Source organism: Mesoplodon bidens, assembly GCF_964165515.1.
Source record: "Mesoplodon bidens genome assembly, chromosome: 13".
In the NCBI taxonomy this organism is placed as follows: domain Eukaryota; kingdom Metazoa; phylum Chordata; class Mammalia; order Artiodactyla; family Ziphiidae; genus Mesoplodon; species Mesoplodon bidens.
In genome coordinates, this window is record NC_138169.1 from 84,134,894 (window position 1) to 84,279,072 (window position 144,179).

Sequence of the window (144,179 nt, forward strand, 5' to 3'; positions counted from 1 at the left end):
GCTAACTCCAGGTTTCCCGCAGCATCACCAGGAGGTGAACCCTTGTTTCTACTCAGCCTTGGCGGGTGGGGGGGGGCAGAGGTGGGAGCACAGAGGTGGGCTGCAAACAAGTGTCCTTCTTCATCTGAGGAGCTTAAGTGAGGTTGGATCCCTGGAAATAACAGAACTTTCCCTTTCTTTTTAAGTATGTTTGAACATCATCGAATGTCTCCTCTGTCATTCACCATCATTAACCTCATTATATTAGTATTTTTTGACACTTACTTTAATGCAGAGTGCATTACTACTCTAGAGATCAGATAAATTAATGTATTGAAACTTGTGAAAAGGTGATCATGAAATAAGATGCTTTTTAGATGACAGAACTGTATATTGCAGTCCTCTGAAAGACAGAGGTGATCATACTTTATGTTATATTTGGTGTCTTGCATGCACACATACAAAAGTGAATAGTCATTAAAAGCAGAACGAAAACAATCTAGTAATCATCCAAACAAAAGTAAACAGCTTATAACATTTTCCGTAGAAAGACCAAAACATTATGTGTAAATCATAGAGGGATAAATGAGATGAAATTAACTACAGTAAAATAGGATATTCCCTATTCATTGAGGCTCCGTTTTTCCTAAATGTATATGTGAACTGACAAATTATGATAATTCCTATTAAAAAGAATATGCTGAGAAAAAGCTAAATTTCATAAGCAAAAGACTGATTTTATAGACTTAGCTGCAGGTAAAATGTAAGGGATCAACAGATGCATAAGCCAAAAGATAGAAACCATATGTTTCTAGGATATATTTGAATATATAATTGTGTTGCCAGGTGTGTCTCACCGGGGGAGTGTGGCATTTTGTAGACTATTTCTCTTTTTTTTCCCTATTGCTAAAAATTATTTTTCTACCAAGCAACAGAGTTACTGTACTCTTAACTACGATCTTTTATAAATCATACAAATTAGATCTTAATCTTTCCCAATATTAAAACACCCCAGAATAGAATATTCACTGAAACAAATTATGACTGCTTTATTGTAGTAAAAACAAGATACTGTGTAGAATATACAGTCTTTTCTAAGATATCTTTTTTTTTTTTTGCGGTACACTGGCCTCTCACTGTTGTGGCCTCTCCCGTTGTGGAGCACAGGCTCCGGACGTGCACGCTCAGCGGCCATGGCTCACAAGCCCAGCCGCTCCGTGGCATGTGGGATCTTCCCGGACCGGGGCACGAACCCGTGTCCCCTGCATCGGCAGGCATACTCTCAACCACTGCGCCACCAGGGAAGCCCGAGATTAAGTGCATTCAACTTTTGAACCAACTTGATACAAATGTTTTCGTCCCTTTGTCGACTCTAATTTTGGACAAACCTGAAGAATAATTTAAGAAAGGAGAGAAAACTGAGAAAGACTGTTTGGTGCCCTCATCGTTTTCTTTTCCTGATGAATTGACCCATATCCAGGCTTGACAGTATTCAGCTAAAAATTCTGTGCCCAGAAGTGATGCGTATCCATGACACAGATAGAACTGAAACTGCTCAAGAGAGTGATTCACTAAACTGGAGAATCAGTGTATTTTAAATTGCAGGTAGAAATAAAACTGGGTGGACTGTTGAATTCATTCCTGATTTGCAAGCTACCAAAAAAAAAAAAAACAGTCCAGTTGTACGACATTACCTCAGAAAGGCTAGATTAAGATCAATGAAAATTAGTTGTAAATAGTAAAGGTTTCATGTCATCAGGATTTAAAGAGATATGTGTTCCTTCATGCTTCTTACATAAAAGACATTTCTTTTACCCTGGACCTTGGTGCTTGGACTTTGACAGTGTTGCCACTTTGATTTGCATTCTAGATATTTCCGTAGATCACTGAGCACCAACAGTGACAGGTACATTCATAGTTTAGATATGTTCATTGTCATCTATGAGGTAATTCTCACATCATCCTGGAAAGGTAAAAAAGGCCTGACTGTTATCTTTGTTGTCGCCTGTTGCTTTTTCCTTTAAGGTGATGCTACGTATCTCTTTGATATTGCCTTTCGTCTAGGTTTACACTTGATTTCTCAAAGGGCAATTCCACAGCCCTCTTTTTTAGGATGTAGTGGATCTGTCTACAGATCTTTAAGTGCTGACATTCTGTTCCTCCATATCAGGAGGCTTGCTGTTTAAAAGAAAACTATGTCCGTCCTTGGCAGAGACTTAGGAAAAAATGTCAAATATCCATCCTTTTTAAGAAATGTGTGTTCAGGAAATGACAAGTTACTGAACACACCATTTTCAAACCTTGACACCATTGAAAGTTAGGCAATATTTTGCTCACACAAACTTACATTTCTGTAGCATTATTAACTGCTAAGATTACTTTCTCACCACAATGTAGATTTTTAAAACTGTCCTACCATCGTTTCAAACAAGAGGTACAGGAAGCGTATATTTTAAATATCCAACTTTCTTCAAGTTAGTAGAAGTAAAGCAATGAGGAAAAAAGTTGAATAGAAGCTTTAAGTTGTCATACTCACTCCAGAGATGCATAGTTACCATGGAGATAGGAGGTAGGTAAATACATAAAAAGACTGACAAATGAAATAAAATCTTATTTCTAAAGGCACATCTAATTTGCTGTTTTTTTTAATGAGCATTTTCTGCTATTCTCCATGAAGAGAAATACAGCATTAGAGCCATGTAAAATCTCTTTAAGATCTCAAAATTATTAGTTAATTTATTTCAAATGAAAAAGTACATGATTTGGTCCAATATGATCACTTTCAAGTGGCATTTTGGCGAGCAATCTCAGACTGACAACCATAAAGAACCTTGATAATGACCTGTGAAGAGAAGAAATGTGTCCCTGGAATGTTGAGAAGGCGTGACGTCCCACAGGCCTTTCTTGCCACTGCTTAGAGCTGGGATCTGACTTAGGAAAAGCGGACCACTCACTCAGACCTCTACACATGGGAACCTCTGGTCTTTTGATTACCTCTGCTTAAGAATTGAATTCTGGATTTCACCTCCTTAAAGCAAAACTGTGATTTGAAAGGTTCTGCCACATTTTGTATTGCTGAAAGTGGATCTCAAAGTTGACTTTTAGATGAGACATTTCCTTGTTTGGAGAAACACATCTCCCCAAACAAGTCTATGTACTTTATGTGGTTATAAAAAAAAAGTCAGCAGGAATTTCAATGTCCAGAGCAGTGGTTCTCAGCAACCTGATGGGCAGGGAGGGGGCCAAGGGGGCCAGACTCCGAGGAGCCCCTGCACAGGGCACAGCCCATATGCTACCTGTTTTCACTACCATTTTGCCTGCTATAACTCTCTTGTGTTGTCTTCAAGACAGAGCAAAGTCTGCTAAATTAAGACACTCTTTAGTAATGTATATTTTAGGTTAAGAGAAGAAGGTTGACTTCCTTCAGTAGAATAAAGCAGGAAAGGAGCAGTGATAGCAGCATAAAGAACTGGGGACAAAAGAGCCACAAGAGGGACAGAGGAGTAGAGAGAGAGGGAGGGAGTCAGCGGGGTGTCCAGTGAACACGGTAGGTGTGTGGGGGGGAGGATGGGACTCCTTTCAGTTACCCAGAGTATGAGCTACATGTGGATAGTTTAACGTGGAAGGAAATTGTGGCCCTTCCCCAAACAGAAAGCTTGTGTTATATATTTGTTTCACATGTGGAGGGCAAATCTGCTACACATGGGAAATAAATATATTTTTGCTTAATCAAAAAAAAAAAAAGCTGGAAAATTTCCAACTGAGAGGACTTGATCTTAAAGCAAAAGGATATTTGAACAAATAATACCTATGTATAGAGTTAAAATCTCTAAATATGAAATTCTAATTATTTCCAAATAAGAGATAGCTCAGAAGGAGATAACAAGAATAGTAAGAATGACTAGAGATACACACACACACACACACACACACACACATATTCCCAGTAAGAGGTTTGTAGTAATAGCAGGTTTGTAGTAATAGCAGGTGAAAATTTTGGAAGAAAATAGCTTTAAATATCTCTGTAAAATAGTCTTCCAACATCTCTATTGGAATCTGATTTTATAAAGGAATTGTTTCAGTCAACTGTTACCAAGTCAAGAATCTAATGAAATGATTCAATATTATATCCATTTTTTAAGGATGCCTTGAAAACTGTATACACTGAGAGCAAATATGAGTTTCTTTTATTTTTCTTCCTTTTTGTTTTTTAACTTAATATGAAGATTTGATTGATTTCAAATCACAGATAATTGAAGAGGAAATAACGTAGGTAAGAGCACATTTTTCAAGAGTCAAAATTGTTTATTCTTGAATTTTCTTTTTTTTGTTTTTGTTTTTTAAGCCAAAGGATAAGGACTTTTCTTTTTTTTTTTTGGAGTATAGTTGATTTACAATGTTGTGTTACTTTCTACTGTACAGCAAAGTGAATCAGCTATATGTATACATATATCCCCTCTTTTTTGGATTTCCTTCCCATTTAGGTCACCACAGAGCACTGAGTAGAGTTCCCTGTGCTATACAGTAGGTTCTCATTAGTTATCTATTTTATACATAGTATCAATAGTGTATATATGTCAGTCCCAATCCTTTTTAAGAGAAATCATGGAAAATCAACCAAAAGTAAAAAAGTTTAGGAATTATTTCACACATTTAAAATTCTTTGTTTTTATACTTTGAATTAGAGTAATTTGTCATTGAATATCTGAAAAACTACATACCTCACAGAGTCATAGCAGCTGTGATCTCTGGAGAAGGTAGGACAAGACACCTCACTGACCCCATAGCCTACTTCCTGCCACACAGGACAGTTCAGGCCCAGGACAGCACATTAACAAGAACAACACCAGATCAATATTCCTCCAACCACCTTTAAAATCTGTGTTGTCTGAGTCTCCTGTGATCTGCTTATACTATCATCATCCTTTCTCATTTATCTATTATGTCCACCTAACTTATATCACTCAAATGTCTTTCCTGTAAAAAAAAAAGTGATATCAAAGACACAATAAAAGAAATAAACAGAAATGTTTGTTTTTGTAATGACTTGACTTTACCAGAGTTTACTCATGTAAAGTGGACAAGCCAATGTTTTCAGTGTATTCACATACACTTGCACTACTATCACCACAGTTAATTTTGCAATATTTTTACCACCTCAAAAGGAAACCATGTACCCTTTATGTATCTCCTCACCCTGCCCCAATTCGCCATTGCACCCAGCACTAAACAACAACTAATCTGCTTTCTGCCTCTTTAGATTTTCCTGTACTGGGCATTTCATATAAATGGAAGCATACAGTTATTGATTTTATCTCCATTTTATAGATTAAAATACACACACACGAGAGAAAGAGGCTGAATAATTTTCTGAAAGTCACAAATCTCCTAGCAGTGTCAGGACTTGAATGCAGGCCATCTGATTCCAGATCAATGATTTTAACCTTTATGTCAAGTGCTAAAATATTATCATGTGCATTATTCTACATTAAGGAAAGACAGGCAGAAATTGAGATCCACTGAATATATATATATTAAGGGTAAGTTAGATGATAAGTTATTTGTATATTTAAACACTTTTAGCTTCCAAAAGTTGTACAACTGATGTCAAATTTCATAATAAATAGTCTTTTTTCCTTCAGGAGTTACACTCATCCAGAAAATTCATAACACAGTACAGCGAGTGAAATCCAAGTATTGGCTGCAAGTGTAGTGACATTACTTAAGCCTTACAACAAAAGCAGCTTGTCACTGATTGTTGTGGCATTTCTCATATCCACCTAACAGACACCTCTCACCAGTACCACTGATAGAATATATGCTGCTTCAGTCAGCAACTTAAATACCTACTGTTGAGACCCACGTGAGGAGTATACTTAGAGGCTAAGGACAGAACATATTTCTAGATTTTTCAGTGATATGTATTCATTATTACAGGAACTGTAATGCTGACACGAATGCAGTCCTTTTCCTTCATGTGAACACAAACAACTAACACGTAATCCCTAACGTTATAAACATGATAAATCAGAATGAATCAGGTGCCATAGGAATTCAGTGGAGAGATAAGCCCTGAATGATTGGGACAATCAGAAAAGGCCTGATGAAGATGCTAGTTTTATGGTCGATAGGTGAATACAGAGAAGACATTTCGGGAAGAGGCCTCATTACCATGCAGAAGGTGGAAACGTGCATAGAGCGAGGACTGGACATGACCTGGCTTCTGATTTGGTGCTTAGAGCACAGCAGTGGACGATGAGGATGGAAGAGCTTAAACGTTAGATAACGGGAGATTCTGTTTGAAACAACGTTGCAAATCACTTTAAGGTTATTACAGAGCAGATACAAAAAGAAGTGTTTGATTCCCCCTCTACAACTTCCTTATGCATAGTCTACAAATGTCACAATTTTTAATTGGTTGCGGGTGATACCAGATAATGTACAGAATCATTCTTGGTATAAACTGGGGTCCATTGACTAGGCTCACAGTAAAAAGAGCTGTGCTAGGGTTCAGTCTACTTGTCAGGTACCTATAACGTTGTCTTACTGGAAAACTATATATTTAAACAACGTGTAAAGTAGCTGAAACTCCTCTAAGCAAGAACATTAACCAAAGTTATCTTTGATCTATCTGAGCACCCAACGCACTTCATCAACCACTGTATATTATCAATAGGTATATATGTAAGAAGTGCTAAAATGAATTTTTTTTTTTTTTTTTTTTTGCGGTACATGGGCCTCTCACTGTTGTGGCCTCTCCCGTTGAGGAGCACAGGCTCCGGACACGCAGGCTCAGCAGCCATGGCTCACGGGCCCAGCCGCTCCACGGCACGTGGGATCTTCCCGGACCGGGGCACGAACCCGTGTCCCCTGCATCGGCAGGCGGACTCTCAACCACTGCACCACCAGGGAAGCCCCCTAAAATGAATTATTGAGATAGAGTTATATAATAAAACATTATTTGTTTTTTGCTTTTTATTTGTTCTTTATACTTTTAAAATGACCTAGTTAAGAGAAATGTGCTTCTTATTTTATTTATCTTATATTTTTAAAATTCTTGTAAGGAGAAAAAAACCAGGAAAGTAAATTTGCTTTTAATTTTTGTTTTTTTTTTCCTTTTCTTTTTTAGCTATCGACTCTACTTTTAGGCATGATTCTTTGCTGCTTAATAAAAAATCACATAGGTGTATATTTTACAGCATAATTTTGAAAGCTATCCACACGTGTGATTTACAATTTCAAAGAAAATAATTACAAAAGATAAATTATCAAAATAAGTTTTCTGGGGCTTCCCTGGTGGCGCAGCGGTTGAGAGTCCACCTGCCGATGCAGGGGACATGGGTTCATGCCCCAGTCCCAGAGGATCCCACATGCCACGGAGCGGCTAAGTCTGTGAGCCATGGCTGCTGAGCCTGTGTGTCTGGAGCCTTTGCTCCGCAACGGGAGAGGCCACAACAGTGAGAGGCCCGCGTACCACACAAAAAAAAAATGTTTTATTTTTAGTATTTGAGAGGTCACCAGATCACCAGAGTCTACTGCTTGTATTATAGAGGCATTTGCTATGATATAAGTTCTTTTTTTCTATCTTAATAACAAGAATATTTGATGTTGGAAAAGAGAATAAGAAGAAAAATATTTCTTAATGTCCATTTAAAAATAATTTTTCAGTGGTAAGGAGTACTTACTTTTCTTTATGACTGGATCACCAGGGCATCTAGAGAGCAGATGGCAGCAGGAAGTACCATCATTAATTTCTGTACTAGAACTATGCGGGGGGTAAATTATTCTTGGATAATTTGAAGGGTTTTCTTTCCAAAAAAATATTCTATGTCTACACCACATATTTGTTTATAGGGATTTTCTGATTAAATAAAATGCAATGAAGCATAAATATATTCATATGTATATGTATATATGAAACCACTGGACTGGTCCTGGTTGTGAAAAAGAAAAGATTACATACTGAAGAGATTTGCTTTGTAATGTGAAACTAAGGCTAATAATTTTGATCTGCCAAACTTGCCACCATCTTTCATAAGGTGATCCAAGGATTTAAGAAGGAAATTTGTCCCTTTCTTTGTTATTCATACCAACCGTCAACTTTTTTTTTTTTTAAGATGTTGGGGGTAGGAGTTTATTAATTAATTTATTTATTTTTGCTGTGTTGCGTCTTTGTTTCTGTGCGAGGGCTTTCTCCAGTTGTGGCAAGCGGGGGCCACTCTTCATCGTGGTGCGTGGGCCTCTCAGTATAGTGGCCTGTCTTGTTGCGGAGCACAGGCTCCAGACGTGTAGTCTCAGTAGTTGTGGCTCACAGGCCTAGTTGCTCCGCGCCATGTGGGATCCTCCCAGACCAGGGCTCGAGCCCGTGTCCCCTGCATTAGCAGGCAGATTCTCAACCACTGCACCACCAGGGAAGCCCTAACTGTCAACTTAAAAAAAAAAAAGGTGTTGAAAAAGGTGCCAAATGACTGAAAATAGACAAAGTTGTAATGGATTTCAGAAATGCACCAGGAATCATCCTGGAATATATTGAGCATTAAACCATAAAACCTGAAATCATCATTGTCACAGGACTATGTGTCTTATTTACACCCTAATTATACTAAAATAGTCTTGAAATATCTAACTTCAAAGCATTAAAAATACGAGTAAAGTATCACTCAAATTTAATCTTAGTTTATTATCTATTATAGCAAATAATGTCAGATAATATTAACTTTTTTGTTTTGAAGACATTAAATTCATATATTTTAGATTAGGAAATTAATGCTTCCAAAATGTTTTCTAAAAGCATTATTTTGCAAGGCATTCTTGGAGGAAAAGTGTTACATGATCAAATAGTTTCGGGATAAACTGTATAACGTATAACTGAACAGCAGCACAGATTAGCAAATGGAAAGTTATGAAAAGACCAACTCAGAATTTCTTCAAATTATTTTAACAATAAACCAGTTTTCACATTTAAAAAGAGGCAATTAATGTAAGCCAGAATTAATCTTGAGTTTGGGGAAAACAAAACCTGAAATCTTAAATCAAATGATGAAACGGTTTCTTAGTAAAAAATGTTCATGGATTGGATTGTAGTGTAGTTAGGTAACAATGGATTTTGTACTTTATTCAAAATATGTTCTTCTTGATAAACAAGAATATGAGTAAAGCATGATTACCAACCAATATCCACCCCTCCTTCAAAAACATAGCTGAAGAGATGAGGCAATAAAGGATTATGGGAATTGGCAGCTGCAGTTTAGATTTTAAAACTTTGTTACTCACTTCATAAAAGCAGTGCAATTAAATAGAGAACTAAAAACCTATCTTCTGTCTTTAGAGAAAACTAATCGTCAAGGTATCTTACGTACCACAATATGCAACAAGGCGGTCTACACCAATTCTACATGGACGTGCTTAGCAGATCCCTACCATATAAAGCAGAGGGCAGCAGTGGGGTGTCTGATAAGCATGGAGTGGACATGAAATTGAGCAGGTACTGTGCCTTCTGGGGAGGGCTCCACAACAAGGAGATCTACTGGGAGTGAAATCAAAATTGAGCAGGAGGGGGCCAATCAGAGGAAGGAAAAAAAAAATGAAAAGGCCCAATAAAAGTAGCAGAGAGAAACAGTCATGAAAGTTTAGAAAGGAAGTCACTTACTTTTCAACACTAAATAAAAAAACAGCAAAATAGAGAGCTTTCTGATGGTGGGAAAGCTATCCTGAACCTAATAAAAGTTGAGGAAAACAAATCATGTCAAAATGAGCAATTTAAAAAAAGCATCAAGGTCGTGGGTAATCTAAGAAGGAGGGACCAGGACGGGAACACAGAGGACGGGCAGTGGCACCGCACTGACATGGGGCCAAGAATAATTGTGCAGAACAAGAGATATCGACATCGATAGGACCTGAAGAGTGAGAGAAGGAGATTCTGAAAATGACTTAGTAAGGAAAACCCAAAGCCGTTTTAGAAATGACATGCATAGTACCCTCAACAAGTTAGAAGAACTTTCCCTTCTTCAAACAGAAGCAGCATCGTAAGGGAGGCGCAAGCTAGTATAAAGGGAAAAAGAAAAGAAAGAAAAAGGAAAAGGAAGAAGGAAGGGTGGCTTCCTGAGCTAAGAAAAAAGGTGTTTCCCAGTTGTTTTCAGACAAACTGTGCTTAATTGAATTGTATTCTGTAATTCACTATTAAAAAAGCCCTGCGAGTATACCAAAAAAAAAAAAAAAGACAGTTGGCAATCATTGTAAATGAAATATCAGAATTCAGCATGTATTGGGGAAATTCCTGATTATTATGTGTTGCAGGGGAAGGTGGCTTCCTCTAATCTCATGGATGGTTGCTTTCTTAGACTATAGATGCTCCAACCTCTGAATGCGAACAGCAAGACCTGTCCCCTAAAAGGAAGAAAAACACTTTGACTCTCGCCCATTGTATGTTTCAATGTTTATAATCCAGAGAAGGCACTACGTAGCCATTCTGCATTTGCAGGGGAACACATGACATACTTTAGAACATTTTTTCCACGTCTATTTAGACATTAAAAAATTCTAATCTTCAACAACACTACAAAAACAAATCAAGTGACATCATAGTTATGTCTCGAGATGAATAAAAAGCCTCAGGAATAAAACCTTGAATACAAAAATGGAGATATTAAGAGACTTAGAAGCTAATGGTGAATGTGTTCCATATGTTACACTTAGAACTATAGATCCAATCTCTCTCCTGAACAGTCAGGGAACCAAAAAATCAAGAAAGATGTGTCCGTGAGGTTAGCAGCAGAGCTATTGCCTGCAGCAAGCATCTACTTCCATCTATATCGACTTCTAAGAAAAAGAAGCTATCATAGTAACTGAACGGTTTAATATGATAATAATAACTACTCATTAAAAAGTAATTAAAATGTTTTAAAAGTTATGTCTCCAAATCCCATCCCCAGTGGGTAAATTTCATGATTGTACACCCTACCAGCAGTGCTAATTCACCCCTGCTGAAGGTCCCTAGGCATGGACTTTCACCATGATAATGTCCTTAGGTTATTGCTATAACTCCATGTGGCACGCAGCTGTTTTGGGTCAATCTAGTATACTTATATAACATGCATTTAGAGTCTGGGAACAGCATATTTCTATCGCCAAATACAATCATTAGTGCTATAGTTCTTTTATTTTTTAATTGTTATTTTAAATTCTGTTTGCTTTTCAGTTTGGACTACTTAATCCTAATTCCACAATGACCGTTACCAGTCTGCAAGTGCTTGAGGTTATCCAGCTGGAGAATAACAATTTTTATCAATAATTTTTATGTCATGTGGTGCTGTGTTGCAAAGGATTGTGGACTTCTACATCGATTTTTAACTAGCATATGTGTATGTTTTTAATTAGCAAGTGCAGATTTTTTTACACATTCAGCAATTTGTAAGTAATCATATTCTGTGGTAGAATTTTTATTGGTTTTGATTATAAGGAGATCATTATTGAAATTTACTTAGCTCTACAGAATAATTTCTCCTGACAAAGTTGGTTTTATTTTTTTAAAAATTTCTAAATAATACTGATTTAGATGTCTTCTCTCTAGGAAGATTTGTATTTCACAGAGGTACTTAGTAGTAAAGATACAAACTGTTGCTAAAATACAGACATGAAAAATAATAATTAAAAAACCAGAAATGACATCTTATTTTTTCATTTCCACTTAAGAGAAAGCAAAATCTTTGTACCTTTACCCATTTGAAACATAGCTGCAAATATCACAGTAAATTTTTTTAAAGCTGAAATTGTCACAAACTACAAGTATTAAAGTCCTGGGCCTTTTTTATGGATAAGAGAATTTTAGATCCTCAACGAGAGCCTGTTTGTTGATGTGTGCTTATTTTACATTTGTTTATATAAAGAATGGGGGCAATGTAAAAGCAAGTAATAGCATATGGAAAGTTCTCTGGCCCATTGTGCTAACCTGATTGGTCTCAAAAGCCAAAATTCTGGCAAAAGATCTAACTCAGATGTCTTCATTAACACAGTTGCAAATATTTAGTCCTAGGTAACCAAAGCCAAAGTCCATCAGAAGAGAAAGTATTTTGGTAAAGGACTTTCGCTGGAACAGAAGGATGGGGATTGTTACTTACATTGTGTAATTGATATAAATCACCTGCTCTATTTTCTCCAATTGTATGCCTATCCAAATCCCAGAAGCATTAGACACCACATCAAGGTGTGCAGCATTCATTTTGGGAAGCTGGTTAGGAGGAAGCAGAGTGAACACTCATCCTACTGTCCCCATTTACAAGTCTCGTGTTCTGACACAAATCATTTAATATCTACAAGGCACATTTTGCACTGTTAGTGAGAATAGCCTCACAGCACTATTATGAAAATAAAGCAACCCTCGGTAATGTATGCAAAACACTGCAATTTATAAATCCTTATGAAATGTAAGGTATATACTACATTTAATTATTTCCATAAAGTATATGATCTCAATAAAAAAATAAGACACACCCTAAATTGCTTTCCTTAAAAGACACACCCTAAATTGTAGAGTAAAATGTGTAGCATGAATGACTCAGAATTACAAGGATCCAGTCTCCAGATTTTATGTAACAATAATGGCTGTCAGAGCTGTCCTATTGTTGACTTCTGTCCCAGAATTTCATTAACTTCTCTTTGGTCTTATTACCTGTATTCAGAAGGCAAAACCTTCCTTCATTTCCTTACAAGTGGTATGACACTTGGAAAAGGTAGATCGTGACAACCTCTATTCTAGGGTTACCTTGATTTTTTTCAGACATGCAAAACGGACTTGGCTCCATCAGAAAGTAGCACCATCATTAGCTCTTGCTATTTTCATTTGACACATTTTGAAAACGACAGTTATACCCTCAGAAAGCCATGAGGGGGACTGAAATCAGGGAAAAGATGTGATTATTTGTATCTGGTCACTAAGTGCATTGATGATTTTGATAACTGGTCTTTCACAAAAGAAATTTCTATTTAATTAAACCTGCCAACATTATATGATGGAGGTGTATTGCCTCTGTATACATTATTGAAAAGTCCAATTACAGTGTGTTTTCATCAAAGATCATGTTTTAAGAAAGAGGAATGATTTATTTCTCCCCAGAAATGTTCTAAGCTGATTCACTTTGTTATAAAGCAGAAACTAACACACCATTGTAAAGCAATTATACTCTAATAATGTTAAATAAATAAATAAGTAAGTAAATAAAATTTGTTTTAAATTTAAAAAAAGAAATGTTCTAAAAACGAGTCATCAGCTGGCTCACTTTCTGCCGGTGACATACAGTTAAGTACTTGGGTCATGTTTGGCTAAAGTGGAACATGACAACATCTTTTTGGATATTTGTAGGTATTTATATTTCAAAACTTTCCTTTTTATCAGGATGTGAGCAACTTTTCTGCAGTTTCTTTGGCTAAAGAGGTTTGTCTCTACTCTTCCCACATGGCAGGGTGTGTTTATCTGAAGTGAAGCTGTTGCTTTTTACTGGGTAAAACATGCGGTGAGGCTGAGAGGTGCCTGACCCTCCTTCAGGGGCAGAAGGTTCTTCCACTTGATCCCCAGAAGCTGGTTATACTTTCCTGGGCTCTGACGGAAGATGTGTCCTGCCCATCACCCACCCAGGTTTAAAGCTCTGCTCAGTGTGAGAGATAGACCTGTTGAGGGTAGAATTTCCAGGCTAGGCGCCACCAACGTGAATCATGTCAAGTCTCCTGCCCTAACCAGACGTCTCATGAGCACCCAGCAGAGGTCCTCGGAAAAGAGCTTGCTGTGTATTCACTGTAAACTTCCTGTGTGTCTGGAGGTTCCGGGGATTCTTAAGTGTCAGGAGAGCTTACACATGACCTGTAAGAATTCGCTAAAATTTTAACGGTCTTCTTACCGGCTTGTGTTGCGGTCACCTCTATTTCTTGTGCTCTGTCAAAGCTGCAACAGTCCTAGTGTTCTTCTGGAGGGGCTTGTCCCTTTTTTAATTTCGTTCACCTCTTTGCCTTGTGACCTCAGGACCCTGATGGGCTCAAGAAAAATTATTATTCTGTAGAGTATCAGATGTTTTTTCTCACAGTTAAGGTGGGAGCAATGCTTTCTTGCAGCTTTTCTACCTCTTAAGCAGAAGCAGAATGGCACCAATGCTTTTGGTATTTTTGTAAATTATATAATTTTAATATTTTCATTATGTTTATGTTTGATCAAGTTATATCAAACTATTTAATTTTAAATTAATTATGAGTGCATTAACATTGAAAATACCCTTATTATTTTTAATATTATGTCATAGACCCACAACATCATGTTGGGTGGCAGCTCAACTTAATGTAACATAGTAAGAGATAGTTAGAAGGACACTCCACTGCCTGTGAAAAACCCTTGACAACAAACTGACTGTGAACTTGAAAAACTAAATATATATATGCCAGATTTGTAATAAATATTTTCATTGCACATATTCAAAGTTTATTTCTCAGCTTTGATTGAAATATTTTGAACTGTTTTTAGTTTTATAATACACATAATCACATTTATTAAAATAAAAAATTAATAATTCAACTAAAGGCATGTAAATACTGCCATGTTTGACATGAGAATGTTGAATTCTAATTTTAACTATTAGATTCATTAATTTTATCTTGATATAAACTCGTGCTCTTAAATGTAAAATTCAAATAATTTGATTGTATAAAGTTTGTTTAAGTTGGAGTCAATCATGATATGAAATATTTGTAGAGCTCATACTGAAGATACATTACTGTAAACCATAATTTTATATTTATGCATACCTGTTTCTCAGTGATTTTCCCAGTAACATTCTGGAGTTAGGTGGGCTCAGAATTGTTATGTGATTTTTACTGATACGAAAGCTGAGGATAAAATATTTTTATTATTTTGACCAGGGTCACAGAGTTGGAGTTGGAACTCAAATCCTTGGCACTTCTCTCCACAGAATGTTGCTTGTTTCCTCATTTCCACCTTTGCATTCAACGGTATCTGCAGGCTTGTTCTGCAGCTACAGCTTTAATATCAGAAGCCCCAGGACTTCTTTGGCTGCACAGAAGTGTGGCCCCTTTCTTAGCATTATTATTAATTTTGCTAGAATTTGCAGGTATACACTGTAAGGTTTGTCTTGAAGTCATTACATATTCGTGTGATCTTGAAAAATATATTGCATGCTACTTAGATCTAGTTTTCTCGTACGTAAAATGGAGAGAGATTTAGAAATTAAATTAGATAATCTGTGACTATTCTCTGTAAACTTTAACAAACGCATGTTATACCTTTTTTTTTTTTTAAAGTGGGGATCATTTTAGAGAATTAAATGTCTCTCATAGGGATGATGCTATTACATTTTCCTCTGCTCCTATACAAACACAGACATGCAAGCACAGGCAAAGAATTAGTGAGAAAAATTAAGATTGGAAATACTAATGAAAACCAAACAGAAATATTATTACTTCCAACTACAGAGTTCTTCTAAATCAAAGCAATATAATGATGAATAGTTTAATCTGAAGACACCTTAGAATAAAAGTTAGAGACCACGAGTTATTAAAGTAATAAATAATACAAATAAATCAGAAATAAAATTCTGTTCTTGGTTTTTTTCCTGACTCTTACCATTCCATTTGGTTCTTCAATCCACATTATGTTGATGAAAAAATAAAAACAACTGTTTTTTCTTTAGACCTCTTGTGGAATTTCTGGACTAAAATTCTCTCTCATAAGCTCTAATATATTATTCATTATGGAGGCATTAAAGGAAAAATCTTAAAAACTAGAAATATTGTAAGAACTGAGTCTGCTTTCTTAAGTAGGCTTTGGAAATGCAAGGGTGTAACAACACGCGTATATACAATCATACTTTAAAAAACTTCTGATCAAAATTTTACTTGGAGGTAATGGAACACAAAATTCTTGTTGACTGATTTCTAGCGATAATCACTAAATTCAAGCTTACATCCATTTGCAGCGTGAATTTAATACTTTTTGGTCATCTACTACATTATAAACACAATTAAAACTAAATGGTTGTTTTTATCACAATAAATTGCAGCAATCTAATGATTCATAAAGTTAAATTGAAATTACTTACTACCATTATATTTGCATTTTTTCTGTAAGCCTAAAACTATTCTAAAATAAAAAAGTTTATTTACTAAGTTACTAAATAATAAACCTTCTTTGCTAAGTTACTAAAAATATGTATGGACTTTCTGCCCTTCCAAACAAGACTTACTTCAAGCTAATCATTGACTTTCAACTTTCAAATGTTGACTCCATGTGGATAATGCATATTTTTAGATACAAATTTTATAGCCATGTTTCATTTGCTGGAATGTTAGAAGCAAGTAGTTTCATTACCAGAGTTGGTGGTTTTTTTGAACTTTTTTTTCTCCCAGAGCTATTATCCTAAATGTGGGTATTGATGGTGCTACCCATGGAGTGGAAGCATTATAGCTTCAGAACTTTCGGATATTTTATATAAATCTTTGCTATAATGTCACTCCTGGCAACCAGCTGTGCTGTGATATGTCACAATGATGAATCATCAGACATGGTAACAATCTAAAGGATGGTTATATAAGAACCTGTATTAATAAACATAATTTTCACCAGTGCAAAATGAACATTTGCTTTTATTTTGAAACCTTCTATAGCATTTACTCCAAAGTTTCCAGTACATGACCATTTTTAGAATCATAATGATTTGCATGTGATATTTCACAGGGAACCAAATTCTTTCTGCGAACATATTTAAGACTGAAACTTAATTGTACAACACATGATTGTTCTAGCAGGACCTAATGTAGGTACCTTATAAAATTACACTGGATTTCCAGTCTGGATGGAATAGTGTAAACTCCTTTCCCCCTGCTACTCCCTGCTAAGTGCAAATAAAAACCCAGAAAGTAATTCAAGAGACAACCAAGATACAACTCTGAAATGTGGAAAGAGGAAAGTAAACTGGTTAGAGATATTAGGAGTGGATAGACAGCAAGGATACAAGACATCTTGCAAACACTTCCAACCAAGGAAAGCGGCCAAGGCCCAGTATTTCCTGATGCCCCAAACAAGGAACAGAAGATGGACCAGGTTAGCTCATTCCCACTGCAGATCAAACGTGAAGGTTGCCAGCAACACCAAGTGAGCCTGGCTGTAGTGGCAAGAAGAACTGATCAGAAACACCCTGACAACAGGACTCCAGCATGGAAAGCACCTTCCATGATGGACCACTGGGCCTGAGATGCCCTCCTCGCCCAGAGATGACAGTCCATTGGCCAGGGGGATCCCACCACAAGCAGCGCCCTCCTGAGAAGCACCGTTAGTCTCTTGGGCAAGAGATTCTCTTTCCCCAGCTGGAGACAAGCAGCAGCCTGACCAGAGTAAGCTCCTTCTGGCCCTCATGCAGGGTCCAGAGGGAGGCCCAGCAACACAGCGGGATATTAAACCAAGTGAACCAAAATTGCCAATCCAAGTTTCTGAGTCTGAAGAAAACTCTTTCTCATGCATCACTATTCATCCAATTAAACTCAGATGCTGCTGTTATCCTGAGAAGTTGAGTCAGTTTCCCTCATCAGTCCTTCCTTGGTGCAACAGATGTAATGACAGGCAGCTATCTCCCCAACTGCACTTTTATTTTCTATAAGGAAATGAGAGTTCCCCACGAAACCCATTAACAGAGTCCTTGATATGCTCACAAAAATTGTACTGTAACTTTAAGATATTTTAACATAATTTTACGACTTAAATACACCTCAGTTTTCTCACCAAAAAACAACCTCTGTGAAAGTATTTAAACATTGATTTCTTAAATTTTTAAATATGATAAGACACAATATGATCTGCGGGTAAATAATATATCATGTAGCAATTTCATCACTATGTAAAATTAGCATGCTGTTTTGGAGAAAAATGTTGTCTTAAAATAAATATTATGTTATTTAGTTGGAAAATCATCTGACTTAAAATGTCAGTGTTGAATCATGGTGAGTCTTAATGAGAGAGAACTTGAGGGGTTAATGATGAAGAACTATATATGGGGAAGCCAGATGTCTCAACCACAAAATACAGAGAAGAGCCAGAGGACATGGACACCCATCCAAAAAGAATCAAGTGGCGTCACTGCCAGTGGCTGGCGGTTCTTAGAAACAAGAGAAAATCAACCCATGGATAAAGGGAATGAACACGAAAGCAAAGTGGTGAAAATGGTTAAATAAACTTATGTTGAGCAATATAGAATCAAATGGAATTAAAAAACAGAACAATTACTTTTAACACATGAAACTCATGGGATTTCCCTTGCTTCCTTCAGTCTCCCTTCCCTTGTTTCTTGCACACTGGAATTATTTAATTATCTATTAACTGCTAACTCTTGAATACAGGATTCTTGCTATGAACTGAATTCTGTCACTGCCAAAATTCACATGTTGAATCCCTAATCCCCAATGTGACTGTATTTGGAGATGGAAGCTTTTGGAAGGTAATTAAATGAGGGCATACATTTGGGCCACTGATCTGATAGGATTAATATCCTTATAAGAAGACACAAGAGAGAGAGCTCAATCTCTCCACTGAGGAAAGGCCACGTAAGCACACAGCAAGCCGGTAAGCTCTGCAATCCAGGAAGAGGCCCATCACCGGAATGCAGCCATCCAGCCTCCAAAACTGTGAGGAAATACATTCTTGTTTTATCAGCCACCAAATCTGTTGTGTTTTGTTATTTCAGCCTGAGCTTACTAAGACAATACTTATCTGGTCACAAGTCCAAGCTGTGAAAGATGAGAGAAATAATTTTGAGTAAAAGATGTCATAGTTGAGAACATCAGATTTGAAATGCTTTTATGCAATGTACAGTATGTGTATACATATTTACAGTGTGATATATACACAATTTACAAAAATGTGGCTAGCCAGCACTTTATCAAAAATACATCTGGAGTTTAGGAGAATATTAGGGGTTGGAGAGAGTTATGGCTGAGGTTGAAAGTTCCCAGTGTCAGGGTAAGTAAGCATGAAGGTGAGTCCTGACCAGAGTGTAGGTGTGTAAGAGGGTTTCTCACACTTTGTCTCTTTACAGGAATGTTTCAACATCTATCCCTGACCCAGAGCCTAGATAAAGAATATAAAGGGCTAGCCAGTTGTTTATAATGTGCTGTTTGAAGTTCAAAGTGCCTTTGGGGCACCAAGGGTTAGCCTATGTACATCGTTCAGGGATATACAGAGTGAGAAATTCTACCTGGTTTAACCCGTTTCACCACCTGGCTTGGCTAAGTAACCAGTCAAATATTTTTTTTAAATAAATAAATTCACTTGATACTTTTGTCCAAGATCCTCTGAAACCACAATCCTTCACATGTCTTGATGTTTCATAGTGTAAGTGAAAGCATGTCCAGCGTGGCTGAGGAAGGACCCAGCAGCTGCACCTGGACGTCTACGAATCTTGCTCACTCCTTCTGTCTCCTGCTCACTGCATTTTTACATTAAAGCCTTACACGTTCACCTTGTGGGATCTTGTAACACCTTTCAATTAATTATCTACCTTCATATAACCAATGCTTCAGGTCATTGAGTTGGTGATAGAAGAAGAGTCTTGACTAATTTCTCTACCTTTCTCAAGTCCATGTATCCACACATCTCATAATTTATTTTCTTGAGACAATGTAATATAATTTGTGAATGTTACTACACTGAACACAATTACCCCACCTTCCCACTTTATCATGTAGATATTCTTATTTTGCATCCATAACAAAATATCCTCTCCTCAAATGATTATCCATTTTAGGAAGGGATTATTTATACTAGCAATTAGTTTCCACTTTTTCTCTAAGAATGCTTTATTGCCTTTGTTATTCTTTAAGAACTGAAATTTTCCCAGTCAGTGACATTTATCCAAAGTTTTTCATTTTGCTATTGGGTGTACTTGAAGAGAGAAGACTTTTATGAAGACCTGAGTTCTAGCTGTATCTTCATAGCTAAAAGAAGAGTACATGCTATTGTATCTAGTACTGAATATTTGTGAAATAGTCAAAGTGCTCTGAAGAATCCATTATACTTCATAATTTTGAGTGGAGATGACTAGTTCTTGGCAATCCACTCAACAGTTCTGTAAAAACGAGATTGTCCTCTTTCACTGGCACTCATATTAGGCACCAATTATTCCTGGGACCAAGGTTTTACTGTTTGCTGAGCAGGCTGTGATCATCAGCAACTATTTTGCCTTTCTCACACTAAACTCCCCATCTCCACACATCTTGGGGAGAATCACTGCTATTCTCTTACTTTTCTGTAGTAGTGAACAAAATGGTGAACAAGCTCAGGGAAACTTACAATACTTCTATATAATATTATTGAGGCATCACTTCTCTATGTTATGCAAATTCATGCCAAAATCAGAGATAGGCAACTGTTATGGAAGTTCTATCATTTATTGCCAAGACAGATTACCCCTTTGAATATTTTATAATGTTTTATTTCAAAGGGCTCTTAGATACAATCATATTCACCAAAATGAAGGCAAAATCAGAAGGCAAATGATTTATTTTTACACTTGAATTAAACAATGTTACATAAAAGGTGGCAATAATAAGAGGAAATGCCAGTCGCACTAGAATATATTTAATACATTTTTATAGAGACTGTATAGTTTGTTTAGTGAATGCTATGAAGAATGAACTATACATATTTCTGTATTCTTCATCTGTTGCTATGTAAGAGATTTAGTGGGTTAAGACAAGTTCTTTTTTTTAAGTTTTTCTTTTTAATTTTTATTTTATATTGGAATATAGTTGTTCACAATATTGTGTTAGTTTCAGGTGTACAGCAAAGTGATTCAGTTATACATATAAAATATCTATTCTTTTTCAGATTCTTTTCCCATATAGGTTATTACAGAGTATTACAGAGTACTGAGTAGAGTTCCCTGTGCTATGCAGTAGGTCCTTGTTGATTATTTTATATACAGTAGTAAGTATTTGTTAATCCCAAACTCCTTTATCCCACAGTTTCCTTGGGTGAGGAATCCAGGACATTTCAGGTGGCCGACCTGTCATCTCATAAGGCTGACTGTGTAAGCAAACCTCAGCTCTGTCTCTCTGGAGGTCACGTCTCTCCACATTTCAGGACGGCAGTAGACCCTGAGAATCCGTTCTCTGATGGATACAAACACGTCCTTGGTTTTCAGTTTCTCCTGGTTTTTCCTGTTGTAAGAATAGTAGTAACACTTCCAAGCTCTTTACATGCAGGAGCTAAAACTGAAAGTCCCAACGGCTATATGGAATTTTTATTTTAAAATGTTCTACTTCCTAAGCTATTTTTCTCATAATATCATCTGACCTTAGATAATGCCCAAAAATTATGTTAATTTTTTTCAGTCTGTTTTTCAAGAGGCTTCTATATTCCTGATTATTTCCAGTGCAGTGAGGCATTCTCTTCCTACTGTTAAGAACATAATGATATTATATTAATTATTGTTTAATAAAATGCCATTGAAAAATGCAGGCCATTAAGTGGATCAAAGTTTTAAAAAGTTTTCTAAATTTAATGAAAAGTGAGAAATAAAAAATGTTAAATAGAAACGATGGGGAAACAATAGTAGCTTTGATTATATTGTATGTTCTGGCAAAAAAAACCTAATATCTGAAAAAAATAATATCTGGAATATTTACCACAGTGAGTGAGTATGGATGTTAGAAGCAAGTGATCTAGAACAATTGTGGAAAATAAAATGCTGGAGGACTTTGAATAGTTTTAGTTTCAAACTAAACAGGAAAAAGGAAGAGAGTTGTGATTGGTTAATATTTCTTTAGACAATCACTGTCAGCTTCTTTACTTGTGGTTAAGGAGACTAAAACTATGAAAAATAAACAAATTGTCATCACTGTTGAGAGAGAGAAAAATAAATATAGAGCAAATTAATGAAAGGAAATGACAATACTGAAAAATAAGAACACCTGTAATTGAGTTTTATCAAAATTATAAGAATTGTAGCTATAAGTTCTTTTATAGCCATAAATCTTTGAAAAAAAGACTTTTAGAAATATTAGACAGTATGTTGCTAGGAATAGTTTTACGTAGAAACATTAGTATGTGTGTATAACTTTTTTTAAAAAAAAATATTTTTTCTTAAAGAAGTTTGTTGTCATTTTCCCTAGTTCATTTCTCTTTTCCTTTAAGGTAATTATGCTATGTCATTCAGTATTGAATGAAACAATTCCATTTATTTCAGAAAATTATACTCTGAGTTACAAACCAATGTAGAACAAAATAATTCTTCTTTGTATAAATCTTGAATAAATCTTAAGCAAATTTTACATCAATTGTTATTGAAATGTAGAAATCATATTTTAAGGCCATAGTGCCAGTGTTGTATCAGAGGGTTGGGGAAGAGTCTATACTGGCAGGAAGACTAATTTTTATCACTGATTTCATTAAAAATTGATGCCCAATGTCCTTGGTTCGTGGCATCCTTTGCTCCAACTTCAAGGCTAGAAATGGAGAATCAATTCTTTCTCACATCACCTGTCTCTGATCTCCTTTTCTGCCACCTTCTTCTATTTTTACTAACTCACGTAATTAGGTTGGCCCACCCAAACATGCCAGTGTAATCTCACTATTTTAAGGTTAGCTCATTAACAAACTTTAACTGCCTCTGTAGCAGTATCTGCAATTAATTCCCTTTGTCACACAATAGAAATGTATTGTCTTCGGATTGCCATAACAAAATACCACAAACTGGGTGGCTTAATCAACAGAAATTTGTTTGTCTCCTAATTATGGAGGCCTGAAGTCCAAGATGAGGTAGTCAGCTGGTGAATTCCTTCTAGGGCTGTGAGGGAGAATCTGTTTCATGTCTCTCCCCAGCTTCTGGTGGTCTCAGGTGTTCCAGGACTTGTAGATGGTGTTCTCCCAATGTCTCCACATTGTTTTCCCTCTCTTATGTATTTGCCTATGTGCCTTTTCTATTAGGACGCCAGTCATATTGCATTAGGGCTTAATCTAATATCCTTATCTTAATCTGATAAACTGCAAAGAACCTGTTTCCAAATAAGGCCACAGTCACAGGTACTGGGAGTTAGGACTTCAACAACTTTGAGGGAACACAATTCTATTCATAACACACATTCAAAGATGTGATACCAAAGATCAGGATGCAGATCTTTAGGGTGATTATTCTCCCTACCCAAAGACATCTGAGATACAGGAAAAGAGACAGTCCAGTAAAATTTATAAACATGAGCTACTTATACTTTGCATTCTTTATTTATATTTAATGAGTAAATATGTGTTTATATGTTCCAGCTTGGTCTCTCTGATACTAAAGAAAAGTAAAAGAAGTTGAGTGTGTCAAGAGTTTTCTGGAACGTTTCAGTAGCAGTGCTTTTCCTGAGTGCATGGTAGAAATGGTGTGGCTAACAAGTGGGAGATGCCAGGAAAATAAATACCAGAAAATACTATCAGAAGCTCTGTTTCTGTTTCCTGTCCTCCATTCCTTTCAGGGTCAGTCTTTCAAAGACTCTGCTTTTATTATGTTAAGGCCATCAATAGGCTAGTTCTTTTCAAATTGCAGTAGTATGTTGACTACTATAAATGCAGTATTTTAGCTCTGTTTCATGTTTTAAGAATAATGTAATTATATTTTCTATATAAACGGCCTAATAGAATACAATATCTAAGAGGAATTATAAAGTACTAGAGTTGCTACATCTACTTTTCAGTCTTAGAAATCATTCAATTGAAATATAGAAAAATCTATTTGATCTAGGTAAGTCCTTTTTCAGCAGATATAATTTTCTATGTTTCTGGAATGGTGAAATAGATATGTAAGTAATCTATCAGGACCAATAAAAATTGGGCAATAAAATATAATCTGATTGTGCCATTAGCAAAAGTGAATTTTTTATCATCTGTTAGCAACTACATAATAAATTATTTTTCAACAACTTTTTAATGAGATGAAAGATAGTCAAGGGTTGCCATGTAGTGTTGTAGTAGCCAATTTTAATGACGGTTACGTTTCCTGTGAAAAATGAAGTCCTCATATCTTCCTCTGGAATTATGAAATCATTTAATATTTGTGAAAAATCACAACAATATCACTTGATAAGAAATAAGTACAACAATATCTATTTTTCACTATTATCCTAAAAAAGACTGGTAGTTTAAATATTTAAGTGAATGTTGCTAATTTTTATTGAGGCACAGACAAATTTAATACTGCTGATGAATGCATTTGGTCTATTAAAAATATCTTACTATTTGATTTTTATGATCTTATCATGCTCTTTCTCTCTTTATATTTTTATACATATATACACATACAAGTATATATGTACACAGTACACAAACACAGGAATCAAATGAGGGAAAAGAGGATTTTATAAATGAATATTTTTTATGTGTGTTTATAAATGATCGATTGTCAAATATTTCCACCATAAAAGAAATTTTCCTACAGATGTCTTCATTATCACTATGTGAAAACATTCTCCTACAATTGTCCTTTAATTAAATTCTACTTTCAAGAAATCTATCCATGCTTTTCTACCTATGCATCCCTGAATGGTAGCATGCTAAAGTGCAATGGTTTTTAATCTATTTTAATTTTATTATTTAGTTAATTAACATCAGAGCTCTCCTCTCCCCTATATTATGTAAATGGAATTTGCCATAGTAAATTAAAGAAGTCAGAAAAGAGCAGAGCTGCTTTTTATTGGGAAGCAGGGGTATTGGCCTAGAAGTGCCAGTACTGAACATTAAGGCAAGGTAGAGCATGGTTTTAAAACCACTCTTATAGTGGAAAATTGTTGGGTTTTTGGCACTAACATCTACTAATCTTAGATGTGGAGTAGCCGTTCTCACACATCTTAGTAACCCAGCCTAGAGCAGGTTAACTCCTTTACTACATCTATGAATGAAAATAAAAACTACCATGTTTTTCCAAGTATTTCCATTCGGTTATGACCTTCTCATTGAGCTTCAGAAATATTTTCTTCTACGTGTCCACAGGATAAGAGACAGACAGCCCAAATTCAGTGTGACCAACACTAAACTTATCACTACTGTTCTTCAAACCTGACTTACCTTCCACCTGACTTCTCTTCCTATAGGCACTATCTTGTTAAATGTCTCTGTTAGTTCTATCCAAACAAGCAGAAAAACTTAAAACTATCCACTCAAAAATATATTCAGTGAAACCAAGTATTTAAATTAGATATACTATATGGGTGATATCCTACTATAAATTAGAGCATTGTCTCTTGAGAGATTCTATTCATATTTCACTCTCTAGTGACCATAAAGGTCACTAGTAAAAAATAAATGTGTAATTCAGTGGTAGACTCTCTTTCCATTGCTTAAAACGTACTTCTTAGAGGATCTACTCTTAAGAAAGTGGAATCAGGGCTTCCCTGGTGGCGCAGTGGTTGAGAGTCCGCCTGCCGATGCGGGGGATGTGGGTTCATGCCCCGGTCTGGGAAGATCCCACATGCTGCGGATCGGCTGGGCCCATGAGCCATGGCAGCTGAGCCTGCACGTCCGGAACCTGTGCTCCACAACGGGAGAGGCCACAACAGTGAGAGGCCTGCATACCGCAAAAAAAAAAAAAAAAAAAAAATCCAAAAAAAAAAGAAAGTGGAATTATTCATCAACCATGATACCTATGATTTTATTTTTAAACTTTCCACTTGCTCATGTTTTATTTCTCAATCTTTTTCTCCTGTTCTTAATTTTGTCATTATAAATTCCAAATGCCTTCTAACTGCAATTCAAATATGTGAATTATATTACCTTAACATAAAAATTATTCTGGTAAAGAATAGTATTATTCATTCATCTATCATTAATCCCAGGACTATGTGCCAGACACTGTACTAGTTCCTAGGGCCGAAAATGTAGAAAAATCATGATCTTTGTCTTAAAGCTATCAGAGTCTAATAAGAAAAAAAATGTCAACAAAAATTAACATTGTTGTAATAAAATGGCACAGGAGATGCAAAAGAGGGAATGGTGTCATCCTTTGAAAGGGCTTCACAGTCTACTGTTTCTTGAAGGATGAATTAGCCAGACAGACAAGCAGAATAATTCCATTCCAGAAAATGAGAAGAGTGTGCAAGCCAAGAGAACATGAAAAAAAAGTACAGGGCAAAGCAGGTAATTTGGAATGTTTAAATTATAAAGGGCAGAGAAATAGAGCAGATGATAATGTAGAGAACAAAACAAAGGCTAGAGAAATGCCAAGATATGGTCAACACTGGTAATTAATATGAATATTCTAAAGTTATATGAGATCATTATCACTTTAGAAATGTATGTCTCAATTGTGCATATCTAATTTCTGCTTAAGCACTTGATATGACAAAGTGTTAACATTTATATTCTGCAACAGCAGATAGGCCAATAGTGAAAATAAGCATGATGCGCATCCATTTTTCAGACTCAGTGAATGGCAAAATCATGATCAAAAGTCTGAATTTCTGAATTAAACACTAGTTTTCATGTATTAAAGAAAATTGAATTTCTAAAATTTTTCTTTCAAATAAAATTGTTAATGGGATTCTTTTCAAAATTACATGTAAAATCTACATTCAACAAAACTGCAAACCTCATATACAGTGTTAGTGATGTTACTAGAATAGGTATGACCTCATAATTGTGGTCATTATTCAGAGAACAGAAATGAAGATGACTCTTTTAGAGCATAATTATTATTTTGCCACCAAACCCTCTTGGCCCTAATTGTGTTTAATGTTTGCTTTGCCAGCACTACTTTTACAATCATTTAAACGTCCATATAGATTATCAATTGATTATCTGGCTCTCTAATTCTTTTACCTATGTACATTCAATAATCTTTTCTGCTCAACACCTCTTATTCAGGCAAGGCTTTAGATATTACCAATAACCATATACCTCCAACATTTTAATTTCAAATATCCCATTTTTTTTATGATCTTATCTTTTCAGTTCACATCACATTCATTCTGACAATTGATTACCTCTTGCACTATTTCAGGCTTTACAGTTGTATTTAGTGGAAAGGAGCAGGGAGAAAGCAGTCTCTATCATCCTAAGTAACTTCTTTCTCATCTATCATCAGTACTTCCTTTTTAAAAATTATATTCTTTAAAACACAATATTCTAATATTTCACATTTTGAATTAAACAAACAAAAAGTTTCTACATTCCAAGACTGTCGGTCAAAATCACATTTCTCTTCTACCTTTCATTGATAAATACCTCAAGAATTGTCTCTATTCACTGAATCCCCACCACCACTTCTAACTTTCTTCTCATTTTACTCACACTAGGCTTTTATTCATGCCTTCCACTGACTCTGTTCTTATCAAAGTCACAAATGGTGTCCATTTCTAACAAATCCATTTCTCTATCTTCAATCTTCATTTTTCATTCTCAGCAGCATTAGCCATGATTAATTGTTGCTTCCTCTTGGCTTCCAGGATAACACACTTGGCTGGTTTTCCATGGAAACTGCTGGTGTCTCATTTTAAATCCCTTGGCTACCCCGTTTCTTCCAGAAATTCCAAAATTTTGAGTGTCCCAATATTTACTTCTTGATTTCCTCTCCTCTTTTAAAAATTATTTCTCACTCCCTAGATGATAGCATCCTCATGCACAGATGTCATTTCAATGCTAGTGACTGACACATTCCTTTCTCTAACTTCCTCTTCTCCTCTGGGTTTCAGACTTCTGTGGGTGATTGACTGCTGGGATTCTCATCTTAGAATTCTAGTAAGTAGCCTAAAATTAACAAATACAAAATGTTTAATTTGCTGTCATCAACATGCCCTTGAAGCCCCCATTTTCCCCATCTCAATAGATGGTACAGCGAGATGATCAAGCCCCAATTCTTGATTTTTTCCCTCCTAATCTGCACTCAATCCTCAGACCAATACACTGAAAACTACAGAACATTGCTGAAAGAGACTAAAGAAGACATAAATTGATAGAAAGACATCCTGTGTTTGTGGATTAGAAGACTTAATATTAACATGTCTATACTGCCCTAAGCAATCTACAGATTCAATGCAATCCTTATCAAAATCCCAATGTCATTTTTTACAAAAATAGAAAAAGAAAGCCTGAAATTCATATAGAACCATAAAAGACCCCAAATAACCAAAACAATCTTGAGAAAGAAGACCAAAAAATGGAGGCATCACACTTCCTAACTTCAAAATATAGTAAAAAGCTGTACTAATCAAAACAAACAGACCAGTGGAACAGAATACGAGCACAGAAATAAATCCATGCATTTGTGATCACATGATTCTCAACAAGAATGCTAAGAATATACAGTGAAGGAAGTGCAGTCTCTTCAATAAGTGGTGCTGGAAAAACTGGACATCCATAAGCAGAAGAAGGATATTGGACTCTTATCTCATATCTTATACAAAAATCAACTCGAATTGGATTAAAGATTTAAACCTAATACTGGAAATTTTAAAATTACAAGAAAAGAAAGCATAGGGAAAAATCTTTATGTTATTGGTCTAGACAATGATTTTTTGGATATGATCCCCAACGTACAAGCAACAAAAACACATAGACTCATTGCATAGAGGGTCATAGTCTAATGATGAAAGCAAAATGTATTCCCCAAATTAGATTACCTTGTGATGAATATTAAGAGAAATGTCCAAAATTTAGTGTAACACACTGTGCTTGTGTTAAAAGGGTAAGATGTAGGAGTCAGGGAAGATTTCACAGCAGTAATACAGGAGCAGATACTTTAAAAAAGTTGCTAGGCAGACAAGGAATAAGAGATGAATAAATAGCAAATCAAAATCATAATGACAGAAAAAGCATGATAAACTCAGAGGAGCTCAGGTACCTTAACATGGCCAGAATCTAGTGTAAAATTTTAAATGCATCAATATGTGAGACCATAAAGTGGGCATATTTTCAACAAGTGTTTTGGTTTTGTTTAGTAATTATGGGAGTTATTGAAGGTTTTCGCTAAGACTGGTTAAAATTTCTCTTCTTAAAATGACAACTTTAGTTGCAGTGAGGAAGGTGGGTGTGAACTGGAGATTTATCAGGAATTTAAAAAATAATTGTCTCGGGCTTCCCTGGTGGCGCAGTGGTTGGGAGTCCATCTGCCAGTGCGGGGCACACTGGTTCGTGCCCTGGTCTGGGAAGATCCCACATGCCGCGGAGCGGCTGGGCCCGTGAGCCATGACCGCTGAGCCTGTGCGTCCGGAGCCTGTGCTCTGCAACGGGAGAGGCCACAACAGTGAGAGGCCCGCGTAGGGCAAAAAAGAAAAAAAAAATCAGGCTAGGAAATGGAATTATTTCTTTGAAGGCTCCCTGTTCTGTAAAAAGTATAAATGTCTTATTACCCATTAGTGTAGTACTCCCAAGTTCGTAGGAGGAGTACCATGATCGCATTTAGACATTTTAAGGATGGAATAAAAATTACCTTTTTAAAAAGGTATTTATTGTTATATTGTAAAATATACATACAATATAATTTACCTTTTAACCATTCTTAAGTGTACAGTTCAGTGGCAATAAGTACATTCACATGGTTCTGCAACCATCACCACCATCCATATCGGGAACTTTTTCGTCTTCCCCGTCTGAAACCCCATACCCATTAAACAATAGCTCCCCATTCCCCTCTCCTATCCCCTGGCAACCACCATCTTACTTTCTGTGTCTATGAATTTCACTACTTTTAGAACCTCATGTAAGTGGAATCACACACCATTTGTCTTATTGTGACTGGTCTATTGCACTTAGCCTCATGTCCTCAAGATGCTTCCATGTTACAGCCTGTGTCAGAATTTTCTTCCTTTTTAAGGCTGAATAATATTCCATTGTATGTATATACCACATTTTTTAATCAATTCATCCATAAGTGGGCAATTGGGTTGATTTCACCTTTACTATTTTGAATAAAGCTTTTATAAACATGAACATATAAATATGTTTGACTTCCTTTTCAATTCTTTTGGGTATATACTTAGAAGTAGAACTGCTGGATTACATGGTAATTCTATGTTTAATTCTTCTGAGGAGTTGCCATACTGTTTTCCATAGTGGCTGCACCATTTTACATTCCCACTAACAATGCACAGGGATTCCAATTTCTCTATATCCTCTCCAAAGTTTTTTATTATTTTTTTTGAAATAATCATCTTAATGTGTGTGCAAATACTCTTAAAATTTTGTCTAAACAGTCCTAACAACAAGGTAAATGCAATTCTACTAAAGAAAAAATTTATCTTGTAACTTAACCTGCCAATTCCCAGCTTAAGTGTTCCCATATAGACAACAATATGGTACTATAATTGTGCAATATGATAAAGGTGCTGTGTGAAGCTACAATGGCAATCATAGTACAATATATAAGTTTATCAAATAAAACCCTGGACACATTAAATGTATATAGTTTTACATATTTAATAATTAACAAAATAGAATTCTCATCAGCCATAGTGAATTTTTGTAAAAGGGCATTGTGTGTATTTCAGGGGTCCCATGACCACCCAATAGTTTGGTGGTCGCCTGGACGGAGTCATAGGACTTAACAAGTTAAACTCATGGATGAGATTTATTCGAGCAAAGGATACAGGGCAGGAACAGTAGGAAAAAAAAAATATATATATATATGAGAGAGAGAGAGAGAAGATGATAGAATGGTCATTCCCAGGCTTCTAAGGCTTCCTTCTCTCTGTAAGGACCACAGGACTTGCTTTTCTTTCCAACCACAAACAACAAAGACCCACACGAGATACCTGCACCCAAGGAAGCCCACTCAAGTCTTGGGATCCGTAATTCTTAAATGGGGCTAGTCACATAGCTCTAGCTATATGACCAGTCTTTGTGCAGACCCCAAACTAGAGACCAGGTGTGTATCACGAATTTTCATGTTTAAACAATGTGGATAGTGGTACATCTCAATCACTGCCTCAAGTATATAGAATAACATCCCTAACCAGTGAGTATGTGAACTTTTCTGTAGTTTAATTCTCAGGATTTGACCAATGGTCATTGCTGTGGCTACAGATACAAGCAAAAATTAAGTAAAACCGATCTGCTGTGTTAACTCTTTCCTAGCAAGATATGAATAAATAAAGGAATAAATGAGTATATAAGTAGATAAATAAATGCATAGAAAGATATTAGGTGGAAAAATAAACAATTTTTTAAAAATATTGTCTCAGTAAGAAAGTTCTCATCTATCACTAATTTAAATTGCATATGTAACCCTTTCACAAAAAAATTTCTCCTATGAACAACCTAAAAAAGAAATGCATGTGTATACCACCTTGTTTGAACTGTGTAAATATCAGTGCTATTTACTTCGCTAAATCAGAATTTGCTCTTTGCCAGTGCAAAATATTTAAAAACATATTATTGACAAAATTTTTAAAACAGAAGATTATCTCCAGGAAGGAGTATATAATATGCAATGTTCATTTGATAGAATGGATATTAGTTGTCTATTGTCATATAAAAAATTACTTCAAAACTTAGCAGTTTAAAACAACAAATACTTATCCTCTCATAGCTAGTAAGAGTCAGGAATCTGGGCAGCTTAGCCGGTGCCTCTGGAGGAAGGCCCCTTATGAGACTGCAGACAAGCTGTTGGCTGGGCTGCAGTTATGAGAAATCTCAACCTGTGGGAAGAGGATCCATTTTTAAGCTCATTCTCCTGGCTGTTAGCAGTCTCTTATAACACAGGCCTGTCCACAGGGCTGCCTCTCACCAGGGCAGATAACCTCCCTGGGATGAGAGATATGAAAGGGGGAGAGAAAGAGGAGAGTGCACATACAGTATGGAAGCCACAGTTTTCTTGTAACCATCCTCTTTGTACAACCCACCCTCAGAAGTCACATCCCATCCCTTCTTCCTTATGCTATTAACAAGAAGCAAGTAACTAAGCCCATCCTGTATTCACCAGGAAGGGACTACACAAGGGTTATCAGCTCCAGTATCGGGGTTTCATTAGGGCCACCTTCGAGGTTGCTCCCACACAATGTAGAACATCCACACCAAATTCTTGGCTTTTTATTTTCCTATGTTGCTTGTATGCTGGGGTGAGTGGGGGCTTTTGTATTCCCAAAGGCCAGTATCTAAATCTAATGAAAACTCTGATCAGATAAATATTAGATGCTAAAAAAACATCATTCTGATTGATCACTGCCAGATAACTGAATGGTGTTTCAGCCAGGAAGAACAGTACCTAGAACTTCATCCACTCTGTATTTGAGCTTCTTAGCCCAACACTGAAACCTTAAGTGACCTCAGATATTAGACTTTGACTTTATCTCTTTAGGGAAAGATCTGAAGACACAACTAATAAAAATGCCTGACAGCTCATTTCCAGCTAATTATAATGAGATTATGTAAAGGAGAGCGTCAGCATCCAATATCCTACACAGGTAATGATGCAAGTTAAATGGGAATGTGAGATAATTATATCCAGTGATATAATTGAAAAGAACATCATTTAAGTTAATAACTCCCAACATAGATATGAACATGATAATCACTGGGAATGCAAAATTTTAAAACCCCAAATACTTAATCCCGCACAAATGCACTAAGTCAGAATTTCTGGGGTGTCCTCTCTATGAATGACAAATGTCACAGGTGATTCAAATGTGCAATGCCTGTTGAAAAGCCCCTGAGCTAAATAATGACCTTACGTAGTTTCTGTTGAAAACCATTTTTTTTCTTTTTTTTTGTCCCTTTGGTTTTTATTTTTAATTTTTTAATATATATTTATTTTTTAAATCAAAATGTAGTTGATGTACAATGTGTGTTAGTTTCAGGCATACAGCAAAGAGATTCAGATATATATATATATATATATATATATACACACGTATATATATATACACACATATATATATATTCGTTTTCAGATTATTTTCCCATGTAGGTTACTACAAAATATTGAGTATAGTTCCCTGTGCTATACAGTAGGTCCTTGTTGTTTATCTTATACATAGTAGTGTGTATATGTTACTTACCCCATGAAGGTTGAAGGAGGGAAGAGCAGTCAGGCTTCCTGCCCATTCTGAGCTTCTCTCAGGTGTCTCTTAGTAAGATTGCACATTCAGGATCGCACAGCTCACTGCTGAAGACGTGACCCTTTTCTCTCCCTCCTGACACGCACTCTCAGGCACTGTGGGGTTGAGCCTTGTACCACATTTGGGAATTTCTCCACCAACATGGGTATGTAGCTGCGAAGTTTTGCCCTATTCAAGTGATTGCCAAAACCTCTTGCGTGAAATCCACGTGAGCAAGAGAATGACGTCGTAAAGTTTAATCATGGAGGCTGCTGTGGGGAGGAAGGCTGAGAGTCAGGGGACGATGAAGGCAGGGACTCCGGGTAAAAGTCTGTTACAGAAAGTCACAAAGCCAGAGAGACTTGGACTGGATGGTGTTAGGGAGACAATGACAGCTTTACTAACAAGAATCAGAGTGGCATGGACCAGGGCATTATTAGAGGAAAGAGCGAAACTTGATAAATTCGAAGCATATTTTCATCATAGACTCGACATGACTTGCTAATGGATTAAATGCAAGTGTTTGAGAGAAAGAAATCATGAATAATGCCTCAAATTAAATATAAGTATTTTAGTGAAGTATTTTGAACAAGAGACTCTTGGGCAGGGGGAAAAAATAAAATATGTTTGTTCTTTAAAAATTTGAGGTGTCTATTGGAAATTCATTTGCTATTGTCAATTAAGCAGTTAGACACTCAATATCTGGAATTTTACCACGAGTTCAAGGATATAGATAGATACAGATATAGACATGATATAGACTAAACATCGACAGGGACGTATATATGGTAGGATACAGAATAGAGATGTAGAAGGAAGAAAGCATCTTGTTAGAGATAAGGAGGCTCTGTATTCATTGGCTGACTCATACATTATAATATTTTCATTTTTTTGGCAATTTGTCAACACCCAGGAAACGGTATATACGTACATACACATACTTATATATCTTTGTGCGCGTCACCCTCCTCTTCCACCACCCCCATCCCCTCCTCACGCGGCCCTTCCTGACTCATGGAGATCCAGCCATTTGCTTAGCCTCCCATTTCTTCATCAGAGCAAACTCATTTCTGCCTGAAGATCTTTGCATTAGCTCGTCCTTCTGACCTGGAATATTCTTCTTCCTCATCTTCTCATACTGCTATGTTCCTCCAACAATCTATACTGAATTTTATTTCATTACTGTTGAATTTTATACTATAAACGTCACAGTATTTTCAATTCCAATTTTATACTATAGCGTGATGGTGGTCATCTCTCCTTTTATTCTTCTTCTAGCCTCTGTCATTCCCAGACAATGAAGTGGCTTTCTCATCCATCTTTCAGTGTTATTTAAATCTCATAGCTGTCAATATGTAGGGATTTTCCTATAGATCTTATTTTAAGTTTAGTTATACAATCTGGGTAAGAGTGATTCAAGATTATGAATGAAAACTGTGTCTTCACTCACATTTCATTAAACCACCAGAAGCCCTATTGGCAGATAGAGGTTCTGAGAATATTACTGCAACATCCAGAGATGCCATAATTGTTGAAACCTCAAGCTGATGTCATTATAGAGATTCACACTCACAGTACAAAGGGTGGTAAACCTGAATAATTGATAACTTTACACATTGCACTGTTATTCACTGCTATAAACAGAAACTTCAATTTTAAGATATGGTTTTTATCCATTTCTTTTGAAAAAAACAAAACAAAACACTGAGTGCTTTCAGAAGGTGCTAATGAATTCTTAGGATTTCACATTAATTGTCATTAAAATGTTAATGACATTACAGCAATACGTAGTATGAGTTCAGAAAGCATGATCTAAGTGCCTTCTGATAACCATTGTTGGAAAAATTCAAATGAATCATACTTTAGATCATTGTTTCCAGTAAAATTTTCCATGTGATGCAATATTCACTAACTGAACTGTATATTATGTAACCATTAGCCACTTATAACTATTGAGCACTTGAAATGTAGCCAGTGAGGCAGAGAAATTGAATTGATTTCATTTTTTTAATTACTTAGAATTTAACTGGCCACATGGAGTTCCTAGCTACTGTATTAGTACAACTTAAAAAAATTATTCCATATTATTTATTAATTTTATTTATTTTTTGGCCATGCCCCACAGCATGCAGGATCTTAGTTCCCAGACCAGGGATCGAACCCGTGCCCCCTGCATTGGAAGCGTGGATCTTAACACTGGACCACCAGGGAAGTCCCAAGCACAACTGTAGAAGTTTTGAATATCAAGACAAAATTCTTCAGAAAACTATACTTCTGCTTAATTGTTATATTTGATCTTTAACATCAAAGCAATTGAAACTCTGATTCTTTTCAGTTTCTACCTCCATCATGCAAAATATTGGGGGAGAGTTTTATTAGATTTTCAAGAAATTTATTTTCAAGAACTCTTTTGAAATCTTAAATGTAAGACTTAGACTTTCCTTGGAATGACAAAGTTATATTTTACAAATTAAATATAAATAAGCTTTAAATTGGAAAGGGTGTGCTAAGATGTCAGGGTTTTTCCAACAGAAGGTGCTGAGGAAAGGACAACCTTAGAAAAACAGGGAGATATATGCATTTTCTTTTATAATAAAGTTATGATTAAAAAAAAGCTAATATACAAAATTCACACTGTTCAAGTAAACCCAAAACAAAACAAAATATGTTCCTTTATAGGACTTTGAAAATTTTAAAAATTGGTCCTGAGGGGAGAAATAAGTAAAATTAAGATAAATAATCAAAGGTATCTCCCCATTTTCAAGAGAAAGTTTTAATTATTAAACAGCTTTTGTCAGGATAGTCAGAAATCCCATTTCTTAAAATAAAAGTCTACAGACTAAAAATTATAGCTATACCAACTATATTTTTAAAAATATCTCTAAGTTAAATGATGCATAAAATTTAAGAGCGGGACACGAAGGAATCAGTTATTAGCTTTAAAATAGTAGAATTTTTTAAATCCCTTGGTTAAATTGAAAACTTGGATGCATTTCGCTAAAAATATCTCATTGATTTCCAGATGGTTAGTTTGGCAAAAATTCTTGAATCATAAGTGATAATAAAAGTAGCTGCTCTTTGCAGAACACATTGATATATCATTAGCTTGTTCTGAGCCATCAAAAAAAAAAAAAAACAGATTTTTGGAGGGTCACCCTTTTGTATTTAAATGTCCTGGATATTTTAATCTTTGATGAATGTAGATACTTTTTAATAAACTATTATTTTGAAATTGGCTTTCTGACACATTTCAATATAAAACAGAAAAGTTCTTTACCTTTTATATGTAAAAGGTATGTAGATTTATATGTATAAATGTATATTTATATGTATATATGTAGATTTATATGTATAAATCTACATTCATAAACTTAATGTTGCATTTTATTACAAAGAAAACATAATGAATAGATACCTGTATTAATGAAATAAATGAGGACAGAAATCATCTTTGAAATGACCATGGATGACCTGCTATGAGAAATGAGTCTAGCTTGGATGAAGTTAGCTTTCCAAGATTGGCTCACAATTTCTGAGAGCTCCCAGGATGCTGTTGGTGCTTCTCAGATTCCATATGGTGATGGGAGAGCTGTAGCAGCATCAACTCACATCCGTCCAGGTTCAGATCTGTGTGAAAGCATCACAGCCTCTGCAAAAGTCTCGCGGCTGTCTATCGGCTCGGGAGGTCTTAGCCTGAGTTAATCACTATGACCGGGGGCGGGGGGGGGAATATACAGCCGTTCAGAAACATGCCAAAGCTACTGCCAGGCATGAAGTCAGCCGCTGGAGTCACTAAACAAGGAACAAAATCTCACATAGAATCAGAAGCTTCCAGAAGCAATGGTGATAGACACATTAAAGTTCTGACATTCAGAGCATCTCTTAACTCCATCTTCCTGAAGGCACATGTCTGAGTCCCAGAGAGAGAGAAGTTGGTAACTGAAAATGGTTTAATTAAATGTGTAAAACATTAATAATGACACATTTATTACTCTCCTAGGGCTCTCCAAGAGAGCATAAAAGAAAAGGGAAGTGAAGTTTTAACAAAAACTCTCAGGCAGCTTTGGAATCAAGAGAGCTACACTGTTGGGAGAGACCCATGGTGTCACCCTGGTGTCAGATGCAGCATTTGGCAAGGGGGTGATGGCATCCAGTAAGACCACAACAGTACTCAAGTGAGAACCTGTGCCACCCTAGGAAGTAACTGTAATACTCAAGGAGATTTTATTTGTTCTTAGACTTTATTTTTTAAAGCAGTTATGGGTTCACAGCAAGGCTGAACAGAAAGTACAGAGTTCCTGCACACCCCCTGCCCCCAGGCATGCATAGCCTCCCCTACCATCAACTCCCCCGCCGTGTTACATTTATGACAATTGTTGAATCACATGGTACAACATTATCACATTAGGGTTCACACTTACATTCTATGGGTTTTGACCTATGTCTAATAATATCAATAAGTATCCACCATTATAGTATCATAAAGAACTTATCTGATTATTGAGAAGAATAACTTGAGCATGTTAGGTTCACCCCATCCTCTGACCCCCGACTTCTTTTAGTGGTTGATCTGCCAGCAGGAAGCATAAAGTATATGTTCCCCTCTGCTCCTCTATATCATAAAGTTACACAGGAAGACTCTCCTTCTATTGAGATATGTGTACAGTGGAACACTGTCTTGGCAAGAAGTCTCTCCAATTCCAAATTCAGCATTAGAAAGCCTATTACTCACAGATAAAATCCACACCTCTATCACTAGTAAAAGTGGTATTTTATTTGCCCATCCCCTATGCTCCTATCTATCCTCCAATTGCTTCCAGTTTTCAGCAAATACTGGGTGCTATTCATTGGGCCCCCAGTTGATATTCCCATCTATGTTCTCACCAGATCCAGCCTTAGGGCTACTAAGCTCATGCAAGGAGCTCAGGGCTTCTGAATCATAATTGTGAAATAATCAGGAGACATGATTCTCTGTTTTGGTGCATCTAATCTATTTTTTAGACCTAGAGTTCGGGGTAATTATATAAGCATAATAGAACTCTAGTGAGTCACCCAATAATTATTATTCCAGGGAAACAATCATCAACTAATAGTTATCAAATCACTCTTATCATCAGTCAAGCAGTATGGTTTAATACAAAAATGTATGTGCCTTACCTCTGGTGGTCCCACCCTGGACCCACACACACCCAGTGATCGAATGCAGAGTGTACTACCAGCATTGCCAGCCTACAGCAATCAGCCATAGTACTGTTTTCTAAGAACTCACAATTCTGCAACTGTGTTTGTAAAAGATGTGGGAAAAGGACGGTCTTAGTTAGGATGTGAAGTTTTCACTGCACGTAAGAAATTCATTCTAGTGTTCCAGTGCTCCAAAGTCTTTGGGTTCTTTTCATTATGACAAGAATTTTGAGTGTTATGGAAATAATTAGAACTCTCCCAATGACTTAATTCAGACAGAATCTAGAATCTCTAGTAAGTGTACTTGCACTACTAAATCCAGACCCTCTATGCTTATATTATCCTCTCATTGATATAAGTACTTTAAAATGCCTCTATTGGACTGGCATGGGAAGTCTAGTACTGTACTGAGTTTCATTTCTCTGAATCCTTTCATCTTCCTATATTTCACCATTTTCAGTCTTCAAGCTCTGACTTGTCCATCTTCAATGCACTAAGTTTTTATGAGACCTTGTAAGACTGTGAATTGAACTGATATTGTATCTCAGCTACCTGCAAAATCAAAATCTGAGTTGGTTTTATAAGAATCTTTGCCATAGATGAAAGAGATAAGAGATTATTTCAATGGTCACAGAAAGGTCCCTGGTTTTGTTCTATTACACAAGCTAGGGATTTAAGATTTTGAGGGTTTCATTCTCTTTGTTTTCTAAGCTGTTTAGTTATGGTTAAATATGGCATCTCCATCCTTAAGAACAGAATCTCCACCCTAAGTTCTTGAATTCACCAAGCCCTTAATACTGGGTCTTTGGATCAGTCAGGGTCCCAACAGATAAAAGAACATTCAAAAGGGGCCAAGAAGGGAAGTTTAATTAAGGGTATTTTAAAACTTGGGAGCAGAATTAATTGTTCCATCCCAGGGCTAGTAAGAGAAGAAAAGCTGTTAGAACCTTGACCTAGTTAGACAGCACCCAACCTCACCCCTCCACCAAATCCATACCCTGCCCAGAGTCTCGAGATGTGACCTTATTTGTAAATCGGGCCATTGCGGATGTAATTAATGAAGTTAAGATGAAGTCACGCTGGAGTAGGTCGCTTCTTAATCTGTATGACTGGTGTCCTTATAAGAAGAGAAGGGACAGAGACAGAAACCCACAGAGAGAACATGTGATGACAGAGGCAGACATTGCAGTGGTGAATCCACAAACCAAGGAACACCAAGGATTGCTGGCCGCACTAGGAACTGAGAGATGCATGTAACAGACTCTTTCTCAGAGACACCTAGGAGCAAATCTTTGCTGACACCTGGATTTCTGACTTTCCATGGAAGTGTGGGAGGCTACGTTTCTGTTGTTTTCAGCCACTCTTTGTGCCACTTTGTTACAGCAGCTGCAGGAAACCAGTCACCACACACAGGATCAGAGAAAGAAGCAGCGATAGATCTGGGAGTGGTCCCCCTGATGGGAACTGTGGCCTTGGTAGGGACATAGTCATACATCCTGTAGCCTGGCAGGGAGGGAGCCAGGAACAAATACCCCACTTTTCTGTGGTCCAACCTTCTGCTGGTGCCCACCTGTGTGCAATGCAACCAGAAGCTTGAGGGCAAAGGAGTGCACTGATGCAGTCCTTGGAGGCCAGCCCTCCAGGTACCAAGCAGGTGAGGAAGGATGGAGGATGGACCTGGAGGAGCAAAGGCAGCATCCAGTGTGTTCTCCCAAACCCTGGTCTTTTAATGAGTAGTTTGTGCCAAATGATACTTAATTAGCTACTTTTCTATTTTGTGCTATTCCAGGATACTGAGTAACTCTGAATTAAGGGCAAGGAGGGAGAATCTGGCTCAGAAAATGAGCAGGCATGAATGACTATCACCTCTACCCAAATGCAGGTTAAAAATACTCTCTTTCTCCCCCTACTCTCTTCCTCCTTTGCTCTCTTCCTGCTTCCCTCCCCACTCCCATCTTTATTTGCATTATTATCTTCTCCACATTTCTTTTCCAGAGTAAGATATTTGCCAGATCAAATATAGATCACACCGCTTTGCTCCAGCCACAAGTAATAGGGAAGGCAATTTGGGGGCTTTTTCAATATCCATAGTAGGGGATAGTTTCCTGCCCTACCCAAACTTTAAAAAGAGATTTGGTGACTGGGCATACAAAAGATTACACTCCTACCAATTCTTGTAAGGAATGCCTCCACATGTATTATTCATATCCTTCTTTTACAATAGATTGTTAATTCTCAATTAATGTAGAAAATTTCATCCCGAATGAGTTAATTATTACATAATGAATTTTAAAGCAAGAAATATTAAATAAATTATTTCTATTTTCAGAAGTATGCTACTTGCGTAAATGCCTCGTATCCTTGGAATTATGTTAAGAGTTCAAGATTCTGTGAAATTAATCAATTGTTTGTTTTAACAACTTACAAAATAAATTGGCTAAAAAGTGAGAAAATTTGAAAATAACAGTTAAAATGTGAATAAAATGTTTCATTAAAACATTATTATGCCTGACCTAACAAAATTATAATTTAAAACTTAGAGATAAAATTTCAGTTACACAAAAACTTAGATGATTTTTATATTTTACTATTTTTGTTCCCTAAAATTTGCGATTGTGAGTCTCTTGTGGAATCGCTTCACACTTGTGTGACTTCAGATAGCTCTGAAACACTTATCCCCAACATCTAAGATGAGAGGGGGCTCAAACACGTGGTGGAACCCAACTTCCCAAATTTTCGCAAGCATCCATTTGAAGAGCATTTACTCACAAGGAGAATGTCCTTTCCTCAAAAGAGTGAGCACAGCACCAAGGCTAAGACCATGCCTCTGCCTTCTGGTAACCATCCACCTCCACCATCAAGAAAGCCCAGGCACTCACCAACCCCTGCCTCTGAAACTGGCATCCTTATCACTCACCATGGACTGTCTAGAATTCATTAAGACCTTAGGCCAGTTCAGGGCAGTCATCATGGAAACTCAGACTTCCAGGTCTCCACCAATCACCCATGAATAATCACCTTAACGCTTTATATACCTCTATTTTGGACCTTTCTTTCTCCATCTGTCTACAATCTCTGAAAATCTCTACAATCTTCTGGAATTCAAGGGCATTGTCAGCAAAAGCCCTGTATCCTAATCGTATTCCCTGAATGCCCCCTTCTCCTTTCACTCTAGTGATAACCTGGCTTTGCACTTCAGATGCTGTTTCCCCTGAGGTCTCCTAACCCTGGCTGCTCTTCTTCCCAAGATCTTGTGTCTCCCTGGACCAGGAGGTGAGGTAGAGGTTTCCTAGCTTCTCATGAAGGCTCTCATAAAACTCACTCTCCTAAGTCCTCTGAAGTATCACCATCATCATTATCATCATCAACATCATTATTTCACCAACTACTTTTATTGTTGCTATCACCTCTTTAAATCTTGGGTCATGGCCTTTCATTTCTGGATAATTCTAGCACCAGACTTACTGTCCATTTCTCGAAAATTACTTCTGCTTTACTTCTTGGTTATTTCCATCTCTATGTAGATGGTCTTTCCTGCACTCTGACCTCTCACATCTTTGCACTCTTCTCCTCTATCAACCTTGCCCTCCCTCTCACTTCCAAGTCCATGTCTCAGAATTAGCTGTTGCCTGTAACCTGCAAAGCATTGCCTAATTGCCTCCCAACCACCTACTTTCCAGCTAACTTCCACTTGATTCTCGCTCCTAACAAGGCTTCTACCCCAACAAGACGTCTCACTCGTTAATCCTGCCATCTTCCCATCATTCTTCATCCCCATGAAGGTGAAGATTCTAGTTTCAATTTCAAGTAAAGCTCTTGGCAAAAATCTTCAGACCCCACGTGTATCATTGAAACTGAAGGTGGGGAGACAACCATGGAATCAGTCTGCCTGATCTCACTTTAAAACTAATGGCCATGGACCTATATGGTCTTTTAAGGCTACTTAGAAATTACATTATATGTTTTGATTTTATTTGTTCTCCTTCTTCTTCACAGTTGTTCAAATCTACTCGACTTTTTTCAAACCTCAATACCTTCTCACCCGTGTTCATTCTCAGCTGGTGACCTGGCTTCTTTCTTCACTGAGAAAATCAAAGCCATAAAAAAGAAACCCCATAGCTTCTCACCACCACGTCTAACTATCTACCAACATCTGTCTGCACACATTCCCTACGTGCCTCCAAAGGTAGATGGGATATTCCTGTTTCTTTCTAAAGATTATTTCTCCACTGCATATGAAACCTGAATCCTTTCTTAGATTCATTGTTCCAGCAATTTCATCTCTTTTTCCCACATCTTCAAATTTTGTTTCTATTGAATCATTCTTATCAGTATAAAAATGTGCTACTTATTTAGTTTTCTTCTTTATAAACAAAATATACTAAATTTTTTTCTTAATCCCATTCCTTGTCAGCTATCACTCTTTCACTGCTCCCCTAGCAGCAAATATTTTTAAAAAGTGTTCTATATTCTTTTTCCAATTTCCTTTCTCCTAGACTCTTTAAACCCACCACTCAATAAAACTATTCTTACCAAGATCGTCAGTAATATTAAAGCAGCTAAAATTAATGGCCAGTTCTTAGTTCCAATTTTTTTGGCCTAAAGACAGAAACAGGCACAGCTGATCACTTCTTCCTCTTGGATGTACTGTCTTCTCTGGGCTGCCAGAATACGACACTTTCTTGGGGTTTTCTTCCCCCTGATTTCTCTTCCTCAATTTATGTAATGGTTTCTTCTTTTCTACTTAATATTGTAGTGCCCCAGAGCTTAGTTTTAATATCTCTTTTCTCTCTGTGTATACTCCTTCCGTATTTCATCCAGTTCATGAGTTATAAATACTCTATGCTAGTGTCTCAAAATTACACCTCTGCCTGGTGTATATGAGTTTGCAGAGAACGTAGCATCCTCTGCAAACTCATATATCCAACCCAGTCCTTGACATATACACAGAGATATCTCAAACTCAGTGTGACCCCAACTAAATTCCTGATCTTTTAATTTTTCACCCCAGGCTTTCACAGTTCAGTTGTTGGCAACTCAGTTCTTATCATTGTTTGCCTAACTTGTTAAAGCCATCTTTGATCCCCTTTTCTCCTATGCAACCTTCAACCCATCAAAGGAGAACTTTTGAAAGACGTACAGAACAATTTTCAGAATTGACACAGAATCTGAGCAATCTCAACTGTATGGTTTGCGACCTGTTGACATGAGCCACTCTCACCTGTCGTCCAGATCCACTGTAATCACCTCTTCACTGCTGCTCTTCTTAGGCCCACTGTCTATTCCTCACTGAGAACCAAGAGAGCCTTTCAAAGCAGGACTCTGGTCACATCACTTCTCTGCTCGAAACTCTCCTAGGCCTCCCCCTTTAATTCAGGGGCAAACTGAAACCCTTGGCAAGACCTATTCAATCCTCCACAGTCTAGCCCCAAACTTCTCTGATCTCTTTCCTTCTCAGGACCCCCTCATTCTCTTTGGCCACACCCACACCAGCTTTCTGGTCATTCCCCAAACACAGGGCTATTCTGCCCTTTAGGTGGGTTGCACTGGCTTGTTCCTCTGCCTGAAACCACCTTTGCCTAGACATCCTCACCTTCCATAGTTCGGTCAAATGTCACTTTCTGAATGAGCTCCCCCTAAGCATTCTAGACAATACAATAACCTTCGCCTCCTCTCCCTTGGTTTTCCTGGTCCTCCTTACCCAACTCTACCTGATCATTATTTCACGCAGGTATCATGAAACAACACACTATATAACCTATATAGTTATAGTTTATTAGGCATATTGTTAATTGATCGATGTCTCTCTGCTAGCATATTACTTCAAAGGGTAGGAATTGTTGCCCATTTTATTCACTGATATAACCCAAGATCTGAAAAGTGCCTTTTGCCTTAGAGTGCTCGGTAAATATTTTGAATTCATATATCACACATCATGGGTTGAGACAAAATTTAACATATTGAGTTGCAGTGAAGAGAAAATGCCAATCTTAGTGTGCTTCCTTTTAGCGATGTAAGCATCCATGAGGGACCAGAAGAGGGTTCTATTTCTCATCACAGAAAAAGATATAATAATTCACTCTGATAGGACAGTTGTGGCTAAAAAACACCATATAATTTACATGTCCAGAAGGCACTCTCTTTTCAATTAAATTAATGAGTTAATTTTATACTAGTAAAAAAGAATGAGTACTCAACTATTATGACACTGAATTGTCACAGAAACTCATCCTCACTGTCATGAATTTTTCAAAATTCTCCTCAGCTTAAGCAAACTGTTGCATAATAATTGCCTGCGTATTGCTTTACCTAAGATCTTCAATCCAGTCCCATTTCATGACATGTTAACTTATGTCATAGACAGTGTCTCAGAATTTTGCATTTTTGTTATCTACATTTAAAAAAAAACAAGCTAACAAACGTATAATCAGATCAGAAAGCCCTTTCCAAAGCCATTGCTTTATTTTGCAAGGAAAAAATCTTCAGAAGGCTTATTAAATTTGGAGGCCTCATTCATATGGAAATGCTATTTATTACTTCAAGGAAGTGATTTGCATCTCCCTAGATTGTAAACCCTTGGAAGTTGGAGCCACACTTAAGAGATCCTGCCTCCCTGCCAAGGGTTCTTACTGCAGTGGTGTGTGCCCAGTGGGCACAGGGAAAACTGTTGATGATGGTAACGTCATAAAGTAAAATTACATTGTCTTCAAGACATTATCTACAGTAAGTGCACATTCTATTCTTATTAGTGCATTATATCTTGAAAAAGGATTTGTCGCAATAAGCCTGTAGCACTAATTTACTTGAATTGATTATATATATCATAGTTTAAATGGCTTTCATCTGACCCATTTTATCTATTTATTTTTTTAACATCTTTATTGGAGTATAATTGCTTTACAATGTTGTGTTAGTTTCTGACCCATTTTAAGTTCATTGCTTTATAATTTCTTTATGAGACAGGATAAATAGGAGTAGGCAAGAGGATTCTCTTCTGTTACATTGTAACTTTTATCTGCTGAAGCATATTTTCCATGTGCCAAAGTCAGTTAGGTCTATTTTTCACATCTAAGGAATTATAAAGAAAAAATTAATTTAAACGTGGTAAATTAATCTACTGATCTTATTGGCGTACACACACACACTCACAAAGTTGATGATGCTATTAATAGCATTGCCTTTTTTCTTTTTTAATTTTTGAATTTTATTTTACTTTTTTATATAGCAGGTTCTAATTAGTCATCCATTTTATACACATCAGTGTATACATGTCAATCCCAATCTCCCAATTCATCAACGACCATCCCCACCTCCCCACGGCCTTCCCCTCCTGGTGTCCATATGTTTGTTCTCTACATCTGTGTCTCAACTTCTGCCCTGCAAAACGGATCATCTGTACCACTTTTCTAGGTTCCACATACATGCGTTAATATACGATATTTGTTTTTCTCTTTCTGACTTACTTCACTCTGTATGCCACTCTCTAGATCCATCCACGTCTCAACAAATGACTCAATTCCGTTCCTTTTTATGGCTGAGTAATATTCCATTGTATATATGTACCACATCTTCTTTATCCATTCGTCTGTCAATGGGCATTTAGGTTACTTCCATGACCAGGCTACTGTAAATAGTGCTGCAATGAACATTGGGGTGCATGTGTCTTTTGGAATTATGGTTTTCTCTCAGTATATGCCCAGTAGTGGGATTGCTGCATCATATGGTAATTCTATTTTTATTTATTTAAGGAACCTACATACTGTTCTCCATAGTGGCTGTATCAATTTACATACCCACCAACAGTGCAAGAGGGTTCCCGTTTCTCCACACCCTCTCCAGCATTGGTTGTTTGTAGAATTTCTGATGATGCCCATTCTAACTAGTGTGAGGTGATACCTCACTGTAGTTTTGATTTGCATTTCTCTAATAATTAGTGGTGTTGCGCAGCTTTTCCTGAGCTTCTTGGCCATCTGTAGGCTTTCTTTGGAGAAATGTCTATTTAGGTCTTCTGCCCATTTTTGGATTCGGTTGGTTTCTTTAATAAACATGAGCTGTTTATATATTTTGAAGATTAATCCTTTGTCCGTTGTTTCGTTTGCAAATATTTTCTCCCATTCTGAGGGTTGTCTTTTCGTCCTGTTTATGGTTTCCTTTGCTGTGCAAAAGCTTTGAAGTTTTATTAGGTCCCATTTGTTTATTTTTGTTTTTATTTCCATTACTCTAGGAGGTGGATCAAAAAAGATCTTGCTGTGATTTATGTCAAAGAGTGTTCTTCCTATATTTTCCTCTAAGAGTTTTATAGTGTCCGGTCTTACATTTAGGTCTTGAATCCATTTTGATTTTATTTTTGGGTATGGTGTTAGGGAATGTTCTAATTTAATTCTTTTACATGTAGCTGTCCAGTTTTCCCAGCACCACTTATTGAAGAGACTGTCTTTTCTCCATTGTATATCCTTGCCTCCATTGTCATAGATTAGTTGACCATAGGTGCGTGGGTTTACCTCTGGGCTTTCTATCTTGTTCCATTGATCTATGTTTCTGTTTTTGTGCCAGTACCATATTGTCTTGATTACTGTAGCTTTGTAGTATAGTGTGAAGTCAGGGAGTCTGATTCCTCCAGCTCCGTTTTTTTTCCCTCAAGACTGCTTTGGCTATTTGGGGTCTTTTGTGTCTCCATACAAATTCTAAGATTTTTTGTTCTAGTTCTGTAAAAAATGCCATTGGTAATTTGATAGGGATTGCATTGAATCTGTAGATTGCTTTCAGTAGTATAGTCATTTTCACAATATTGATTCTTCCAATCCAAGAACATGGTATATCTCTCCATCCGTTGGTATCATCTTTAATTTCTTTCATCAGTGTCTTATAGTTTTCTGCATACAGGTCTTTTTGTATAGACCTACCTCCCTAGGTAGGTTTATTCCTAGGTATTTTATTCTTTTTGTTGCAGTGGTAAATATGAGTGTTTCCTTAATTTCTCTTTCAGATTTTTCATCATTAGTGTATAGGAATGCAAGAGATTTCTGTGCATTAATTTTGTATCCTGCAACTTTACCAGATTCATTGATTAGCTCTAGTAGTTTTCTGGTGGCACTTTTAGGATTCTCTATGTATAGTATTATGTCATCTGCAAGCAGTGACAGTTCTTCTTCTTCTTTTCCAATTTGTATTCCTTTTATTTCTTTTTCTTCTCTGATTGCTGTGGCGAGGACTTCCAAAACTATGTTGAATAAGAGTGGTGAGAGTGGACATTCTTGTCTTGCTCCTGATCTTAGAGGAAATGCTTTCAGTTTTTCACCATTGAGAGTGATGTTGGCTGTGGGTTTATCATATGTGGCCTTTATTATGTTGAGGTATGTTCCCTCTATACCCACCTTCTGGAGAATTTTTATCATAAATGGGTGTTGAGTTTTGTCAAAAGCTTTTTCTGCATCTATTGAGATGATCATGAGGTTTTTCTTCTTCAATTTGTTAATATGGTGTATCACATTGATTGATTTGCATATATTGAAAAATCCTTGCATCCCTGGGATAAATCCCACTTGATCATGTTGTATGAGCCTTTTAATGTGTTGTTGGATTCTGTTTGCTAGTATTTTGTTGAGGATTTTTGCATTTATATTCATCAGTGATATTGGGCTTGTAATTTTCCTTTTTTGTTGTATCTTTGTCTGCTTTTGGTATCAGGGTGATGGTGGCGTCATGGAATGAGTTTGGGAGTGTTCCTTCCTCTGAAATTTTTTGGAAGAGTTTGAGAAGGATGGATGTTAGCTCTTCTCTAAGAGCTAACATTTAGAGCTATCTAAATGTTTGATAGAATTCACCTGTCAAGCCATCTGGTCCTGGACTTTTGTTTGTTGGAAGATTTTTAATCACAGTTTCAATATCATTACTTGTGATTGGTCTGTTCATATTTTCTATTTCTTCCTGATTCAGTCTTGGAAGGTTATACCTTTCTAAGAATTTGTCCATTTCTTCCTGGTTGTCCATTTTATTGGCATAGAGTTGCTTGTAGTAGTCTCTTAGGATGCTTTGTATTTCTGTGGTGTCTGTCATAACTTCTCCTTTTTCATTTCTAATTTTATTGATTTGAGTCCTCTCCGTCTTTTTCTTGATGAGTCTGGCTAATGGTTTATCAATTTTGTTTATCTTCTCAAAGAACTGGCTTTTAGTTTTATTGATTTTTACTATAGTTTCCTTCATTTCTTTTTTATTTATTTCTGCTCTGATTTTTATGACTTCTTTTCTTCTGCTAACTTTGGGTTTTGTTTGTTCTTCTTTCTCTAGTTCCTTTAGGTGTAAGATTAGGTTGTTTATTTGAGATTTTTCTTGTTTCTTGAGGTAGGCTTGTATAGCTATAAACTTCCCTCTTAGAACTGCTTTTGCTGCATCCCATAGGTTTTGGATTATCGTATTTTCATTGTCACTTGTCTCTAGGTATTTTTTTTTATTTCCTCTTTGATTTCTTCAGTGACGTCTTGGTTATTTAATTCCGTATTGTTTATTCTCTGTGTGTTTGTGTTTTTTACATTTTTTTCCCTGTAATTCATTTCTAATCTCATAGCGTTGTGGTCAGAAAACAAGCTTGATATGATTTCAGTTTTCTTAAATGTAATGAGGCTTGATTTTTCACCGAAGATGTGATCTATCCTGGAGAATGTTCCATGCGCACTTGAGAAGAAAGTGTAATCTGCTGTTTTTCGATGGAATGTCCTGTAAATATCAATTAAATCTATCTGACTATTGTGTCATTTAAAGCTTGTGTTTCCGTATTAATTTTCTGTTTGTATGATCTGTCCATTTGTGTACATGAGGTGTTATATCCCCCCACTATCATTGTGTTACTGTTGATTTCCTCTTTTATAGCTGTTAGCAGTTGCCTTATATATTGAGGTGCTCCTATGTTGGGTGTGTATATATTTATAATTGTTATGTGTCCTTCCTTGTCTCTTGTAACATTCTTTATTTTAAAGTCTACTTTATCTGACATGAGTATTGCTAATCCAGCTTTCCTTTGATTTTCCTTGACATGGAATATCTTTTTCCATCCCCTCACTTTCAGTCTGTATGTGTCCCTAGGTCTGAAGTGGGTCTCTTGTAGACAGCATATATATGGGTCTTGTTTTTATGTCTGTTCAGCAAGCCTGTGTCTTTTGGTTGGAGCATTTAATCTATTCACGTTTAAGATAATTATCAAAATGTGTGTTCCTGTGACCATTTTCTTAATTGTTTTGGGTTTGCTTTTGTAGGTCCTTTTCTTCTCTTGTGTTTCCCACTTAGAGAAGTTCCTTTGGCATTTGTTGTATAGCTGGTTTGGTGGTGGTGAATTCTCTTAGCTTTTACTTGTCTGTAAAGCTTTTGGTTTCTTCATTGAATCTGAATCAGATCCTTGCTGGGTAGAGTAATCTTGGTTGTAGGTTCTTCCCTTTCATCACTTTAAGTATATCATGCCACCCCTTCTGTCTTGTAGAGTTTCTGCTGAGAAATCAGCTGTTAACCTTATGGGAGTTCCCTTGTATGTTATTTGTCATTTTTCCCTTGCTGCTTTCAATAATTTTTCTTTGTCTTTAATTTTTGCCAGTTTGATTACTATGTGTCTCAGCATGTTTCTCCTTGGGTTTATCCTGTATGGGACTCACTGTGCTTCCTGGTCTTGGGTGGCTATTTCCTTTCCCATGTTAGGGAAGTTTTCAACTATAATCTCTTCAAATATTTTCTCTGGTCCTTTCTCTCTCTCTTCTCCTTCTGGGACCCCTATAATGCGAATGTTGTTGCATTTAATGTTGTCCCAGAGGTCTCTTAGGCTGTCTTCATTTCTTTTCATTCTTTTTTCTTTAGTCTGTTCTGCAGCAGTGAATTCCACTATTCTGTCTTCCAGGTCACTTATCTGTTCTTCTGCCTCAGTTGTTCTGCTATTGATTCCTTCTAGTGTATTTTTCATTTCAGTCATTTTATTGTTCATCTCTTTTTGTTTGTTCTTTAATTCTTCTAGATCTTTGTTAAACATTTCTTGCATCTTCTGGATCTTTGCCTTCATTCTTTTTCCAAGTTCCTGGATCATCTTCACTATCATTATTCTGAATTCTTTTTCTGGAAGGTTGCCTATCTCCACTTCATTTAGTTAGTTTTGTGGGGTTTTATCTTGTTCCTTCATCTTTCACATAGCCCTCTGCCTTTTTATCTTGTCTATTTTTCTATGAATGTGGTTTTTGTTCCACAGGCTGCAAGATTGTAGTTCTTCTTGCTTCTGCTGTCTGCCCTCTAGTGGATGAGGCTATCTAAGAGGCTTGTGTAAGTTTCCTGATGGGAGGGACTGGTGGTGGGTAGAGCTGGGTGTTGCTCTTGTGGGCAGAGCTCAGTAAAACTTTAATCCACTTGACTGTTGATGGGTGGGGCTGGGTTCCCTCCCTGTTGGTTGTTTGGCCTGAGGCAACCCAACATTGGAGCCTACCTGTGCTCTCTGGTGAGGCTAGTGACAGACTCTGGGAGGGCTCATGCCAAGGTGTACTTCCCAGAACTTCTGCTGCCAGTGTCCTTGTCCCCAGGGTGAGCCACAGCCACACCCCGCCTCTGCAGGAGACCCTCCAACACTAGCAGGTAGGTCTGGTTCAGTCTCCCCTAGGGTCACTGCTCCTTCCCCTAGGTCCTGATGCACTCACTACTTTGTGTATGCCCTCCAAGAGTGGAGTCTCTGTTTCCCCCAGTCCTGTTGAAGTCTTGCAGTCAATTCCCATTAGGCTTCAAAGTCTGATTCTCTAGGAATTCCTCCTCCCATTGCTGGAACCCCAGGTTCAGAAGCCTGACGTGGGGCTCAGAACCTTCACTCCAGTGGATGGACTTCTGTGGTATAAGTGTTCTCCAGTCTGTGAGTCACCCACCCAGCAGTTATGGGATTTGATTTTACTGTGATTGCACCCCTCTTCCGGTCTCATTGTGGCTTCTCCTTTGTCTTTGGGTGTGGGGTATCTTTTTCGGTGAGTTCCAGTTTCTTCCTGTTGATGATTGTCCAGCAGCTAGTTGTGATTCTCGTGTTCTCACAAGAGGGAGCAAGAGCACGTCCTTCTACTCTGCTATCTTGGTTCCTCTACCACAAAAGTACTCTTAGCTCATTTTTATTACCTTTAAAATGGTATTATTTTAAAGTCATCTGATCACCATCTCATTCTTTGACTATTTTAGCTTCCTCTCCATCCCTACTCCCACCACTATCCTTGGTGACGTCAAAATCCAGATGGATGTGTCTACCAGCTCTCAGACCTCCGGTTTCTTGAACTTCTCCTGTCCAACAAGCTTTTCCTCCCATCCACCTCTGTAATTCCTCGTATCTTTTATAATTGCCTTTATACAATAGTACTTTAAGAATATCTGCTTCATTGTATCTGCTGGATGTCTTCTTTTTATCTAATATAAATAGCATAAATCTTTCTAATTTCATTTATAAATCTACCCCATCTCTCTTAATTCTATGTTCATCTGTCCTTAGGTTGTCTTTTAAGACATATGTGGGTTAATCTTAACCATTATACACACAGCACACACTTCCCCTAATGGGCCCCCCGCAAGAGGTCACCCTAACTCCCTTCTCTCTTTTCTGTAGGGGCTAGATATAGTGTTTAAAAATGACAAAACTTCCTGACCCAGCTTTATTTTTTTTAATGTGTATTTAGTTCTTAGAATAACTTAGCTTTTCAGTATATTTATCATAGAGTTTTATTTAAGATCATGCAATGGAGGGTTAATGGTTGAAACAGAAACAATCATCATGTTTTAAGCACAGAGTAAATTGTGTTTTTATTTCTAATTAAATAGGCCTAAAGTGTATTTCTAACAAATGTCCCTTGCTTTGTTGTCTGTTCTCAGTTCCTTATTTTGTTGATTTCTTGACATAAATAATTGTTTAATATATATAGATTTTTTTTTTCTAAATTCAACTTATTTCCCTGAATCTGAGTGTTAGATTATGAAAATGTCTGTTAGGAGTATATCTCTGCCCTCTGGCTCTCTTACAACTAATGACTATGGGAGTCCTGTCATAAGCCTTGACAAATTCAAACTCTAGCAACTCACTTGTTTATTAATTAATTAATTTATTTATTTATTTTAATTTTTAATTTGTAGGTTAAAGGATGTCAAAGTCTATCACTTAATTTTTTTAAAAAAATAAAATTTCTCTACTCAATTTTTCCTGAGCATTTTTTCTTTGATATTTTTTTCTTTTGATTGTTGTTTTGTACACAATTATTTGGACATCTTTCCAGTAAAAAAAAGATCTGGAACTTTAAATAGTAATGTATTTGTAAGAATGAAAGAAATGGTGGGAAAAATATGTAAACCATTGTAGTTTATTTTCCTTTGTCAATTACAAATTCAGCTTGAATATTTTTTAGGAATTGATCATTTTGTGATTATAGTCATATAGTGTGCTTTCTCTATGATAAATTTAAAACAAGAGAGGACTCATGTTTTTAACATATTGATGTAATTGCTGTATTTGATTTTGTTGCACAAATATTTCTGTTTTTTAACTCAAACACATTAATCAGCTTAAAACAAAACCATTGATTGATATGATTGTCCTTGATTTACATATCACTATTATTTTTGTGAAATTTGCTTTTATTGTATATTGATTCTGACATTACAGTCACATTTCAAATTGATTTTTTCTTTAAATGTGCATTAATTATTGGTCTTTTTCTTTATTAAATAGCAAGACTTCAATTGTGACATTGAGGCACACAACCAAAAAAAAAGTCTTCTCCACTTGTTTGCAGAAGAACCCTCTTTGGCATATATTACATCAGATGCTTTTCCTTCTGTTCTTCAAATCCCATTCCTCTAACTGTCTTGCACATATATGTGTCTTTCTCTTCTGGCTTCCACTAAAGTTTCACTGCCAAAGGAAGCACTTTAAATAACACAGCTGATTTGTGCATTGAGAGAGTGAGAATGTCTAATCATCCCCCCAAATTTATGTATTAGGGCCCACCTCTAATTCAACATATATTTTCTTTGTTATTTCATTATACATGATCTCCACATGAAGATTAGAATGACTTAACTATCTGAGATAATTCTGTGTGGTTTAAACAGGACTCCTTCCATAATGAGCAGAGTTTCAGGCAAGCTTCTTAGACAGCAATGTAGACAAAGTTATGTTGGAGAGTTGAGACTTACCCATGCGCTAAGCAGAACTTTTGTTAATAATTTTTCCACAGGTTTTGTAAACCCAGGCAGTCACTGTTTCCATCATTTCTGACCTCACAGAAGTCTATGAGTGCTATGATTTTTCACCACAAATCCATTCCCGAAGAGGCTCCTAGTGAGATAGGGAAATATCACATGGGACAATTATATATTATTAGTTAAGTGGATATTTACAAATGAAGAGCTGCCTGTGCTTTACCTTTAAGACTGTTGAAAGGGCAGAATGCAATGCCATTTAATTTCTCATTACTGTAGTGATTTACATTCAATACTGTAGTAAAAATCCAAAACAAAAAAAATTGTAATAAATAAAAGAAAACAAACATAAAGATCAGAAAAGAAGAAATAATATTGAAAATGTTCAAAAATGATATGATTATCTAGAAAGAAGCCAAAAATAATCTTCAGACAAAATGAAATTTTATTCAGTTTGAGTATAGTCATGTCCATATACAAATCGTCTTTCTATCCAACAGGTTTGAGCAAGTAGAAAATGTGACTTAAATTCATCAAGGAGCATAAGTAAAATAAAGACTAAATCTAAGACAAGATAGACATGGTTTTATGGAAATTATTTAAGCCTTTAATAAAAGATATCAAATGTTACCATCACAGAAAAAGATAGTGTAAAAACATCAATTTACTCAAATAAACTATAGAGCTATTGAAATCTCAATCATATTCCAGTAGGCTTCAGTAGGCTTTTCTTTTCCAGAGAATTTATGAGATTGTTCTAAAATTTATTTGGAAAAACAAAAGACTAAGTCTTTAGGGTAATTAAGATAGTGCATATATGTGTAGGGACAGTCAAATAGATCAGTACAACAGGACAGAGAGCCCAGAAATATGTGGAAATTAGGCATATGATGCAAGATCAGTTACAGAGCCATGGGTAAAGCATGGGCCACTTAATAAATGGTGCTGGCACAACTGCTTGACCACAAGTTAAAAATGAGTTAATAAATTGGATTCTTGCTTTATATTACACACAGAAATCAATTTCTGAAAGATTGAGTATATAAATATAAAAGGCAAACTTTCAATAACTTTAGAAATATATTTTTAAGACTTCAGAGTGTGTAAGACTTCTTTAAAATCATAAGCAAAAACATAAACTATAAGGAAAATATTTATAAGTTAGATTTCTGAAAAACTTAGAACTTTTGTTCATCACCAGACATGATAAATAAAATGAAAAATACTTCACAAAGTGAGAGGAAACATTTGTAATATAACTGGTGAAATATCAGTATCCAGACCACACTGGTGATAGATAGATGATAGATAATATAGATAGATAGATAGATAGATAGATAGTAGATAGACAGAAGATAGGTAGGTAGATAGATAGAAGATAGGTAGATAGAAAAGAGAATATAAGAGCATGACAAATGACTCTTGAATAAATTAAAAAACATGAACAGGTATTTCACAAAAAATACATGAATGGCAAATAACACTATGAAATGTTGAATAATATCATTGGTAGTCATGAAAATGTTATTAAACACATAATAGCATATGATTTTAAAAGCACTAGATTTCCAAATATTAATGTCCAACAATACCATTTGTTCTTGAGAATGAAAAACAAAATCATAAACTCGATAAACCTAGTAATTTAAATCATTTAAAAAAACATTTTTTATTATCTAACCAAGTTAAAGATCTCCATACTCTAAGATCCAACAATTTCACACACAGGAATATTCCCTTCAGAAACATGACTATGTTCCCCCAGGAGATAAGTATGTTTAAAACATTTATTCTAAAAATGAAAGAAAGAGAGAAAGAAAAAGGAAGGAAGGTAAATTTAAGAGAATCAAAATTCTATTGACAAAAGAAAGATTAATGAATTATAATTTATAGCAAAGCACTACATAACAATGCAAATAAACAGCAACAAAATATAAAATCTTAAAAATGAAATTTTTAGCAGAAAAAGCAAGCTGCAGGCAAATACATACAACAGAACAATTTCATTTATATAGATAATATAGCTATGTATACATAAATAATGTAATTACAGGACATTTGCACTTGTGATCAAGACATTAAATAAAACAAGAACATGTTTAGCATGACGTTTCAGAGTAGTGATTCCTCTGGGAGTTCAGAGGCGTCACGTTGGAAGCTCAGTGTTTACTCTCCTGAGTTAGGTGGTGAGTCCCTGGTAAACATTTTTTTTTTTTTACATCTTCATTGGAGTATAATTGCTTTACAATGGTGTGTTAGTTTCTGCTTTATAACAAAGTGAGTCGGTTATACATATACATATGTTCCTATAACTCCTCCCTCTTGTGTCTCCCTCCCTCCCACCCTCCCTATCCCACCCCTCTAGGTGGTCACAAAGCACCGAGCTGATCTCCTTGCGCTGTGCAGCTGCTTCCCACTAGCTATCTATTTTACACTTGGTAGTGTATATATGTCCATGCCTCTCTCTCACTTCATCCCAGCTTAGCTTACCCTTCCCCCTTCCTATATCCTGGTAAACATTTTTAATTATTCCTCAAATTGTGCAAATACATCATATATGCTTTTGTTTGTTATATGTCCTATATCCAGAAAGAAAAGGTTGGGTGTGGGGAGAAACAGTGCATTTTCATTGGGAAGAAAGACTTATTTAGAGCTCCTTTAGCAGTGACATCATCATGCCTGAGAGGAAATGAATGAACCTCGGGCTAGAGTCTAAGGCTTGAGGAGGAAATGAGACAAGATGAGAGTTGAAATGCAGGCAGGAGACACAAAACAAGGGGTCTGATGGCCATGTTGCCCATTTTCCTAACGTGGGGTTTTCCTCTTGAAGATGCAATCCTGGATCTGTGTGAGGAAGGACTGGGAGAACACAGTGAGAGCCAGTGTGATGCGCAGAGCGGAGGAGAGATATTCAAGGCAATGCAAGCAGGGATGGGTAGCATCAGTAATGTGAGAGATAATAAAAACCATCTAAAAGACTAGACGCAATAACATCTTATTTGCGATGAGAACACCAATGCTTGGCTTCTATATACCGTTCCTCGTGAAAAGGAAACAGGAATTCCAAGAGAAATGACTGATTGCAAGTCACGGAAGGAAGAGCAAAGACCAGCCAGGGACACCTCGTCATGCCAGAAATCAGTGAAGTGCTCAAAAATTAAAGGGGTGTACCAAAAGTAAGAAGACTGTGGATCTGGGTTAGACAGAGAAGCATGCAGCAAACCAAAGTCCCAACAAGAATAAGAAGAAAACCAAATAAAACAAGAAATCACCAGTTTAAAGGATTCAGATGGTCACTGAAGCATAGAGAACAAGAGCAACTAATTTGCAGACATGTGATACTCACTTAAAGAATCCTTGGAGAGATCTGTACGTTACCACTTTAGCCGATTGATGAAACTGAGCATCATTAATAATGGGAAATCTGATATGATAGCTCCTGATGGGATGCAGTAGGTCACACACAAAATCATCCATAAAATCCTCAATATTGTAATGGAAATATAATCAAGCCTCCGTATTTCTTTCCAGTTTCTAGGAAATGCAGGGATGGAGAGTGGAATTAAACACCAGCAGGAATCAAACAAATTGGGAGTCAGAAAGAGCCTACAAGAAAACTAACTGTCCATGAGTCTTTAAAAAGTCATTGTCATAGACTTTTCTAGACTAAGGGATTAAAGTCATAATCAACTGCAAAGGTTGAAACTAGATTGTACCTTGAAATGGATTTTAAAAAGCATAAAAAGGACTTCCCTGGTGGCTCAGTGACCCCCAATGTAGGGGGCCCAGTTTCGATCCCTGGTCAGGGAACTAGATCCCACATACATGCTGCAACTAATGAGCCCGCCTGCTGCAACTAAGCAACCCACGTGCTGCAACTAAGGAACCCACGTGCCACAGCTAAGGAGCCTGCCTGCTGCAACTAAGACCTGATACAACCAAATAAATTAATTAATTAAAATAAATTCTCACAAGATGTTTAAAAAAAATAAAATTGTTAAAATGGTAGATTTTAATAAATAAATAAATAAATTTTAAAAAATTATAAAATAAAAATATTCTTAGAATAATTGGGTAAATTTGAATGTGGACTCCATACTAGATGACATTAAAATTATTTTTATTTTTTAAGTTTGATAAATGCAGTGCTATTGATGGCCATTTAAAATAATTAAAAATCTGAGAATCTGTAGTATTATAGCAAAATAAGAGATAAAATGGGAGGAAAAAGATGAAGATCTTCTTTCAAGAAAACTGCTAATTAAGGTAGAAGGAATGGTGAAAACCCTGAGTTTTGCAACTGTGTGTTGCAAATAATTCCTGCAGGAAATATTAATTCCGTCAGGTAACCTTCATTAAAAGGTGGTAATTGGCCTTTTTCTTCCCAAGATGAATGCCAATGTATTTAGATGTGAAGCTGCATGACTTCTGCATTGTGTTTTCAAGTGTGCATCACCTGTGTGCTCTGCGTGTGTATGTGCGTGACAGAGAGTACAAATATGGCCAGGTGTTGGCAATTTTCTTTTATATATTTGGTAGTATTCTTTCAATATTTCTTTGAAAATTTTGTCTGTGTTGGAGAAATTGAGACTGAGGGAGCTTATGTCACTTGTCAAAATTCAAAAAACCCTCATCCATGTTGAAAAGGCACTGTAAAACCAGGCTGATTAGAACATAGAGATAACATAGAGATAGTGCAATGTATTAACATCCAGCAGAGGGTCTCTGGTCCAGGAAGAAAATGAGCAGATTAGATGAATAGGGGAAAGATACAAGGATAGATAGAGAGATAAATTTTCATAATGTAAACCCACAACACATTGAAGGAATTAAGAGGAATTTTCCTATTTATTTAAGCACTTTCTATTTAACACTATGTAGTTCAATAACCATCCCCAAACTGTATTATCCTGTGACCCTAGGGTATTCATAACATATTGTGGATTAACTTAACATTTTTAGTGAAATCAAAATATCACACAGTGGTTTAACCTATCAGAAAAGCATTTCACAAAGAATAGCTTTCAACAATAAATACTCACTTCTACACTAAACTAAGAATTTATAGGCTGTGAATGGCAAGGTAATGATTTTTTCTAGACTTGTGGAGCTAATAAATGACTTGATATTTTTTTCTCTGAGAAGTGTAGCTTATTTTTACAATTTCAAGGGAGTGTAGACATCACTGAATATCTTGGGGAACATTAATAAAATATGGTGACAACAGCTTTTAATACTGGAATCGCTATCACAGCAGGTCTGACTTCTGAGTAATCGGGAGATGCCAAGAAAATGATGTTAAACAGAGCTGAAAGCAGTGCAGATTTCCTACCATTCTTCACTCTTAGAAGACTAGAAACTGAGTCCTCAGCAGCACAAGCAAGCATGCTGACGCAGAAACAGTTATGCATTTTCCCAAATTCCTGGTCTAGATGTCCTCTTTCCTCGTTCACATTCCACGTAAAATTATTTTTTTAATGATTTAACTTTCTTGGGTACTTAATATTTATCTTGTTTTGATAATTACTGCAATCAAACTATTTGACTGGGGCATATACATCTTCTTAAAAATATTAACAGACTCTATCTTGAATGAATCAGAAGTGAATTTAGCCATTTCTGTTACTTTTTATCAAATAATTCAAGAAGCTATTCAGGAATATATTTAAATGCATAGCACATTTTTTAAAGGAAGTTATTATTTCAGTTCATTAACACAACTCATTTTAAATGATATTTAATAGCAAGTTCATCTAATGCCTGAAGAGTGACATAACAAATAGTTTTGCACTATTTTTCAGGAACGTGATCTTCCGGCTATAGCCCAGGCATTAGATTTTTGAGTGACTTGGCCACAATTTTAAATCACTTTGTCGCTGTTAGTTTATCTATCTGTGATACAGATATTTGCTAAGCATCTCTGACACCACAGAGATGTGGGTAAACTTGAATTGTTTCTAATCGCATGAATTGCTGTAGGAGGTGTCTTACACGTTTCATGGAGTTCTTGCATTTCTCTGGCTCCACATTTTGAAATCCTATGGAGTTATTTCTTCTGGACAAAATCTTGAATTTATATCTGTGTCTTCACTACGTTTTCCAGGAAATCCAAACACACTCAGCATTTCATGCAATGACAACTTTTCTGAAGGCCAGAGGGCTTCTTGGGTAGGAATCCATCATGCCTTTCCTCTCCACCTGGCCGACCCTCATGTTGTTGCCTCTGTGTCCTCCGCCAGCATGTGCTGTGATGGTGTGTGATTCTCCAGCCATTCAGAGGCCCCTGAAAAAGGTGATCCAGCCTCAGTCTTTGACAAACTCTCTGAAGAGAAGCAGGACTGACAGGTTTGCTCACCTTTCTTAACCCCACTGAAATTCTCTTCATGTATTTCTCCCATAATCTTACTTAAAAATAAAAATGGTTTTAATCCCTTCAAATGGATTTGCCTAAAAAACAAACACTAAAAAAGCTAAGGTAAAATCCATAGCGTTACTTTTTTTTCTACTTTTCTGATTCCCCGTAGGTTTTTGGGAAGGTATTTGTGAATTCAAAGCCATTATTTTGTAGGGTCTGTAATACAGATTCTAATACAGGCCTAGATGCTTATGCTGGGTTTACATCCCAGCCCTGACACTTACCAACTGTGTGTTTGGGGAAGGTCCTGTCTGTGGCTTGGGTTTTTCTTTTGTAAAATGTGAGTAATAGAATAACATCTCACAGAGCTGCTGTAAGGATTAAGTTAGTTACATCATCAAAAGCACTTAGGGAGGGATCTGGAACACATCAAACTTAACAGAAGTGCTAATTCAAGTTAGATGGGGTTATAAACTAGCCCTCATCATAAAAAAATAAAAATAAATAAATAAATAAACTAGCCCTCGGATACATTAAACTTTGTGGTTGATGGCAAAGTTATTGAATATAGCGTGTCCCTTAAAGTGTTGTTACATTGCTTAGTCTCTCAGGGTTGCAAAGTGCTGGTTTTGTTTTTTTCTTTTTTCTTTCCAGTAAAAATTAAGGAGTGAATACCTTCCACTGATTTTTATTCCCCAGAATCTGATGATCGTTTTATACATCGAAATCACTGAAGGTGTTGAGTGAATGACACTCTATCTGGATCTGCCGTTTCCATAATTTTATTTCTTCCTCATTTATATCTGAAGCCCAGATCTCCTCTGTAAAATCCAGGTGTTTCTCTCCAGCTGTCTCTTGACAATTCTCACTAGCTTTCTCAAAGACAACTTGCTTTCAACATTTACCACGCAGAACTAATGGTCTTTCCTCCACATAACTTCACCTCCAGACTTGCCTGTTTCGGTGGACTTACTATCAATTTACTTCCTCAAAGGAAAAAAGGAAGGTGTCATCTGAAACATTGTTTCTTTCCTCTCCCCCAAATCTACAAGTTTCATTGTTACTGTTTTGCTAATGATTTTATTATGAAAACGTGCATGAAACTTTGTGGCAAGTGGGGTCACAAAATAGTAATGAATTACTAGAATTCGAATAGTTAATAAAACCTTTCTATCTGTATTAGGTAGGTGTGTGACCTAACATTGGGAATGCACACGGCAATCCATCATCAACACCAGCCAGGAGAATTAGCCCAAGCTGGCCCTGAAATCACAAGTCAGTTCTATGAGCCAGTGGTCCTGACTTTCACAACACTGCTCCTTATTTACTGTCAGATAGTTCTCAACCCATTTATAGGAGCTCCCCCCCTAAACAGTTGCCTAAAGGAAAAAGTGAGCCTGATTTACAGATGGTTCTTCAAGACAAGTCTGAATCACAGGATATTTTGCTGCAGCGTGATAGCCCTACTAAGGGTGGCCCCGGAGGACAGTGGGGAAGAAAACTTCTCTCTAATCTAGCAAAGGTTCAACTACTATGTCTCTTTTCAAATTTCGTATGGAAATAAGAGACCACCACCCATCTTTGGGGGGCCTGAATTGGAGTATTAAAGAAAAAAATTTAGAGAAGCATTGTTTATTGTGTTCTCCAAATATTAATTTCCTTTATGTGTCAATTATCCAAATGCCATGACAAGGTCTTTCCTAAGATTAAACAATGTTAGAGCCCTTTTGAAGCGGTGTGCATTTCATTTCCTCCTTCAGTTAACAGCAGCCCGTGGAACTGAAATGTTATCATTCTAGCATAAAATTATAGAATTTCAGTGTTTGAATTGAACTTTTAAGTCACTAAATCCAAATATCATCTGATGCTTGGCTTTCCCTTATTATTTCTAAGTTTTTTTTTCTTGAGTACTAAATATCAGTTTTCCATTGAATGATAAATGAATAAATTACGAATAAAGCATTTCCTCAGCATTAATCATACTAAAAATAATGGCAAGCATAATAGATACTGTTGGGTTGGAGCCTGATCAGAAACACTGGCACCTAAGATTTAGCTTCTTAAATATTTCCTTATATTGTCAAACAAAACTTGTAGAAATCAAATTTATACCCATCTAATCTTCAGATACTTCAGTGACGGAAATGTTGCTGAAAAAAAAGGGAACACGCTTATTTTAAGACCTGACATTTTAGCAGTGAATCAGTAAACTATTACAGTGAATCTAAGTTATAAAAAAATCACATAAATATACCAATAGACAACATATCGAGATATATGTCTCCAAGAAGGAAAACATAAGGAAGTGAGAAAATGGCAATGCAATCTGATTACAGAAAAGAGCACAGCAGGGAATCTGTTTCCAAATCAAAACTATTTTGTATTGTTTTAGGCTGCCTGATTTTAAATCTCAGTATAGATTCCTAACTTGTTGGACCAAAGCAAACTATTCTTTTTCCTTATGCGTATTAGGGAAACGTGGTATCTTAAAGAAACGGAAATTTTTCTGCAAGTCAAGTCTATGATGGATTCTTTTTTTTTTTAACATCTTTATTGGAGTATAATTGCTTTACAATGGTGTGTTAGTTTCTGCTTTATAACAAAGTGAATCTGTTATACATATACATACATCCCCATATCCCCTCCCTCTTGCGTCTCCCTCCCACCCTCCCCATTCCACCCCTCTAGGTGGTCACAAAGCACCGAGCTGATCTCCCTGTGCTGTGTGGCTGCTTCCCACTAGCTATCTATTTTACGTTTGGTAGTGTATATATGTCCAGGCCCCTCTCTCACTTCGTCCCACTTTACCCTTCCCCCCTCCCCGTGTCCTCAAGTCCATTCTCTAGTAGGTCTGCATCTTTATTGAATGTCTTTTCATAATTTTAACATCTGAGATCATTTCCATGCTCAAGTTTAGAGAAGTCAGGCTCCTCGTTCCTGAACCCCTCTTAGATCTCGTCAGCTATTGGTAAGTGATAATGTTTGAGGCAAACTGAAGGAAGTTATTAGTCACTACAGTTACACACGTGAAAGAGGTTAAAATAGGACAATAATATTATTACTTGAGTTCAGAAGAATAGGAAATTTGTCCAGCCATCTTTCTTTTGCTCACAAGGAGGAAGGAAGAATCTCAATAGGGAAAAATACTAGACGAACCAAGAAAGGCAAGTATGGCAAGATCCGCTCTTTGACTGCCCAGCAATCAACACAACCTCCTCTTGTTAACAGTGTCCGTCATCAAATAACTAGTGACCTGACATAATAGCTATTTTATCCCATTCCAGAGATGAGATTACTGGAGGATGCACATTTCTCTTAGTTCCAAAACTGGCTTCTTGTGATCTGAAAATCTGTGGCTAAAGAATGAATATAACTACTTCAAAAATACCTAGTATCATACAATGGATAGAAAATAAAATAACTGCAATGACAACTGCCAGTTAGGAAAGGTAAACAGAAGAAATTACACATTATGTAGCCGAAATCTGCCAGAAAGTGATAACAGGGACTGGAAGCCATAGTAGGCACTCAAGGGGTCTCTTTTGTAGCCAATTTGTCTGTCCCGGGTTCTGCTGCTTGAAAGATTATCTCCCTGGCTAATTATCTCCCACATCCAAAACTGAGAGGTAAATTGGGCTGCTCTTCTCCTCCGTGGAATACACTATGTAAGAAATTCAACACCTGTCCAGGTGAGGTTGGAGGATTCGAGGATTTCTCTTGGAGGATGAGAAATCACAGACTTCTGTGTTACATTGCTGGGGTCTCTGGGATCCTAAGTCTCCTCAAAGTGATTGTCTAGAGCAGAGGTTGGCAAACTGCAGCCCTCGGGCCAAATTGGTGCCACTGCCTGTTTCTTATATGGCCTGCTATCAACGAATGCTTTTTTATGTTTAAATTGTTTCTGAAAATCAAAAGAAAAATAATAATTCATTACATGTGAAAATCATAGGAAGGTCAAATCCCAGTGTCCATAAATAAAGTTTTATTGGAACACAGTTGCGTTCATTCATGTACCTGCTGCCTATGGCTGCTTCCCCACCGTGGTGGTAGAGCTGTGTTCATTGTGATAGAAACCTACCACCTGCAAAGTCTAAACTATTTACTATCTGGCCCATCACAGAAGAAAGTCTGCCTCCTGATCTAGGTGCCAGAATGGGGCCTTCTGCCCTTGAGCAACTGATTTTAGACTTCTGTTTATCTCCATAGCCCTCATTTACACTTTTCATGTGGAGAAACAAGCAACAACAACAAAAACTGTATTTTAAAGAACAGGGCATTTCATTCACCTCAAGAAACATCTCAGTGGCTTTTTTTTTTTTTTCTTCCCTAGTCCTCACATGCAATTTATTTATTTATTTTTATTGGGATATAGTTGCTGTACAAGGAAGTGAATCAGCGATAGGTATACATATATCCCCTCCCTCTTGGAACTCCCTCCCACCCCACCCGTCCCATCCCTCCCATCTAGGTCACCATGGAGCATCGAGCTGAGCTCCCTGTGCTATACAGCAGGTCTCACTAGCTATCTGTTTTACACGTGGTAGTGTATATATGTCAATCCCAATCTCACAACTCATCCCACCCTCCCTTCTCCCCACCCCCTGCACAAGTCCGTTCTCTATGTCTGCGTATCTATTCCTGCTCAGTGGCTTTCTTTTTTTTTTTTAACATCTTTATTGGAGTATAATTGCTTGACAAGGGTGTGTCACTTTCTGCTTTATAACAAACTGAATCAGTTATACATATACATATGTTCCCATACCTCTTCCCTCTTGCATCTCCCTCCCTCCCACCCTCCCTATCCCCGCCCCAAGTGGTCACAAAGCACCGAGCTGACCTCCCTGTGCTATGCGGCTGCTTCCCACTAGCTATTTTACGTTTGGTAGTGTATATATCTCCATGCCACTCTCTCACTTTGTCACAGCTTACCCTTCCCCCTCCCCATATCCTCAAGTCCATTCTCTAGTAGGTCTGTGTCTTTATTCCCATCTTACCCCTAAGTTCTTCATGACCTTTTTTTTTTCCTTAAATTCCATATATATGTGTTAGCATACGGTATTTGTCTTTCTCTTTCTGACTTACTTCACTCTGTATGACAGACTCTAGATCCAACCACCTCACTACAAATAACTCAATTTCGTTTCTTTTTATGGCTGAGTAATATTCCATTGTATATATGTGCCACATCTTCTTTATCCATTCATCCAATGATGGACACTTAGGTTGTTTCCATCTCCTGGCTATTGTAAATAGAGCTGCAATGAAGATTTCCATACATGACTCTTTTTGAATTATGGTTTTCTCAGGGTATATGCCCAGTAGTGAGATTGCTGGGTCATATGGTAGTTCTATTTTTAGTTTTTTAAGGAACCTCCATACTGTTCTCCATAGTGGCTGTACCAATTCACATTCCCACCAGCAGTGCAAGAGTGTTCCCTTTTCTCCACAGCCTCTCCAGCATTTATTGTTTCTAGATTTTTTGATGATGGCCATTCTGACCAGTGTGAGATGATATCTCATTGTAGTTTTGATTTGCATTTCTCTAATGATTACTGATGTTGAGCATTCTTTCATGTGTTTGTTGGCAGTCTGTATATCTTCTTTGGAGAAATGTCTATTTAGGTCTTCTGCCCATTTTTGGATTGGGTTGTTTGTTTTTCTGTTATTGAGCTGCATAAGCTGCTTATAAATTTTGGAGATTAATCCTTTGTCAGTTGCTTCATTTGCAAATATTTTCTCCCATTCTGAGGGTTGTCTTTTGGTCTTGTTTATGGTTTCCTTTGCTGTGCAAAAGCTTTGAAGTTTCATTAGGTCCCATTTGTTTATCTTTGTTTTTATTTCCATTTCTCTAGGAGGTGGGTCCAAAAGGATCTTGCTGTGATTTATGTCATAGAGTGTTCTGCCTATGTTTTCCTCTGAGAGTTTGATAGTTTCTGGCCTTACATTTAGGTCTTTAATCCATTTTGAGCTTATTTTTGTGTATGGTGTTAGGGAGTGTTCTAATCTCATACTTTTACATGTACCTGTCCAGTTTTCCCAGCACCACTTATTGAAGAGGCTGTCCTTTTTCCACTGTACATTCCTGCCTCCTTTATCAAAGATAAGGTGACCATATGTGCGTGGGTTTATCTCTGGGCTTTCTATCCTGTTCCATTGATCTATATGTCTGTTTTTGTGCCAGTACCATACTGTCTTGATTACTGTAGCTTTGTAGTATAGTCTGAAGTCAGGGAGCCTGATTCCTCCAGCTCCATTTTTCGTTCTCAAGATTGCTTTGGCTATTCGGGGTCTTTTGTGTTTCCATACAAATTGTGAAATTTTTTGTTCTAGTTCTGTGAAAAATGCCAGTGGTAGTTTGACAGAAATTGCATTGAATCTGTAGATTGCTTTGGGTAGTAGAGTCATTTTCACAATGTTGATTCTTCCAATCCAAGAACATGGTATATCTCTCCACCTATTTGTATCATCTTTAATTTCTTTCACCAGTGTCTTATAATTTTCTGCATACAGGTCTTTTGTCTCCTTAGGTAGGTTTATTCCTAGATATTTTATTCTTTTTGTTGCAGTGGTAAATGGGAGTTTGTTCTTAATTTCACTTTCAGATTTTTCATCATTAGTGTATAGGACTGCCAGAGATTTCTGTGTATTAATTTTGTATCCTGCTACTTTACCAAATTCATTGATTGCTCTAGTAGTTTTCTGGAAGCATCTTTAGGATTCTCTATGTATAGTATCATGTCATCTGCAAACAGTGACAGCTTTACTTCTTCTTTTCCTATTTGTGTCTATCATAGGATGAATGGATAAAGATGTGGCACATATATACAATGGAGTATTACTCAGCCATAAAATGAAATGAAATTGAATTATTTGTAGTGAGGTGGATGGACCTAGAGTCTGTCATACAGAGTTAAGTAAGTCAGAAAGAGAAAAACAAATACCGTATGCTAACACATATATGGAATCTAAGAAAAACAAAAAAGGTTATGAAGAACCTAGGCGTAAGATGGGAATAAAGACACAGACCTACTAGAGAATGGACTTGAGGATATGGGGAGGGGGAAGGGTAAGCTGTGACAAAGTGAGAGAGTGGCATAGACATATATACACTACCAAACGTAAAATAGATAGCTAGTGGGAAGCAGCCGCACAGCACAGGGAGATAAGCTCAGTGCTTTGTGACCACCTAGAGGGGCAGTATAGGGAGGGTGGGAGGGAGATGCAAGAGGGAGGAGATATGGGGATATATGTATATGTATAACTGATTCAGTTTGTTATAAAGCAGAAAGTAACACACCATTGTAAAGCAATTATACTCCAATAAAGATGTAAAAAGAGAAAAAGCAATAATTGGAAGATTGCTTAAAATACTTTTTCTTATTTATTCTTTGAAATGTGCAATGGAAGTAATTCAAGGACCTTGACCAGAAAAGCAAAGAAAATGACTAGGAAGTCCTGCTACATCCACTTTAACCCATGCAGTATATTTTTTATTTGATTAATATATTGAAATAAATTTTATTAGAAAAAATGTTCTTTTAGTAAAAATGCAAAAGTTTAAAAAACACCATTTTTTAAATTTCTCTCTTGATTAAATCAGAGAGGCAAAAGGATGGCTGCAGAAACATTTGTATCCCTTGAACTTATTTCATAAACCTATATGGAGACAGGCTCTAAAAACAGATGTTTAATTTCACTAAACATTGTATAATTTATGAGGATCCTTAAAAGAAATGCTATCTTGTCTTATGATGGAAATAGGCTTCTATTAAGGAATGCTGTAGAATCAGATGTTTCCAAATCAGGAGTAACTACAGAACTCCTGAGTTATGGACACCGTGACCTGTGTAATGGACACCACTTCCTTCTCCGTATTGGCTTCTAGAAAGCTGGAGGCCAGCTTTGTGGCCCACTCACAGGAAATGTGAAAGGTTCTTAAGAATTGATTTTTGTATTAGTCTCATTTTGGGATCCATTTCATGAGTCCCTGACATTGTAGCCCTCTTCTCTTTCCCACCTACTTCTATTCTAGGACACCCTAATGCATTTTATGTATCTGTTATTTCAACAAATATGTATTGATCTTCTACTAATGGTCCAAGCACTGGGATGGACAGAAGTAGAGTGGATTACAAAGTACATGACCTTGCCAGTAGGAAAGTTATATTCAACGCAGGCTTCCTTTAAAAGGCAATCTACTAATTAATTATCTAATGAAAAACAATGGACAGGCTAGGTAAACCCATATCCAGAAGACGTGTCCGCTCCAGTGAGGAAGAACCGCAGTGTCCCCATGCTGGAAAAGGTCTAACATAATCAACCGGCCAACCAGTAGCCAGGTTCAGGGAGTGGAGCCTATCAGGCTCTCAGCCTAGTGTCTTTGCTGGCAGACAGACACTCAGTGCTGGCAGTGGTCACACATTAACTTTGTGGATGGCAAACCCATATGATGAAGTGAACACTTCACATTCAATTCAAGCACCCTGCCAATTTTGTCTGTAAACCCACTGTAAAAGCTTGCCTGACTCACAGCCATCAGACAGACCTGCCCACCAGACCCTTATGTACCTGAGCCCACTCTCTCCCAGCTGCAAGGTTTCTGCTGCGACATCCATTTACAGCCTTATGGGGGTTCCATTTTATGTGACCAATTATTTTCTCTTGCTGTTTTAAGAATTTTCTCTTTGATTTTAGGCGGTTTTATTATAATGTGTTTGGCAAAAGATCTTTTTAAGTTGAACTTGTTTGGAGACCAGTTGAGCTTCATGAACTTGGATGTCCAGATCTCTCCCCAGATTTAGGAAGTTTTCAGTCATCATTCCTTTAAATAGTTTTTGCCACTTTCTCCCTCTCTTCTCCTTCTGGGACTCCAATAATACCCAGATTGTCTCTTTAAAGGGTATCCCATGGTCCACAGAGGCTTTCCTCAGTATTTTTCTTTCTTTTTTCTTTGCTCTCCTCTGACTTGGTAACTTGAAATGACCTGTCTCATACCTCACAGGCTATTTTTTCTAAGTTAATGTTCTCTAGTGCATTTTCATTTCATTCATGGTATTCTTCAGCCTTAGAATTTCTACGTTTTCATGATTTCTATGTCTCTGTTAAACTTCTTGTTTTGTTCGTGTGTTGTTGTCCCTATTTCATTGAATTGTCTTTCTGGCTTTTTTTTTGTAGCTCCCTGAGTTTCCCTAAAGCAACTACAGTTGGCCCTTAAACAACACAGGTTTGAGCTGAGCAGGTCCCCTCACATACATAAATACATATTTCAGTCCTACATGATCCACGGTTGGACAGCTCTGTGGACACAGAACTTCTGACTGTAAAGTTATACATGGATTTTCTCCTGCATGGAAGGTCTGTGCCCCTCACCCCTGCATTGTTCAAGGGTCGAGTGTATTTTGAATTCTTCATCAAGAAAATTGCAGATCTCCATTTTTAAAGAGTTGGTTACTGGAAGATTATTATGTTCCTTTGGCGATGTCACGTTTCCTTGATGTTTCATATTCCTTGAAGTCTTGCGTTGCTATCTTTGCATTTGAAGAAGCCGTCACCTCCACCATTCTTGACTGACTCTGGGATAGAAATACCTTCTATCACCCCTTCTAGGAAGTTGGAGGCTTTCTCATCCCACCGACGGGTACACGTGCTCCACACTTCTTGTTCCCGCTTGGGTGGAAATTCTTACAATTGTGTGCCTTCCCTCGATCCTGCAAAGCTAGGTCAGGTATTGGCAACCTCCCACATCCTTGCCCTAAGGCGGTGCTGAATGCTCAAGTTCATGTACTTTTTCCCAGTCTTGCAGAGAATTGGGCCAGTTTTCTGCACATGCTCATTAGCCATCTACAAAGTCTCACTCTTGCCACTGTCACCAGAGTATGCAGGGCCATGGTCACAAGGTGGGAGTGAGGTGCATAGAGCATCGGGGGTGCCCATGGGCCAGTTGGGAGACCCACAGGCAACGTGTCCCAGCAGTTCGTTGACAGGCTTCCTGATGGGGCTGTGGCGTGTTTAGCAGGATCTTCTTTCCTTTGATGACCTACAAGAGCCCTGTGCTGCCTTGAGGGAGGCGTGATGCAGGTAAATTGAAGCTGTACTCACCCTCTTCAGTACCCAATCTTGGACCGTTTCTGCTCTAGCTGCGTGCCAGCACTTCTCCACAGGACTCCCAGACTTCCACAAAAGCTCTCTAGCCTGTGGCTGATTGTCTAAATCAATATTCTTTGTGGGAGAAGATGATAGAAAACTATTGGGTTGGCCAAACAGTTCGTTTGGCGTTTTCCATAAGATGTTGTGGAAAAACCTGAACGAGATTTTTGGCCAATCCACTGTTATTCCACCATGTTGATGTCACTTCTATCTGTATTTTCTAATAAAGCAAGCAGAAAGTTATTATCTCTGATACAAATCACACAATGCTTATATTCTTTTCATAATCTGCTCTTTGATTTGGTTCTCACTAATCACATATGGCACAGACTGTTAACATCTGTTAAAAGCAAGATTTTAAAATATAATTTCATTTTATGTAGTCTTGAAAAAGAAGCTTTAAAATTTCACGTATATGTCACACAAAAATAACAATAACCTTGACCTTTTCTTTTTAATGCACCACAAAGCTTTTCACATATTCTATATGGCAGGATCCTATTTAGCAATGAATTAACCAGAATCATCTACCAGTGTCACCATCACATAACTCTCATTCTAAACTCTATTGGCCTTAGTTTGCAAACTAATAAAGATTATAAATGGGCTCAGAAACTTACTGGGAAGACTATATGAAATATATAAACCTGTGCTTTTATCAGCCAATGTTTAGCCTACTTGCCAATTTTGTCAAAAATGATCACTGTAAAGTCAAAGATTTGTACCTCACTCTTTTTTTTTTTTTTTTTTTTTTTTTTTTTTGCGGTACGCGGGCCTCTCACTGTTGTGGCGTCGCCCGTTGCGGAACACAGGCTCCGGACGCGCAGGCTCAGCGGCCATGGCTCACGGACCCAGCCGCTCCGTGGCATGTGGGATCCTCCCGGACCGGGTCACGAACCCGCGTCCCCTGCATCGGCAAGCGGACTCTCAACCACTGCGCCACCAGGGAAGCCCCCTGTACCTCACTCTTAATGCATTTTGTAAACTGTTGAGAAAAATTCCATCTGTTTTTCAGCCTCATTTTAAAAATGTCTCTGAATATTGAAAATCAAATAACCCTGTGTTTAACAAGCATGTGAGTTGCAATTTTAAAGAATCTTGCTTTCACATAAGCCACTGCATGAAGATTACTCAAGAAGGTACCCAGCATGGATCTGTTTCTCAAGAAACAATCAGAAAATGAACAATTTCTTCAAAAATCTAAATACATTACTTCTGGAACAGAACACATTGGGATAAGTTCCTCATATCAATTTTCACACTGCTTGAATATAATATAACCACAGTGGGGAATAGTCATGTCAGTAAACATTTCCTAATGGGAATAGAATAATACAATTAGAACATTTCAAAGAGAAAAGATTTTCAAATACTACTTTCAGGAACACACTTGAAGCCTGATTATTACAAATATGTCTTCAAAAGTACTAATTTTTAATTTACCAGAGGATAATAGGTGATGAGGTAAAATGTTGTAAATAAGTTAAAATTAGTATTAAAATCAACAAAATTTGAATGATTAGGTAATGTTCTTCATCTTATTAAAAATTAAATGTGGCATTAATTGATCACTAGCTAAATCATTTTGCACCAACATTTTGTTTGGGAAATCTGCATTTCCAACGTCAAGAACAGACTTCCCTCTGAAACCTGAAGTGCTTGGTACCAGACTGAAAATATTTTCATTTACACAGAATTTTAATTCAAACGCCAATGCTCAATTTCTCCAATTTGCCAATAAATATGCATAGAATATGGCCTAAATTGTCCATTGAATTTCACTATTATAAACATTTCTTGTTAACGCCTCAAACTTTTAGAGCTATGATATTTGTCTGTTTATTTCACTGATGTATATATGTTCTTTGTAGAGAACTTGGCTCAAAGTAAGTACTTAATAAATACATGCTGAGTGAATGAATTGAACAACCAGAGACAGAGAATCATAACTAGCAAGGCATTTATTCTATGCCTGGAGGAGTCTTTGGTGGGCAGAAATCTGAGATGACTTTCAAGATTCCTTGGTATACATGGCTATAAAATCCCATCTCCCTGAGTGTGGGTAAAACCTGTGAATATGATGCAATATTCACTCCCATAACAATGTTACACTGTACATGTCTCTGTCTCTGCAGACTAAGGGGTGGTGTTTTTCTGAGGGCCTTGAAGAACTAAGGTGCCATGTTGTGAGGGGACCTCGTGAGGGGGACCTGAATGCAGCCTCTAGAAACTGATAAGAGTTGCCAGCTGGCAGCCAGCAAGAACACAGGACATCAATCCGACAACCGCAAGGAAGTGAATTCTGCTGACAGCCTGAGGGAGCTTGGTTGCAGATTTTTCTCTAATTTGAGCCTCCAGAAAAGTACACCTTTGGTCAATACCTTCATTTAAGACTTAAGAGCCCCTGACCCATGGAACCTATAAGAAAATATATTTGTGTTGTTTTAAGCCACTGTTTGTTACCCATCAATAGAAAAAGAGAATACAGTGTTGATATTTATAGACGGAAAGAAAAATTCCCTCTTGATGGTGCCATAATAGTGTCAATACCCTGGAAAAGTGAATATGAATCAATATATTGACCAGAAGACAAATGGGCTGAGGTCACAGGAACATGTGGATAGAACACATACAAGCAGGAAATGCTAAACAAGTGAGCACACATGCCAGGAACACAGATGAAGAGAATGTAAGTGTCCTCTGAAATCCTGGAGATCAGTCTTCTCATTTCACAGCCACAAGAGGGAATAGTTCATGCTGTACCATTAGCTGTGGTAGCCAGGGTGGTACATCGACCTGGAGCAATGTGATGGTGTCTAAATGTCACCCTAGCCCCAGCATCGGCTCTGTTTCTGCTGTCTGTAAAGGACTGAAGAGGAATTTCTGTCCCACTATATTTATTATTTACTCTCATGCCTTTTCCTTCAAGTTTGAATAATGAAAACAAACAGAACAAACAAAATAAAGAGTTCTACACTATGAACCAAGGGTCTCTCTATTTTCCATTGATTTCAATTCCCATAAAAAATGCTACTCAATCTGCTGCTTAATATCAAAAGATAGCTTTGATATACATTAGCTAATATGTAAGATCCATGCAGAAAAAGTATAATAAAAGTGAAATCGTTTATCCTCTGCAAATTCCATCTAAGGATATTGTTTTGGCTTTTTTTTTTAACATTATGGGCCTAAAACGTCAAGTGACTATTTGAAAACATCATGGAAGCAATTAATGCAGATACTTTGGGCATAGGTCTCATTTTCCATCAATCCCAATAGGTCAGATCTAAGTGAGAATTTCCTATTCATTTCAAAGAGAAACACCAACCGTGATCATTTCTATGTGGCTTTAAATAAGACATGCACGTTATCATTAAGAGTCTGAAATCAAAAGGATAAGATCTAAAGTCATGTTGGAGTTGGGTTGCGAATAATGGAACATATAAGCATGCTGAATATTTTTAAATTGATATCAGGAAGCAGGAAATCAAATCAAACGTTATCCAATTAAGAGTAGTCATTTGATTTTTTATGGTGAAGGAAAGAATCTCCAAAACACCCCTTCACAACCAGCATCTTGCCTGACTTCCTGACAGAGACACGAATTACACGTCTTACCGATAGTAGGAAATTTGAATGATTGAAGTCCTGATGTATTTTTAGAAATAAAAATGTCCCTCAAATAAAATTTCACAGCTTCATAATATTTGTATGTCCTTGGGAAAAAATGTGCTAGACAGAACTAATAAAAGTACTGAAAATAAATCAAACTATCGAAAGGACAAAAATCACAGAGAATCAGCAAAATATTTCTGCGGCGTGGGCCCCGTGTAATGTATATTTGTCCTTAACTACACTGGCAAAACCACTGCATAAAAAATAGTTAGGAACTTCAAAGGGGAAAAGTATCTACTAAGAATATTTACTAGAAAATAGGGATGGGGATTCCATGCAATTAAGAAACAGATCTTTCTCAACATGATGGGGTTACATCCCAATGAACCCATAGTAGGTTGAAAATACTGTAAGTCCAAAATGCATTTATTACACCTAACCTACCAAACATCTTAGCTTAGCCTAGCTCACCTTAAACGCTCTCAGAACACTTACATTAAGCTGCATCAGGCTGTAGTTGGGTGAAATCATCTGACACAAAGTCATTTTTATAATAAACTGCTGATGATGTCGTGTAATTTATTGAGTACTTTACTGAAAATGAAACACAGAATGGCTGTTATTTGGGTACAGGATGGCTGTAACTGTATCAGTTGTTTATCCTGATGACCAGCCTCATGGCTGACGTGGGCTGCAGCTGGATGCCCTGCCCAGCATCACGGGAGAAGCTCAGACAGCATATTGTCAACCTAGGAAAAGATCAAAACTCAAAATTAAAAGTATAGTTTCCACTAAATGTGTATCCTTTTGCCCCAATGTAAAGTTCAAAAATCCTAAATTGAATCATATATCGGGGACCATCTACAGATCACTGCTGCTATTTAGGAAATGGGATAAAACCATGTGACTGTAACTATGCTGAGGTGCAGAACCTCCAGCCCAAGGTGCCCAACTATGGATGGGAAATCTTCAGTATTTGACTGTAGTAAGTTCCCGTGGAACGTTGATCCTAAGAGGGCAATGTGCTGGGAACACACGTGGAAGAAGCAGTGATAGGCAAGTGAACTCTTTCCCTTTCACCAATAGATGAGAGTGGTCATCGCTCACTGAGTTAAAAAACTCAAGTTCTAAAAGCATGTTCACTAATATTTTACCCAAACCTGAAAGAAAGAAATAAATGCAGTGTTACTAAATTCTAATAGTTTTTAAAACGAAATAAATGCTTTCGTGGCTAATGAAAGAAAAATAGAAAAATGAGACCAACGGTGCTATATTTGTGAATTATCGCATATGGAACTTTGTGATATGTGTGTATATGCACGTGTGTGTGCTCGTGTGAGTCAAAATTAATAAAATTTGAAAATTATTTTTTCTTACCTAATCAACACTTTCTGAGATGAGAATAAGTATTGTTATACTAAGAATTAGATCAACTTCCAAACCGTGAGGTGATGGACAGAGAAATTATAGAGAATTTTAATGAGAAGAGACAGGAAAATTCATCCTATTTTGAAGGTCCTGCTTTAATGCCTTTCTCCTGCTAATATTTTACAACTGTCCTCAGTCTAAGGCATCATAGTTTTTTATGACAAAGCCCACGATTGATAATCATTAATCAAGCACTAATCATCAGTACATCATCATGTATCACATGTAGATACTTGGTGATAAAGAGAGGATAGATGTACAGTCCCTGTGCATGCATAGTTGAGGAGACATGGTATTTATGAATAAATAAGTAAGTAAATAAATAAATATATTAATTTAACACTTTCTATTGATGAATGTAAAGGGAGCCATCATGGGAAATGCCTTTCAGCTGCATGATTTAATTTATTTCCATTGCAAATGTGAGATCATTTCTTAACATTTTATAAACCCATGAGAGCTGCTCAGCTAGATCTGGTTAGCAGAAACTAAAAAGGAAGATCTTTTATTAAACCAAATCACTTAATTACGTCTCCGAACCTGGGGTCATTATAAGATAGACAGACAGCAAATTTAATGAGAAAAAGAGCAAACATGCTTAGACTACGCATTCAGGTCAGTTTGACAGGTAAATTTATTCATTTTCATAAAGACTGAGAATTAATAGCATAGGAAGAAAATATGACAACTCTCCAGCTTTCCTTGAGTAGAGTGTTAGAAATATAAAGTTATTATTAGAAATAAAAATATGACTTCATTATTATATACAGAATAACTTATTTGGAAAATGGTGCATTCACAGAATATTTGACAGGCCCTGTACATATGTATATGTTAAAGTACTTGCTAATAATTATCTCTGGTTCACTATCTAAATACATATATACATAGGGTAAAAAGAAAAATATTATTTGCAATTTAGTTTACTTTAATTTGAATGCCTATTCTGTAATCATAGGTATTATACATCTGGCATATATATTTATATGCCAAAACATGGGCTAGTATCAGGATACAGCTCCTACATTTATTTTATTTTATTTTATTTTATTTAACATTTATTGGAGTATAATTGCTTTACAATGGTGTGTTAGTTTCTGTTGTATAATGAAGTGAATCAGCTATACGTATACATATATCCCCATATCCCCTCCCTCTTGTGTCTCCCTCCCACCCTCCATATCCCACCCCTCTAGGTGGTCACAAAGCACCGAGCTTATCTCCCTGTGCTATGCATCTGCTTTCTACCAGCTATCTATTTTACGTTTGGTAGTGTATATATGTCCATGCCACTATCTCACTTCGTCCCAGCCTACACTCCCCCTCCCTGTGTCCTCAAGTCCATTCCCTACATCTGCGTCTTTATTCCTGTCCTGCCCATGGGTTCTTCAAGACCTTTTCTTTTTTTTTTATTCCATATATATGTGTTAGCATACGGTGTTTGTTTTTCCCTTTCTGACTTACTTCACTCTGTATGACAGACACTAGGTCCATCCATCTCACTACAAATAACTCAATTTCACTTCTTTTCATGGCGAGTAATATTCCATTATATATATGTGCCACATCTTCTTTATCCATTCATCTCTCGATGGACACTTAGGTGGCCTCCATGTCCTGGCTATTGTAAATAGAGCTGCAATGAACATTGTGGTACATGACCCTTTTTGAATTATGGTTTTCTCAGGGTATATGCCCAGAAGTAGGTTTGCTGGGTTATAGGGTAGTTCTATTTTAAGTTTTTTAAGGAACCTCCATACTGTTCTCCATAGTGGCTGCATCACATTCCCACCAACAGTGCAAGAGGGTTCCCTTTCCTCCACACCCTCTCCAGCATTAATTGTTTGTAGATTTTTTGATGATGGCCATTCTGACTGGCGTGAGGTGATACCTCATTGTAGTTTTTTTTTTGTTTTTCTGTTTTCTTTTTTTTTTTGCAGTATGTGGGCCTCTCACTGTTGTGGCCTCTACCGTTGTGGAGCACAGGTTCCGGACGTGCAGGCTTAGCGGCCATGGCTCACGGGCCTAGCCGCTCCGTGGCGTGTGGGATCTTCCCAGACCAGGGCATGAACCTGTGTCCCCTGCATCGGCAGGCGGACCCTCAACCACTGCGCCACCAGGGAAGCCCTCATTGTAGTTTTGATTTGCATTTCTCTAATGATTAGTGGTATTGAGCATCCTTTCATGTGTTTGTTGGCAATCTGTATATCTTCTTCGGAGAAGTATCTATTTAGGTCTTCTGCCTGTTTTTGGATTGGGTTGTTTGTTTTATTGATATTGAGCTGCATGAGCTGCTTGTAAATTTTGGAGATTAATCCTTTGTCAGTAGCTTCATTTGCAAATATTTTCTCCCATTCTGAGGGTTGTCTTTTCGTCTTGTTTAAATTTTCCTTTGGTGTGCAAAAGCTTTCAAGTTTCATTAGGTTCCATTTGTTTATTTTTGTTTTTATTTCCTTTTCTCTAGGAGGTGGGTCCAAAAGGATCTTGCTGTGATTTATGTCATAGAGTGTTCTGCCTGTGTTTTCCTCTAAGAGTTCTACAGTGTCTGGCCTTACGTTTAGGTCTTAAATCCATTTTGAGTTTATTTTTGTGCATGGTGTTAGGGAGCGTTCTAATTTCACTCTTTTACATGTAGCTGTCCAGTTTTCCCAGCATCACCTATTGAAGAGGCTGTCTTTTCTCCATTGTGTATTCTTGCCTCCTTTATCAAAGATAAAGTGACCATATGTGCATGGGTTTATCTCTGGGCTTTCTATCCTGTTTCATTGATCTATATTTCTGTTTTTGTGCCAGTACCATACTGTCTTGATTACTGTAGCTTTCTAGTATAGTCTGAAGTTCAGGAGCCTGATTCCTCCAGCTGTGATTTTCTTTCTCAAGATTGCTTTCATTATTTGGGGTCTTTTGTGTTTCCATACAAATTGTGTAACATTTTGTTCTAGTTTTGTGAAAAATGTCATTGGTAGTTTGATAGAGATTGCACAGAATCTGTAGTTTGCACTGGGTAGTATAGTCATTTTCACAATGTTGATTCTTCCAATCCAAGAACATGGTATATCTCTCCAACTGTTTGTATCATCTTTAATTTCTTTCATCACTGTCTTAAGTTTTCTGCATACAGGCCTTTTGTCTCCTTAGGTAGGTTTATTCCTAGGTATTTTATTCTTTTTGTTGCAATGGTAAATGGGAGTGTTTCCTTATTTTTCTTTCAGATATTTCATCATTAGTATATAGGAATGAAAGGGATTTCTGTGCACTAATTCTGTATCTTACTACTTTACCAAATTCATTGATTAGCTCTAGTAGTTTTCTGGTAGCATCTTTAGGATTCTCTATGTATAGTATCATGTAATTGGCAAACAGTGAGAGCTTTACTTCTTCATTTACGATTTGTGTCCATCATCAGATGAATGGATAAAGAAGATGTGGCACATATATACAATGGAATATTACTCAGCCATAAAAAGGAATGAAATTGGGTTATTTGTAGAGACGTGGATGGATCTAGAGACTGTCATAAAGAGTGAAGTAAGTCAGAAAGAGAAAAACAAATATCGTATATTAACACATGTATGTGGAACCTAGAAAAATGGTACAGATGAACAAGTTTGCAGGGCAGAAGTTGAGACACAGATGTAGAGAACAAACATATGGATACCAAGGGGGGAAAGCGGCAGGGGGTGTGGGTGGTGGTGTGCTGAATTGGGCGATTGGGATTGACAGGTATACACTGATGTGTATAAAATTGATGACTAATAAGAGCCTGCTGTATAAAAAAAAATAAAAATTTTAAAAAATTATGCTTTTGCATTAAAACTTTGCCAGTTTGAAGTTTACTAATGGAAAAACAATTGATTCTAGGTTTACATTCCCCTAAAAAAATTACATACCTAGGATCCCGTTAAGAAATGCAGAATTAAGATATTATATTTAATTAAATTTTTTATGCTTAATTTTAAATAATCAGTACTATCAGTGATTTTAAGTAAACGTACGTGTTGTCGTGTGCACACACACATTTTTGGGGTTCGTTGTATGTATAAAAAGTAACATATCTAGAGAGACAAATGGAGAAAACCAAGACACGTGTTATTGATATGTGTGTATGCATGTAGGCATGAGTAGTTTAGGTATTTGGTGTAGGTGTATGTACTATGTCCTTCTCGAAGTGCCCTGCCCCTCCCCACATGAAATAAGCCATTTTGCCATCTAGCAGCTGCTCCCTAACTTCCTGAACCTTCTGTCTGCACAAAACCCCTACTCCACTGTCTGACCCCATTCTTCCCTTCAGTTTCCTGCACTCCCTCAGGTGGAATTACTGAGTCTCTCCTCTGTGGTCAATTAGTGTTTTGTTCTGTCTTTTCTTATACCCTTAATAGTACTTTTACATTATGGACCGTTTGTACATCTGTTTACACAACTAAACCATTGACTTCTGTTAAAAAAAATTATGTCCATCATTTTATCTCTATAGCCAAGCACAGTTTGGGAGTTAATTGGTAGATGCTCAAAACCAGTTTTGTTGAAAGAATGACTAGAAAATTTGTCTTGCGCATCATTTTGAATATCCCAGTTAAATTTAAAAGTACTTGCTTGTGTATTTTCTATAACAGAATTAATGGACCAAACTAAAGACAGGACAGCTCATTACCATTTTCATGCAGCTAATTTGGACCAGAAGCCAAGCAATCAAATGTTTTGTCAGATGTGGCTGCTGACTTTAAATAAAACTGAGTAGTTGGCAAATAAAAGGTCATTTATTCACTAACCATTAAAATGATTACCCAAACGTGAGGCCCAGATTGCAAATGAGTGCTGCTTTTGCAATATATTACTTATATTGTCCGAGGTTGTGGGGAAATACTGTAAACTTAAACAGGAGATATCCAGGCTCTTCCTCCAAAATCCCAAAGTTAGCAAATAAGATTTAAAATCCAGGGAGGTAGTGTCTCCCAGAGCTTGGGTTTTGGACAAAGGGAAGCCTCAGTTTAATCTTTGACTTCACTAAGAACTGGATCACCTGTGTACATCCTTCATCCTCTCTCAGCTAGTTTCTTCAAATCAAACACAGGCACAGTGATGCCTACTTCAAAAATTTGCTGGAAAGCAGAAAAGTTATTATAAGCACCTAGCATAACACTACAGTGCTGAATAGATTTTAAAAAACTAACTCCCTATATGCTATGTAAAAAGAATTTCCCTAAATTTGAGAAATGTTTGATATCTAGATTTAAATGTGGATTCCTGTGGTAGGGAATACATTTCCGGTGGTTTCAGAGAGCTCTTGGCAGGGTGACATACCATTCCACTGTTTTATCACAATATGAAAAACACTAGATGCACCAAATTAAAATTCAGGTTAATCAAAATATTGCTTGACAAAGCAAATAATTGAATTGCACTTGCTGTGCACTGTGGTAGAGGGTAATTAACATGCAGCATCTCCAACATTTGAGCACAACTTCCAATTTCCATTTTAACATCGTAGAATGCTGTCTACACATTTTTTTAATGGTGCCCATGATAATAATATATTCTCTTTTTAATCATATTCCACGTTGCAAGAAATGAAGCTTGCAATTTTCCCAGGTGCTTACCAAATTACTACTGCAAGCTAATTCTCATCCTCTAAGTTAAGAGTTTCAATAGAGTGCATATTAACAGCCTGCTTCTGTTCTTCCTGTACAACAGAAGGTAAGTTAATATGTGCCTCAATTATATCCAGTTTGTGCATTTATAGCACCCTGAGGGCAGCAGTAAGAAAGCTGTAAATGTACTTATCCTGCTTTTTTAATGCTCTACTATATTACAGTAGACTAAGACTGAGAAAGTGAAAAGAAAGCAGAGGAAAAAAATATATAAGAAAGGTACTAGAGAAATAAATAGGAAAAAAGCATGACGTAATGGGAAATCAATAAGAAATACAAATTAAAAGTCATTATCTTAGGGCTTCCCTGGTGGCACAGTGGTTGAGAGTCCGCCTGCCGATGCAGGGGACATGGGTTCGTGCCCCGGTCCGGGAAAATCCCACATGCCGCGGAGCAGCTGGGCCTGTGAGCCATGGCCGTGGAACCTGTGCGTCTGGAGCCTGTGCTCCACAACGGGAGAGGCCACAACAGTGAGAGGCCTGTGTACCGCAAAAAAAAAGAAAAAAAAATCATTATTTTAAAACTTTTTCATTAAAGTAATATCTGTATTGATGTACATATATGTGAAGGAAATACACTTATATGTGCCCTATTATATACACATTTTATTTTATGTAACTTTGTTTAGTTTGAATAACGAAATGATCAAGAATACCTTATTTGTCAAGAATATCTACAAATCAAATCATGCAAGGAAAGATTTACAGTCTTTACAGGTAAATAGACATTGTGCTCCCTGTAATTTGTGAGGCCAATCCGTTAACCCCTGTAAACTCAAGACAAACCTGCTTTCCTTCACTTCTTTTTTTTTTTTTTTTTGCTGTACGCGGGCCTCTCACTGCTGTGGCCTCTCCCGTTGCGGAGCACAGGCTCCGGACACACAGGCTCCGCGGCCATGGCTCGCGGGCCCAGCCGCTGCGCGGCATGTGGCATCTTCCGGGATAGGGGCACGAACCCGTGTCCCCTGCATCGGCAGGCGGACTCTCAACCACTGCGCCACCAGGGAAGCCCCCTTCACTTCTTAATAACCTTAAGTAGCTTGATTTGCAATATGTAATTCGAATTTACAGTATACAGATCCAAGATATTTAAAACACTGTCCCACATATGTGTATGAGTTATGAATTTATAGCTCTATGAGATAGTGATTTAGAACTCTACTCAGAAATTACAAGTTAGGAACAACATTAACTTCATTTTTCTTCTGGCATTCAGTGGTGAGTGGCCTCATTGCCAAGGTGAAATTTCAAAACCATGTAGACAGAATGGTAATGTAAGCAATGTATATTCTGATTATTTTTCTGCTTTCATTATGTAGCATGATAGAAGATAAAAATTAAATGTGATTCACAATGCTTAATGCACTCTTGATGCAAACCTTTAGACATCCAAACATAAAATCATGGACAGTTGACAAAAGAATTTCTAAATTAAAAATATATACACATCAAAATTTGATCACATTATTTCTGTTACTATCTTTCCAAGATACTAAAAAACCTGAAAATCATTTGCCAAAGATAAGTTTGCACATTAATTTTTAATTTTTGTTATGACCATGGGAAAAACGAGAACAGAAAAAATAAGAATCCAAGTAACCAGCATTTAAATCATTCTACTGCTCACAAAACTTGCACGGGTTTCTTCTTTTATTTCATGTGCATTTGATTTAAACTGACATCATCTGAAAAACTCTCTTCTCTTTTCGGTTACCTTAAGGGCATCTTCCAATTCTGATGTTGGCCAGCAGCAAGGCAAAACTACCCCTCTTAATTTTGTTTATGCATTCAGCACTTGTTACTTATTACCTTTGAAATTCTATTGATCTGAGCAGCTCTCCAGGATAGGAATTGAAAGAGCAATATATGATTGCAATGGCCACTAAACTGAAGATATGCACAATACACTTGAGAAGAAAAATCACTTTCTGGTTCCCAGTAGATACCTGAGCCAAATTGTAAAGCATATAAGGAAGAGAACTTCTGGGTTGGCAGGAAACTTGAAGTCATCTTTGTGTCTATAGCCTTCTCCTCTTCAATCAATCTTTATACATGATAAAAGACTGTTATTTCTAAACTATAAAACATTGTTAATTACCCCCTTGTTACAGCTTTTCCGTGGCCTGCCATTACATTAAAGCGAAGACCAAATATTTTCATGACACACATGCATATACTTATGTTCTGGTTTCTGCCATCCTTTTCTGGACACATTTATTGCACCCTCCAATACAAGCCTACATCCTAGTGCTGCTCGTGTGTATGTCTTTATGGAAACACTATTTCGCTATTTTGAAAGCTCCCTGACACATCAGTCACCACAGGCTTAGTCATCTAAAGTTGCCCAGGTATGTTTTAAGTCCAACTGAGGTGTATGTGGAATGGCTGGCACTTTTAGGCAGAGCCTGGGTTCCATTTGATCTCTTCTCTTCTGAAATGACATGGAGTGTTCCAGACAGGTGCTCCATCTTCACCTTTAGAAGGACCCAGGGCAAAACCATAGCCAACCTTCAATCTATGTGAACATGCATATATCATAACTTTATTTGTGTTAGGTACTAAAATTTATCAACACAGCTTAACCACATCTGACTGACATAGATCCATACTTCAGTCATTAATATATTTTCAGTTAATGCCTACTAAGGCTTGCCTACGCCATATTTCAGAGAAGCAATTTAATGGGCAGGTAAAATATTTATTTTTCCACATTTCTATAAGAATTATTTATATATTTTTAAGTTTAAAAAATATTTTAATATATTATCTGAGCTTCCATAGAACATCAACTCAATATTTTGTCATCAAATTTAATGAAGATATTATATGTATATGTATATACATACACTATTACATGAATCATCCAAGCACTTACCTATTCACCAATTTATTCAACAGATGTTATTAAGAAACAACTGTACAAGCAATAATAAATTTCAAAATAGTTGTGTCTTTTTACCCGGCTATAATAGAAGTGATTGGCAAACGCCCAGTATCCTATATATACCAAGGCACCAACATTAAGGTTTTAGAAAAGTTTTACTGTACAGGTAAACCCGCCTTCAGTTTCAGATAATAAAAATGACTCTACATTACTCACCTTTGTGCCATTTGAAATGCCTATCATTATTCTTTTTACATACCCGGTTCAATAAATGTACTGAATTGAATTCACTGATTTTTGCATTAGCTGTCAAAACTACAGGAAAAATTCTTCATTTAATAAGCTTGCTATCTATTCTGTTTTTATCTTGAAATTTCTGATTTTACATTTTCTTTACTTGTGTGAAGGCAACGTCAATATTCTGGAAGTAGACAGAATATAAATTAAATACAGACTGTGTGTCACTCTTTGAGAATTTATTATCTCATCCTCCTAGGTTGTTACCAGCAAAGCACCTTTATCATTTAGTTGCGTTATTATATGTACTTCAGTGATGCAGAATTCTTGCCTAGCATAAAACCATGGCAATAACAAAATAAATAAAAAGTAATAATGTAAGAATTGTTTTATAAAACACTCCCCTCTTCCCTTCTAATTTACAAAGTTTACAAAATGAACTCAACGCAAACCTTGCCTGTTTGATACAGCGCCGTGTATGCTGTGCCACTTTTCTTTAGAAAAAAATTTATTTTTAAAATTTTTAAAATGAAATCAAATTTAAACTGTAGGAAGCATGAGATTTTTATTATCTCCATGTTCCCTAAGTTTTAAACTGGGTTTATTTTTACCTGCTTTTAAATAACTTTCACTGAGAGCAACCTTTTGTATTGGGGTCAAATATAACTGGGGAGTTGGTTACCAGTGAAGAAACTTAACTTTCCATTACTGCCAAGTCTTCAATTCTGACCACAAAATAGAATATATTAATAAAAAACCTTCATTGATTTAAAAATTATTTCATGGCACTGAGGTCTGAACTCCTAGAAGCGTAAACAGACAATGCCAAGAAATTTGTGAGTACACATAAATTAAGCAAATCAAGTGTATTTTTTTTCCATACCATCAGTTTTGTTTCTAACCATAACTGGGTGTAAGAACTATAATTTGGGCTTCCCTGGTGGTGCAGTGGTTGAGAGTCGCCTGCCAATGTAGGGGACATGGGTTCATGCCCTGGTCCGGGAAGACCCCACATGCCGTGGAGCAGCTGGGCCCGTGAGCCATGGTCGCTGAGCCTGCGCGTCCGGAGCCTGTGCTCCGCAACGGGAGAGGCCACAACAGTGAGAGACCCGCGTACCGCAAAAAAAAAAAAAAAAAAAGAACTATAATTTGGTTGGGTTAAAAGAGAGGAGGAGGGACTTCCCTGGTGGCACAGTGGTTGGGAATACGTCTGCCAATACAGGGGACACGGGTTTGAGCCCTGGTCCAGGAAGATCCCACATGCCGTGGAGCAACGAAGCCCGTGCACCACAACTACTGAGCCTGCACCCTAGAGCCCGCGAGCCACAACTACTGAAGCCCACGCACCTAGAGCCCGTGCTCTGCAACAAGAGAAGCCACCTCAATGAGAAGCCTGTGCACCATAATAAAGAGTACCTAGCCCCTGCTCACCGCAACTAGAGAAAAAGCCCGCACACAGCAACGAAGACCCAACGCAGCCAAAAATTAAATAAAAATTCAATAAAAATTAAAAAAAAAACAGGTACTGAAATAGTACTGTATAAAAAGAAAAAAAAGGAGGAGACAAATGAAGCATATGTAACATCAGCAAAAGAACTGTGCTTTCTGAGAAAACAAATGTTTTCTATCATATTTCAATCCTCTTTTTTCCAGTTGCTGGCTGGTTGCCTTCACACAATGAAGGGGAAGAAAAGAATGTAAAACCACTAAATCTCCTACACGGTCATCAGCCATAGTCAATCTTGGCCATACTGTTAACCTCATATTTGTCTTACTTCCTCTGTGAAGCTTGAGTCTTTCTTTTTGGTATCACAATAATTTCTAATCTTATAATAAGATATAATGACAATTTAAAGAATGAATAAAAATAGTGCATAAGGAAGTGCTAAATGGAATGATTTTTCAGTTTCCTGGGAGACACCAGCACTATTTAAAATAGCATTATAATGTCAAAAAGAGTTTTTTCCACACAAGTTTTGCTATGGAGTGGCACTAAAAAACAAAAATGTATGCCAAGCTAAAAAATACTTTTGAATAGTAACTATGTCACTTAGGTGTGGCAATGCATCAATCTACTTGTCAGCAGAAAACAAAACAAAACAAAACAAAATGTATTCTTTTAACTCCTTGTCTCTTGATTTCTGCCTCAGGAACTTATGAAATGATTGCTGACTTTTGAGAATACATGCACTATTCAGACAATGAAATTTTTAACTGGAAAAATCCTTTCTATTAAAATTATTAATGATGATTTCGACACAGCTAGGTTTTTGCTACTGGTATATTCTGTAGATTTAATGTGGACCTACATTTCTGTCTAATTGTTTGGTTTTACTATAACATTTAGATTCTGTGCATATTATCAGAATTATCAGAATAAACAACTAGAAATCTAAGTCATCATCTCCATTCCAAATGACTTAATGGGATGACATGCTTCCAGAAAGATTTCTTAAAATATTAGAAACCTAGCAAAAAAGACATCAAATTTGTCAGCAGAACCGCAGCTATGACTATCAATAAACCATGGCACTTTTGTATTCCCTGTCTGAGGCTATTATACAGCTTTGGATGACAGTCTGCTTCAACTTCATCATATGATCCACTGGGACAGAAACTCATAACTGTCTTTCAACACAGCGCTTTCGTATAAAAGGTAATAACCACTGCCAGTCAGTATAGGGAGGTATTATAAGAGTGCAGTGGTGAACACAAAAGTTTGGGGAAAAGCAGTTTGACATAAACCGACAAAAACAAGCCCAGAGGGTTGGCTCCTTAAATGTTAAAGGCAAGAAAGAAATGGTCATCTCTGAAAGACATGCCTTTGGATAGTTTTTTCTATTGTGTTCTTTTAGGAGCTATGGCTGTTGGTTTTAAACTGCTCTATACAATTTCCACACATACACAATCTCCAGGGATGAGATAAAACATTCTCCTCCGTGTGTGCCACCCGCCAGATCACTGGGTATATGTTTACAGACACACAATTTCCTGAATTAACCTCTCAGAATTATGCTTCACTGTTTTCAGAATCTCTCCAAAGAAGCTCCATGAGGTGGTTAGAACCTGTTTGCTGGGTGGCTTGTACTAGTTATGAGGGCTGATTATTAAAATTTCAGGAATCTTGTTAACCAGTTATTAAACACATATTTTGAAAATTAAATTACATAAACTTACAATTAAATAAATTTTACTAAAACAAAGTTAATATGCAAAAATCATCACTAAACACATCTTACTATTAAATAACTATACTTCTGAAGGTATTTATGTCTGTGTATCTGTGAGATAGAAGTGCTGTAGAATTCCTCGGTGCTGTGCTTTTTTTCACAACTCTGTACCTAGTGAATTCTAATTGGCATGTCAGGAGCTTCAAATTAGTCATAGTGGAAGTATTTGCACCATGGTAATCAACAAATGCTACACATCAGGGCTCCATTTCCCACTCCAAGGGGTGGTTGGTTTACCAGCTCATCACTGGGTTAAGATGTTTTATATTATCAACACCAGGCTTCACATTTGTAAAGAAAAACGTTATACCTGCCACTATATACCTTTACTGAAATATAAATGAATATTTTAACCACTCTTAAAATACCATTAGAGATTTTTAAAAAATGATTCCCATAGGACTCTCAAGATTTTTATTTAAGTTAGCAATCACCCTTATCAATTCACTACAGGAGAGCAAAACTGTAGTGTCATTCCTTTTAAACTTTTAAAACAATTTCAAAGTAAAAAATCAAAAAAAAAAGTATTTTCTTCAAAGTTGAAAATACAGTCATCCCTCAGTACCCACTGGGTCTTGACTCCAGGACCCCTGCAGATGCCAAAATTTGTGGATACTCAAGTCCCTTATGGCATAAAATTTGCATACAACTGTGAATGAAAAATCATGCCTGCCATAGCAGTAAACAAAGGATGTTGCAGCCACCAAGCCTCCCCTGAAGGTGAGCCCTGAGGGAACACAGGATGGGAAAGCACCCGATACTAGCCCTAGATGCTGAGGTGCACATCAAAGGAATGATTTCAATGAACCCAGATTCTTGCATCTTCCATACATAGAAAAGTGCTAAATTCCTTAAATTGAGATGTATGGCTTTCCTTAATTAACAGTAATCTTTTGACGTTCCAACTACCTGGTCTTTGTTGCAAAACCCCCTGTATATCCTGGCTTCTCCCTTGCCACTTTGGAGCCATCCCTCAGAGCTTACATCCTCAGTTTTATCTGCCAAATAAAACATAATTCTCAACTTTCAGATCGTGCATTTTTTTTCACTCAATATAACCTACTCACATCTTCCTGTATACTTTAAGTAATCTCTAGATTACTTGTGGTACCTAATATAATGTAAATAGTAAATAGTTGTAAGTACAAAATAAATGCTATGTAAATAGCTGTCAGGAGGGGCAAATTCAAGTTTTGCTTTTTGGAACTTTCTGAAACTTTTTCTCCCCTGAATATTTTTGATACGCAGTTGGTTGAACCCGTAGACGCAGAGCCCTCAGATATGGAGGGACCACTGTAATAGGCATGTATCCACTTCCACTTACCATCACTGATAACTATTTTATAAGTTTTGGGGGTTCCCTGAAGTAACATCCATGTAAATGATTATCAGCTTAGGGACAACAAAACAATAGCACCTGTGAGGCATTGACTGTTCTGTGACAGAGAAGTGGGTGGAGATGTGCCTGTGAGCTTAGTGCAGCTCTGTACCTAACTCCAGCTAAGGAACTACAGGTCTCACTGCCCTTTTGGGACAAGAGGAGGAGCCACACAATGCAGGCAGAAGAGAAGATGTGAATTAGCCAGGGGTGCAGGTAAGCATCAACAATATTTTCGAAGAACACCTCTAGTGATTGTTGGCAAAAGCATATGGAATCCATATGAAACAGAAATGGAGGCCTATGTCAATAGCAAGTAGACATTCAAGTTTTAAACTTGTAGAGTTTAATAAACTGGATTCAATTAAAATGTAAAGGGCAGCTTTCTCAAGAGCTGAAAAATAATTTGAGCTAGTATTAATGGATTGCTTATATTGAAAATAGCCTTAAGAAATTTTCTGATCAAGCCTCAGTTTCTTAGAAAGATAAATGTTTATCCAGCCAAGTTCTGTGGCAACAATTCTACTTTGAAATATCACAAGAAAAAGTCCACTTGGCATTCGTCACTAATCTAGTCTATGGTTTAATGACTGTTGTAAATCACTTTCTCAGGTTTAACAACTTCTCCTTTAGGACAGTTATATCCACATATCTTATGTGAATAGTCATTATTAAAATAAATGTTAGCCCTTCCCCATGTATGTATATGTAAATCAAATGACTGTTGGCCATGATTAAGAGGGAATATAAAGTAGAACATGAAACTATGGTACTTAGATTTTTTATAATTTTTTTCAGAGTCGAAAAATCACAATTGTTTACTGGGTTAGACTGCAAAAGTATTTAATACTAGGGCTAAAAACATATTTTTTTCTGTTTATATAGTTTACATACTGCTTATGTTGTTTTGTTTTGTTTTTAATTTAATTTTTTTATTTTTTTGGCTGTGTTGGGTCTCCGGTTTTTTTTGTGCAAGGGCTTTCTCTAGTTGCGGCAACCGGGGGTCCCTCTTCATCGCGGTGCGCGGGACTTTCACTGTCGTGGCCTCTCTTGTTGTGGGGCACAGGCTCCAGAAGCGCAGACTCAGTAGTTGTGGCTCACGGGCCTAGTAGCTCCACGTCATGTGGGATCTTCCCAGACCAGGGCTCAAACCCGTGTCCCCTGCATTGGCAGGCAGATTCTCAACCACTGTGCCACCAGGGAAGCCCCTTGCTTATGTTTTAAATGTACACACAGTAGTTATATTCCTATGACAGTTGAATAAAGCATTGCATCTATAGTGTTTGCTAGAAAGTTATTACATTCAAACTGAAAAATGACAGTAATTTAAAACACGTTTTCTGCTAGGCCAAATTCTTTGTAAGTAATCGCTAAAAAAAAAAATGGCTATAAAGGTAGGTAGTGACAATTATTGCTTGAATGTTCATACATTCTTATGTCTAAATAAGCCATACTCTCCCATTACTTAAAAAACAAACCAGCTACATGACTAATGATATGATATATGTATAAATATCTGAATTTTGAAAGCATTTCTTCCAAAATGCAAATTTCAAGATATGAGAATCCTTTGTGAACTTCAGACTAAAAAGAGAAAGAAACAGTTAATTCTGTCTGAGTTCTATGGGGAATGTGTATTTGTGTGTTGGTCAGCTTTTCTAGTTATAATGGGATGTTTCTCATTCACATTTCAAGTTAATATATAAATATTTGGGAACCCAATGAACGTAATTCAGTAGAACTAATTAGGTAGAACAGCTACTATGAATTCTGTACTGAAGTACTTGTTTCTGTTATACACTCTGCTGGAAATGGAAATAAATAAATTTAGGTAAATCCTTTTTTTTTTTTTTTTTTTTTTGGCCATGCCATGCAGCTTGTGGGATCTTAGTTCCCCCACTAGGGATTGAACCCAGGCCCCAGCAGTGAAAGCACAGAGTCCTAACCACTGGACCACCAGGGAATTCACATAAATTTAGGTAAATCTATCAAATTGAGTTTAATGGATATTACTTTATACCTAAAAAAATGTTCTCTAGAAATAATGTTTTTCCATAATTCAAACTTGTACCTGTTCAAACTCCTATTTTCCAGAAAAGGTGCCTGAAATTAGGGAGACTAATATGCTGAAAGCTCTTTGAAACTAAAATAATTAATAACAACAAAGCTAACAGACTTATACTAAATTGCAGATTCTACTTTATTTTTCCAATAAGATGTTAGTCTGTTTGATTACATATACAAAAGAAATGTATATACAAAAGAAATGCAAAACAAGTATCTGTAGATTTAATTGACCTTAAATTAATTTTTAAATCCAAATAACAGCAATAAACTGCCCTTGATTATTATTATTTTTTATTTATCTATTTTTGGCTGCGTTGGGTCTTCATTGCTACGTGGGCTTTCTCTAGTTGCAGTGAGCAGGGGTTACTGTTTGTTGTGGTGCGCGGGCTTCTCATTACGGTGGCTTCTCTTGTTGCAGAGCAGGGGCTCTAGGCATGTGGGCTCAGTAGTTGTGGCTCGTGGGCTCTAGATCACAGGCTCAGTAGTTGCGGCACATGGGCTTTGTTGCTCCGTGACATGTGGGATCTTCCCAGATCAGGGCTCGAATCCCTGTCCCCTGCATTGGCAGGTGGGTTCTTAACCACCATGCCACCAGGGAAGCCCCTGCCCTTGATTATTTACTCTAAATTTTCTCTTAGCCTCCCCTAAAGTCCAATAGCCAGCACTATCCCAACCTGATTTTAATTTTCAACCCTTTTCCATCCTCTTGAATTTTGTTGCCTTGGTGAATCTGATGGTTTTCCACACTCGGTTTCAATCTTCCAAGATGCTTTTGAAAACAAACAGGCTCAAATGTGACCTCGCTCACATGCTCTTCTTTCTTTCCCCTCCTTCCTTCCTTAAGAGAGCATTTGCATTTGATCTGGCCACATACTGAAATGTACAATCACTGTAGAATATACAATTATCCGTCCAGTGGTTCTCCAAGACCACTGACATCTTCCCAGTCCTGTTCCAGACCTACTGCCTCAGAAACGCTGTGAGTCAGACCCAGTAGTCTGTCCTGTTAACAAGCCCTCCATGGGAGTCTGATGCATATCAAGTTTGACACCCAGAGCTTTACACTGTATGATGTGTAAGGACAGGGATTGTACCTATTCCCTGGTAGAGAGCCTATTCTAGGCTCTCTAGGGATAAAAATAGGGATAAAAATATTTGGGGGATGAATGCATTAATCCTTTAAAAAAAATCTCAATTCTAAAATACTCTGGACACAAAAAAATATCTGTAAACTGCTATTGTGTTTCCGAGACCGCTCTCCGCAGAAAGGATCACACTTCAGCATGATTTCAATGGATTCCTTTTTAAGTCCTCATTTCCTCTGAAGCAATATTGGGAAAGCCAGTCCAAGTGCTTCAGGATCCTTGCATGAAAGTGTCCAGAGCGGAGGAAAGCACAGCAATGTTATTTTCACACTGATCCTCTTAGAAAAAAAGGATATTTAAGTTGCAATGGTTGGTCTTCTCTTTGGAGCCCTGCAGCAGATTTTTTTTGCAAGAAAGATAGAAAAACAGTACAAGGAATTGAGATTAGCATCCGGACTCTAATAGTGACAGGAAAAAAATCAAAAGGCTTATCTGAAAGAAGAAATATCTAACGGCAGCTTTAATCTTGGAAGTCTCCCAAACAGCTTGCACACGGAGGCCAGAGAGCCACAGGTGCGCTCCGCATGAGCAGGTGAGCAAAATAAAGACACTGTCAGTCTGCGATGAATTCTGGTCTGTGATGCCAAGGTGCCCTTCTGCATCTGGTATATATCTTAGTGCGGGTAATTTTTTAGCAGGTACGTTTCAAGAACATAAAAGATCTCACAGCACCAAACGGGGCTGTAAGATAGTCAACAGTCTAATGAGGCAGCCTCTGCAATGGTTACTAGCAACACATTGGCGAAGACTTCTGTGTTTATCAGAAGAAAGAGATAAATAGCTTCTGTCTTCATTATTCCTACGTGGATGTTATAGTTAGTTACCAGTATTGTTTAAACTAGAAATTTTTTAAAGTCTCAAAGCCAATGGGAAATGGAGACTTTAATGAATTCATACAAGGTATCACTCTTATTTGAAAGAATAGGGATGGTATTAACTTTATATGTAGTAACAGTGGTGTGAAGCATGGCCAGATGTAAGTATATTTCCAAGAGACAGAAGGCAAAACTTTATATTTCTTAGTTCTCTGCACTGTGAAGGCCAGCTAAAATCTTCTCTCAGATGCCTCTTTGTTACTTAAATGTTTAAGTGGTTTATGTTTTTTTTCTTTTCTTTTTTCTTTTTTTTTGCGGTACATGGGCCTCTCACTGTTGTGGCCTCTCCCGTTGCGGAGCACAGGCTCTGGACGTGCAGGCTCAGTGGCCATGGCTCACGGGCCCAGCCGCTCCATGGCATGTGGGATCTTCCTGGACCGGGGCACGAACCCATGTCCCCTGCATCAGCAGGCGGACTCTCAACCACTGCGCCACCAGGGAAGCCCTAAGTGGTTTATGTTTTTACACAGATTTTAAAACAGAGTTGTCCACAACTATAACAATGAATTGAAAATTATTTTTCAAAATAAAAAAATTTAATCTGATCTCATAACTAGGAATTGTTTATTTAGTTGTTCTTGAAAGAATCCATTTTTAATTCCAAGAAGTCATGTTACTAGAATGTTGGAAAATTGTTCCCGTCACTCCAAGAAATATCTTGGAAAATTCAACAGTTCCAGAGGGGAGTGTTTTGGATTTTAAAATATGTCCCAATAAAAATATTTACCAACTATATCAGTTTTCTATTACTGCCATAGCCAATTACGATAAATCCAGTGGATTAAACTACACACTTTTATCATCTTACAGTGTATAGTTCAGAATCAGACATGGGTCTATTGCGCTAACACCCAGGTTCTGCAGGGCTACAGTCCTTTCTTATGCAGGTTCAAGGGGAGAATTTCTTCCCTTCCCCTTTCCAGCTTTTAGGGACTGACCACATGCCTTGACCTGTGGTCCTCTTCCTCCATCTTAAGCTAGCGTCTCACCTTTTTCTGATGTCATATTTCTCTCTGAGGTTCCACTCTCCTGTCACATTTTTCCAAATTTAAAAGCTCCTGTGATTATACTGGGCCCCCCTGAATAATCCCAGCCAATCTTCCTATTTTAAAGTCAGCTAGTTAGTAACTTTTATTCCATCTGCAACCTCAATTCCCCCTCCCCAAGCAACATGGAGCATTTGCAGGTTCTGGGAATTAGGATGTGGACGTCTTCCAGGGCTATTATTCTGCCTACCACACCAAATATCCAGGGATTTTATGAGAATATTCACCTTTTAATAGATGTTTTACATCAGTCACTCTAAAATGAATAATCTGTAAAGGTAGTTTATTCTCTCCCAGGACATGCCTTGTATGGCCATTGTATTTGGTAAATATTTTAATACAATTCACAGCAGGTCTTGAAACTGTGACCTGCTTTGTGCCCATGGCCAAAGACATCACACATAAATGATAAATTTCAGTGTCGCTGTTTAATGCAGTTCACAAGTTAAAATAGACTGTTTTTGCTATTTTTCATCATTTCATGCAGAGCTTTTTCAGCGCAGTATGAAAAAAAAGAGTATCATATCATGAATTTCTCTGTAACCATTTTTGAAGAGAGTGCTTAAATTTTACTATATGTAAAAAGGTAAAACAAACTATTGCACTTTATACTATAAAGATAAACATAATTAGAAAATAAAAATGTCAAGACAGTGTTGTAACTTTTAATAGAGTGTAATGGTCTTCTAAATTATCCTCCTACCTCCTGTGACTCAAATAGCATTCATCGTGCTACAACCCTGTGTAGACAGATGCCCACAGTTTATGAAGCTCTACTATAACACAGTCAGTAGTCCCCTGTTTTCTGCAGGATGAGATTGTGTACTTGTTGGATGGATGCATGTTGTCTTTCATGGTGGGTCCCAATCTACCTGCCCAGACATATCTCCTCCACCTGAGCCCCCCTCATGTCAAAGAGATGTTCATTCTCTATTCGTACTGCTCACTTCCCTCTCAGAACCATTCTACCTGCCTTGTCCATTCTGTTCTCTGCACTAAGGTCAATCTAAGTTATGAAGAAACACTAATAATTAACCCACATTCCCCAGAAGTCATCTCTCTTCCACATAGCTTGAAGTGACATTTTCAAATCTATGAAATGTTGTCTGTAAAATAATGATGTTAGATACTCATTAATTTTGTGAAATTTTCTGTAGGTAGTATGTGTTTTTTTTAATTAAAGTATAGCTGATTTACAATGCTGTGTTAGTTTCAGGTGTATAGCAAAGTGATTCAGCTATGTATGTATACATACATATACATGTATACATTATTTTTCAGATTCTTTTCCATTATAGGTTATTATAAGATATTAAATATAGTTCCCTGTGCTATACAGTAGGTCCTTGTTTATCTATTTTATATATAGTAGTGTGTATCTGTTAATTCCAAAGTCTTAATTTATCCCTCTCCCCTTTTCCCCCTTTGATAACCATAAGTTTGTTTTCTATGTCTGTGAGTCTCTTTCTGTTTTGTAAATAAGTTCATTTACATCATTTTTTATGATTCCACATATAAGTGATAGCATATGATATTTGTATTTCTCTGTCAAGTATGCCTTATTATTTTAAATATTGATATTTTGTCTTCATGTAGCTGTTGTTGCTACTATATATTAATTATCAGATTTTACATTTCTTGAAGACCAGCGTTCTCTCTGCTACATCTCTGTCCCCACCATATCCCTCAACATGGTGGATTTTCCAATGACATTGTTCCTGTATTTTGTTGAGTAGTAGAGGGTCATGGGTGGCACTTCATCATTTCCTTCAGAAAAGTTTCTTCCTAATAAAATAATTGGCATTATCACTTCACTTGAAAGTTTACTTTCACAAAATTGGACCTCTTTGTTTCATTTCTTACCACTCCAATTTTATTTTAACAATATTCTGTCTGAACAGATATAATGACAGCAATATTTCTGAAGAAAGTATTATATGTAGAAGGGGAAATACCATTATAAATAAGTCCTTAAGATGGCACCAAGCTTAATGTTATATAGCAATTATACTTAAAAAAAAAAAGATGGCACCAAGCTAATGAAATCAAGCACTACCAAATGGAGCCATTATGTGGATAATATATGTGATATTATTTAGATCTTAACTCAAAACATTATCATGGGAAAACCTAGGAGACTAAAGGAATTTGCATAAAAGCTGGAAGAGCCCAACTAGCAATAAGTAGCTCTACAACCAACATTCAAGGTCTATTATCAGACAGGGTTATTTGAAAGAGTTTTATTAGCCTTTCATAGGAGCATAAAATATAACTCTTTACATCGTAGTCCCTTGCTCTTCAATTTGTCAATATTGTAAACTTCCAAAGAAAAAAAGCCTTATGCAGCTTTTTCCCCAAGAAAACTTGGTCAGTGATATATTGATTTTGAGGACACAATATGTCAATGTTAAGCTACTTCCTTTCTGAAAGCAAGTTTATGTTCTGTGCTAAACAAACCTGCAAATCAACATGCATCATATCATCATAACCTCATTTTAGAAATACAATTAATTAACTCTGATACATTTTACTTTTTTTTTTAAGTTTTCTAACATGGTTCTATTTGCCTTTGCCATGCTTTGTGGTGGACATATGAACGAAATTATGCTGATGCTACACTACTACTAACAATGTCCTCATATAATGTGCCATACACAGTTTATTTTATCACAGTAAGAAAAATCCTCAATTCACAGCATTTAAATTGAGCAAAATGTCCAGGAGGGCAAAAATTTAAGCATCAGCTTAGTTTAAATGTTTGGATTCAGTAAAAATAACAAAGCAGTTGCATTCCTGTGTTCTGTGATACCCATGTACAGTTGCAAATGAACTGGTTACCTTTCAAAGAAACATTAAAATATGTAAGTGTGAAGTATAAAACAAGACATACTCCATTTTTACCATGTTCGTTGGGACCTGTATTCTGATAATTGCAAAGAGTTCTGTAATCTATTACCTGTCGCTCAATTGCCAGGGAATCGAGCTATTTGCTTTAGTGAGTGTCTATGTCTTCCTCTGAGTCTAGAGACCCCAGAATAAACTGGATTATTGGCAAACCTACATGAAATCATCCCATAATTCTCTTTGATGTTAGTGTTTTTCTTTACTGAAAGCTAAACTGTCAACAAATGGTTTTTCAATACTGCATAAATATTACTAAGAAAATTTTAGATGCAAAAATAGGAAACAAAATCAAGAAACCCATTATTACCTCTTATTAATGTTTTTGTCTTTCCTACACTCAAAGGCATTTAATACTTTTTAATAGTTCAAATTATACTTATCTCTCTATCTTCTGCTGCCTTGCACGGGCACAGGTAGCAGAAGGATAAAGTGATTAACTGTTTATTATGCTACTAAACCCAAGCTGATCAGTTTTTCTTTTATCTGATCTCCTGTGGTTAAATCTGACTAGAATAGCATCATGCTAAATTGCATTTTATTTTGAGTTACTAGTTGTATTTAACTATTAAATTAATTGTGAATCACATTTTTCAAACAGATCCAGTGAGGAGAATTTTAAGCCGCCCTTTAGCAGGTAAATTAAGCAACAGCTTGCATACATAACCCAGTTATACATCTCACCCATAACTATGAAAAATAACCTGCTTAGAATTAATTGACAACAAATAAGCTGCATGACTGTAATTCCCTATCATTCTTTGAATAGCAAAATCACTTCAAAAATAGAAAACATTAAAAGGGCTTAGATTTAAATGATGGATAATTTCAAGCAAATTTTCTGCTATTTTTTCATTTTTAAAAAGCACTTGACTTAAACATGAATAAAACATCAGCTACAGACTGGTCAAGGCATCTACTGTGAGGTCACCAATCACACCATTGAATTTATTGTCTATGACCTGAGCAAATGAACAGCCATTAACGTGGAAGCCATACCTGAATCAATTTGTGGTCCTGGTCTTTTCGACCTGCCATCATGCATCAGGATCATTGTCATTTTAGCCAGCATCTTCCTTCCCAAATTACCACTGAGAGTGTCTCATGGAAGCAGGCACCTATTTGTAAATTTACCTTATGGTTTTTGAAATGCGGTAAACCAACTTAGAGAAAAAAATCTCTCAAGCAAAGAAAAAACTTTATTTGGCATAATAAAAGTACATTTACTAGGGAGAAAAAAGAGCAGTGTGTATGTGTGTGTGTGTGTTTATGTGTGTGTGTGTGTGTGTGTGTATATATATATATATATATATACATATATATATAAAATGTCTTGATCATGGTCTTGTTCTCATTCATCTGGCAAAACAATTTTGATGAATAAAATAATCTCAGTGTTCAGAGCACTTATTATGTTAAAAATTATGAACATATAATATTATTAAATAATATTAAAATATTAAAATAAATATTATTTATGTTATTTTATTTAAATTTTATAAATAATATTTATTAAAATAAGTATTGTTTGTTAATATTTTGATAAAATATTAATATTTTAATTTCATCTTCTCCACATTCTTCCAGGAGAGGAAATATTGCTGTTTGACAACACAGGACATCAGAGCTTAGAGAGGTTAAACTAGGTACAGCTAGTCATCGACAGAACTAGTACTGAAATCCAGGTCTCTCTAATAACAAAGGTGGTTGTACCTGTTTGCTTAGACTGCCATAACAGATCACAGACTGGGCAGCTTAAACAACAGACATTTATTTTCTCACAGTTCTGAGGACTGGAAATGCAAGATCAAGGTGTCGGCAGAGGTGGCTGGCTTCACCTGAGGATTCTCTCCTTGGCTGGCTGTAGGACACTTAGTTGCTCTGTCCTCAGATGGCACTTCTCTGTGTGCACATCCCCGGGGTCTTTTTCTCTTCTTATGAGGACACCAGTCATATTGGATCAGGGCCCCACCATTATGGTTTCTTTTAACCTTAATTACCTCTTTAAAGGCCCTGTCTCCATATAGAGTCACATTGGGGGATAGGGTTTCAACATATAAATAAATTGGGGGTGAGGGTGCGGGAGGGATACAACTCAGTCCACAAGAGTGGTATCCTTCCCACGCTGCACAGGCCCTCACAAAGGAACTGAGTGCTTACTGGTGTTCCACACCCCACACTGCACTGGGGGCTTCAGACATGTATGCACTAGACATGGCCTCTGTCATCCAGAACATAGCCTCTAAAAGCACCAGAGCAGAATGCTGATAAAGATGAGTATAAAATGCCCTGAGTGCTCTGACCTGAAGCCGATCCACTCAGTGCTGAGGGGGGTCAGGGCTGTGATAATGCCCTCAAAGGGGCCCATCCAACATTTGGCGTGTTTGGAAAGACTTGGAAAACATATATGCATGCTGAAGATGATTTACTCAGCCAATTTATTGGTTTAATATTAAGGCTTAGTATAAGGTCTACTTCCATGGCTCCTAGAGTTGGTACTGATGCTAGCATGGGCAGGAGGGCTACTTTGTAGAGAGAAATAATGTAGGGGATGCTGTATTGTGACAAATGATGAATGACAAGCTCTCTCAATTGTCTTTTTATATAATCTGTTGAGTTTTCCAGCCACACTGCATACTATCAAGGCCCCCTGCAGGTTTCCATTATTCAAGACCATAAGGCTGACCAGATCGCCCTAATGTTCCCTTCAGCTTGACTAATCTTTAGACAAGTTTCTTTCTTATATGGGTCCCTTACCTCCTCTTTCTTAGAGACTTTTGTTTCAGAGGAGGTGGGATTAATCTCTCTCTCCTATTGTTCTAGGGAAAATCTCCTTTACGTATTTAATTTTATCTGGTGTAGTTTTCACTCGGCAAGGCTAACAGGCTGATCATGGCCTGAGATATGCATACTTGACTTTTCCCTCCAAGCCAATAGCCAGAGTCCAGGTGCCAAAAGGGACAACTCTGCAGGGCCCAGCCTTGGGTACTAGAAGAATTTCTACAACAACATGAGATAAAACCATTATTTTGACTACTTCCATCACAGCCTAAAACACAGTAGATGCTTATTTATATTGGCTTTTGTTGCCTTATTTTTTAATTTTCATTTAAAAAATAATTTTTATTGGAGTATAGTTGATTTACAATATTCCGTTACTTTCTGCTGTACAGCAAACTGAATCAGTTATACATATACATATATTGACTTTTATCATTCTTGTTGACTCACAGTTTCTTTCTCATAAGCCACTGTTTTGGGGAACATCCATAGTTCTCTTAATTCAACCTCATGCTGGGGGGAGGAGGGGCAATGGGAGTCTGGAAAAGGCAGTCTATCAATCTAATGAGGGACAACCTATGGAAAATTAGTTTTGAAGCAGCAGAGAATGTTTGGACAAACACTGGTGGATAATTTAGAAGGATCTCACTCTCCTCCAGTAAGCTGGGACGAAGTGAGTGAGTAACACTGACATATATACACTACCAAATATAAAATACATAGCTAGTGGGAAGCAGCTGCATCACACGGGGAGATTAGCTTGGTGCTTTGTGACCACCTAGAGGGGTGAGATAGGGAGGGTGGGAGAGAGACCAAGAGGTAGGGGATATGGAGTATATGTATACATATAGCTGATTCACTTTATTATACAGCAGAAACTAACACAACGTTGTAAAGCAATTATACTCCAACAAAAATGTTAAAAAAAATTAGAACAACAAATCAAGAGGGTCAAAAGAAAAAACTATATAAATTGGGCTGCATGAGGGCAGGGTGTGTGGAATTACCATGAAAATAAATTGTATTGCAGTACAGTTATCAAAGTATTTTTGATAACTGTATTGTAATAAACATTACCATGTTTTAAAAAATGTTTTGATGACTGTATTGTGATGTGGTTTCTTTCTATGGTGGTTCCATATATTTTGTTTTCGTGTAGCTCAATTTATCTTTGAACTACTTGAAATTATTTAACTAACAGGAACGCAAAAGAGAGGATGTTAGTGCTTTTTGTTATATATTCATTTTATATACTTAAAGTATATTCATTTGTGCATATAAAATTTATTACTCTAATCATTGCAGCAACTGTTCCAATTCTCAAGTAACTTTAGGAGGAATTTATAATCTTACAATGCCTTAATAAAAGACGTTTCAACATTTCAATAAATAAATAAATAAATAAATAAATAAATAAAAATACACATGCACCCCAATGTTCGTTGCAGCACTCTTTACAATAACCAGGTCATGGAAGCAATGTAAATGCCCACTGACAGATGAATGGATAAAAAAGATGGTACATATATACAATGGTATATTATTCAGCCATAAAAAGGAACAAGATTGCATCCTTTGTAGAGACGTGGATGGATCTAGAGACTGTCATACAGAGTGAAGTCAAAAAGAGAAAACAAATATTGTATATTGATGCATATATGTGGAATCTAGAAAAATGGTACAGATGAACCTGCTTACAAGGTGTAAATAGAGACACAGACATAGAGAACAAACATATGGACACCAAGGGGGGAAAGAAAGGGTGGGATGAATTGGGAGATTGGGATTGACATATATGTACTACTATGTATAAAATAGATAACTAATGAGAACCTGCTGTAGAGCACAGGGAACTTTACTCACTGCTCTGTGGTGACCTAAATGGGAAGGAAATCCAGAAAAGAGGGAATATATGTGTACATATGGCTGATTCACTTCACTGTACAGTAGAAACTAACACAACCTTGTAAAACAACTATACTCCAATAAAAAATTTTTAAAAAAGGATCCACAACAGGAAAAAAATTAAAAATTAAAAAATAAAACAATATAAGAATAAAAATAAAACACAAGAAAACCACCCTGATGTCACCACTCCAGCCTCAACTCTCCTACTGCCTCCTAAGCTGTCTCCCTGCCTCCGCTGTTGCTGCTTTTCACCCTATTACTTTATAGTGCATGGATCAGTCAGATTGATCTGATAAAACCTAAGTCATATTATATCACTTCCAGGCTCCAGTGCTCCTGTGTATTCAAATCACACATCTGAATAAAATCATTGGAGCCCCTCCTACTTCTCTGACCTCACCCCTTACCACTTTGCCCCATTTTCTGTACCTTCAAACTTGACCTTATCTCAGGAACTTCATAGTTGCTGTGCCTTCTGCCTGAACATCTCTGGATCAATTTTAGATGGTTTGCAAGTTCACACAATTTGGGTCTCTGCTCAGAAAGGCTCTCATAATCTCCTTATTTAAATAACAACTCCTGCCTCTACCCCTATAACATCTATGACCTTATTCTGCCTCATTTTCTTCATCTGTCACGAAAGAAAACTCCAGGTTTTGTATTTGTGTATTTGTTTCCTGTGGCCATCTCAAGGACTTTGTCTCGTGCTCAGCTCCTTGACCTCAGCATATAGGAAGATTTCGATGACTATCCTGAATAAATGATTGAGCAAAAAAATGAATGATGTTTTTTAGTGATCCAGAGAGAACATATATGATTGCCTCCAGAAGTGAAAGCCAGTATCAGCCTTTTTCCCCCATCTGTAAAAAGCCTCTATAATTCATAGTGAACATTGAAAAGTTATGTTAGTTCCTATTTCTCACAATATCCAGAGGGGCACCATTTGAGGGATGACCCATAAGTTGTAGCAATGCTTTATTTTGTGGCACAGGAAACAGAATAAGAATCAAGACGTGTAACATTTAGATACCAGGCACTTAAGAACTTTTAAAACTCATGGCAGCAAAGAAGGAAGTAAAGAATGGAGAGAAGGAAGAGCCGATGTCATACTCTGGAAGCAAGATTAAAACTATTTCATGTGCTTCCAACACTGGGGTTACAAGTAATGAAGGACAGAACGACCTCCAACAACTAAAAGTTAAAAATGGAATTCTGACACAGGAACACCTTCTGAACACTCTAGTTGGTGAAGGCTGTATGTATCACTCATCTCTTAAAAGAAAATACAGCATGTTTCTTCACATGCACTTTAACTGCTCTCAAAATTGCTACCATCATCTTCAAAGATTTACACTAGCAATCTTATAAATGTTTTTTTTTTGAAACAGAAATGCTCCTTGCGTAATTCCCACAAGCAGCTGAATAGGTTGTACTAAATCCTCCTCATCTTCTCTTTATTCTCTATCTTTTATCTGTTTTCCATTTTTCTCCATAGTCTTTGCTTCATTTTTCTTTCTGATCCATCTTTGTGGTGATATCAGGGGATAGGCTGGAAAATGATGGAAACAAGTCAATAAAATAGAAGCTTTGATAAGATTTAAGGAAAACCATTTTTCCAATTTTAATAATATGTAATGATAATATATTTTATGAATATTACCATTTATAATTTCAAAATGCTTTTAACAAAAATCATCTAATTTAAAGTCGCATTACCACCTTCTCATAGGGTGAGTAGGACAGATGTTATTTCTTCATCATAGAAACAAAATCTTAGTCATTGAGGGAATTCCCTGGCAGTCTAGTGGTTAGGATTCTGTGCTTCCACTGCAGGGGGCACGGGTTCAATCGCTGGTGGGAGAAGTAAGATCCCGCAAGCCGTGTGGCACGGACAAAAAAACCCTAAAAAACCAAACAAAAATAACAAAAAATCTTAGTCATTGAAGACATAATCATTGTTGTTCTGGAAAATAAGTGTTTTAGCATATATCATACTCTCAGTCCTTTACTTGATCACACAAGGGTTTATCTTTTTCTCTCACCTTTTATTCCAAAATATAAAATTTAAGTTAGTAATCTTTATGTGTCTGCCTGAGTCAGAATAGAAAACAGAATAATTATTTATTCTACAATAAACCATTCCTTTTGCAAAATGCATGGAATCTTTTATTTATATTATACCCTTATTGAGGTATAATTGATACACAAAATCTGCATATATTTACTGTATGCAATTTGATGAGATTGGACATAGGCATACACCTGTGGTGATGCACCACAGTCAAGAAATGTGCAGATCAAACTTTTATTGCAAAGATACTTTTGAACTACATCAACAAGTCCATTGACATAGTAAGGGCTTACCAGGGCATTATCGAAAGAATAACAAATGAATAAAAATCCAATATTTTGATATCCAGATAGTCCTCCAAACCTAATCAATGGCAGTCTCTCTACTCCAAGGTCCCCGGTGGTCCTTGCCATCTTCCACTGTCAACTGCTATTACAGAATCTTCTTAATTTCAACCCACTTTTCTCCATGTACATGCCACTGGGTGCTCAAATGCTCCTTCTTTCATAGTTAGTTAGTTAGCAACAGAAAATGTCCTGTAGAGCTGTATCCAAGCCTGGGTTTCTGAGGAAGCCCTAGAAAGTGATGTCAAGCAAACTTCACAGAGACCTCACTTGCCTTATCTGCCTGAGAGTTTCTTAGAGTAAAATTGGTTCTGAAGAAGATAATTCTGAAAGACTCATGTTAGCAGAGACTTTTCTGGACCCGGTGTATATATAGATTATGGTCCACGAACCTTCAGAAGTACTCAAATGTTGGCAGGTCATACTGGCACCAGAGCACCTCTGGTCCAGAAGATTTTATGGATTTTCTCTTATGGAAACGCTGCTGCACTTAGTAGTCAAATATAATTTCTCTGTCCCCTATGCAGTCAATTTCCATATTTCAATTATGAGACACTAGAAAAGTTTACAACTAGAGTTGTACTTTTGAAATATTCTCTCCTGGTCCAACAGTGAACCAACCTCATAGCCTTCAGGGCACCCTTTTTAATCAGGTTTTTACCCTAGTGCTGTAGGGTAAATTAAATAGGATAGCCATTAATTAGGATCGCAGCTATACACATTCACTTAGATGCCATCACTAGGATCTAAATCTCCACGACAGGGCTATAGCTAAAGAAAAGAGCTTGACTCTGCATTTTTTAAAACAAAGAAAAATAATCTTCATCTTCATAAAATTATGATGAGGTATTCCTCTTACAGCTTTCTGGGGGCTGGAGAGAAATGGAATCTTTTCTGCAAGGCTTCCTTGCAGCTCTAGTTAAGAAAATCCCTCTGGGTACTCATCTAACCTCCTTCCTCTGTCTCAACGCTCCCATGTGTCAAGATTCAGAATGGCTTTATATTATTTCTGAAATAGTTTTTTTTAACACTATATGTGCTGCTAGTGCGTTTGGTGACCAGGAACTCTTTTATTTTTTTTTAATTCGAGTATAGTTGATTTACAATGTTGTGTTAATTTCTGCTGTACAGCAAAGTGAATTAGTTATACATATACACATATCCACTCTTTTTTAGATTCTTTTCCCATATAGGTCATTGCAGAGTATTGAGGGGAGTTTCCTGCAGTAGGTCCTATTAATTATCTATTTCATATCCAGTAGTGTGTGTAAATCCCAGTCTCCCAGTTTATGCCTCCCCACCCCTTTTCCCCCCAGTAACCATAAGTTTGTTTTTTACATCTGTGACTCTAGTTCTGTTTTGTAAATAAGTTATTCTGTACCATATTTTTAGATTCCACATATAAGTGATAGCATGAGATTTGTCTTTCCAAACAGGTATGCTTTTAGATTTTGTAAGCTCTACGTTCAGTCCACCACACTCCTGATTTGATATTTTCTAGAATTAACCAAGGGGCTGGTCCTATCTCACTTCTTTTTTAAGCTTCCATGTGTGCCTGTTGAAAATCCCTTGCTTTTTGGAGCTGGACGTGACTTTGCACTGGCCCTGGAGTCATGCACTTTGCTAGAAAATAGAACCCCTTACCTTTGTGGTATAGCAGAGGCTAAATGTGTGATCGGCATTTGGACACATCCTCCAAAAAAGTTCTTTTGAGAATAAAAGAGTGTTATATACAAAATCATATGATCTAGTTATAACGCTCTTGAGACATTCCCTCAGATCAAATTTTACTGCAAAATTATGTCAAATAATGAAATTAACTGATAAAGATATTTTTTTCCTGGAACTTTCTGCTGTTTCTGTAAACAATGTTAACCAAATGTTTACGATGTAACAAAATGTGTAAAAATTAGAATAACATGAAAATACATGCTGTCTATGATTTAGAAGCACCCATACATAACTAATTATTTTGCAACCAAGTTTAACAAAATTTGGTGTGATTTTTGGTTGCCATAGGTGGAAAGAGAAACAAATAAGCAAGACCATGAGATAAGGCAACAAAGCCTGTTTGTGCCTGTGTGTGTCTGTGTGTACCTATACTGTGCTGTGGTATGAGGCTTGAAATCAAGGCCTGATAAGATGTGTGCTTTGATATCTGGGGAAAACTCGGTTGGGGGTGGGCTTGAAATGGCCCAACCACAAGTTCCACTGCCCTCTCTACTCACAGGAAAGGTCTCCTAGCCAATCCTTGCCATGGAAACCAATTATAGTGCCTGCTTATCCCTAAGTAGTGGGTTCAATTCCCTGACAGCCCACAGAATTATTCAGACAAGGCAATCTTGTCCTCTGGGAACCAGGGACCACCTCACCCTATTGTTACTACAGAGTCTACCTGCCACCATTTCTGCTTGTTCACTCTGTTCCTGAGTACAACCCCTGTGTGATCCTACAAACCATGTAGTGCCCTGCTCTCCTGGGCTATGTATATATGTGACTAATAAACTACCTTCAGTCTCATCTGTCCAGGGTCATTGTCATGTGTCTGATGGTTCCCATAAGCCTACGGCAGGAATCCCTCCTTCCCCAACAGGGTGAAGAGGAAGCTACTAAAATGTATGCATCTCCATACATGTTTGTATATTTATATTCACAGATTGTTCTTACATACACATTTTTATCCTTTAACTAAGTATCAAAACATAGAACTTGTTATTAATTTATGATGCTCTCTTTTGTTCTTTATCTTGGAATTCACTTCATGAAAATTTTCTTCCCTGGGTAAAATCTTGATCATCCCTTAATGGGGAACTAGCATTGTCACACATGTGTGCTCCAGCCAACTGGACCAAAAGATCATCTTAAAATTGTTTCATGATGGATTAAATGGAAAGAGGTTGAGGAGAAATGTTCTGTTCTATAAATAATTGAGCACACATATAATGATGATAAGTGGAGAGTTTGCAATGAGCATTTTATAGAGCTTTTGTCTAAGAGATTTCCTAGAAAATAAAGTTGTCTCTCTATTATATCATAAACTGCATCCCAAGTTCTGAGAAATATGAACTAGTCTAAGGTTAAACTGAAAGTAGTCAGGCAGGCAAGACTGAGTTGGAGTATTTTGAAGTGTGCCAGGAAATCCCCCTTGTACAAACATTTCCTCCTCTGCTGAGATTCCTACTATTGTGTTCAATTCTGTTTGAATGATTCATTCAGGAAAACTGTGATAAAAGAAATATATTATCTGGTGTAAGTAATATTTTTTTAAATTTATTTTTCAAATCTAAGTGCAGCATTCTCAGGGAAAGTTATTGAAGATAGAAACATTTAACATCAATCAGAAAAAAAAGACAAGAATGGCATCTAGTATTTCTGGCTAATCTGGGGATACTTTCTGCTCGCCTGTCCGAATGAGTTCAAAGTCAATGACTAGTGATGTCACAAGGGGAAGGTCACAAAGGCAAATAAATGTCACATTTTTTTTTACCAAGGGCACATTCTGCGTACTAGATCTTGGCATTTTTTATAGATATTTGAAGTCAGCTTTAACACATGATAATATTAATCTCATTGAGTAATTGTGGATATCAAGTGAAATAATGTATACAAGATACCTAGTACAAACCATCCTTCCCAATAATTCCTCAATAAAGGATAGCTATTTTGTGGTTTTGAATATTTATTTGAGCTATTCTTAGTTGTATAAAAACAATGGGCCCTATTTTTCTTTCTACAATTTAATCATCCTAATTATCTTTCTGTCTCCCTAGGGTGAGGGGCAAATCTATATACTATCTATCTATACCTACCTTTGTCTATGTGTAGTTAGTCTAACCCAGTAATCTTGTTCCTAGTCAATAATTTGAAGTATTTAAATGTATATATAAGTTTCTTTAGGTATTTAATTTATATTCCATACATGTCCAGGTCTAAGCCTTCAGCCACCTCAAATGCATTGTGCTCCCTTCCAATATGGTGTCTGGGTCTATAAAAGGAAGGGTAAGAGCTCATGTGATCTCATGGATGGGCTCCTTAGTTTCACCCCTTTTAATTCCTTAGGTCCACTCATTTTAGTCTAAAACAGTCTGAAGCTGCAAGAAGTGACTTTCCACTTCCTACATTTTTCATCCTAAATTTTCAAGACTAATGTGACCTACACTTGCACTCTGTTATCCAAACCTCCATATCTACCACTAAAGCGAAAACATGATTGTTGAGAAATTCCTCTCAGCCCAAAGAGAGACTCTTCTCTTATTTAAACACGAGTCAGAAGTGATACTCAGGGTTCATAAACAGCATCTCTGGCCCAAATGGAATGTTTCTCTCATTCCCTGTGACAATAAGTTTCATGATTTAGCCGGAGTGGAGAGTTGAATGAAAACATGATAGAGAAAAGGAAAACCAGAAGTCAACAGATTAATATTGAATATTTTCGTAGCTTATCCCTGTTGCAAATATTAGTGCTCACCAAAAATTATGATAGTCACCTATACTCCCAGCCAAAAACCTCCAGTTGCCGTATATAAAAGTGTGATGATTCAATTTGAAAAGCCTCACGTCACTGCTCTTCCAACCAGCCGTCAAGTGCGTTCTCTAACCAAAAACAACATAAAACTTTAAAAAAGTCTAGCTGCGTAAATTAATCATAAATTTCTCAGGCCAGATGGTATTAAGTCCTAGCCTGCCAAATACCTACACCATTTACAGTACTACGGTAAATGAAATTAGCACTGGTTGGCACTTTGGGTTGTCAAGTGTTAATTTGCTAGACGTCCACAATCTTCCTTATGCCTGCTGCATGATAGCAGCTGTTTTTATAGGTACTGTTAAAAGAATGTATTCACACTTTTTTCTGAGACCATAGTCATTTTTCACAGGTATCTGGGTCCGTCTTTGGAGATATACACCAAAAAGAAGTAGAAAACTTTGGGACCAGGATTCTGACAACCTGAATTCTGACGTTAGCTATGCTGATCACTAGCTGTCCACTTAGATCAGTCCATTTACTTCTCCGGATTTGCTTCTTCAGTGGTTCCTTTTAACTCTAATATAATGTCATTCTGGAATTTTATTTTAAGGCTAATTTTGACTCAAGACCAAATTTGTCTTTGAATGTTCTTCTATACCTATTTCTAAAATGTCTATTTGCTATATAAAAGGATCTAGGCCAGTGTTAGGAGTCTTAGAAGTTGGTCAGCATGTAAAAGTTATCACTGATAATTTTTTTTTTTTTTTTTTGCAGTACGTGGGCCTCCCACCGTTGTGGCCTCTCCCACTGCGGAGCACAGGCTCCAGACGCACAGGCCCAGCGGCCATGGCCCACGGGCCCAGCCGCTCCGCGGCACGTGGGATCCTCCCGGACCGGGGCACGAACCCGTGTCCCCTGCATCAGCAGGCAGACTCTCAACCACTGCGCCGCCAGGGAAGCCCTATCACTGATAATTTAATAAATGCTATAGATGCTTTCCTAGAAAATTCATATACAGATAGAATCTTGCATAACACATGTAGGGTTCACTACATATATGGAATGTTGTGGAATCATAAAAACCAAGATAAAGTACCTTGGTCCTCTTGTGTGTATTGTTCATTATTTAAAAGAATATCCAGAACCCACCTATTAGAAACTATTATCATATTCATTAGACTGATAACATATATCTAATTATATACATATATATATGGGCGTGGAATTACACATATCACACACACTGGGCCAGTTATCATTGTTAAAGATAGGTCAATGACTACTTTCACTCAAGGATTTCTTTTCCACTCTTTTAATAGTAGATGATGTATTTGGCGTGTTTATACCCCTGACCCTGTTATAGGCATTTTATATAGATGAGCTCTAAATCCATAATAAATCTGCATGCTGGGTATTGTCTTCTCCTCTAGACACATAGGAAATTCAGACTCAAGGTTTTGAATCACGTATCCTACCCAAGGTCACCTTGTTAGAATGTGACAGTTGGGTTCACAACCCAGGCTTATTCCACCTCCAATGTCTTTTCCTTTCCATCGCCCTTCTATTTAAGAAAACAAATTACTGAATGATCCTTTCTATTGCTGTAGTTCTCAACAGATGTCTAGAAAGTGGGTTTGAGGTAGGGAGCAGGAAGCTATATGATTTTAAATCTACTCACTAATTCGGATACACCAGAGAGCTTACAGAGCGAGTCTCTGGAACATCTAAAGGAGGGAAAGAAGTGGGTCAGATGTCCAATTCCACTACGGGTGGAACAGAGTCATCAAGGGATCATTCTCCTGCAAGAGAGGTGGTCTTCCTAATTCAATTTCTGATAATTTGGAGAAGTATACAGTCTCCCCAGCAATTCTGATACCCCCAGGTTTCCTGCTTTCCTCCTTCCACCATGCATAGAGACCTGTGCGGAGTAAGTGTGTGTGTGTGTGTGTGTGTGTGTGTGTGTATTTGGTGCCAGTGAGGAAAGTGACATGGGACTCCCACACACACTGCCCTGCCCCCAGCAATATCCCCTTCTGTGTGAAGAGGGAAGCTGGTCTGGTTTCTGGGAGGATGGAAACTTTGCTTGCTTATTGTTATGGGATAGGCAGTCAAATGAATCATCTCCTAGAGCTGCTTTCTGCTCTCAGGGGCATGGTTCCTGGTTTCTAGGACAGAAGTCTTGCCTCAGGCAGAAAATCTTATTAGGTCTCCCATTCTTCTTGGTCTTCGTGACAACCTGTATATCTTCCTAAATTGAATAACCATAGTTCCTCCTTGCAGGTAGGCATTGTTTTTTATTGTTAGATTTAAATCGGGAATTGAAAAGTCATACATAGTTTAACCATTACCTAAACTTATAATTATATGTATCTGTCTCAGATCAATACAATCAAATATTTATGTGGCTTAAATAATATTGATGCCTTGCATTTACAACTCATCAATAGAGGAATTATTCTTATTTTTTTAACTAAGAATTATACGGCACTTACTAAGTACCAGATAATATTTTAAATGTTTTACAAATAATCACTGTATTCCTCATCAGTCTGAGAGGAAGATGGGGGTGTTATCTCTATTTCACAGAAGAGAGAACTGAGGAACAGAGGGGTTCACTAATATGTTTAGGGGTGCACAACTAGGAAATGGTAGAGCTAGAATTCAACCCCAACCAGTCTGGCTCCATTAATTTGTGAACTAATCATGAAATCAAGTACATCTCAATGTAACTAGGAATCTGTGGTATGCAGAAAAATGGCCCCATCAAGATGCCTACCGGAACATGTGAAAATGGTATGTTCCATGGCAAAGAGGAATTAAAGTTGCAGATGGAATTAAGGCTGCTAATCAACTGGCCTTGAAATGGCGAGATTAAACTTATGGTCAGAGTGGGCCCAATGGATCACAAAGATCCTTATAAGCGAAAGAGGGAAATTGGAGAATCAGAGTCAAAGAGGAGGATGTGAGCACAGAGGCAGAGGTTAGAAGGACGTGGAGCCATTAGACATCTAGGAGCTGGAAAAGGCAAGGAAACAGATTCTCCCCTAAAGACTCCAGAAGTAATGCAGCCCAGCTCTCCCATTTTAGACTTCTGACCTCCAGAAATGTAAGATAATTCATTTTTAAGCCACTATATTTAGAGTAATTTGTTACAGCAGTAAAGGGAAATTAATACAAAACAGTTGTCTACAAGTGGCATTCAAGTTAAGAATCCAGCCCTTAAAATTCAGGGTCACCATTTACTAGGTGTGTGAAACAAGCAATTAATTAAACGTTCTGCATATCTGTTGGCCTTTCTGCAAAATGAAGACAGGCACATTACTACAAATCACTGGGGCTTGGTTTCCAGAAGGTAAAAACTGGCACCACCTAAGATGTAGCATTATTTTTTGAGTGAAAATTTCCCTCTGGAATTGTGCAGAAGATTGAAATAGCTGGCATATATGTAGCCTTGTGTGATTGTTGAAATAGACAGTATATGCAAAACATTATATGCAGAAAGCTGAAATATAATGTATACTCAAATAGTGGTTATGATGATGATATTGATAATTATCAATAGAAGGTTGGCGGGGGAAGAGTGGTAGGACTGAATCAGAGAATTGGGAAGCAGACTGGACTTCAAATCCAAATCCACCACCCACGATCTCTCTTTAAGGCAAGTTTCTTCGAGCATTAAACCATCTAGAAATTGCAGGCTCATAGGATTGTTGGGAGGTCCAGTTGAGTTGACATAAGGAGAGAGGCTGGAATGTAGCAGGCACTCATGAAAAGTCCTCTGCAGAACTAGAATTCATTGCTCCATGATTCAGTTAACTGGAGATATCACACTCAAAACTTCAGTAACGATACATCATTTTTAAGTAATGCAAGCATTTTGGAATTTTCCACTTTTGCCCAAATCCAGCATGGCTCTTACAGATGGGTTCTGTGTTACATGTACTCAGTAATATCGGACATCTAGTAGTACTCAAAATCAAAGTAATATGTAGTGGTTCTGCCCAAACTGGAGTTATCTGAGGCTAAATCAATAGCTGGGAAATAATAGCACTAATAAAGTACTGGGATTTGAGGTTGCAGTGGAAAGTGACAGCCATTGTAGGTCCACTGCGTATCTATCAATAGCACACTTTATTAATACAGTCAGCGAGTATTGCTTACAAGGAGAGCGATTATATCCTGAAATGACAACCACAGAACTGATTCTCCTGGGGCAGGAAAACAAGCCCCCAAAACAACTACTAATCAACTGCAGAAGCACATTACTGACTCCCCTTCTGATGAGTCCTATATCCTCGGTGTAAAGTTCACCTTGGGTTACTAACTTACAATGGAAAGGAAAGTAAATGTGATTTTAGGAAAATATCAAAACCAATTTGCACTCAAATTATTTATTTCTATAAGATTTTGATACAGGTTTATATTTTCATATTTTTACAAGATCATCTAATGTAAAGAATTTTGTTAATTATATTAGGAAATGTCTCAAATTCTTAAGTTTCATTCAGTTCTAATGAATCCACTGAATGACTCATCTGCCAATTACAACTAGAATTGTTGAGATTTTTCTGTTCAGAATATTCCATTATAAAATGTTCATTTCAAGTGTGACACCAAATAAACATGTTATCAGGGACCTGAAAAAAATATTTTGAAGAGAAAGAGTGTGTCTCTGTAATTATAATTTGAAGACATGAATTAGAAATATTGATAAATAATGCTGATATATGAACAACATAATATCACTTCCCTGTGCAGTTGAGTCATTTTTGACTTCTTGACAATAAACCAAGTCAGCATTATTTTTGGTGGAATGTCATTTTTCTTTAATTGTAGGTGTATCTCTTTACAGTACAAACCATTCTTTTAAACTAAGCTTATAATAATTAATATTTTAATGTGTATACATATGAAATACAGTGCTCTATGTTAATTAGAACAGCTGTCTTTTTTCAGAGGACTTAATTACATATGAAGTATGTGTGTATATATGTGTAGCAGTAATAATAGTGACAGTATAAATGTATAAGTTTGTGTGTGGTGGGAGTGGAAACAAAAGTCCGTTTACTACTAACAATTGATATGACAAAACCACCAAAACTAGCTGTTAATCTTGAACTTTTGACATAGGATTGAATCCAAAGAAATCTTATGAGATCTCAGTCCTGGACATTATTCGTGGGTTTATAAAAATGATTTTAAAAATTAATAGTAATAATTAATAGTAATAATTGGGGAGTCAAAATAATTGGTAATTAGTTCTTGTGAGGAACTTAAGAAGTTTCTTTTTTCCATGGGTTAACTTGCCATTGGGAAACTATTTCTATTTATTAATATGAATCTAAAATCTGCTGTCTGTGGGGATTAAGAGATTCTCTTACAAAGAGTGCTTGTGCGTTTGATCAATAAATCATACCAGGACACAAACAAAGCCAACCAGCTCTGTCTGGGTTACCACCTGAAAACAGGGATGGATTAAGGCTGAGTGAACAATGTCAGAATCTATGAGGAACCGATGAGATCAAGAATGAGAATGATGAGGGCTTCCCTGGTGGTGCAGTGGTTGAGAGTCCGCCTGCTGATAAAGGGGATGCGGGTTCGTGCCCCAGTCCGGGAAGATCCCACGTGCCGCGGAGCAGCTGGGCCCGTGAGCCATGGCCGCAGAGCCTGCGCGTCCAGAGCCTGTGCTCCACAGCGGGAGAGGCCACGGCAGTGAGAGGCCTGCGTACCGCAAAAAATAATTTTAAAAAAAGAATGAGAATGATGACAATGAATCCCAGGGGATCCTGATAACGGGTATTTCAGATGGTGTGTTAATTCCCTACTGTCTAGTAAAGTGGCCTGCATGATGTTTTAATCTCTTTATTGAGGTGTGATTGACATACAAAAGCTGTGCATATTTACTGTGTACAACTTGATGAGTTTTTAGATAATTATAGATCTGTGGTTTTAAGTGGAGCTTAGAATCACATAGCAGATGGATTGGAACCAGAAGATGTGTGAAGAAATTTTACCCAACCCTCTGAGCACCAAGGAGAAGCTGATTCTATGCCAAAAAGAGCACAGCTGGAACCGTGAGATGAGCACAGGTCCTTGGGTCTGTCCACAGAGGCACAGGTAGGGAAGGGCCAGCCAGGCATCACCTGGAACTAGCTTTGGTTGGTTTCTTGCCAATTATGTGTCAATGTTCAGACATGCAGCAGAGAAACAGTATTTGCTGAGACTCCAACACACCCAGCTTATATTTTCTTTAATATTTCACAAGTAAAAATATAAGTAGATATTTCGACATTCAAAAAAACTATTCCAGCATTCAAAGTACTAAAAAAAAAAAAAAAAGAAGTATGTGATTAAGAGCTGGACCATCCAAACATTAAAATGATCAGTTCTGAAAGACTGATGATAAAATACTGATGTTGCCAGAGTATTATTCAGTAGATCAGACAGAGTGCCTGAGATGAACCTGGGCGAATCATCAGTGTGGTATTTACAGACACGACTGTCAAGCAGTGTAGTTGAGGTTAACCTGCTTGTGTTAAGTAATCTCTCCTCATATTGTAAAAGCATTTATATTTTGGGCTGATGTTTCTTTCCAATATTACATTCTTTTATTTGTCTACCTTTTTCTTTTTAATTTTTTTTTTTTTTTTTGCGGTATGTGGGCCTCTCACCGTCGCGGCCCCTCCCGTTGCGGAGCACAGGCTCCGGACGCGCAGGCTCAACGGCCATGGCTCACGGGCCCAGCCGCTCCGCGGCACGTGGGATCCTCCCAGACCGGGGCACGGGCCCGTGCTCCCAGCATCGGCAGGCGGACTCTCAACCACTGCGCCACCAGGGAAGCCCTCTTTTTAATTTTTAAAGAAAGAAAGTCCTTCACATTTACTATACAAATGATCCATGTTCATTGTAAAAAAATTTCAGGAAATACCAAAAGTAAAAGCAGAAAGAGAAAAAATACAAGTCTCCCTACTCCGAACATTTAGGTTACGCCTTCCCAAATATGACTTCATGCTTATATAAAGATAAAAGGAAGGACACATTGCAGGATTGAGTAATGGTAGCTAACTATACTGATGGTCATTAGATAAACTGATGGATTAAATTGATACAGGCAGCCAACAGTGTCACCACATATAAAGTAATAAAGGTCACCTTAATTAACTGCATTTTGATTCAAATTAAATAATTTCATAAAGCTAATTTAAAAAAGAAATTAGGGTATAATTGAAAGAGTTGCTGAATTTCTCCCATATGTTTCATCATCTTAAAAATTATTATATCTTATTTCTCTAAATTTTAGAAAACAATCAGAAATGTGTTTATGAAAGTTTGATCATGTGCTTTTATTTTTTAATTATGCATAGTTTTTACTATATTTACTGTGTACCATATTAAATGCTATGAACGAAAATTAGCATGCTGATTTCTCTTCCTATCTCGAGTTTACTTGTAGTAGTTTTACCTTTTCAGTTTGTGGCCGTTATATTATATCGTGTGGCAATGATTTCTGAAATTATTTAGTTTTTGTTATGTATGTAAATAAATTCAATAATTCTCGCCAGTTTTGTTCCACACCTTCTGCACTTCTGAATTATTATTTTTTATTTCTTTATTATTGACCCTATTTAGAATGTTTAGTAGACTTTTTTAACTTTTCCTTTGTTTCACCTAAAACATGCTTATAGTTTTTGATTCATATATGTAAATATAGATTTTTGGCTTAGAATTAAAATTCTCAGATACTACTTCTTTTCCTCCAAAAATTTCCCACAGTATTATTCCTTTCCTCTGGAATTGTGTGTTGCTATAGAAAATATCAACCATACATTCACTCACTAAGTATTTTATTGAGTACCTGCTAGGGGCTAGAGACTAATCTAGAAGCAGGAGTCAGCAATGAACAAAAGAGACAAAATCTTTGTCTTCATAGAGATTACTTTCTAGTGGAGGAAAACAAAAATATATAAGTAGAAAATAATGGCAGTTTGGATCAAACAGGATTCGCCTTTGCTCGTGTCCTCTGGCCAGCCATGGTTTTTAAGTCCCGTTTACTCTCCCAGCCCAACTCACTCAATCAGGCAAATTGTTACCATCTAAGAAGATTCTTGGGATCACTGCTACTGTTCCAAAGTCCCAGACAATGACGAGACCTGTAATCTCTGCTGTCCATATTTGACTTGGAGCCTTCAAATGCCATCAGGTGGCAACAAACTGCAACTGAGACCAGGGCAGATTTGAAGACCCAAAAAGACAGATAATAAAAAGTGTTGAAGATTTTGAGAAGTTGGATCCTCGCGTACATTGCTAGTGGGAATCCAAAATGGTACAGCAACTTTGGAAAATAGAAGTTCCTTAAAATGATGATCATAGACTTACCATTATGACTTAGCAAGTTCACTTCTGGGTGCATACTCAAGACAAAACAAAAATATATGCCCAGACAACAACCCGTACACAAGTATTCATAGTAGGTTTACTCCTAATAGCCAGTAAGTAGAAACAGCTCCATGTCCATCAACTGAGGAATAGATAGATGAAAGTACTGATACATACAACATAGAAGAACTTTGAAAATATTATGCTGAGTGAAAGAAGCCAGTCCCAAAGGACCACATAGTGTGTGATTCCATTTATATGAACATTCCCTTAACTTTCTCATTTTAACCAAAATCTGTATTTCTCTTGAAAATATAGTTTCTCCATCAATAATCTTAGGTAGAAGTTTTTTAAATTTATTATCATTATTTTCTGAAACAGCTTTTCTACCACTAAGACTCTTTGTCTTTGCCGCTTCTAGATTATCGGACCTGCATCACCCCTAATAATGCCTGGATTGAATTTCCTGTCATCAGCTACACCACCTCCCATTCATCTTTGGTTCAAACATTTATCCCTGATTTCCTCTCTTCCCCCTCACATTTAGTTTGATTAATGAATATAGTAACTAGCGAAAATAGTCATATAAAATTCTAATTTAATTACAGTTTCTCCATTACCAAGAGGTTTTTTTCTGGAGGAGGGGGATGGGAAATAGTAGAAGATGGGTGGCTTTTTCTCCCCAAATGATTGAAGTAGTTGAAGAAAATCCTTGTGATGAGCTTAGTACTGGACTAATATGGGTAACAACACAGAAATGTTGCAGAGTTGACATTTCCAGAATATTTCCGAGGTGCTAGAGCTGACATCTGTCTGGCATCAAGGGATTGAAAGTAAGAGTATCAACTGCCCATTTCCATCCTACAGAGCATCTTCTGTCCCCCAGACAAGAGCTATGTAAGCCATTGCCATTCTTTCTTAACTGAAAAGGGACACAGTATTGGCAGGATAATACATATTGGGTTTTTTTTTTTTTAGGTCTTACTAAATGTCAAGTGCTTTTCTAAGGCTTGAGAATATTATCAAATTTAATCCTCATAACATAGTAATTAGGAAAGTAACCTGATATCCATTTTAAAGCTGAGTTGAGACACAAACTAATTAACTAAAGACAGATAGCAAGTAACCAGTAGAGCTGGGACTTAATCACTGCAAGTTGGTTAGAGAGACCTGTCCTACTCCAAAATGTGGAGAATGTGAGGAGATCTGCAGATTCTCAGCTTTACAAGGGAGAAACGCATCTCTATTAAACCCAAAGCTGCGGAGATCATAGACTGTAGTGATGGGAAAATGTATCACTGAGACTCTGGGAAGGCTGATTTTATTTCTTATAAATCACTCCTATTTTATGGGTGGGTTTTCCAGAACTCTCTGATTCCCACATTTATATTTCTGGGATCTGCTAGTAAGGGGTAGATTTATAGAAGTTAGAGGCCAGGGTTGTGCATTGATTCTGATACAGGGAGGTGCTTGTGGTGGTTTTGTGACATCTTTGTTCATATGGGTTGATGGCGAAGAAGGTCACTGTGGGCAGACGCCCAATCGCCAGCAGTCTCACTGGTGAATAGGAAACCTCACTTCTACCTTTCTGCAAGCTTCTTAGTGAAGCCTCTCAATCATTAGCAGAAATCTGAACGTTACTGGCTCTGACAAACACATCCTTGGATAAGACTCTCTCTCCCAAGTCAAGCTCACGTCCACTTCCTCTTTACAAAAGTATAAACCATCCCTACACACACCACAGAAGCATTTTTGAGGGATGCTGTGATGGCCTGGCTACCAAACCAATCATTATCCGGGTGGAAGGATAGTCAGGTTCTTTCACAGGTGTCAAGAGTATACGTCATTAAGCCATTTCAGTCCAAAGTCTGTACAGTTGGTTAGTTAGGTTCTGAGTAGTTCCTTTATCTTGGGTCTGTCCACTGACACACCACTGGCTAGCAAACAACCAAAGCGAGTCCTAGTTGAACTTGGCTGGATTTTTCCATCTCCTTAAACCTTGCGCCTCATTTCCCCCTCGTGCCTGAACTGGCCTCCAAACCTGTGCTCCTCTCCCACTTCTAGATGTGCCCTTTCTTTGGGCAAAGAGTCAGTTGCTCCACCTTGGTCCTCAGAGGGCTGGTAGTTTTTCCATTTTCCCCCTGATTTAGAGGAAAGAGAAGAGGGGAAATGGGGCCATTTGAAGGACTGAGTGTGAAAAGTGTTAGTAACACAAGTTGCTAAGATGATGTAATGGGGCCAAATAAATTATCTGCTTATAATAAAATTATTACGTTTTGTTTAGACTGTGAATAAGACTTTGTTTGCATGTTCAGTTAAAGAAATCTTCCTTGTTCTTTGACATCATACAAAGCCCAAACCGAAGTTAAAGCCTATTGAAGGACATCAATATTAGATTTAGAAATTTGGAAATTTTCTGAGCTTACAGTAAATATCAGCTTCAGCTTCATATTACAAAATGATTGATAAAACCATACATATTATAAATAATTATAATTAAAATACAAAAATGAATTAAGATGATTTTCCTTTTGAAGTAGTATGCTGGATAAATTTTTACTGGTAAATAAATAGACAATTCATATTCCTTCATTCCAGAGAGATGAATTGTTTTTCAAGTTGACTACTGATTTGAATACCACATATCTACAGAAAGTGCACAAATGACAACAAATAATGCCCAGGGATTGATCTAAATATTCTTCAAGTTATGCAAAATCATATCAATCTCTTGGAGGAATGTCAAGTTTATGCTGATTTACAGGTACTACAGAGGAGTTTATTAGATTTTATAAATGGCACTCACAGAAGTTATATACTATTCTTAGTGAACGATACATATTTTCTTTTGCAATAAATGCAAAATTTACTCTTTGCTTAAGAAAATAAAACCTCATAACAGAATTTAATTTAGGACTGTGACTGTTATCTTCACACATGTCCTTCTGTGTATTATTATTTTTAACTTAAGTTCTATACATGAAATAATGTGGCCTATTATAAAAATATTTAATATTACATTGTAGGCTAATTACTTAGTAATAAAGACTGACAGAATTCCTTGGAGGAGTATTTAATTACATTGGTTTGATTGCCAAAGAAACGGCTCCACAAGTAAAGTCACTCTATTGGTAAATGCTATGTAAACTTACCACAAAGAAAGTAGCAAACAAAAGACTATTTTCATTGTTACATCAGTGTGTGTGAACAAAAGACCTTTACAGTTGTCCCTCCAATAAACTTAAAAGAAAGTTAGTGACTTGTATTTTGTTATTTTGATATTGACAGGGCCTCTAAAGTATAAAGCCCAGAGTTAAAGCAATTAGTTCAGTCAAATAAAAAGAAAAAAGAATGAAACAAAGGTAAATTGTTCTTTGAAGGAATTTGTCCCTTGTTTCCTGTACTTTACTTTCTATTAAATCAAAATGGACAAACCTTTCTATAGACTTTGTCTTCATGTGTTACTACTTCAATACTTTAGCTATTGGATGTGACATTAAGTGGAGTGGTTTCAGTACATACTGCAAGAAATATACTCTTGTGCTTTAAAAAGGTATACCTTATATCACCTAAAATCTCAAAGAAATGTTCAGAGGCACGGTACTCATATAACCTGTGAGGGGAGCTAAGTGTTGATCAACAAGATATTTATCCATGCTACATTTACAACATGATTAAAAGAGTCTACATTTCTAATTAATTTATAGGAATCCTTAAGTAGCCCCAAACCTGTAAATTAACTTGCCTTAAGAATGTAACAAAGTCTATATCTATCATTATGAATTGCCATGAAAAAATGAGCAAAGCTTGGTGGCCAATGAATCAGCACTTCATCAGTAATAAGCATTCTAATTCTTGGACTTTCCTGAGTCAAATCTAGGAAGGAGGTGAGGTAGGTCCAGGAGATTCTCGCTTCGGGAGATCTCCAACCTTATCTGTTGGTACCAGGACTCCTCTGAAAATAAGGAGAAGCCTATGTAACAGGAAGAGACTAATGTAAGCCCTGACTATTTCAGAGGGGCTCCACCTCTCTTCTGCATGGGGTGTCCCAAAGGCTTGATCCCAGAAACAGCCAGAGCAATGGTGAGGTACTTTGAGGCAATGGAAACCACTAAAATCCTGCTCCCACTTCAGCTGGTATTAAAGACCTCAAGACGAAGCCAGAATACAATTGAATTTCAGACTGAAAGAGGGGAGAAAATTTTACTTTCTCAGACTGGCCATTATGTTTGGTTCCCTGTATAATTTTAATAGTTCCGGTCAGAAACCGTGTAATAGGGTACGAGAAATGTTCATTCAACAGCTTCTATAAATGAATCTCCACCTTCTCCCACTCTGTGCCCACAAATCTGAGTCATCAGCATTTGCTGAGCTCTTAACAATGAAAAGTCTTTGGGCTCAGGAATTGTAGAAAGTGAACTTTTCTGAATTTACAGAATCATGAAAGGTTTTAAGTTAGAACTATCTGTAGAAAGACCAAGGGTTAAGGACTTTTAAGATTCTGGAAACCACGAATAGCCTGAACCCACCTCCACACAGTGAGAAATTAGTAGGACGCTGAGTTTTCCTTTTCAATCTTTTTTAATGAAAAGTTTACTTAGGATATTTTGGTGCCGTTAACATTTGCCTGCAAAAACTGAAAATGCAATGATGTGCTATTTGTGAAAAATGTTTTTGTGGGTGACCCTGAGAGCACCTGTTACAAACTCGAAGGGGAGGCTCCTCACACAAAACAAAATGAAACAAACAGAAGGTAAAATTGGCTTATCCAAATAACCAAGAGCTAAAATTAATGATCATGCTATATCATTTTCTATTAAAATTTAAGATTCTGGATTTTGTTTATATCATTCTTATATATTCAATAGGTTTGGACAAAGTATAATGACATGTTTCCACCATTATAGTATGCTACAGAGTAATTTTACTGCCTTAAATCTCCTCTGTGCTCCATCTCTTCATCCCTTAACCCCCTACCCCAACCCTGGCAACCATTATCTTTTTACTGTCGCAATAATTTTGCTTTTCTACAATGCCATCTAGTTGAAATCATAAAGTATGTAGTCTTTTCAGACCGGCCTCTTTCACTTAATGATATGCATTTAATGTTCCTCTATGTCTTTTCATGGCTTGATAGTCCATTTCTTTTCAGTACTGAAAACTATTCCATTGTCTGGATGTACCAAAGTTTATATATCCATTCACCTGTTGGAGGACATCTTGGTTGGTTCAAAGTTTTGGAAATTATGAATAGAGCTGCTATAAACATCTGTGTGTAGGTATTTGTAAAGATATAAGTTATCAACTTCTTTGGATAAATACCAAAAAGTGTGATTGCCGGATTGTATGGTAAGAGTATGTTTCGTTTTATAAGAAACTGCCAAACTGTCCTCCAAAGTGGCTGCACCATTTTGCATTCACCTCAGCCATTAATAAGAGTTCCTGCGGTTCCACATCCTCACCAACATTTGTTGCAGGCAATGTTCTGGATTTTGGCCATTCTCATAGGTGTGTAGTGTTACCTCATTGTGTTTTTATTTGCTTTTCTCTGATGACATATGATGTGTTGCCTATTTTCATATGCTTGTTTGCTGTCTGTTTCTCTTCTTTGGTAAGATGTCTGCTAAGGTCTTTGTCCCATTTTTTAATAGAGTTGTCTGTCTTCCTATCTTTGAATTTTAAGAGTCATTTTTGTGCTTTGTAAAATAGTCCCTTATCTGATGTATCTTTTGCAAATATTTTCTCCCAGTCTGTGGCTTGTCTTTCATTGTATTAGCAATGTCTTTTGCATTGCAGAATTTGTTTTTTAATTTTAATGAAATCCAGCTTATAAGTTTTTCTTTCCTGGATCACACATTTGGTGTTGTATCTAAAAAGTCATCACCAAACCCAAAACTATTTTATTTTCAAAGAGTTAGCATTTAGTTTTACTATCAATTCTATTTTTAATTTTAATTTATGGAGTTTAGCTGTCATTGTTATCAATTACCTCCTTTTTCAGTTTAACACTATTTTCATTTTTCTATTTCTTAAACTTTGTATTTATTTTAAATGCTTTTATGTAATAAAATTGTTTTCTAAATAATAAAATATAGTTGAAATCACATTTCATAGGCATTACAAAGTGTGTTCTCATTTTGGTAATTTCCAACCTTTTTTAAGATTCTTTTTCTCCTTAATTTACAAATGGTTAACACATTTGGTTGTTGCTATTATTGTTAATTTTTAACTTTATTTCATTGTGGTTACAGAATGCAGGTTTTTTTTTTTTGATGTGCTCACAGTTTTTTTTTTTTATTAGTTTCTGCTTTATAACAAAGTGAATCAGTCATACATATACATCTGTTCCCACATCCCTTCCCTCTTGCGTCTCCCTCCCTCCCACCCTCCCTATCCCACCCCTCCAGGCGGTCACAAAGCACCGAGCTGATCTCCCTGTGCTATGCCGCTGCTTCCCACTATCTACCTACCGTACGTTTGGTACTGTATATATGTCCATGCCTCTCTCGCGCTTTGTCACAGCTTACACTTCCCCTTCCCCATATCCTCAAGTACATTCTCAAGTAGGTCTGTGTCTTTATTCCTGTTTTACCCCTAGGTTCTTCATGACATTTTTTTCTTAAATTCCATATATATGTGTTAGCATATGGTATTTGTCTTTCTCTTTCTGACTTACTTCACTCTGTATGACAGACTCTAGGTCTATCCACCTCATTACAAATAGCTCAGTTTCGTTTCTTTTTATGGCTGAGTAATATTCCATTGTATGTATGTGCCACATCTTCTTTATCCATTCATCCGATGATGGACACTTAGGTTGTTTCCATCTCTGGGCTATTGTGAATAGAGCTGCAATGAACATTTTGGTACATGTCTCTTTTTGAATTATGGTTTTCTCAGGGTATATGCCTAGTAGTGGGATTGCTGGGTCATATGGTAGTTCTATTTTTAGTTTTTTAAGGAACCTCCATACTGCTCTCCATAGTGGCTGTACCAATTCACATTCCCACCAGCAGTGCAAGAGTGTTCCCTTTTCTCCACACCCTCTCCAGCATTTATTGTTTCTAGATTTTTTGATGATGGCTATTCTGACTGGTGTGAGATGATATCTCATTGTAGTTTTGATTTGCATTTCTCTAATGATTACTGATGTTGAGCATTCTTTCATGTGTTTGTTGGCAGTCTGTATATCTTCTTTGGAGAAATGCCTGTTTAAGTCTTCTGCCCATTTTTGGATTGGGTTGTTTGTTTTTTTGCTATAGAGCTGCATGAGCTGTTTATAAATTTTGGAGATTAATCCTTTGTCAGTTGCTTCATTCACAAATATTTTCTCCCATTCTGAGGGTTGTCTTTTGGTCTTGTTTATGGTTTCCTTTGCTGTGCAAAAGCTTTGAAGTTTCATTAGGTCCCATTTGTTTATCTTTGTTTTTATTTCCATTTCTCTAGGAGGTGGGTGCAAAAGGATCTTGCTGTGATTTATGTCATAGAGTGTTCTCCCTATGTTTTCCTCTAAGAGTTTGATAGTTTCTGGCCTTACATTTAGGTCTTTAATCCATTTTGAGCTTATTTTTGTGTATGGTGTTAGGGAATGATCTAATCTCATACTTGTACATGCACCTGTCCAGTTTTCCCAGCACCACTTATTGAAGAGGCTGTCCTTTTTCCACTGTACATTCCTGCCTCCTTTATCAAAGATAAGGTGACCATATGTGCGTGGGTTTATCTCTGGGCTTTCTATCCTGTTCCACTGATCTATCTTTCTGTTTTTGTGCCAGTACCACACTGTCTTGATTACTGTAGCTTTGTAGTATAGTCTGAAGTCAGGGGGCCTGATTCCTCCAGCTCCGTTTTTCGTTCTCAAGATTGCTTTGGCTATTCGGGGTCTTTTGTGTTTCCAAACAAATTTTGAAATTTTTTGATCTAGTTCTGTGAAAAATGCCAGTGGCAGTTTGATAGGGATTGCACTGAATCTATAGATTGCTTTGGGTAGTAGAGTCATTTTCACAATATTGATTCTTCCAATCCAGGAACATGGTATATCTCTCCAACTATTTGTATCATCTTTAATTTCTTTCATCAGTGTCTTATAATTTTCTGCATACAGGTCTTTTGTATCCTTAGGTAGGTTTATTCCTAGATATTTTATTCTTTTTGTTGCAGTGGTAAATGGGAGTGTTTTCTTGATTTCACTTTCAGATTTTTCACCATTAGTGTACAGGAATGCCAGAGATTTCTGTGCATTAATTTTGTATCCTGCTACTTTACCAAATTCATTGATTAGCTCTAGTAGTTTTCTGGTAGCATCTTTAGGATTCTCTATATATGGTATCATGTCATCTGCAAACAGTGACAGCTTTACTTCTTCTTTTCCAATTTGGATTCCTTTTATTTCCTTTTCTTCTCTGATTGCTGTGGCTAAAACTTCCAAAACTAGGTTGAATAAGAGTGGTGAGAGTGGGCAGCCTTGTCTTGTTCCTGATCTTAGTGGAAATGGTTTCAGTTTTTCACCATTGAGGACGATGTTGGCTGTGGGTTTGTCATATATGGCCTTTATTATGTTGAGGAAAGTTCCCTCTATGCCTACTTTCTGCAGTATTTTTATCATAAATGGGTGTTGAATTTTGTCGAAAGCTTTCTCTGCATCTATTGAGATGATCATATGGTTTTTCTCCTTCAATTTGTTGATATTTTGTATCACATTGGTTGATTTGCGTATATTGAAGACTCCTTGCATTCCTGGAATAAACCCCACTTGATCATGGTGTATGATCCTTTTAATATGCTGTTGGATTCTGTTTGCTAGTATTTTGTTGAGGATTTTTGCATCTATGTTCATCAGTGATATTGGCCTGTAGTTTTCTTTCTTTGTGACATCCTTGCCTGGTTTTGGTATCAAGGTGATGGTGGCCTCGTAGAATGAGTTTGGGAGTGCTCCTCCCTCTGCTATATTTTGGAAGAGTTTGAGAAGGAAAGGTGTTAGCTCTTCTCTAAATGTTTGATAGAATTCGCCTGTGAAGCCATCTGGTCCTGGGCTTTTGTTTGTTGGAAGATTTTTAATCACAGTTTCAATTTCAGTGCTTGTGCTTGGTCTGTTCATATTTTCTATTTCTTCCTGATTCAGTCTTGGCAGGTTGTGCATTTCTAAGAATTTGTCCATTTCTTCCAGGTTGTCCATTTTATTGGCATAGAGTTGCTTGTAGTAATCTCTCATGATCTTTTGTATTTCTGCAGTGTCACTTGTTACTTCTCCTTTTTCATTTCTAATTCTATTGACTTGAGTCTTCTCCCTTTTTTTCTTGATGAGTCTGGCTAATGGTTTATCAATTTTGTTTATCTTCTCAAAGAACCAGCTTTTAGTTTTATTGATCTTTGCTATCGTTTCCTTCATTTCTTTTTCATTTATTTCTGATCTGATTTTTATGATTTCTTTCCTTCTGCTAACTTGGGGGTTTTTTTGTTCTTCTTTCTCTAATGGCTTTAGGTGCAAGGTTAGGCTGTTTATTCGAGATGTTTCCTGTTTCTTAAGGTGGGATTGTATTGCTATAAACTTCCCCCTTAGAACTGCTTTTGCTGCGTCCCGTAGGTTTTGGGTCGTCGTTTGTCCATTGTCATTTGTTTCTAGGTATTTTTTTATTTCCTCTTTGATTTCTTCAGTGATCACTTCGTTATTCAGTAGTGTATTATTTAGCCTCCATGTGTTTGTATTTTTTACAGATCTTTTCTTGTAATTGATGTCTAGTCTCATAGCATTGTAGTTGGAAAGATACTTGATACAATTTCAATTTTCTTAAATTTACCAAGGCTTGATTTGTGACCCAAGATATGATCTATCCTGGAGAATGTTCCATGAGCACTTGAGAAAAATGTGTGTTCTGTTGTTTTTGGATGGAATGTCCTATAAATATCAATTAAGTCCAACTTGTTTAATGTATCATTTAAAGCTTGTGTTTCCTTATTTATTTTCATTTTGGATGATCTGTCCATTGGTGAAAGTGGGGCGTTGAAGTCCCCTACTATGAGTATGTTACTGTTGATTTCCCCTTTTATGGCTGTTAGTATTTGCCTTATGTATTAAGGTGCTCCTATGTTGGGTGCATAAATATTTACAATTGTTATATCTTCTTCTTGAATCGATCCCTTGATCATTATGAAGGGTCCTTCTTTGTCTCTTCTAATAGTCTTTATTTTAAAGTCTATTTTGTCTGATATAAGAATTGCTACTCCAGCTTCCTTTTGATTTCCATTTGCATGGAATATCTTTTTCCATCCCCTTACTTTCAATCTGTATGTGTCTCTAGGTCTGAAGTGGGTCTCTTGTAGACAGCATATATTTGGGTCTTGTTTTTGTATCCATTCAGCCAATCTGTGTCTTTTGGTGGGAGCATTTAGTCCATTTACATTTCAGGTAATTATTGATATGTATGTTCCTATTCCCATTTCTGTAATTGTTTTGGGTTTGTTATTGTAAGTATTTTCCTTCTGTTGTGTTTCTTGCCTAGAGAAGTTCCTTTAGCATTTGTTGTAAAGCTGGTTTGGTGGTGCTGAACTCTCTCAGCTTTTGTTGTCTTTAAAGCTTTTAATTTCTCCATCAAATCTGAATGAGATCCTTGCTGGGTAGAGTAATCTTGGCTGCAGGTTTCTGTCCTTCATCACTTTAATTATGTCCTGCCACTCCCTTCTGGCTTGTAGAGTTTCTGCTGAGAGATCAGCTGTTAACCTGATGGGGATTCCCTTGTGTGTTATTTGTTGTTTTTCCCTTGCTGATTTTAATATGTTTTCTTTGTGTTTAATTTTTTGACAGTTTGATTAATATGTGTCTTGGCGTATTTCTCCTTGGATTTATTCTGTATGGGACTCTCTGTGCCTCCTGGACTTGATTAACTATTTCCTTTCCCATATTAGGGAAGTTTTCAACTATAATCTCTTCAAATATTTTCTCAGTCCCTTTCTTTTTCTCTTCTTCTTCTGGAACCCCTATAATTCGAATGTTGGTGCATTTATTGTTGTCCCAGAGGTCTCTGAGACTGTCCTCAGTTCTTTTCATTCTTTTTTCTTTATTCTGCTCTGCAGCAGTTATTTCCACTATTTTATCTTCCACGTCACTTATCCATTCTTCTCCCTCAGTTATTCTGCTATTGATCCCATCTAGAGTATTTTTCATTTCATTTATTGTGTTTTTATTCGATGCTTGATTCATGTTTAGTTCTTCTAGGTCCTTGTTAACTGTTTCTTGCATTTTCTCTATTCTATTTCCAAGATTTTGGATCATCTTTACTATCATTATTCTGAATTCTTTTTCAGGTAGACTGCCTATTACCTCTTCATTTGTTAGGTCTGGTGGGTTTTTATCTTTCTCCTTCACCTGCTGTGTGTTTTCCTGTCTTCTCATTTTGCTTATCTTACTGTGTTTGGGGTCTCCTTTTTGCAGGCTGCAGATTCGTAGTTCCCGTTGTTTTGGGTGTCTGTCCCCACTGGCTAAGGTTGGTTCAGTGGGTTGTGTAGGCTTCCTGGTGGAGGGGACTAGTACCTGTGTTCTGGTGGATGAGGCTCGATCTTGTCTTTCTGATAGACAGGTCCACGTCTGGTGGTGTGTTTGAGGGTGCCTGTGGCCTTATTATGTTTTTAGGCAGCCCCTCTGCTAATGAGTGGGGTTGTGTTCCTGTCTTGCTAGTTGCTTGGCATAGGGTGACCAGCACTGTAGCTTGCTGGTCGTTGAGTGAAGCTGGGTGCTGGTGTTGAGATGGAGATCTCTGGGAGGTTTTTGCTGCTTGATATTATGTGGAGCTGGGAGGTCTCTTGTGGACCCGTGTCCTGAAGTTGGCTCTCCCACTTCAGAGGCACAGAACTGACTCCTGGCTACAGCACCAAGAGCCTTTCATCTACCCGGCTCAGAATAAAATGGAGAAAAAGTAGAAAGAAAGAATTAGTAGAAGAAAGTAAGAGAGAAAGTAAGACAGAAGGAATGAAAGGAAGGAAGGAAGAAAAAAAGAAAGAAAGAAAGGAGGGAGGGAGGAAGGGAAGGTAGGAAAAAGAGAAAGAGAGAAGATAAAGTAAAATAGAATAAAGTATGATAAAATATAGTAGCATTATTAAACTAAAAAAGTAATTATTAAAAACAAACGAACAAAAAAAAAAAAACGGACGGATAGAACCCTGGGACAAATGGTGGAAGCAAGGCTATACAGAGAAAATCTCACACAGAAGCATACACATACACATTCACAAAAAGAGAACAAGGGGGAAAAAATCGTAAATCTTGCTCTCAAAGTCCACCTCCTCAATTTGGGATGATTCGTTTTCTATTCATGTATTCCACAGATGCAGGGTACATGAAGTTGATTGTGGAGCTTTAATCCGCTGCTTCTGAGGCTGCACAGAGAGATTCCCCTTTCTCTTCTCTGCTCTCACAGCTCCCGGGTCTCAGCTTTGGATTTGGCCCTGCCTCTCCGTGTAGGTCGCCGGAGGGCGTCTGTTCTTCACTCAGACAGGAGGGGTTTAAAAGAGCCGCTGATTCGGGGGCTCTGGCTCACTCAGGCCGAGGGGAGGGAGGGGCACGGAGGCGGGGCGAGCCTGCAGCGGCAGAGGCCTGCGTGACGTTGCAGCCCGAGGCGCTCCGTGCGCTTTCCCGGGCAAGCCGTCCCTGGATCTCGGGACCCCGGCAGTGGCGGGCTGCACTGGCTCCCCGGAAAGGGGGCGTGGACAGTGACCTGCGCTTGCACACAGGCCTCTTGGCAGCGGCAGCAGCAGCCCCAGCGTCCCACGACCGCGTCTCCATGGTCCGCGCCTTTAGCCGCGGCTCGCGCCCGTCTCTGGAGCTCCTTAAGCAGCGCTCTTAATCCCCTCTCCTCGCGCACCAGGAAACGAAAGAGGGAAGAAAAAGTCTCCTGCCCCTTCGGCAGCTCCAGACTTTTTCCCCGGACTCCCTCCGGGCTAGCCGTGGTGCACTAACCCCTTAGGCTCTCTTCCTGCCGCCTGCCCCAGTCCTCTCCCTGCGCTCCGACTGAAACCCGATACCCGAGCCTCAGCTCCCAGCCCCGCCCGCCCCGGCGGCCGATCAGACAAGCCCCTCGGGCTGGTGAGTGCTGGTCGGCACCGATCCTCTGTGGGGAATCTCTCCGCTTTGCCCTCCGCTCCCCTGTTGCTGTGCTCTCCTCCGCTACTCCGAAGCTTTCCCCCTCCGCCACCCGCAGTCTCCGCCCGCGAAGGGGCTTCTAGTGTGTGGAAACCATTCCTCCTTCACGGCTCCCTCCCACTGGTGCAGGTCCCGTCCCTATCCTTTTGTCTCTGTTTATTCTTTTTTCTTTTGCCCTACCCAGGTATGTGGGGAGTTTCTTGCCTTTTGGGGGGTCTGAGGTCTTCTGTCAGCGTTCAGTAGGTGTTCTGTAGGAGTTGTTCCACGTGCAGATGAATTTCTGATGTATCTGTGGGGAGGAAGGTGATCTCCACGTCTTACTCTTCCACCATCTTCCCCCAGGGCCAGAATGCAGGTTTAAAGAACTCTATTTTTTGGAAGTTTCACTGTGGCTAAGTACATTTTGTTACATAAATGAATTTTATGATCATATCATTTGAGCTGATAATTCAACTTACAGGAGTGTGATCTTTTTCTGAGAAAGTAAAATATTTGTGTACAAGTAAGTTTATCACCACTTTACTTATAAAAGAGAAAATGTGCAATCAATCAAATTATCATAGTATCCATAAAAGTGGCAATATGGAGGCAACTATTAACAAATGTGCTTGAAAGTCAGGGATATGGGAATTCTCAAGGATCAAGGAAATACTAGTGGAAAAGTGTAGAAAGCAATGTGTTCTTTAAATATAGAGAATGATTTACATGTGCACACAAAAGACTGATTTGTATATACCAAAAAACTAATGATAATTGTTTTGTATAATATACTGGGTGTTGTATGTCTTACCTTACTATTTGGGTTATGGGCAAATATCTTGGGCTAACAGATATTTCCAAAATTATATAGTGTAAGACCCATACACTGAACCACAAAATCCAGATACCAAACTTACTTATTCAGCCAAGGTCTATTAGCAGAGTTTTCTCACCCCCAGACTTAGATATCCCATTCAACGCTCCAATTTTAAAGACTTTAAGGGAATTCCTAGTCAACGCTGTTAGAAATCAAATCTAATCAGGGAAAGGCTACTTAGAATAATATTGATAGTAAATGTCATTCAGTATTGTCAGTTTAAAAGAGTCACTTCAGGGCTTCCCTGGTGGCGCAGTGGTTGAGAGTCCGCTTGCCGATACAGGGGACACGGGTTCATGCCCCAGTCCGGGAAGATCCCACATGCTGCGGAGCGGCTGGGCCCGTGAGCCATGGCCGCTGAGCCTGTGCGTCCGGAGCCTGTGGTCTGCAACGAGAGAGGCCACAACAGTGAGAGGCCCGCGTACCGGTAAAAAAAAAAAAAAAATACTCACTTCAATATTAGGTGCCTTTGACCCAAATGAGACAAAAAAATAGTTGATGGGCAAAGAGAAGGCTTGCAGTGGGGACCCTACTCTTAGTGGCATCCTCGAAGGTGTTTTAGCTCACTGCTACGAGCTGTGGTTTTTAATGTACCTTTGTTGGGAAATGATCAGGAACAGAGAGCAAATACCAGAACTTTATTCAAGGATTATTGCGGGGTTTTCAGGCATGCAAACAAGAGAGGAGTTCGTATACGATCTCTACATTTCCCAGAATATTAGGTCCATGTCCTTGAGGACGAAACTGAGGATGTTTCAGGGAGCTTTGATATTAAAAGAAAATGTCTTAAAAGAGATTGTGTTAAAGTTAATCTAAATGGAGGAAAAACATATGTGAAATGTCTCTAGCATATCAGAGACTATCATTCCAAGTTTGAAATATATTAATAACATATTAATAACGTATATTTCAGTGATTTTTCTATTATATTTTACAGCTTTTGTGGCATTTGACACTACATATATAAATGTGCATATTGTCTCTAAGCAATAGATTTAACCCTATAACATTGAATTTTGTAGGTGAAAAAAGGTCAAGTGTCAGCAATTTCACATGATTAACATAATAAACGTGAGAGAAGCTCTATCTTATATAAGACGGATCTTACGTACGTAGGAGAGTGTCTGAGGAAAGGAGCTTCCCTCCTACTAATGCCCCTAGAAATTGACTTAAAGCCCAGTGTTAGAAAACAATCATGATCAGCCCCAAGACTGACCCCAGTCCACAGCCGTGTCAGACTTCCCCAGAAGGATGCTGAGCTGACATGATGGGAAGGCTGTGACCCAGTCTCTCTCAGTAGCATGGAAGCCTCCCACAGCACTGCAGGCCAGGACTGGAGGGAAGGCTCTGCCCCTCTATGGTGCTCTCACGTCCCAGTGCCGATCCCATCAGGAGAGGGTCTCATGCTTCTTTACTCAAGCAGTTTACATTCCCCACAGGCTGAGAGGTGGGGTCCCTTCCCCAGAATCAAGTGTCCTGCCTGCTAGGTCTCTGAATGGTCCCAGAATGAACGGATGCCTGGGGTCAGAGTGCACATTCTTGCTAGTAATCTTCAGTCTGATGGTTTAAAAGCTGCCTTGGCAGGCGGGTGCATGCTGTCTGCCCTTGTATGTTTGTACAAGCCCTACGCTCTGCATTGACTAGACTTTTCTTAGTGACCTTATGTACCAAGAAATATACGAGGAGTGGGATTTGAGAGCTGTTGGTGGTGACGTCAAGCACGTTGTATGCTTTCTGCAACCAAGATGCTTCCAGTCTATCTGGGGAGAAAAAAACCCATAAACATTCAAATGAAAAATAGTAAAACCACAAGTGATGCCAGAGAGAAGAAGGTCACGATTTGAAAGCCATAGAAAAATGTGTGCTTAAGGGTTAATGAGAATAAATCTTAGAAGAAACAGAATGGCTTCAGCAAGAAGAAATTTGGCCTAGTTGGTTATTTCCAGATGAAGAAGAAAATAGTGTCACAAGAGACAAAAGGATAAGAAAGAAGAAGGATATAGTCAGAGCACAGGGATTAAAGACGTTTGTTTGGAGCACATGTTCACAAGGAAGAATAGTGCAGGATATCAGAATATACGCACATGAACTTCTAGCAACAACGTTCGCTCCAGTCCATCACTTGTCTGCTGGAACCTGTGTCTTGAGATTACAGAGAAAGAAGACACTAATGCGGAGAGACCCAAAGGGGCTTGAGGAGTCTGCCCCCATTATACGTCTTCCCAGGAAACTCTTTTTTGCTCCCCATATCTGCTGGGGCACCTAAATTTATTCTTTGGGCAGAAACAAATGCCAAAGGTACAGACTCCTTCAGTTGGAGACTGGCCCACCCTAACATGGTCAGACCAGCATTCCTTCAATTTCTACAGCATTCTCCTTCATTCTCCTGATGAGTCATCCATCAGGAGAAAAAGGAGAAGAGAAGACTTAGGGAGATTAGTACATAGGGAAGAGCTCTTTCCTGAAGCAGGACTTTGGATTCTGGGGGTCTCCTTACAGCATGTTTTGACAGCAGGAAATTAACAGCAAAATAACCTCCTGCCAATGAGTTTAACTTGAAATCTCAGAAGTCTCACATAATGATAAAAGACAATGAAATTATTCTGCTCTTTATATTTTGCTCTTTTTACCCAAGTTCGTCTTATTTTTTTTTTCACATTTGTTCCATGAATCTGGAAGGAAACAAAATTTTGTGGTTTTGTTCTCCTGCATTGTGAATCCCCTGCAATTTATTTAATTAAAGATTGGGTTTCATATTAGCAAGTTTTTATTGATGTTTAGACGTCTTAGTTTGACTGTTATTGAAAGTTAATGACCGAGCCATTTGGTGGTGGCTCCCTTTCAAGGGAGGCATTTATCTCCTATCTAGTTATTCTACAGGAGTGATTCTCAGCCTTGGCTTCACATCAAATTCCACACAGCTTTTAACAGTCCCAAAGCCCAGGGATGGCTCTGCATCAGAAGCTTTGGGAGAGGCATTCAGGCAGTGGTAGTTTTGAAAGCTGTCCACATCTAAAATGCAGCCAAAACAGAGAGCCACTCACTGCTCTACACCAAGTTTTCCAAATCTGTATTGGCTAAACTTCTTACACCTGAAATGCAATCCACATTTCTCCCTTGGCACCAGGACGCACGACTGACATTTTAGAAGATATTTATGTAAATCACAAACTAATATGCCATCAATTTGTCATGAGACTGCATAGAAATTACTCCAAACTGAACCTGACAGACGCCTTACTCTGCTAATACTTACTAAAATGCATTGACATTAAAAAAAATTGAACAAAATGTATTTTTACTATATTGTCTTCTGTAAAGCAGAGATGATTTCTATGCTGCGGTGTGGGAAATGAAGACACTAACTGTTCCTAACATTTTTGAACATTAAAATACTGTGAACCGAGGCATGGTTCTGTAGACAGAACACTAAGTGCATGAACCTTCCAGAACATTCTGTTTCCAAAGCACCAGAGTAAGCAAGCAAACAAAATTTGTCATTAAGATAATAGATCTATGGAAACACTTAAAACTGTAAAAAGTAAAAAGAATATGGTTCAGCTTATTCAGTTTGGTAATGTACATATCTTTTTTTTTTTTTTTTTTTTTTTGCCGTACGCAGGCCTCTCACTGTTGTGGCCTGTCCTGTTGCGGAGCACAGGCTCCGGACGCGCAGGCCCAGTGGCCATGGCTCACGGGCCCAGCCGCTCCGTGGCATGGGGGATCTTCCCGGACCGGGGCACAAACCCGTGTCCCCTGCATCGGCAGGCGGACTCTCAACCACTGCGCCACCAGGGAAGCCCCATATCACTTATTTTTGCCAATGCAAAGTAACTTAGGTAGTTCTATCCCATTTTAAATTTATAAGTCATTTATAAATATGAAATTATAAATTTAGGAATCAGAGCAAAAGGACATATTTAGAGGTAAATATATCTTTCTTTTGATAAACAAATATGCGAGGTAGAAAACCTAGGGGCTGAGCACCCCTTATGGAGGTAGACACCAGTGGAAATCCAGGCTCATCCACTTACCGATTGTGGGAAATTGGGCAAGTGACTCCATGTCTCAGCACCTTGGTCTTCTTATCCACGAAATGGGAATAATAATAGCACCTGCCTCTATATGTCTTTCAAGCATTGAACAGAATAGTATGTGTTAAATGCTTGAAATAGCACATAGCAATTACATAGCCACCAAATAATATTATTTAATATGTTTGCCATCCAATCTGATGTTCTTTTTTGGGAGGGACACTTTTTGGAGTTAGTATCTACTTATGTCAATTTCCTTTGGTTAAAAGGCCACCAATTAATTTTGCAAGTGTAGCTGATGACATTTGCTTAAAAAAGACAAACTTTGTCCTAAGATTTTTAAAAATTTAAATTAATGAACCTTAAATATATCATTACTCCAAAGAAGAATCAGTATATCCTAGTGGTTTTGCTTATATAATTTAATCAGACAGCCTCAGTTAGAATTCTGATAGCACCATAATACTTAGTTTTGTCAACTACAAATTTTTCAACTATAAGACTAGATTAATAAGAGCCTGTACTTCCTCATGTTGTAAGGATTCAATAAGATACTTCATGTAAAGCACTGAGAACACCATCTTCATATATAAACTTAAAAATTAATGTTTTATTATGACCAGCATTCTAAATAACGAATGAGTCAAGATGTCAGTTTTTATTGTTGTTTTGTTTTATGCTGCTTTACAGTGGATTGGAAGTACTCACTGGCATATTGTTTTCTTAAACTTGACCTTACATATACCAAAAAGTTCATCATCAGTGGACATCACTTTTACGTTGGTTAGAGAACCTTTGCTTCAAGTAATTAGGGATCTCACTTCAACTTGCTTATGCAAGAAGGAAATGCGTTATAAGTAGAAGTCCACAGGTAGGGACTGCTTCAGGGCAGGACACTTCAGGGACTCTGATTTCATATGGAACCAAATTTTCTCCACCTCTCAGCTCAGCTCTCCTGGAGGTAGTTCCATGAAAATCAACCTCAAAAAGACGAAGATTCTCTTTACATATGATTCATGAGTAATACTCACATACAAATATTTTGAGTATGTGCTGATTCTATGCAAGGAATAAGGTTTGATTTATATGAAAGAATTCTAATGATTTTAAGGCTAAACTATTTGTTCTATATGTTTGTTGACATAATTTGAAGCACAAAACTTTTTTTTTCCTAAATTTTTATAAAATGAGGGTCTGAGGTGCTTTAAACATATCAATAGAATCACATCACATATATCTGCAAAACACAGAACTGTCTATAAGTGAGTTTTCATTTTTGCAAGAAACTTTTGAAATATTTTCCAAATGTGTTCTTTGGAATCTGTAGAGTTATTTCAGAAATGCTACTCTGATTCCCTGATTTCAATACTTACATAGCAGTAAGTGATAGGCATTGTTCTTGGTACTTTATATCTGCTAGCATTTAATCCCATAGCAAACTTGTGAGTGTTATTAATATCCCAATTTTGTCAAGAAAGAGAATGAAACAGGGAAGTTTAAATACCCTGCATAGGAAAGTATGTATGGGTTTGCTACCAGATAACCCAGCCCAGAGTACATGCTTATCATGATACCTAACTGTCTTTTAGCAAGACGAATCTGTTAAATTTCCCTGATGAAATTGTTCCAACAGCACACAGCTTTTAATAAAATGGAAAAGACCCTGACTTTGATTTATTATGGTACTGTGCTGATGGTCCATTTCTGAAAGCAGATGAAAAACCAAGGGGGGAATGTGGCGGGGGGTGGTGGTGGTGGGATGAATTGGGAGATTGGGATTGACATATATACACTAATGTGTATAAAATAGATAACTAATAAGGACCTGCTGTATAAAAAAATAAATAAAATAAAAATTCAAAATTCAAAAAAAAATAGTAAGAAAGAAAGAAAGGAAAACACACCAAAGCTGTAATTATTAAGAGGAGAGAAACGATGCTATCGTGATCTTTGGGATGTGAAAGTATTTTTTCGCATCACATAAAGTATTTTTTCCATTTGATAGGTAATTAGGATTTCTTTTTTTTTTTTTTTTTTTTTGCAGTACACGGGCCTCTCACTGCTGTGGCCTCTCCCGTTGCGGAGCACAGGCTCCGGACGCGCAGGCTCAGCGGCCATGGCTCACGGGCCCAGCCGCTCCACAGCATGTGGGATCCTCCCGGACCGGGGCACGAACCCGTGTCCCCTGCATCGGCAGGCGGACTCTCAACCACTGCGCCACCAGGGAAGCCCCAGTTGTTCCCTTTTTAAGTACAAATGTAACTTCCTATGTGATTCAAATATGTCTGATGCATTAAGAAGACTCCCTTCAGAGGTATCTTTGAGGGGATGATGCACCTAAGTGTTTAACTCCACCCATGGTCATGAAAATCTATTCTATTTTTCATATTTCTTCTAGACTCTTAGGTGTACACTATTAACTATATGTTCTTATATACAGTTATTGAGTAATTATCCCCTTATAAAAAGGAATTAGTCAAATCCCTCCGCTGAAGAAGCAAAAGAGCTAGTAATTAATCAAGTATAATAACTCAGTGTGTAAATAGTCTCTGAAATGTGCAAAAGACACAGTCAAAACCAAAAGGAGCCCTCTACCTTGCAAATCCGCAAACAAGAGATAATCTCTCTGGTATGTACTAGAGAGGAACTAAACAATTTATTACTACCTTTAACATCCAAAGGAAAATTAATTGCTTTTCAAAAAATAAAAGGACTACACATTGAACAAGAATAAACTAAGATTCAAAAATACATATTAATTCTAGTTACATAAAGTCTTATATCACTTTATCCAGGCCATGTTTGAGATGTGATAATAATTTACCATGATCATCACATCGCCATCATCTAAAATACAAATATTCATTTTAATGGCCTCAAGATAGATGCTACAATTCTCAGAAAAGATGTGTGGGTAGCCATGGCTATAGTGTTTTTCATGGAAAAGGATGCAATCTATTCCAAATCCAAAAAAATGGGCATTATAGAATAGCAACTGAGGGAGTGTTTGTAGATGGCAAACAACCCCCTTCTAGTTGATGTGATAGACATACAGTCCATGATAAAATAGTGTGTTAACCATAAGTGTGTCTGATTATTCAAAGGACTGCATTTTAGTGTGAAATCTTAACAAATTACTTATGTAGTAAGTTTTATTTGGTTGACAGCATTTGATGTATTAATGGCTGACAAAAGGTAAAGTGATATGCTGGTACCCACTTGTATCTCTACATAGTTTTCATCTTTGACAACATGAAAAGGAAATGGATAGGAATTCCACACTGTCCTAAACAGTTTTGGAAGATTGTGTGTATAAGATTGATTTGAGAAGATCTGGATGAGGAAAATATTAGTTGAAAACTGTTCTCCTTTTAGCCACTGCCTTCCACTCTTACAGTGTTTCCATCTACAGAAAGACGAAAACCCTCGTTTGCTGGAACGTGCCCACATAGTTCCTGTACCAGAAAAATCTTCGGATGCAGGCAAATCCAGACAGCTGGTCACCCTAATATTAGGGTATGACACAGCATCTGTGCCTCTTCAAAATACTCCCACAGATTCAGGGGAAAAAAAAAAACATTCTACACTACTTAGATGACACTAAAATCCAGAGACCCTAAACATCATTATAGAAAACTTATTCAAACTTGTAACATTCAAACATCCACATTACCCCAAAGAACATATTAGAATAATAAACAAGAAACACTATTAAAAGAAATGGGAGGTTAATACAGTGTTTTCATGGGTATTTTTAGAATAACCTTTACTAAGACTTTTAATAGGAATACCCAGCACTAAACTATTAATATGGACATCTGTTGGGCATTTCGATGGTAACTAGGCACCTAAAATTTTAATCCACAGTTTCTTCAGTATTTAAGACTATATTGCTATCAACATATTTTTCATAAAGAAAGTCATGCACTACTGTCAGTTATATTTATTACACGGAGGAACATTTTAATATAATAATGCAGATGTCTTCATTCTATAAACCCCAATGGTACTTAAAGCTAGAATTTTATTACTTGTGCCGAGGGCCAATAAAAGCTATAAAGCTGCTAAATTCCAGCTCAGCTACTGCTGTTGAGTTGTGCACACTTGAGTTGTAAATTATAATATAAAGTAATCAAATATGTATAAGAATGGTAGTCATGGAAGCAGTGTCATAAGATTTCATAAGAAATCAGGAAAAGAATTTATAAACATCAACATTCTGCTCTGGGTTTATGAAATCCTCTTCCCAAAATATAGCACTATTCTAATAACTTAAGAAATGGTCTGTCAGTCAGCGCTACCTATGTTCTCTTCTTCACGACATCTCCTTTATTCACAACTTATTTCCAAAACAATCATATTGGCCACCCTGCTAACCTCCATTTTGTACTTAGAGTGACCAACCGCTCCATGTAGTATTATATGAAGATATTAGAACCATTATAAGGCATCTCTCTTTTGACATTTTGTTATGTGCAAAGCATTTAGAAACATCAGCTGCAAAACAGCAGATTTAAAGGATGTGAAATTCTTTTGCTTCGAGCTAGAATGAAACAGCAAAATAGTCGAAATGACCGCACTGAAACATGAAATTTTATATATGTGACAACATAGAGATGGTGATAAACTTGAGAATAGATAGCCTTCTTTTCTCCTAAGGTAGTGTTAGCCCTTATGCAATCATATTATTACTCTTCCATAAGAAAAAAATAAATTATTTTAAACACTACCTATGTTATGAACATTAAAATAGTGTCTGATTTTTTCAGTATTCTTCATAACTGCATTACGAAGTATACAATTTCTGGAGTGGCTTTATTTAGCAAAGCATATCACTTATTATGTTCATTATTAAAATGAATTGGAGTAAAAGAACGTGGCACAGATCCCAATGTTATAGACAGTCTCCCATAATCCTTTCTAAAATTTAGATTTGCCATGTTTTTATACATTTGGAGGAAATCTATGATTTCAAATTTGTAAGATGTTTCTTTTAATATACAAGGAGTTTGGAGCCAGTCAGGTCTTAGATGGAGTCCCAGTAACATCACATGTTGGGTTGGAGACCTTTGGCAAATTATCTAACCTTCCTGAGCTTCAGTTTCTTTGTTTATAAAATAATGATGATAATATCAAGTTAATTGAATTTCTGGGGATAAAAAACCATGAGCTGATTATATATAAGCAGTATAGCACCATAAGTGGAATGCAGGAAGTAACCAATGATAGCTAATATTGCATTATTACTGCTTAATTATGATTATTTTAATCAGATTATTTTTGGATAAAATAATCTGATTAAAATATTGTTATGGAAAAATACTGGAAAAGACATTTACTAACATTTTAACAAAGCTATGTATAGGGATTATATAGGTGGCTATATATACTTATTTTAAGTGCTTATCTTGAATTTATGAATTTTCCCTAAAAAGGTACAATTTATAACCAGGCAATAGTTAAATTAGTTAAAATTAACTATTTTAAAAATAGTTGGGGATCCATATTTTGTGGTTTATATTCTTGCCTCTTTAAAATACACAGTCATGAATTTTACATTATAAATGGCTTCCAGGAAAGAATAATTTTCCTTCATTTTAATTGGGAACATCATTCTGTAAATGCATCTTTTCTAATTAAAGCCTTGGTCCAAAAAGGGAATGCATTATCCATTGATATTTATCCAATGGAACTCTTACTAAATCATAAGAGCAGAGCTTGTCCTTATTATGTGCCAGGCAGGAAGTGCTTTCAATGGTTCTCCCAACCACCTTACAAGGTAGGGGCTATCACCATATACTGCACAGAGACACTGTGTAACTTACCTCAAGTCACAGAGCTATGCCATGGCAAAACTGGGATTTGAACTCAAGTCACATAATTCCAAAGTCTGTGTTCTGGACCGCTGTGATACACAGGCTTTCCGAGTAATGGATGCTCAGAATCACTGATGATTATGACTATTTCAGAACACAGAATCAGTGTCCTTGCTCCTGTCTCTCCAGCCTCAAGAAGAATTCTTACGCCAGGAAAGTGATATATCCTGCAGTATTTATCCAGTGGTTAATTTATCTCAATCCTCAGAACAATATTGCATGCCTTATTTGTATTAAAAGAAATATTCCAATTAAATGAGTAATAAATTCATCTAGAGAACTTTGCCATTCACCCTGGTTTGTGTGTGTGTGTGTGTGTGTGTGTGTTAAGCAAAATAATGGTTAAAGGTGTAGATAGCAATTACTGACAACTCTGGAAACTGTATCAGAGCACTGAGGATCATTAGGGTGCTCTAAGTGTGTGAAAAAAGTTACTATAAACTTTGAATATGCTTAGTTAGAAAATATGTTAATATCATGACATCTTTAAAATACTTTGTGCAAGTTTTCCAAAATATGTTTGAACCTTAATGTCGAAACAGTTGTCAAATCAGAACTAGAAATGTTCTTCAAGTCAAGACGTTTTATTCACCATTTATTTTGGTTTTGGCCCTGTGCTCAATCATCCAAGTAATACAAAGATGAATAAATGTGCTTCCCGATATAAAGGAGTTACATCGATGAAAGGCAGTGTCACTTTCTGATCCAGGTAAATAGAACAGTGTGCGTTTTGAGTTTGTTCTATGAAACAAGGGTGAGATAAGAGGTACCAGTTCTGAACCACCTCTAATGAAAGCGCAGCTTGAAGGGTCACGTGAAAGGATGAGGGAGGGACATGTTAGGAGGCAGAATCTATGAAACAGTGCGTATGTAATTGAGAAAAAGAAAAATAAATCAATGAACTGAGGACTAAGGTTCCATCAGAAGAAAAGAACTCTTGGAAAAGCTGGTGTTAGGATCAGAAGGAGAAGAGCATTATAGATTAAGATCTATAGGAGAGAAAATATGGGAAAGAATAAAGATGCAGAGAGGTTTTCAGTTAAGGGATGGGTAATTAATTCACTTGAATTTGCTTCAGCTAAGAAAAAACATAGAAGTTAAGTCAACTAAAGAGTGAAAGTGGAGTGAGATCGTGCGTTTAAGGATTTAGAGGTTTAGAACGGCAATTTTGGGGAAAAAATACATAGAGATTGTACAACAGCCCAGCTGAGATTCCTTAAAGATTAATTCATATGAACCTTCCATGATGCCACCACCACAGCAATATAAAGTCACAGAGCATTGGAACTCAGTAAGAAGACTTCTGTTTAAATTCTGGAGACATTGTTTATTGACTCTGTGAATTTATTCAAGGTACTTAGAATTCTCAGAGATTTTTCTGTTGAGGGAAATAAGTGTGTTGTGTGATTCTTGTGAGCTATTGTAAAGATGAAATCAGCTGTATATGTGTATTTCGTATCTGTACAAAAGAATTCTGCAAACTGTAGCATCCCATTCAAACGTTAGTGACGACTGTGGCTGTATTCAGTGATGAATAGTATGGGAACAGAGAAAATGGAGACTCCAGTTACCCAGGGCTGATAATTAGCAAGACAGGAATTTCAGGAGAGCCCATGCAAGAAATAAAGGTGTGGCTGTACAGAGAGGCAGAAGAAGCTAGAAAATGAGCTCTCAGCTTTCACTGAGAAAGTTCAGATGGCAAGGAGAAAAAAAAGGCAGAGGAAATGGAAAATGTAAAAAGGAACTGAACATTGGAGTTAAAATGGGGAATTTCAGTTTCAAGAATGTTCTCAAGTGGAGCAGCGTTAGGTCACAATTAAGTAAGTGATGGAGGTAGAAGTGGATGGAGATGAAAAAACGAAAGCAAGGAATCTGCTAGCCTGGGCTGACAACAATAGATGTTTTCCCTTAGTTTGTCCATAAAACAACAAATGTTTGTGTGATGCTTCAGTTAATGAAGCCATATTTTTGTAAATTATTGATTTACTATTCATCTCTATTTCATCACTGCACCCTGTGCACTGAATATTGTATTAACGCTCTTCATTAATAAATGAAGCATAGCGAGGTTGGAATAACTGCCCACATGCAGAATATCAGTGTCTGATGGAGCCAGTGTTTGAGCTTAGAAACCTGAGCTTCACATGCTCCGCTATTTCCACACATCCCTACATCTTATTTAACATCACTTTAAATTCTACATGAGTACCTGTTCTTCTCCAAAGCAGAAAAAAACATTAGAGAAAGTATGAGGAAATATATATCATGAAAAAAAATTTAAATATTTGGCACATCACCTGTGAATTTCTGTAGCCTAAAACGAAAGATATAGTTAAAATTAGAGTGTACTACCCACCAGAGATAAGCAGGTCATAACAATTCTCCCAGATCCCACTGTTCACGCCAGTTGTAGCTCTTTGTTTCCTAAGAATGTGATGAATGAACAATTTGCACTGCTGGGTAATGGTATAGTTCCAGGACCTAATTGAAAAGTTCCACAATATCACTTAAAGTCAGCATTTCAGCATTCACTGGAGTTAGGTTCTGGATGGCATATTTGATGAAATATTTTAACAAAAGAACATTATTTGAGTTTTAGCAGTAAGGTGATCATATTAGCAGTAAAGTGATAATTCCTTTGGTTGTCTTTATCAGTCAATCGCTCTCTCTCTCTCTCTCTCCCTCCCTCTCTCAGCTTTCAAATGAGAACACAATACCTTCAATATATGATACAATTTTCTTGAAAAAGACTTCTGTTAGGTTCATTTCTTCTTGTCTTCGATTATAGTATATCCTAAATTAGGTTTCATGAATGTTTTCAAGACTCTTGTCATATTAAAAGACAAACTTGTTCAATGAAAAATATTCCAAGCTTGCTTAAAACTAAGACAATAAATACTGTTATATAAAATTCTATTGAGTCACTAATACAATCATTGAAGTGCTCAGATAAAGACAAAAAGAAAATAATCCCTCAGGAGTGAACTATGATCCAAAATAAAACTACTGAATAAAGTTTCCCAAAACGACTACTAGCTGAAGAGAAAAACAGGAAAAGAAAAAAAAAAAATACCTCCCCAAGTTTGAACATAATGTATTTAAAATCAAAGTTTTGATTTTTTTTAAGTTCATTGTACAATCTCTCCTCAAGGCCTAAATCATGCCACCTTATCATAACCTACTTTCTCTTCTCTGTGTAGTATACCCTTGTAATAAATGTATCAACCAGTATTTTTCCAATTCATTTAGAATTAACTAATTTATCTCACAGCTTAACCATTTTGGTCTATATAAGTCCTGTTTTCTAAAACTTCTGAGAGGCTAATTGCATGTCCTTCCTTCTAAAAGGACACCTATGAATGGAGTTTGTAAATTCCACAATGCCCTCTGTTGTTCAGCTCAGAATATCCATAGGTAATTGCTGGTTATAGAAGCTTATCTTGTTTTTGACATATGTCCTATTTAAATGATATACGAATGCACTTATGATCTAATTTCCTAAGTCTTCTGTGTGTGTGTGTGCGTGCCTGTGCGTACATATTTGTAAATCGCTGGGGCAAAAAAATATGCTTAGGATACAAGTAAAAAAAAGTCATATAGAAAAAAAATGTAAAAAAGGAAAGAAAATAGAATTCCTTGTTTTGATGTCTCTGGTTTTTATTTTTTTTCTTTGTAGAGTTTTATATATCCTTTTCTTTCTCCTCGAATTTCTTAAAAGGGCCATGATTGCTTTAAGGAATTCCCTGGCTAATAAATATTAGTGGATTATATAAAGATAAGTGCACAATGGAGATCTTAGAAAGGTCTCCTTCAGCTCACCTCTGACCCGCCCTTTGCTCACCTCTCTGTGGGCGGTAAGCCATATGCTATCCTGCTGGGTCCCAAGCCAGGAAAAAATTGCAGAATATAGTTGGGAAGGGGCGAAAAGTAGCAAATGAACTAAGATGATGTGTTTACTCCAGTACCTGCTTCACCCACTTGATGCTGGCTT